Here is a 144,179-nt window from a genome sequence, read left to right as displayed (position 1 = left end):
ACAATAGCAAAGACTTGGAATCAACCCAAATGTCCATCTGTGACAGACTGGATTAAGAAAATGTGGCATATATACACCATGGAATATATGCAGCCATAAAAAAGGATGAGTTTGCATCCTTTGTAGGGACATGGATGCAGCTGGAAACCATCATTCTTAGCAAACTATCACAAGAACAGAAAACCAACACCGCATGTTCTCACTCATAGGTGGCACTGAACAATGAGATCACTTGGACTCAGGAAGGGGAACATCACACATCGGGGCCTATCATGGGGAGGGGGGTGGGGGGAGGAATTGCATTGGGAGTTATACCTGATATAAATGACAAATTGATGGGTGCTGACGAGTTGATGTGTGCAGCACACCAACAGGGCACAAGTATACATATGTAACAAACCTGCACGTCATGCACATGTACCCTAGAACTTAAAGTATAATAAAAAATAAATAAAAGAAAAAAAATTAAAAGTGTAAAAAAAAAAAAAATAAAAATAAATATCAAAAACAAAAGCAAAAAAAAAAAAAACTCATAGGCTTTCCTTTATGCCTGGTGTTTTTGCCTCACAGCTCTTAAGATTCTTTCCTTCCTCTTAACTTTAGATAACCTAATGACAATGTGCCTAGGTTATAATCTTTTTGCAATGAATTTCCTGGGTGTTCTTTGAGCTTCTTATATTTGGATGTCTAGGTCTCTAGCAGGGCCAGGGAAGTTTTCTTCAATTATTCTTCCTAATATATTTTTCAAACTTCTAGATTTGTCTTCTTCCTCAGAAATGCTGATTATTCTTAGGTTTGGTCATTTAACATAATCCCCAACTTCTTAAAGGCTTTGTTCATATTTTCTTATCCCGTTTTTCTTTGTCTTTGTTGGATTGGGTTAATTTAAAAATCTTGTCTTCAAGCTCTGAAGTTCTGTTTTCCACTTGTTCAATTCCACTGCTGAGACTTTGCAGAGCATTTTGCATTTCTATAAGTGCATCCATTGTTTCTTGAAGTTTTGATTTTTTATGCTATCTATTTCATTGACCATTTCTCTCTTCACTTCTCATATCATTTTTTTTATTCCCTTAAATTAAGCTTTGCCTTTCTCTGGTGCCTCCCTGATTAGCTTAATAACTAACCTTCTGAATTCTTTTTCAGGTAAATCAGGGATTTCTTATTGGTTTGGATCCATTGCTGGTGGCTAGTGTGATTTTTTGGGGGGTGTTAAAGAGCCTTATTTTGTCATATTACCAGAGTTGGTTTTCTGGTTCCTTCTCATTTGGGTAGGCTCTGTCAGATGGAAGGTCTAGGGCTCAAGGCTGTTGTTCAGATTCTTTTGTCCAGCTGGGTGTTCCTTTGATGTAGTACTCTCCCCCTTTTCCTATGGATGTGGCTTTCTGAGAACCGAGCTGCAGTGACTGTTATCTGTCTTCTGGGTCTAGCCATCCAGCAAGTCTGCCAGGCTCCAGGCTGGTACTGGGGATTGTCTGCACAGAGTCCTGTGATGTGAACCGTCTATGGGTCTCTCAGCCATGGATACCAGTACCTGTTCTAGTGGAGGTGGCAGCGGGTGAAATGGACTCTGTGAGAGTTCTTAGCTTTGGTGGTTTAATGTTCTATTTGTGTGCTGGTTGGCCTCCTGCCAGGAGGTGGTACTTTCCAGGGAGCATCAGCTGTGGTAGTATCAACACAAATGTAACAGGACCTTCTTAATCCCCCTCTTTGGAGAAAGTACTACTGAAACTAAAGTCTTTTGGGTAAAGTACTCCTAATATTAAAACTAGTCAAAGATATACAATCACACAAGTACATTTGTGTAATAAAAAATGTGCTTGAGCAGCAACGGGAATGTAATCTTCCAGGATAATAGGTCCTTCAGTCTGACTTGCTTATCAGTGAATGCCACATTCCATACACTGTTGAAGTGAGAGCCCACGTTCCACAACAAAAAAGAATACCAAGATTTTAAGAGTTTTTAGGTTTTCAGTTCTGAACTGCAAAGCAACCAGATCCCATTGTAGTGTTCAAAAATTTTAAGTGTTTTAAAATTCCTCAAAAGACATCTGACATGGAAAATGGTATTATTATTGCTGCAATCATTTTAATATTTAGATAAATACAAGCATCTCCTAGAAAACCCTGGGGAAAAAAATAATCTTCCTACTCTATTCTACCTTTCTGTGCTATTTCCTGAAATGGAGAATCCCATTTTGGTATCTGTGAAGCTTGCCATCAATTTGACAGCATTCCCAGGAATGGAATGATTTTTACATTTGGGAAATAGAATGAAGACAAATGAAAAGAACTATCTTTCACAGTGAATAGGCTAAAAGCTGGCTTAACAGTATTCAAGGGTGTAAATGGTTAGTCTAAGAGAGATGATGACAAGCTTAACTTCATTCCACTCAGGACAGGGTAAAAGAAAATGGACTTAAAGTCACACAAGAAAAAGATGTATTGTGTATGCATAATTACATGCACAGACATATATTGGACACACACATATACATACACATAAATACACACAGTCTTCATAAAGCCTTAGTATGTGTTATTTTCTTTCTCTGGCACATCTTAAAGTTTAATAACTTAGTTTGGGCTTACAATAGAAATAACCTATGCAGAAGTTCAGAAGTGAATTTATTAGACTCCATAACAACCATATTATGTAGTTATAACAATAGATACTCATTGCAGGTCCTGTGACAAATAACACAAATGGCTGCCATAGACAAGAAGATAATAAACAACTTTGGCTATGGAGTTAAAGTTCATATCACTTTTTAGAAGAAAATTTCCTTGAATTTGTATATATATAAATTATATATAAATTGTGTGTGTGTGTGCATGTGTATATGTGTGCGTATAGTTTCTGTCATACATACAACCCAAGTTATTAAATTTTAAAAAGCTGTAGCAGGGCATTGGGAAATACCTGCATATCTTTGTATAGAAGAGTATCATAATATAAAAATCAAGTCTAAAAGCAAATAAAGGTTTGACTACTTTTATGTGTCCCCAGGGAATATTTGTTTTGAAGCTTTTAATTTTAATCTTTATTCAGTAACCATGTCATTTCCTAAAACTATTTGGTATATGGTATTTTTTCTTATATCGTCTTATAATACTTCCTCAACCTTCTTTGAAGGCTCTTCCTTCCCTCCATTCCCTTTAGATATTTAACCCTTAAAGATAACTAGTTATGCTCCTATGTGCATGGAGGTTGAGAAGCCCAGTGGGGAGGAGAAATCATTCAAAAAGATGGAAGAGCAAGAGCAAAAATATAGGAATATGGAACAATGTTAAATGTCTAGGGAAATGCAAATATTGGGTGTGGCTGAAGTATTGCTTCTTGTTTGGGAGAGAGACAGTGAAGATGGGAACATGATGCCAATCAATAGATAGGGCTATAGATATACAGGCTATGAAGGTCTTGTTTATCACATCCTGAGGTTTGGAGCTTCTCCTCTAGGCAATGGGCAGCTAACAATGGGTTTTAAGCACAACAGTTGGATCATCATATTCAGATTTAGAAAAATCATTCTGGCAACAGTGTGGAAGATTTACTGGAGAGAAAACATGACCATAGGCAGAAAAGACTATTTGAAGACTGATTTAAAGCAGTAATGGAGGAAATGAAAAAGAAGGTAGTTAGTCAAAAAGAAATTGAAAGAATCTATAGGACTTAGCACTAATTGAATGAGAAGTTAGGTGAGAGAGTAGAATCCAGGATGACTCTGAATGTTCTGAATACAGAGGCCACGTGTTTGATGGTACCATGCATTGAGACATGGTACCCAAAATAGGGAAACCTGTAGAGACAAAAAGTAGATTCGCAGTTCTTCAGGGCTAGGTGAAGAGTGAATGGTGGGGATGGGGAGTGATAGCTAAAGGATATGGAGTTTCTTCTTGTGATGATAAAAAATATTCTAAATTGACTATAGTGATAGTTGCTGATATCTGTGAATATACCAAAAAGCATAAAATTATATAAGTGGGTGAATTGTATGGCATATGAATTATATCTTAAACTGTTTTTTAAAAAAGAGCAAAACTGAGATTTCCTAAGGAAGAAGAAGTATCTTCCTCAGCAACTTCAGTTTCTGCCAGAGAGTTTCCAATATGTTGACATGCCTGATAGATTTGGGACTTGCTGGCCCCCACAATCATGTAAGCTAATTCATTGAGATAGATAGATAGATAGATAGATAGATAGACAGACAGACAGACAGACAGACAGGATGACTGATAGATATAACTATAGAGTAAGAGATTTAGACAGATATTAATAATAGATAGATTGATTCATTCATTCATTGATTCATTGATTTTTATATCTCTCACTGGTCCTCTTTCTCTGGTAGAACCCTGACTAATACAGATTTTGAAACTGGGAAGAGGAATGCTGCTGTAATAATTACCTAAAAATGTGGGCAGCGGTTTTGGAATTGGTTACTGGTAGAGGCTGAATTCTGAGGTACTTGACAGAAAATCATAGATGGCCTAGCAGAGACTAGTGGAAATACAGATGACAAGAATGCTTCTGGTGAAGTCTCCAGAGAAAAGGAGGAACATGTTATTAGAAACTGGAGGAAAGGTGAACCTTGTTAAAAGTGGGAAGAAATTGGCTCACCTGTGTTCTATTACACTTTGGTAAAGCAGAACTTGTAAGAGATGAACTTTAATATTTAGCTGAGGACATTTCCAAGTAAAGTGTTGAAAGTGCTGCCTGGTTTCTTCTTGTTGCTTATAGTAAAATGCAAAAGTAAAGAGATAAATTGAGGAAGCAAAAAGTTAAGAAAAAATGAACCAGCACTTGATAATTCTGGAGGATCTGATCCATAGGACAAAGGATGCTAAAATTAGAAAATTCACTATTGAGAAATCCTGTTCCAGAAAGAAGGCCAAGTGTGTAATTTGAAAACTTTTTGCTAAAGAAATTAGATATGTGATTCTTGGACGCAATCAACCATGTTAGCAGAATCCAAGAATAAATATTAGTTTATCTAAGAAGAGAACCCTTTTGCTTGATGGTGTGGATCCCTGTGACACACACTGGAGGCTCACAGATGTTTGAGAATATTATGCTAGAAGAAACATTATGAGTTTGGCCTGAAGGAGACAGAAACTGGACAAAATTTTAAAAGGTTGTCAGACTCCTAAAAGTCTTCAGGGCAGGAAATGGCCTTATAGAGTTATTCTGCTGCAAGCATGTGCTATTCAAAACAAACAAACAAACAAAACAAGAAACAAAAGGAAGAATAATTCCGAGAGCAAAAGTGCCATTGGCCCAGGGGCAAAGGGCAGTGGAGCCATTGCCAAGGGCACAAAGCACAGTGGAGCTGCCGGAGGCCACAAAGGATGACAAAGTCACAGGCAAAGAGTGTGGAGCCACAAGCCACAGATGGTTATTCTCAGGCATTGAAATCTAAGGAACCTGGCCCTGCCAGATTTCAAATTTGCTTGGTACTGGTGACCCCTTAATTTCTTTCAATTTTTCTCTTTTGTAATAAAGTTGTTTATATTATACCCATCCCACCATTGTATTTTGAAGGCAAACAACTAGTTTTCCAGGTTCACAGGTCCCCATGTGGACAGAAATTTTGCCCCAGGATAGATCAGACCCAGGATATTATCTATACCTGATTTAGACCATAAGATTTTGGAATAATAGTTGGTGCTTAATGGGTTGAGACTTTTGATAATGTTGGGATGTAGAAAATGAATTTTGCATGTGAGATAAACATGAATTTTGAGGGATCAGAGGACAGACTGTAATGGTTAGAATACCGTCCTCCCAAAAGATACATCTAGTCAGAACCTGTAAATGTGACTTTATTTGGAAGAATGGTCTTTGCAGATGTACTAAAGGATCTTGAAAGGAGATCACTCTGGATTAGGGCAGTTCCTAAATCCAGTGAAAATTTCTTGTAAGAGAAGAGAAGGGGAAACAGACACTGAGATATAAGGAAGAAGAACGTGAGAATGAAGAGGCAGATTTTGGAATTGTGCTGTCACAAACCATGGAATACCTGGAATCATCAAAACCCGCAGGAGGCAAGTGAAGATGCCCTACAGCCTTCAGATGGAGTGTGGCCCTGCAAACCAGACATATCTCAGAGATATTGCAGATTGAGTTCCAGAAAACTACAATGAAGTAAGTCACACAAAATTTTTTTCCCAGTGCACATAGAAGCTCTGTTTATACTATACACTATTAGGTATGCAATAGCATTATGTCTAAAAATGTACATGCCTAAGTTTAAAAAGTACTTTAATGATAAAAATGCTACTGATCATCTGAGCCTTCAGCGAGTGATTATCTTTTTGCTAGTGGAAGGTTTTGCCTCAATGTTGATAGCTGACTGAGCATTGTGGTAGTTGCTGAAAGTAGAGGTGGCTGTGACAATTTCTTAAAATAAGATGACAATTAAGTTTGCTGCATTGATTGACTCTTTCATGAAAGAATTATCTGTAGTGCAATGCTGTTTGATAGCATTTTACCTACAGTAGAACTTCTTTGAAAATTGGAGTCAATCCTCTCAAACCCTGCCATTGCTTTATCAACTAAAGTTTATATAATATTCTAAGTCTTTTGTTGTAATTTTTTTTTTTTTTTTTTTTTTGAGACGGAGTCTCGCCCTGTCACCCAGGCTAGAGTGCAGTGGCTGGATCTCAGCTCACTGCAAGCTCCGCCTCCCGGGTTCACGCCATTCTCCTGCCTCAGCCTCCCGAATAGCTGGGACTATAGGCGCCTGCCCCCTCCCCGGCTAGTTTTTTGTATTTTTTACTAGAGACGGGGTTTCACTGTGTTCGCCAGGATGGTCTCGATCTCCTGACCTCATGATCTGCCCGTCTTGGCCTCCCAAAGTGCTGGGATTACAGGTTTGAGCCACTGCACCCGGCTTTTTGTTGTGATTTTAACAATGTTCACAGCACTTTCACCAGGAGTAGATTCCACTTCAAGAAACCACTTTCTTTGTTCATCCATAAGAAGCAACTCCTCATTCATTAAAGTTTTGTAATGAGATTGCAGCAATTTAGCCACATCTTCAGGCTCCACTTCTAATTCTAGTTCTCTTGATATTTATCTCTACCAAATGCAGTTTCTTCCTCTACTGAAGTCTTGAACTCTTCAAAGTCATTCATGAGGGTGGAATCAACTTCTTCCAAACTCCTGTTAATGTTAATATTTTTATCTCCCACCATGAATCATGAATGTTCTTAATGGCATCTAGAATGGTAAATCCTTTTCAGAACATTTTCAATTTACTTTTCCCAGATCCATCAGAGGAATTACTATTTATGGAAGCTAAAGTTTTACAAAATTGATTGCTTAAATAATAAGACTTGAAAGTCAAAAGTACTCCTTGAGTCATGGGCTGCATAACAATACTAATCTCTTTGTACATCTCCTTCAGAGTTCCTGGATGACTTGGTGCATTGTCAACTAGCAATATTTTGAAAGTAATCTTTTTTCTGAGCAGTAGGTCTCAACAGTGGACTTAAAATAGTCAGTGGACCATGGTATAAATGCATGTGCTGCCATCCAGGCTTTGTTTTTCCATTTACAGAGCATGGACAGAGTATATTTAGCATAGTTGTTAAGAGGCCTAGGGTTTTCAGAATGGTCAAAAAGCACTGGCTCCAACTTAAAGGCACCAGTTGTGTGAACTCCTAAAAAGAGAGTCAGCCTGTCCTTTGAAGTCAGCCATTAACTTTTCTATTCTAGCTATGAAAGTTCTAGATTGCATCTTGTTCCAGAGGAAACCTATTTTATCTTAATTGAAAATCTATTGTTTAGTGTGGCCATTTTCTTTTCTTTTTTCTGTTTTTTTTTTTTTTTTTTTAAGATGGAGTCTCACTCTGTCAACCAGGCTGGAGTGCATTGGCATGATCTCAGTTCACTGCAATCTCCACCTCCCATCCCAGGTTCAAGTGATTCTCTTACCTCAGCCTCCTAAGAAGCTGGGATTACAGATGTGTGCCAACACACCTGGCTAATTTTTGTATTTTTTTGTAGAGATGGGTTTCACTATGTTGGCCAGGCTGGTCTTGAACTCCTGACCTCGAGTGATCCACCTGCCTTAGCCTCCCAAAGTGCTGGGATTATAAGAATGAACCACCATGCCCAGGCTTGTGTGGCCATTTTCATTCATTATCTTAGCTAGATTTTCTGGAGAATTTGCTGAAACTTCTCCAGCAACATTTGCCACTTCACTGTGCTGGATTATTTTACGAAGATGGGTTCTTTCTTTAGACCTCATGAACCGACTTCTGTTAGCTTCACACTTTTTTTCTGCACCCCCCTCATCTCTCAGCTTTTATAGAATTAAAGGGAGTTAGGGTTTTACTCTGTGTTAGGCTTTGGCTTAAGGAAATATTGTGGCTGGTTTGATCTTTCATCCAGACCACCAAAACGTTCTCCAGCAATAAGGTTGTTTGACTTTCTTATTATTAGTGTGTTCATGGAGTAGCGCTTTTAATATCCTTCAAGAACTTTCTCTTTGCACTCACAACCTGGCTAAATGTTTGGCAGAAGAAGCCTAGCTTTTGGTCTATCTAAGCTTTTGACATGCCTTCCTCACCAAACTTAATTATGTCTAGCTTTTGATATAAAGAGAAAGATGCACAATTCTCCCTTTCACTTGAGCACTTAGAGGCTATTGTAGGGCTAATAACTGGCCTGATTTTAATATTGTCATATCTCATGGAATAGGGAAGTCCAAGGAGAGAAAGAGGTGAGGACAGAGCCGGACAGTGGAGCAGTTAGAACACACATAACATTTATTGATTACGTTTGCTGTGTTCTGTGTGCATGGTTAGTTGCACCCCAAAACAATTATAATAGTAACATTGTAATATTATATTACAATAGTAATAAAATATAGTGATCACAGATCACTATAACAGCTATAATAATAATGAAAAAGTCTGAAATATCATGAGAGCTACAAAAATGTGACACAGAGACAGGAAGTGAGCATGTACTGTTGGAAAAACAGCACTGATAGACTTGCTCAATGCAGGGTTGCCTCAAACCTACAATTTGTAAAAATTGCAATATCTGTGAAGCAGAATAAGGAGAAGCACAATGAAGCAAAGTGTGCCTGTACCTGAATTTCAGACCCCTGTGCTCTAGAAATGTAAAAAAATAAATTTCTATTGTTTAAGCCAGTAAGTTTGTGGTAATTTGTTATGGCAGCCCTGGGAAACTAATACCCTTGGCTAGAATGAATTCTACTGCCAGCTCACACTCTTTATCCAGATCATCACTCATCCCTAATAACTTATATCTTGATGCTGGATCCAATTTTCTGTCATAGATTTGCCTCCGCATTGTGGAAAATTTATCCTCAAGTGTCCCATTGTCCTTTCCTACAGTCAGCTTTAGTTGGAGCCATCCCATAGAACAGACATTATTTTATATATCTGAACCTCAGTAGGAGAACGGAGTGGTCAGGATACCTGCTGATTTTCTTCTAAGAGAATCCTCCGCTGTATGTAAATTTGTGGATGCAAGAGAGACCTGCTGGAAAGAGTGCACCTAGTTCCAGATGCCAGAGCACCCAGACCCTAATAAATAGAGCAATATTCCAATCCCTGCAATATCTGAATTTCAAAATATCCTATTATATCACGATAAGCATACTTAATTCTAAATGTATTTTAATTTATCTTTAACATATTATATTTATGATGACCGTAGGCCAGTGGTTTGGGTTGTAAACTTAAGACATAGCTTCTGCCTTCTGAGAATTAATAATCTACTTGGAAAGTACCTACTTATTTTCATAATAATATTTATTTATAAATAAATAGAATAAAATATAAATAAATTAAATAGGATAAAATATACTAGGCATTCTGTTAAGCACATACACACAGAAACCTCTCTTGGTTATAATGTATTAGAACAAAATAGATAGAGGTTTTAGTAGTTTCAAATATACCTTCTTATCCCATTGCACTCACTATTGAATTTCTTATTATATCAATGTGTTACTTTTTAATAAACTAATCACCCTGTTTTAGAGGCAAAAGAATTAGGGTGATTATTATACTTAACATATGGCAATATGGGATCCACTTCATGGATCAGAATTGCGGCTTATTTAGCAGAGTATTTAACACAGCATGGGAAATGGAATTGTCCTCTCTGACTTCAATCTCAAAGGTTTGGTATTTAGCTGAGCTTCATTTCAGAGCCATTATGATTCTGTGAGTCATAAACATAAACATTTATTTTTAACCAATATTTGAAATGCTTCGGATAAGTTGGATGCTGTAACAGCTGCTCTTCTGAATGTCATTCCATAATAAGAACCATTTCTGAAACAATAGATAATAATCACACACTGAATTCTTCTGATATTGGGGCATTTCATCTACCTCTTGTGCTTAGCAGGTATGTTCTTTAGGAATAAGAGTTGGCTGTGTATTGCAGGAAAAAAAAAGAATGTCTTAAACAACAGAACTTTATTTCTCCCTTAAACCTAAACAAGAAGGCTTATATGGACAGACCAGGGCCCCCATGGTGGCTCCTCAAAGTCTTCAGAGGCCCAGGCTCAAGGTTATCTTTCTTCCCAACCTCCTAAAGCACGGCTTCCATTCCCAACATTTATTCACATTTCCAATATGGCTGATTAATTCCAGTGGTCACATCTCCATGAAGAAGGAAGAGAAGAAAGAATACTCCTCCCCTCACTTTCAGAAGCTTTCCTGAAAGTCTTGAAAACACTTGCACTTACATTTCATTGGCCACATCAATCTGCAAAGTAAGCTGGAATATGCAGTTTTCAGCTGGGCCCATTTTGAGGGTTTGGTTACTAAGACACAAAAAGAGAATAGATTTGAGGAGGCAATTAGTGGTCTGTGATGCAGCAGAGTATCTACATATACCATAGGTCAGCTTCTGAAGGTTACACTTAGAGTTATAGTGGTAGTGCGAAATGTACCTCTCACTGTGACACTTACCAATTTACATTCTTTTCATCACTTTGCCTGAGCAGCCACAATCCAAAAAAGTAAAGAAACTTCCATTTTATATGTCATAAGATAATTTGATATTTTAAAATTCTGGTATCTAAATAAAGATAATTCTAACAAGGTGAAAAGAAACAGTACATCCAAGGGTTTAAGAAAAGTCCATTGTCCAAGGTACTGTGTTAGGGCTTTCTTACAGCAATGTAGTAAAAATCAATACTGAGCCATCATCCGTTGCTGTGTTTTCAGGTATGTCTGGATGTGTTTGTCAAGTAGATGGAGTAGACTGACAAAATATGTTTTCAGGGGGGTCTGAAGTACTTAGTGGCAGGGAAGGAGACGAGTATGACAAGGCTGACCTCTGACGTGATATGAGGATGGAGATTCTGAGAATAGCATGGCTGAGACTGAGAAAATCTGTTCCCAACATTGTTCCCTTGATGCAGGTCTGGAGACTCAGAAGAAAGAAGCTATGAGTAAAAATGGAAAAAATCTCTCTCTAAACTCTCTAACACTTTGGGGCCCAGGCAGAACTGCCTTGGGATGCATCTAACACAACGCAACCCTGTAAGTATGGAAAGCATCTTCTTCAATTCCACAGTAAGCCACCTCAAAGTTTTGTGATGCTCAGAGCTTGTTGATATTGGACATATCAGTGTACATCTGATATGTCCAATACCCAGGGGTGCAATAGCACAGGCTCACACAGTACCTCCCTGCTGCCACTCTGCCAGGCCAGATGTATAGTGCTTCTCACAGCATGGCAGAGGGCAAGTTGAGAAGAAGCACCATCCGCCCTACCTGGAAAAGTGAAAATAGCCACAAATAGGGACACTACTCTGCCCAGAATTGCAGGGGAGATATCAGGGGGATAAACTGAACTTGAGCACACATGAAGTATTCCTGGGGCTGCTGGAACTGGGTAGAGGATGAGACACTGCTGGCAGGACTGCATAAAGGTCTAAACACCTGCATGGTTAGTGGTTTACAGCTAAGATAATGTGAACTACATGTGTATTTTTCCTGGTGAGAATAGTCCGACATCAAAACTGGAAAAAAAAATGTTTAAGAGAAAAAAGTAATATGATGTGACTTTGCATGTTACTGTGGAATGGTGAAATGGATTTTGCTATAGATACCAAACACAGACCTTCAAGACATTTATAATTCATGTCATTCAAAAATATTTATTAAACACCTACTATATGTCCTATAAATTTCTAGGATACAGTGGTGAATCACAAAGATGTGACTGGAAGAGTCAGGTTGAAGCCAATGTCAGATGTGAGCTGTAGAAGTTAGTGGTTCAGTTTGCCCCAAAAAATTCACCAACATATTACATTTACTCCAAAAAAAAAAAAGTGTATCTGGTTACCTTGACAGACTACATTATTGCTCCAATATTTTTACTTATTATACATTATTATAATTATACATTAGATAGCCTTTTTCATGTGACTTTTTTTTAAATTTTTTTTTTTATTATACTTTAAGTTCTAGGGTACATGTGCATAACGTGCAGGTTTGTTACATATGTATACTTATGCCATGTTGGAGTGCTGCACCCATCAACTCGTCAGCACCCATCAATTCATCATTTATATCATGTATACCTCCCCAGTGCAATCCCTCCCTCCTCCCCCCTCCCCATGATAGGCCCCAGTGTGTGATGTTCCCCTTCCCGAGTCTGAGTGATCTCATTGTTCAGTTCCCACCTATGAGTGAGAACATGCGGTGTTTGGTTTTCTCTTCTTGTGATAGTTTGCTAAGAATGATGGTTTCCAGCTGCATCCATGTCCCTACAAAGGAAGCAAACTCATCCTTTTTTATGGCTGCATAGTATTCCATGGTGTATATGTGCCACATTTTCTTAATCCAGTCTGTCACAGATGGACATTTGGGTTGATTCATGTGACTTTTAAAAACAAGTTTAAAATATAATTTATATACCATAAAATTTAATAATTATAAGTCTTCAGTTCCATGATTTTGGATACATTTATATAATGGAATTTATATAATGGAACAACATCACGGTGCAGTTTTAGAGCACTTCTCTTATCCCAAAAAGTTCCTTTTTGCTGTCTCTAATTAATCCCTTCTCCCACCTCCAGCCCCAAGCAATCATACCTCTATCATTTTTCTTTTCTTAGAAATTTTATACAAATGGAATCATACAATATATCATCTTTTACCTCTTTCATAATGGTTAGTTATGGTTTTGAGATTTGTTCATGTTGTTGCCTATAGCACGTTTTATTCCCCTTATTGCTGACTAGTATTTAATTGTATGGATATACCACCTTCTGCTTATCCATTTCTCAGCTGATTAATATTTGGATTGTTTCCAGATTTTGGCTATGACTGTTCACCGCAAGTATTTGTGTCTTTGCTTCTCCCGAGTAGATACTAAGGAGTGCAAATGCTGGGTAGTATGGTAAGCATAGTATATGTATAACTTGCCAAGAAACTACTGTACTGTTTTTCTAAAGTGAATGTAACATTTTACATTCTCATGAGCATTGTAGAAGGATTTCAGTTTGTTTAACACAATATTGTAAGAGTTTGATAACAGCCATTCTGGTGGGTCTCTAGTGGTATTTCGTTGTGCTTTTAATTCACTTTTCCTAAATGTTTTCATCTTTTTATGTGCTTATTAGTCATTTGCATGTCTTCTTTGGTGAAACACCTATTCAAATCCGCCCATTTTTTAATCAGATTCTTTGTCTTTTCATTATTGAATTGTAATAGCTATTTATGATTCCGAGTATGTCTTTTATCAGTTATAGGACTTAAAAGTATTTTCTTCTAGTCTGTGGCTTAATTTTATTAATAGTGCCTTTTAAAGAGTAAAATATTTTAACTTTGATAAAGTCTAATTTACAAATTTTGTCATTTTTGTTAGATTGAAGAAATCTTATTTGTGATCTAATGTTTTCTTCTAGAAAGGTTGCAATTCTTGCTCTTACATTTGACTCTCTAATCCATTTTGAATTAATTTTGTGTGTATGTGTATGTGTGTGCAGGGTAACATAAGAGTCTAAGTACTTTTGCACATGGATATTAAATTGTCTCAGCATAATTTGTTGAGAAGACTATTTTTTCCCCAAATGAATTGTATTTGCACCTTTTATGAAAACCCATTCATCATAAATATTAGAGACTATTTCTAGGCTCTCCATTCTGTTCCACTGACCAATGTTTATCCTTATATCAATAAATACCACATTGCCTGATGACCAGAGCCATGCTATAATTTTGAAATAAGCTAGTATAAATCTCCCAACTTCATTTTTCTTTTTCAAAATTGTTTTAGTTCTTCGCATTTCCATATAAACTTTAGAATCAACTTGCCAAATTCTACAAGAAACAGCCTGCTGGGATTTTGATAGGAATTGTGTTAAATCTATAGATCGTTTTGAGAAGAATTGCCATCTTAACATTATTGAGTCTTACAATCCAAGAATATGGTATCTCTTTCCATTAATTTAGATCTTGTGTGATTTCTCTTAGCAATGTTTTATAATATTTTGCCGTATGGGTCCTACACTTCTCTTGTTATACCTATTCCTAAGGATTTTCTTTTGTTCATACTTTTGTGAATGGAATTACTTTCTTAAATTTATTTTCAAATGGTTCATTGCTGGTATAAAGAAATAAAATTGGTTGCTGCAAATTTACTTCATAGCCTGCAGCCTTGCTAAACTCACATTAGTTTTAACAGGTACTTATCTACATGTAATCTTGAAGGTCTTTAATTTATTTCCTAGCTTTGTTACATTGGCTGAAACAATGTTGAATAGAAGTAGTGAGGGTGTATGTCCTTGGCCTATTCCCAATTGAAGTGGAAAACTTGTACAACTATCATTCTCAATTAAGTATAATATTAGCTGAAGGTTTTTCATACATACTCTTTCTCAGGTACAGGAAGTTCATTTCTAGTCCTAATCTGTTCAGAGTTTTTAAACATCAGTGAATACTATATTTTGTCTAAAGTTTTTTTCTGTGTCTACTGAGAAAATTGTATAGCTTTAGTCCTTCATTCTATTAATATATTTATTAATTGATTTGCAGATGTAAAGTCTTTTTTTGCATTTCAGGAATAAATTCTACTTGGTAATGGTATATAATCCTCTGTTTATGTTGCTTATTTCAATAAGCTAATATTTTGTTAAGAATTTCTGCATGTATGTCCATTAGAAATAATTTTATAGTTTTCTTTTCTTGTGATAACTTTGTCTTGCTTTGGTATCATACCAATACTGACAAGTTAGGAAGGATTTCCTCCTCCTTTTTTCTGAAAATGTTTGTGTAGGATTGGTATTATTTTTTCTCTAAATGTTTGACAAAATTTACTAGTGATGCCATCCAGGTCTGAGCTTTTCTTTGTAGGAAGATTGTAAATTACTAATTCAATCTCTATGAATTTCAGGTTTATTCAGATTTCTACTTCTTCTTATGACAGTTTTGGTAACCTGTATCTTTCCAGACTATTAACTATTTCATCTACATTGTCTAATTAATTGGCATAATATTCCCTTCTAATTTTTTTAATTTATGCAAGATCTGTGGTGATGTTCTTTCATTCTTGATTTTGTTAATTTGTCTTTCATCTCCTTCTTTGTTAGTGTAACTAAATGTTTATCAGTTTTACTGATCTTAAATAAATCAACTTTTGCTTTTGTGGATTTTCTCTATTGTTTTTCTGATTTGTATTTCATTTATTTCTTTTTGGTCTTTATTATATTTTTCCCTATGCTTACTTGCGGTTTAACTTACCATTCTTTGTCTAGCTTCTTGAGATGGAAGCTTGGGTAATCGATTTTAGATCTATTTTCTTTCTAATATAAGCACTTAACATTGTTTGTCTCTAAGCACTGCTTTAGCTACCTCTCATAAATTTTGATAGATTAGGTTTTAATCATTATTCAGTTAAGCATATTTTCTAACTTACCTGGTGATTTCATCTTTGACTCACTGTTTTTCTAAAACTATCTTGTTGAAATTCCAAATATTTGTGAAGTCCTAAATACTTTTCCATTGTTGGTTTACTTAATTTTTTGTAGTCAAAAATCAGATTCTGAGATGTGTTTGACAGTCTATAGTATTATTATTTGTCATAGAAAATGTTCCATGTACACTTGAAAAAAATGTGTACCCTGCAGTTGTTGGATACAGCGCTCTATATATTATTTATACCAAGTTGGCTAATAGTGTTGTACAAGTGGTGAATATCCTTACTGATATTCTGTCTAGTTCTGTCAATTACTAAAAGAGGAATATTGAAATTTCCAACTACTGCAATATTATATTGTCTGTCCTTTAATTCTGTAAGTCTTTGCTACATTTTGGGACTCTGGTGTTAGATGTTTATACATTTATAACTGCTACTTCTTCCTGATATACTGAAAATTTTATTATTATAAAATTTTTCTCTTTGTCTCTCATAATAGTACTTGTCTTCAAGTCTATGGTTTTGTATGTAATAAAGCCACTTCGGTTCTTTATTAATCGTTGTTTGTTTTTTCTCTCCTTTTAACTTTCAACCTGTTGATATTTTTCAATATAATGTCTCTTATAGATAACATATAGTTGGACCTTGCTCTTTCCTCTGTTACAGTTTTAATTATATTTTTAAATTATTTTCTTAGTAGTTTTTCTAAGGACTACAACATTTATCTTGAATTTATCATGATCTGTTTTGGATTAATAATAATAGTAATAATATGCAGGAACTTTGCTCCAATTTATTATTTCCACTATCCCTTCTCACTTTAGTGCTAGTATTGTCATACATACTACAACTCTATATGTAAGATATCCCCAAAAATATAGCATTATAATTATTGCTTCAAGTACTTTTTGTTTTTAAAGAAATTAAGAAAAGAGAAAACACTGGACAGTCTTTTATAGCTGTCCATATATTTAACATTTTCATTGGTCCTTCCTTCCTATGTAATTGAGTAATCATCTGCTATCATTTCCTTACAGTCCAAACAACTGCCTTCAGATTTCTTGTAGAAGGTCTATTTTTATTTTTGTTTATCTGGGAAGGTCTTTATTCTGCATTCGTTTTTTATTATTTATTTATTTATTTATTTATTTTTTGAGATATGGTCTCACTGTGTCACCCAGGATGGAATGCAGTAGTGCAATCATAGTTCACTGCAGCCTCAAACTACTGGGGTCAAGGGGTCCTAAGCCTCCTGAGTAAGTGGAAGTATGGAAGTATGGGTACACACCACCATACCTGGCTTTGTCTTGTTTTGTTTTGTTTTGTTTTTGTAGAGATGGGGTCTCATTATGTTCCCCAGGCTTATCTCAAATTCCTGGCTTCAAACAATCCTCCCAACTCAGCCTCTCAAAGTGCTGGGATTACAGGTGTGAGCCACCTCAACCAGCCTGCCTTCATTTTCAAAGACTGTCTTGCTAGAAAGAATATTCTTGGTTGATAGGCTTTTTTTTTTTTTTTTTTTCCTATGAGCACTTTGGCTATTTCTTTCACTGCCTTCTACACTCTGTATGTATGAAAATCAAGCCACTAGCCATCGTGTATTGTTCTTCATTCACAATGAGTTATTTTTCTCTCACTCTTCTAAAACTTTGCTTTTGTCTAGGCTTTTAAAAGTTTTTTTATTATCATGGGTATAGGGGTAAATAACTTTGCTTTTATCCTAGTTGATGCTTAATGAGTTTCTTCAACATACAGATTAAGGTTTTCACTAGATTTGAGTTTATGGCCATTAATTCTTTGAAAAAATTTTGCCCTTCACTCTCTCCACTCCTTATGAACTTTCATTCCAATATGTTGATAGGCTCTATAAATCTTTGAGTCTCTTCATTTTTCTTCAACCTTGTTTTCTTTTTGTTCTTTAGAATGGATAATTTCTATTGATCTATCTTAAAGTACACTGATTTTCTCTCTTGCCTTTTCAAATCTGTTGAGCCTATTTAGCAAACTTTTCATTTCAGTTACTGTATTTTCCAAATGTAGAATTTTGATTTGACTCTTTTTTATAGTTTTATTTTAGTTATTGTATTTTCCAAATGTAGAATTTCTATTTGGCTCTTTTTTCGAGTTTCTATTCTCTATTTGGATTTTCTATTTGTTGAGTCATTTTCACCATATTTTCCTTTATGTCTTTGAATAAGATTTCCTTTAATTCTTCAAACATCTTTATGTTAGCTGCTTTGGTGTCTTTGTCTGCTGAACTCAAAACCTTGACCCATGAAGACACAGTTTCTATTGACGACTTGTTTTTCTGAGTATGAATTTTACTTTCCTGTCTATTTGTAGGTCTCATATTTTTGTTAAAAAGTAGACGTTTTAGATACTATATTATAGCAAGTTAGAGATTGCTTTATTGATTTATTTATTTTAAAAATAATAACTTGAATGAAATTTAACTGCAGAATTTGTCTCCCACATTGGGTATAGCTGATGATGTTTCTGTTCAGGTTTTAAACTGTGTTTTTAAAATTACTTTTAACCTACCATATTAGGGCTAACCTATGTATCACTAATGCCTTGATGGTCAGCTAATGATCTAGGTAGAGGTTTACTTAAATACCTCAGGCCCAAAAGCACTTCTACCCCTGATAATCAAGATGTGCCTACATTGGGAAATAAATTCAAAGCTGAGCCAATTCTAAAGTATGGCTTGGCATTCACTTTCTATTATTCTTTTTGGCCTCCTCTGTGCACATGCATAGTCTGTAGATTCTCAGTCATCCAGAAATGTGTGGAACACCTATTGATCCCTTCTATGGATCTTCTGTTTCTAGGATTTCCCCATTAAATTACTAGTTGGTCTACTATTTTCCCCCAAATAAAACCAGAGCCTTGGGCTAGCAAAGCTGTAGTTTTCCTATTTGTCTCCTGTAGGTTTCCTATTTGCCTTGGTCATGGGGTTTTGCCCTGTGTTGAGTCTGCCTACTCAGGAAGCAACCCTACTGGTGTCCGTGGCCAGTGTTACCTGGGTGAAACTATAGCTTTCGCCAATTTTCTTGGGTGAGAGGAGGTATGGGAGTTTCCCCCAAGCAAAAAAAAAAAAAAGCCACATATTTCCACAATTCTTACCCTAAATTCTTGCAGTTTTTTTTTTTAAGAATAAACACATCTCAATTATTATCTGCCTTTTGCCAATTCCCATATCCTTGAAATAGTTGTTACTGAAAAAAAATTTTCCGCTTTTATATCTGACTTTTTTTTTAGCGAGAGGATTCACTAACATCTTCACAGTATTATAGCTGGAAACACCTCTGTCATATTGCTTTATAGTACCTCTTCATAGGTTAGCAAGAATATATCTCTGTTCCATTGATATTGAACTTGACCATATGTTAATGATATATTAGCAGAGGCTTTAAATGTAATCTCATGATTTGGCGTGGCTCTTGGGCTCCTGTGATCCACCATCAGAGGAGCATACCTTGTATAGTCATTGGTAGTAAAATAAAGAAACAGAAAGCAGATCTATTCCAATTTTCAACCTGGAGCCAAGCCCAACTGAGCTCAGCCAAGTTCAACCAAACCCCAGCTGAAACTCTACTGACCTACAGATGTAAGAATAAGAAAACAAATATTTATTATTATAAAAAACTGAGACTGGGTCTGGTGGCTCATGCCTGTAATCCCAGCACTTTGGGAGGCTGAGGCAGTTGGATCACTTGACGTCAGGGGTTTGATATCAGCCTCACCAACGTGGCAAAACTCTGTCTCTATTAAAAATAGAAAAAATGGCCGGGCATAGTGGCTTAGCCTGTAATCCCAACACTTTGGGAGGCCGATGCGGGCGGATCACGAGGTCAGGAGACCGAGACCATCCTGGCTAACACAGTGAAACCCCGTCTCTACTAAAAATACAAAAAATTAGCCAGGCGTGGTGGCAGGTGCCTGTAGTTTCAGCTACTCCGGAGGCTGAGGCAGGAGAATGGCGTGAACCCGGGAGGCGGAGCTTGCAGTGAGCCGAGATCGCGCCATAATATTTTTTTTTATTTATTTAAAAATAAATAAAATAAAATACAAAAAATTAGCTGGGCATGGTGGTGCAGGCCTGTAATCCCAGCTACTCCGAGGCAGGGGCGGGAGAATTGCTGGAACCTGGGAGGCAGAGGTTGCAGTGAGTCCAGATAGCAGCCACTGCACTCTAGCCTGGGCAACAGAGTGAGGCTCTGTTAAAAAAAAAAAAAAAAAAAAAACCCGGGCGCAGCAGCTCACACCTGTAATCCCAGTGCCTTTGAGGTCAGGAGTTTCAAGACCTGGCCAACATGGTGAAACCCTGTCTCAACTAAAAATACACAAAAAAATTAGCTGGGCATGGTGGTGGATGCCTATAATCCCAGCTACTTTGGGAGGCTGAGGCAGGAGAATGGCTTGAATCCAGGAGGTGGAGGTTGCAGTGAGCTGAGATCACACCATTGCACTCCATCCTGGGTGACAAGAGTGAAACTCTGTCTCAAAAACAAACAAAAAAAAACTGAGATTTTTAGCATTGTTATATAGCAATATTAACTTATGCAGCCACCTAATAATGGATGGTGTCCTATCTAACCTAGTACACATAAGCAATAAAACAAAGTAGTACCATGCTCTGTTTCCTACAGCCTATTCAATGAATCCAGGTTGAAGTGTAATCTCTAGGATACAAGTATCATCAAATGCCATAGAAGGGTAACAAAACAATTGTCATGGATTTATCATGAAATTCTCTATAGAGAGGGCAATGGACTGGTATAAGCCTTAAAAAACCATTTTCTTCTGAGTACTATTAACAAAGAAGTAGAGAAGTATGTGAAAAATTCAGTCGTTTCTTTTTTGAGGCTGATAGATTGGGTTTATATCTAACTCACCACTACTCTATTATGCTAGCATTATAAACTGAAGGCCTATAAGTCAGAATGCATTCTAAACTTCTGTTTTGTTGCAAGCCCTGTATCTTTTGCCCATACCACACAGAGCTTCTTGAGCAATTTTATCAGGTTTTTTCAATTCTGCAGCATCTAAAACAGAATATCTACATTATGGGGCAGCAGAAGACATCCAAACATATCTCATTCAAATGATAGAACTTACCAATAGATAATTGTTTATCACACAATGTCATATGGCTCAAAATAGATGTGTGTGCATTGGAGAAAGATACCACCTCACAGATCTAGGAATGTTAACTTAAAAATCAGATTTCTTACCAGCATCATAAGGAATATTGTCAGTCTTGGCATTGAGATAGTCCTCATATTGATGTACCACTGGAATGTGTGTATGTAGAGAATAGAAGACAGCAGGACACTCAAGGAGCTATTGTGTAAGAAAGCCGATGTCAAAAAAATCACAAGCAAGCAGAGCAGGATAAACGCTATAAGAACATATCCAAGCACAGCTTCAAGCAATGCCACAGAGCTTTGGACTGCTGGGAAATAGCAGCAGTACACAATCAGCCCTAGCTGCCACTATAGTGAATGTGAAGAAAGCCTTCAGGTGAGAAGCTAAACAACAATGGGCTACCTCTGCTAACCCAGGATCATATTTCTTACGTGCATACTTTATTCTACATTTGCCTGCTTAGCCACACTTGAACTTGAACATAGCAATTGTGGCTTGATCCCACAGCATCAGCTTAAAAAACAGAAGCCAACAGAAAAATTCTACCTATAGCCTATCAATCCTTTATTTATTTTTATATTATTTTCTCAACAATTGTATGTATAAATTCTAATCTCATTTGAAAATGCCACATACTACAGGTAATAGATTAGTAGGAAGAATTCCGGCAGCCACAGATATCTCATCCATAACCACTAATTCAGAAGCCAGAAAGATCTCTGACCTACAAGGAAATCAGCTATAATAAAGCTTATGGAGTTTATCTACAGAAGAAACAGCCTGCCATGGGTTTCAAGACTTACATTCTTATAAAAGCTTACAGGCTTCAAAAACTATCTGCTTTCACTAGAAAATGATCAGGTTTTCTGAATGTCTAAGGGGCATCCAAGTTGCACTGGAAAGAGCATAGAAGTATATTTAGGAGTACCATATGACCCAGCCATCCCACTACTGGGTATATACCCAAAGGATTATAAATTATTCTACTACAAAGACACATGCACACGTATGTTTATTGCGGCACTATTCACAATAGCAAAGACTTGGAATCAACCCAAATGTCCATCTGTGACAGACTGGATTAAGAAAATGTGGCACATATACACCATGGAATACTATGCAGCCATAGAAAAGGATGAGTTTGCATCCTTTGTAGGGACATGGATGCAGCTGGAAACCATCATTCTTAGCGAACTATCACAAGAACAGAAAACCAAACACCGCATGTTCTCACTCATAGGTGGGAACTGAACAATGAGATCACTTGGACTCGGGAAGGGGAACATCACACACTGGGGCCTATCATGGGGAGGGGGGAGGGGGGAGGGATTGCATTTGGAGTTATACCTGATATAAATGATGAATTGATGGGTGCTGACAAGTTGATGGGTGCAGCACACCAACATGGCACAAGTATACATATGTAACAAACCTGCACGTTATGCACATGTACCCTAGAACTTAAAGTATAAAAAAAAAAAAAAAAAAAGAGCAGTTTCTATAAGAAACCAAAAAAAAAAAAAAGAAGTATACTTAGGAAACAATTACAAACATTGTGAAAAACACAGTCAAATTATCAAACATAATCACACATCAACCAGGGGGCATATTATATGAGAGTAATGGTCCTATGAGACTCACTAACTCATAAGGTATTAATAAAACACAACATAAAAAAATAGTGCTTCATAATGATGACACTGGCCTATCAAGAAAATGTTATATTAAGTTGCTTTCTCTGATTAAGAAGATATAGAAGTAGTGGGGCACGGTGGCTCACGCCTGTAATCCCAGCACTTTGGGAGACCAAGACAGGTGGATCACTTAAGCTCAGGAGTTCAAGACCAGCCTGGCAACATGGTGAAACTGGATCGCTACAAAAAAAAATACACAAATTAGCCAGGAGCGGTGGTGAGTGTCTGTAGTCCCAGCTACCCGGGAAGCTGAGGTGGGAGGATCATTTGAGCCAAGGAGGTAGAGGTTGCAGTGAGCCACAATCGCGTCACTGCCCTCCAGCCTGGGTAACAGAGCCAGACCCTGTCTCAAAAAAAAAACAAAAAGAAAAAGATGTGGAAGTAGAGTACACGTAAGGAGACTTTCCAAAAACTAATTTAAACAGTGAACATTTTAATATTTAAGTGCATTTGGAAAATATAAAAACATATTAGACAGTGCAGCTGTCAATCAATGAAGCTTTCTTGAAGAACTGAAATTAATGTAATATACAATCCCAAATTCCAATCCAGTATTCCAAACCACTATAAGAAATGCAGACATCAAGCCACATGTGTTTCCTGAGTTCCCCCATAAACTCTGTAAGCAAGGCAAAACAGATTAGTACTAATTCCTGGGGAGGGGTAGCAGAGTGCTAAATTCTTAAAATTTTAGAGTTATAAAGAAACTGCCTCTGTAAAATTTTTCTTGAGCATTCAGAAATTAAGTATAGCCTTTGATACTGCAGTCCTTTCATAACTGGAGAGGAGAATGGAGAATTGCAAGCGCTTAATACCATTTATTTAGTAACTTTTGGGTTTTATAAAAATTCAGTCGTCAAAGCCATAACTCTAAAATAACCAAAACTTAGAAGATTTAAGTTTTAATCTATTTCTGGATCACAGAGCCTATTAAATAAATCTACTAAAAATAGTTAAAAGTACAGTTTTTTTTGTTTGTTTTTTGTGCCAAATATCTATTGATTTAGGGTAATTTGTTTATATGATTCTGAAATTTTTGTAAAAACTTGCTATTAATATTTAGTAATTGTGTTATTAGTTAGAGCTATGAGACTAAAGTCATATGTAGATTTGCTTTAATTATACCTTTTCTAAAATAGAAATAAATTTAAAACTTATTAATGTAACATTAAAATTAGACTTTTTATGTACAAAAGAGGAAATATAAAGAAAATAGTTCTGTGGCGTGCACCCAAGATGGCGGAATAGGAACAGCTCCAGCCTCCAGCTCTCAGCGTGAGTGACACAGAAGACGGGTGATTTCTGCATTTTCAACTGAGGTACGGGTTCATCTCACTGGGGTGTGTCATATCAGACAGTTGGCGCTGGTCCGCAGGTGCACCCAACCAGCGAGAGCTGAAGCAGGGCGAGGTATCCCCTCACCTGGAAAGTGCAAGGGGGAAGGGAATTCCCTTTCCTAGCCAAAGGAAACTGAGACACACAACACCTGGAAAATCGGGCAACTTCCACCCTAATACTGCACTTTACCAAGGGTCTTAGCAAACGGCACACCAGGAGATTATATCCCACACCAGGGGACAGGGCATAGCTAAACAGAGAGCAGTGAGACCTCGGCAGAGGTAAATGCCCCTTTCTGACAGCTTTGAAGAGAGCAGTGGATCTCTCAGCACGGAGGTTGAGATCTGAGAACGGACAGACTGCCTGCTCAAGTGGGTCCCTGACCCCTGAGTAGCCTAACTGGGAGACATCCCCCACTAGGTGCAGACTGAAACCTCACACCTCACTGTGGGGTACACCCCTGAGACGAAGCTTCCAGCAAGAGAATCAGACAGCAACCCTCGCTGTTCAGCAATATTCTATCTTCTGCAGCCTCCGCTGCTGATACCCTCACAAACAGGGTCTGGAGTGGACCTCAAGCAAACTCCAACAGACCTACAGCTGAGGGTCCTGACTGTTAGAAGGAAAACTAACAAACAGAAAGGACACCCACACCAAAACCCCATCAGTACGTCACCATCATCAAAGACCAAAGGCAGATAAAACCACAAAGATGGGGAAAAAGCAGTGTAGAAAAGCTGGAAATTCAAAAAATCAGAGCGCATCTCCCCCTCCAAAGGAAGGCAGCTCATCACCAGCAACGGAACAAAGCTGGATGGAGAATGACTTTGAGGAGTCAAGAGAAGAAGGCTTCAGTTCATCAAACTTCTCAGAGCTAAAGGAGGAACTACATAACCAGCGCAAAGAAACTAAAAACCTTGAAAAAAGATTTGGTGAACGGCTAACTAGAATAACCAACGTAGAGAGGTCCTTAAAAGAACTGATAGAGATGAAAACCACAACACGAGAACTACGTGACAAATGCACAAGCTTCAGTAATCAACTCAATCAACTGGAAGAAAGAGTATCAGGGTTTGAAGATCAAATGAATGAAATGAAGCAAGAAGAGAAGTGTAGAGAAAAGACAGTAAAAAGAAATGAACAAAGCCTCCAAGAAATATGGGATTATGTGAAAAGACCAAATCTACGTCTGATTGGAGTGCCTGAAAGTGACGGGGAAAATGGAACCAAGCTGGAAAACACTCTGCAGGATATCATCCAGGAGAACTTCCCCAACCTAGTAAGGCAGGCCAACATTCAAATTCAGGAAATATAGAGAAAGCCACAAAGGCACTCCTCGAGAAGAGCAACTCCAAGACACATAATTGTCAGATTCACCAAAGTAGAAATGAAGGAAAAAAAGTTAAGGACAGCCAGAAAGAAAGGTCTGGTTACCCACAAAGGGAAGCCCATCAGACTAACAGCAGATCTCTCGGCAGAAATTCTCCAAGCCAGAAGAGAGTTGGGGCCAATATTCAACATTCTTAAAGAAAAGAATTTTCAACCCAGAATTTCATATCCTGCCAAACTAAGTTTCATAAGTGAAGAAGAAATAAAATCCTTTACAGATAAGCAAATGCTTAGAGATTTTGTCACCACCAGGCCTGCCCTACAACAGATCCTGAAGGAAGCACTAAGCATGGAAAGGAAGAACAGGTACTAGCCATTGCAAAAACATGTCAAAATGTAAAGTCCATTGATGCTAGGAAGAAACTGCATCAACTAGCAAGCAAAATAACCAGCCAATATCATAATGACAGGATCAAGTTCACACATAACAATATTAACCTTAAATGTAAATGGACTAAATGGTCCAATTAAAAGACAAAGACTGGCAAATTGGATAAAGAGTCAAGACCCATCAGTCTGCTGTATTCAGGAGACCCATCTCACATGCAGAGACACACATAGGCTCAAAATAAAGGGATGGAGGAAGATCTACCAAGCAAATGGAAAACAAAAAAAAGCAGGGGTTGCAATCCTAGTCTCTGATAAAACAGACTTTAAACCATCAAAGATCAAAAGAGACAAAGAAGGCCATTACATAATGGTAAAGGGATCAATTCATCAGGAAGAGCTAACTATCCTAAATATATATGCACCCAACACAGGAGCACCCAGATTCATAAAGCAGGTCCTTAGAGACTTACAAAGAGACTTAGACTCCCATACAATAATAATGGGAGACTTTGACACCCCACTGTCAATATTAGACAGATCAACGAGACAGAAAGTTGACAAGGATATCCAGGAATTGAACTCAACTCTGCACCAAGCAGAACTAATAGACATCTACAGAATTCTCCACCCCAAATCAACAGAATATACGTTCTTCTCAGCACCACATCGCACTTATTCCACAATTGACCACATAGTTGGAAGTAAAGCACTCCTCAGCAAATGTAAAAGAACAGAAATTACAACAAACTGTCTCTCAGACCACAATGCAATCAAATTAGAACTCAGGACTAAGAAACTCAATCAAAACTGCTCGACTACATGGAAACTGAGCAGCCTGCTCCTGAATGATTACTGGGTGCATAACGAAATGAAGGCAGAAATAAAGATGTTCTTTCTGAGAACCAATGAGAACAAAGATACAACATACCAGAATCTCTGGGACACATTTAAAGCAGTGTTTAGAGGGAAATTTATAGCACTAAATGCCCACAAGAGAAAGCTGGAAAGATCTAAAATTGATGCCCTAACATCACAATTAAAAGAACTAGAGAAGCAACAGCAAACACATTCAAAAGGTAGCAGAATGCAAGAAATAACTAAGATCAGAGCAGAACTGAAGAACAAAGAGACACAAAAAACCCTCCAAAAAATCAATGAATCCAGGAGCTGGTTTTTTGAAAAGATCAACAAAATTGATAGACCGCTAGTAACACAAAGAAGAAAAGAGAGAAGAATCGAATAGACACAATAAAAAATGATAAAGGGGATATCACCACCGACCCCACAGAAATACAAACTACCATCAGTGAATATTATAAATACCTCTATGCAAATAAACTAGAAAACCTAGAAGAAATGGATAATTTGCTGGACACTTACATTCTCCCAAGACTAAACCAGGAAGAAGTTGAATCCCTGAATAGACCAATAGCAGGCTCTGAAATTGAGGCAATATTTAATAGCCTACCAACCAAAAAAAGTCCAGGACCAGACGGATTCACAGCCAAATTCTACCAGAGGTACAGGAGGAGTTGGTACCATTCCTTCTGAAACTATTCCAATCAATAGAAAAAGAGGGAATCCTCCCTAACTCATTTTATGAGGCCAACATCATCCTGATACCAAAGCCTGACAGAGATACAACAATAAAAGAGAATTTTAGACCAATATCCCTGATGAACATCTATGTGAAAATCCTCAATAAAATACTGGCAAACCGAATCAAGCAGCACATCAAAAAGCTTATCCACCATGACCAAGTGGGCTTCATCCCTGGGATGAAGGCTGGTTCAACATTTGCAAATCAATAAACGTAATCCAGCATATAAACAGAAACAGAGACAAAAACCACATGATTATCTCAATAGATGCAGAAAAGGCCTTTGACAAAATTCAACAGCCCTTCATCCTTAAAAACTCTCAATAAATTCGGTATTGATGAAATGTATCTCAAAATAATAAGAGCTATTTATGACAAACCCACAGCCAATATCATACTGAATGGGCAAAAACTAGAAGCATTCCCTTTGAAAACTGGCACAAGACAGGAATGCCCTCTCTCACCACTCCTATTCAACATAGTGTTGGAAGTTCTGGCTAGGGCAATCAGGCAAGACAAAGAAATCAAGGGTATTCAGTTAGGAAAACAGGAAGTCAAATTGTCACTGTTTGCAAATGACATGATTGTATATTTAGAAAACCCCATTGTCTCAGCCCAAAATCTCCTTAAGCTGATAAGCAACTTCAGCAAAGTCTCAGGATACAAAATCAATGTGCAAAAATCACAAGCATTCTTATACACCAGTAACAGACAAACAGACAGCCAAATCATGAATGAACTCCCATTCACAATAGCTTCAAAGAGAATAAAATACCTAGGAATCCAACTTACAAGAGATGTAAAGGAACTCTTCAAGGAGAACTACAAACCACTGCTCAGTGAAATAAAAGAGGACACAAACAAATGGAAGAACATACCATGCTCATGGATAGGAAGAATCAATATTGTGAAAATGGCCATACTGCCCAAGGTAATTTATAGATTCAATGCCATCTCCATTAAGCTACCAATGACTTTCTTCACAGAATTGGAAAAAACTGCTTTAAAGTTCATATGGAACCAAAAAAGACCCCGCATTGCTGAGACAATCCTCAGCCAAAAGAACAAAACTTGAGGCATCACGCTACCTGACTTCAAACTATACTACAAGGCTGCAGTAACCAAAACAGCATGGTACTGGTACCAAAACAGAGATATAGACCAATGAAACAGAACAGAGCCCTCAGAAATAATACCACACATCTACAGCCATCTGATCTTTGACAAATCTGATAAAAACAAGAAATGGGGAAAGGATTCCCTATTTAATAAATGGTGCTGGGAAAATTGGCTAGCCATAAGTAGAAAGCTGAAACTGGATCCTTTCCTTACTCCTTATATGAAAATTAATTCAAGATGGATTAGAGACTTAAATGTTAGACCTAAAACCATAAAAACCCTAAAAGAAAATCTAGGTGATACCATTCAGGACATAGGCATAGGCAAGGACTTCATGTCTAAAACACCAAAAGCAACAGCAACAAAAGCCAAAATGGACAAATGGGATCTAATTAAACTAAAGAGTTTCTGCACAGCAAAAGAAACTACCATCAGAGTGAACAGGCAACCTACAGAATGGGAGAAAATTTTTGCAATCTACTCATCTGACAAAGGTGAGTAGGTAATAGCCAGAACCTATAAAGAACTCAATCAAATTTACAAGAAAAAAACAAACAACCCCATCAAAAAGTGGGCAAAGTATATGAACAGACACTTCTCAAAAGAAGACATCCATACAGCCAACAGACACATGAAAAAATGCTCATCATCACTCGCCATCAGAGAAATGCAAATCAAAACCACAATGAGATACCTTCTCACTTCAGTTAGAATGGCAATCATTAAAAAATCAGGAAACAACAGGTGCTGGAGAGGATGTGGAGAAATAGGAACACTTTTACACTGTTGGTAGGACTGTAAACTAGTTCAACCATTGTGGAAGACAGTGTGGCGATTCCTCAAGGATCTAGAACTAGAAATACCATTTGACCCGGCCATCCCATTACTAGGGATATACCCAAAGGATTGTAAGTCATGCTGCTATAAAGACACATGCACACGTATGTTTATTGCGGCACTATTCACAATAGCAAAGACTTGGAATCAACCTAAATGTCCATCAGTGACAGACTGGATTAAGAAAATGTGGCACATATACACCATGGAATACTATGCAGCCATAAAAAAGGATGAGTTCGTGTTCTTTGTAGGGACATGGATGCAGCTGGAAACCATCATTCTCAGCAAACTATTGCAAGAAAAGAAAACCAAATACCGCATGTTCTCACTCATAGGTGGGAATTGAACAATGAGATCACTTGGACACAGGAAGGGGAACATCACACACCGGGTCTTATTGTGGGGAGGGGGTAGGGGAGAGGGATAGCATTAGGAGCTATGTCTAATGTAAATGATGAGTTAATGGGCGCAGCACACTAACATGGCACATGTATACATATGTAACAAACCTGCACGTTGTGCACATGTACCCTAGAACTTAAAGTATAATAAAAAAAAAATAGTTATTAGGGAAATATGCTTTCTCTTGAACTAATTCAGATCTTGTGTCATTACATTATTTTCTACAAGTCCTGGTCTTACTGAGAATTGTGGCTTGTGGAATTCCCTGTTCAGCTTCCTATCCTATGTCAAAAGGGAGGAGGTGATCCTTTTTTCTCTAATTGGATGAGAGCTAGAACACAGTTTAGCAAAGCATTAAACAAAAAGGAATTGTAAGTTTATGCCAGTGTGGACTGGTGAGAAGAATAACTCTTAAATGATGCAGGTAGAGAACAAGTCTGAGATATTAACCCAAGGGGTGGTAATTAAGAACCACTGGAAGACAGAGGGGGTTTAGAAGGCAGATGGCAAGACACAGTACTTTGGGGAGGGAAACTCACTGCTTGAGTAAATAGGGACTCAAAGAAGGAAGGATGGCAAGGATGAAACCTGCAAGGCTATTACAAAGTTTTACTTATCACCTATTTAGTTTGTTTACTATACTAATCTTAACAAAGTGTGGAAGCTTATTACATATTTCTATGATAATTTTATTTTCTCAAGGCTAAATCATCCTGTATCTTTTCATCTTTCTCTATGGCTCTCATATTCCAATACTCAATTACTCTCATCTGAACTTTCTCTAAGCTTTCTTCCTCTTCTGAGTTGTTGAGGATTTTAGTACAAGCCATGATACATATTAGAGTCAGCTGAGTACTGTAAGATGAAAATCCAATGGTTCAGATTTTAACTTGCTCATATGAAAGATCTTTGTGTTACAGGTTGATTTTTTTAAAACAAAATTGCATGCTCGTCCTGACCTGTTTTTGCCCCTCATTGACCTTGTATTCTGTCTCAGCTTTGGAAGACCCTTTTATGGATCAGCAGTATGAATGAATACACTTCATAGTAACCACATACAATAGATTGATGCTGTTATGCATCAGTTAGTTGATAGCAAAAAAAAAAATTTTTTAAAAGCTGAAGTCATTGCCTTAGGCAAAGAAATATGGTAATCTTAAACCTTCATGTTGATATTTAGACGCAAAATCCAGCTATTCAAAGTAGTCTAGGCAATTCCAATGATGTCATGTCAGCAGGATGAGTTTTCAGAGTCCAGAATTCATTATTATTTTCCAGTGGTACATAAAGTTCTGGCTACCCTCCCTTTTGTAGGTATAGGTAAGTAGACAGGCATCTGAAAGTAAATGGAAGGTGGCTGACAAATTGACTCATGCTAACTAAGAGGCACATGAGATGAAAGTAAACATCAAAAGGCTGTTGCATTAATTTACAGTGAGAAATATAATACCACACGTACATGAAATATCACATTGGCCTGATCAAAACATTTTTTTAACGTGTGGCCCAATCACATAGATATCAAAAGATGGTTTTGTGAGCACAGACTCAAAACATCAGGATGTAGATAAATCAAATCTTTAATTCACTTTTCCCAAAATGCGTTATGTTCTGTGAGATGTTTTAATACATCTTCCAACAATGACAAAAAGTTCACTAATAAAATAAATTTGAGAAACGCTGGATTAAACTCAGATTTTATAACTGCATTCTTTCCTTTGGACTGCAGATACACATTGTGAATCTGAAAGGGCTCAGATAGTCAGTTTTTCTGAAGTGTATTTGACTCCTGTCTATATAGAATACTTATCAATAGCTCACGAAACAATACTCTTCTACAGATATAGTTTCAGACTGAACAAATTCTTAGTCTGATGTATAATTCTACCATAAAGATAATCTTGCCAATGGGCCTGGCATATTTGAAATGCAAGGATAAATCTCTGAATTATTCATTCTAGGGACATACTATCCATGAGATCTGAAATAATCAGTCTCTGTTTTGAGTTTCCCTTTCCATTTTAGAGCTTGGGTGAACACTACCAATATGAACCTATGTCATTCTCCTTCTGCTTTAATTTGATTTAATTTTACTAGTGATTAAGACACTGAAGAGGTTACAGTATGGGCTTGCTTGCCTACAAATAATATCTTCTTCAGATGATTTTTGCATACCTTTATTGTAAATTAGGTGTTGATTTTTAAATGTGACTCTAAATTACACTATTTTCTTTATTTTCAATGTTAGAGTCCTGCCACACTATAACACCTAGATGCTTATTAAAAGTACATAACTAGGCAGGGCGTGGTGGCTCACACCTCTAATCCCAGCACTTTGGGAGGCCGAGGCAGGTGGATCGCCTGAGGTCAGGAGTTTGAGACCAGCCTGGCCAACATGGTGAAACTCTATCTCTACAAAAAATTAACCAGGTGTGGTGGGGGGGCACCTGTAATCCCAGCTACTTGGGAGGCTGAAGCAGGAGAATCACTCAAACCTGGGAGGCAGAGGTTGCAGCGAGCAAGATCATGCCATTGCACTCCAGCCTGGGCAAGAAGAGCAAAACTCTGTCTCAAAAAAAAAAAAAAAAAAAAGCACAGAACCAGAAAATAATGTAACTGTGGTAGGCAGAATAATGCCCTCCCACAAAAAAATCTACATCCTAATCTCCAGAATCTGTGGATCCTTTAACAGCAAAAGGGACCTTGCAGGTATAACTAAGTCAAGAATCTTGAGTTGGAGAGATTGTCCTGGATTATCTGAGTGTGCCCAGCATAATCACAAAGGTTCTGGTAAATGAAAGAGAAAGGCAGGAGAGTCAGACTCAGAGGAGACGTGATGATGGGAGCAGAGGTCAAAGTGATGCAATTAATTGTTAGCTGGAAGGGGGCCATGAGCCAAGGAATATGGGCAACCTCTAGACTGGAGAAGTCAAGGGAAAGGATTCTCCCCTAGTGCCTTCAGAAGAATTCAGCCCTGCTAACACCTTGATTTTAGACCTACGAAACACATTTCAGACCTTTGACCTTCAAAACTGGAAAATAATAATTTTTTATTGTTTTAAGCCACTAGCTCAGCGGCGATTTGTTAAAGCAATAATAGGAAATAAATACAGTAGCTAACACTTTTAGAGATACCTACCCCCTCTCCACTTGGTCTTTTGTCATGCATATCCAATAGATGACCCTCTGGGATCTACCCTGACTAAACACTCTGAGCCAGTATCTTTTTTTTCTTTTTCTTTCTTTCTTTTTTTTTTTTTTTTTTTTTTTGATACTGAGTTTCACTCTTGTTGCCCAGCCTGGAGTACAATGGCATGACCTCGGCTCACCGCAACTTCCACCTCCCGGATTCAAGTAATTCTCCTGCCTCAGCCTCCAGAGTAGCTGGGATTACAGGCATGCGCCACCACGCCCAACTAACTTTTGTATTTTTTAGTAGAGACGGGGTTTCTTCATGTTGGTCAGGCTGGTTTCGAACTCCTGACCTCAGGTGATCCACCCGCCTCAGCCTCCCAAAGTGTTGGGATTACAGGCGTGAGCCACCACGCCTGCTGAGCCAGTATCTATCTATCCTTTAGAACTGATATGGAGAATCATATGAATCTCACTTTACAGTGCTATGGAAACTTCAAGAATCTTAAGTACTTTTGAAAAACATTAAATAAACCACTGAATTTCTCAGAAAAAGGTCAATGTAGTCAGTTAAAAGAGGAAAGATATTAACTGAAGATGTTAGCTAATTGAGAAATGTGAGTTTTCAGAGCCCCTGGAATAGAATCAACTCCAGAGAACTGTCCTATGCTAAACTAATTCACAAGAGACTTGATATAAACCAAAATGCCAACTTATTAATTTAAATTTGGGACATTTCTTTCCAGTAATTAAAGTATCTATGCTCACAAGCCAGGAAACCCTCTTAGTATCAGATCATTTGATGGATTTAATTAATAATCCTAAAGCTACTTGATGAGTGTGAACCAGAACAAAGGTAGTGGGATACTTGTCGGAATAATCCTACTGTACTGGTCAGAGCCTTCCAATTATATTAGTCTTAGAGAAGTCTCCAAATTTTTGCCTTTTAAATCTGTCTCTATCAATAGATTTTTATTCTTTGTTTCACTTGATCCCACAGAGATGGGCCACTATCTAGAGGTCTAGGAGGAGTCCCTATACTGAATAGTGAGTGACAACTCAGTAAGATCATTTCTTCTTTAGATTTTAAATATGAAACATACAGAGAGGAGAGAGAGAATAAGTAAAAGCCTTAAGACACTAGAAGCAATCTTTTATCAGAAGCAATTATACAGAAAAATAAACAGATATTAGTTAGATTTGCAGTGTAGAGCAAGTGCAGGTAGAGAAAGAAGCAAATACATAAGCGCTAAATCATGCACCTGGCAGACTAGTGGCGTCAGAGGCCCTTCCAGGGACAGCCATGGTGCTGTCCCGAGTGCAACAACCTGCTAGTTCTCCATGAGACCTTCCTGTGAAATGACTGTAGATTTTGTTTCCCTGCCTTCCTATTTCCCTATGTATCTTTACAACAAATCCCTCTAGTTGGAGTAAATTGTGAAAGTCTCCTCTACATTTTGCAGCCAAAAACTTGAACAGATTTACCTGGGCTCTAGGAAAGCCACATAAAATTTCACAATTTCACTACATGTGATGGTTAATTTTATGTCAATTTGATAGTCTAAGGAATGCCTAGTCAAGATAGCCCGCAAAACATGATTTCTGGGTGTGTCTGTGAGAATGTTTTGGGAGAAGATTTGCAATTAAATTATTAGACTAAGTAAAGATCTGCACTCACCAACGTGAGTGGGCATTATCCAACCCTTGAGGACCCAAGAACAAAAAGGCAGAGAAAGGGCAAATTCTCTTTCTCCTTCTGGACCTGGGACATCCATCTTCTCCTGCCCACAGACATTGCAGCTCCTGGTTCTAGGGCCTTTGCACTCTGGGACTTACACCGACAACCCCACCAGTTTTCAGGCTTTCTACCTCAAACTGGGAGTTACGCTATTGGCTTCCCTGGGTCTCAGGACTGCAGACTCAAGCTGAATTACACCACAGGCTTTCTTGGTTCTCCAGGTTGCAGATGGCATATCTGGCAGATCATGGGATTTCTCAGCCTCCAGAATCATGTGATCCAATTCCCTTAACAAGTCTCCTCTTTTTTTTTTAATTTTTTTTTTTATTATACTTTAAGTTCTAGGGTACATGTGCATAACGTGCAGGTTTGTTACATATGTATACTTGTGCCATGTTGGTGTGCTGCACCCATCAACTCGTCAGCACCCATCAATTCGTCATTTATATCATGTATAACTCCCAATGCAATCCCTCCCCCCACCCCCCTCCCCATGATAGGCCCCGATGTGTGATGTTCCCCTTCCCGAGTCCGAGTGATCTCATTGTTCAGTTCCCACCTATGAGTGAAAACATGCGGTGTTTGGTTTTCAGTTCTTGTGATAGTTTGCTAAGAATGATGGTTTCCAGCTGCATCCATGTCCCTACAAAGGATGCAATCTCATCCTTTTTTATGGCTGCATAATATTCCATGGTGTATATGTGCCACATTTTCTTAATCCAGTCTGTCACAGATGGACATTTGGGTTGATTCCAAGCCTCTGCCATCAGAGAAATGCAAATCAAAACCACAATGAGATACCATCTCACACCAGTTAGAATGGCAATCATTAAAAAGTCAGGAAACAACAGGTGCTGGAGAGGATGTGGAGACATAGGAATACTTTTACACTGTTGGTGGGATTGTAAACTAGTTCAACCATTATGGAAAACAGTATGGCAATTCCTCAAGGATCTAGAACTAGATGTACCATATGACCCAGCCATCCCACTACTGGGTATATACCCAAAGGATTATAAATCATGCTGCTATAAAGACACATGCACACGTATGTTTATTGCGGCACTATTCACAATAGCAAAGTCTCCTCTTTTATATCTGGATATATCCTATTGATTCTGTTTCTCTGGAAAACCCTAAGATGCTATCCCACAAGAGATTCTCCCACTAACCAGTGTGCTTCCACTGTCTGTACCCTAGATCTTTTGGACAATGCTGGAGATGCAGAGACTTTCTATGGTTTTTTGGATTCCCCCCTCAATGCCATAGAATAGTTACAACATATAAGATATATATGCCCAAACAGGCAACAGGCAATTGGTCAGGTCAATGCTCTGACCCTGTTATTACTGTAAAATATGATTCAGTGTTTTCATCTGTTTCCTGGAATGGCTTGGGTTAGACTTGCAAATATTGTGGTACCACAACACAAGTAAAAATAGATAAATTGGGCTACATCAAAATTTAAAACTTCCATGCATCAAAAGACACAGTCAAAAGAGTGAAGAGGAAATAAATGGAATAGGAGAAAATATTTGCAAATAATATATCTGGTAGGGTGTTAACAATCAGAGTATATAAAGTATTCCTATCACTCAACAATAACAATAAAACAACCTAGTTTAAAATAGGCCAAGCAACAATAGCCACTGAGGACTACTCGAGGGGGAGGGAGGAAGTAGGGGGCAAGAGTTGAAAAAGTATTGGGTACTACACTCAGCATGTGGGTGATGGGATCAATCAATCATACCCCAAACCTCACATCATATAATGTACTCAGGTAACAAACCTGCACACATACCACCTGAATCTAAAATAGAAGTTGAAATTATTATTTTTAAAAATAAAAAAAAAATAGGCTGGGCACAGTGGTTCATGCCTGTAATTCCAGCACATTGGGAGGCTGAGGCAGGAAGATCACCTGAAGTCAGGAGTTCGAGACCAGACTGGCCAACATGGTGAAACCCCATCTCTACTAAAAATACAAAAATTAGCTGAGCATGGTGGCACATGCGTGTAATCCCAGCTACTCAGGAGGCTGAGGCATGAGAATAGCTTGAACCCAGGAGACAGAGATTGCAGTGAGCTGAGATCGTGCCACTACACTCCATCCTGGGCAACGGAGTGAAACTCCATCTCAAAAACAAAATAAAATAAAATTAAATGTATCTGAATGAGAAAAGAAATAAAAATTTTAAAAAATTAAAAGGGAATGAGGATTTAAGTAAACATTTCTCTGGAGAAACTATACAAATGGCCAGCGAGTACCTGAAGAGATGCTCACCATCACCAATCAAGAAAATGCAAATTGATAGAGTGGCTGGCAAGATGGCTGAATAGGAACAGCTCCACTCTGCAGCTCCCAGCGAGATCAACGTAGAAGGTGGGTGATTTCTGCATTTCCAACTGAGGTACCCGGCTCATCTCATTGGAACTGGTTAGACAGTGGGTGCAACCCACAGAGAGCGAGCCAAAACAGGATGGGGCATCGCCTCACCAGGGAAGCAAAAGGGGTCGAGGGAACTCCCTCCCCTAGCCAAGGCAAGCTGTGAGGGACTTTGCCGTGAGGAATGGTACACTCCAGCCCAGATACTACACTTTTCCCACAATCTTTGCAACCCACAGACCAGGAGATTCCCTTGGGTGCCTACACCACCAGGGCCTGGGTTTCGAGCACAAAACTGGGCGGCCATTTGGGCAGACTAGCTGCTAGCTGCTGCAGGATTCTTTTTTTCATACCCCAGTGGCACCTGGAATGCCAGGGAGACAGAACCCTTCAATCCCCTGGAAAGGAAGTTGAAGCCAGGGAGCCAAGTGGTCTAGCTCGGTGGATCCTACCCCCATAGAGCCCAGCAAGCTAAGATCCACTGGCTTGAAATTCTCACTCCCAGCACAGCAGTCTGAAGTCAACCTGGGATGCTCAAGCTTTGTAGGAGGAGGAATGTCTGCCATTACTGAGGCTTGAGTAGGTGGTTTTCCCCACACAGTGTAAACAAAGCCACTGAGAAGTTTGAACTGGTGGAGCCCACTGCAGCGCTACAAAGCCACTATAGCCAGACTGCCTTTCTAGATTCCTCCTCTCTGGGCAGGGCATCTCTGAAAAAAAGCCAGCAGCCCAGTCAGGGGCTAATACATAAAATTCCCATATCCCTGGGACAGAGCACCTGGGGGAAGGGGTAGCTATAGGTGCAGCTTCAGCAGATTTAAATGTTCCTTCCTGCCAGCTCTAAAGAGAGCAGTGGATCTTCCAGCACAGTGCTCAAGCTCTGCTAAGGGACAGACTGCCTCCTCAAGCAGGTCCCTGATGCCCGTGCTTCCTGACTGGGAGACACCTCCCAGCAGGGGTCGACAGAAACATCATATAGGAGAGCTCCCGATGGCATCTGGCGAGTGCCCCTCTGATATGAAGCTTCCAGAGGAAGAAACAGGCAGCAATCTTTGCTGTTCTGCAGCCTCTGCTGGTGATACCCATGCAAACAGGGTCAGGAGTGGACCTCCCGCAAACTCCAACAGACCTGCAGCAGAGGAGCCTCTTAGAAGTAAAACTAACAAACAGAAAGGAATAGCATCAACATCAACAAAAAGGATGTCCACACAAAAACCCCATCTGAAGGTCACCAACATCAAAGACCAAAGGTAGATAAATCCATGAAGATGAGGCAGAAACAGCCCCAAAAGGCTGAAAATTCCAAAAACCAGAATGCTTCTTCTCCTCCAAAGGATCACAACTCCTCACCAGCAAGGGAATAAAACTCGATGGAGAATGAATTTGACAAATTGACAAAAGTAGGCTTCAGAAGGTGGGTAATAACGTACTCCTCCGAGCTAAAGAAGCATGTTCTACCCCAATGCAAGGAAGCTAAGAACCTTGAAAAAACGTTAGACGAATTGCTAACTAGAGTAAGCAGTTTAGAGAAGAACATAAATGACCTGATGGAGCTGAAAAACACAGCACGAGAACTTGTGAAGCACATGCAAGTATCAACAGCCAAACTGATCAAGCGTAAGAAAGGATATCAGAGATTGCAGATCAACTTAATGAAATAAAGCATGAAGACAAGATTAGAGAAAAAAGAATGAAAAGGAACGAACAAAACCTCTAAGAAATATGGGACTATGTGAAAAGACCAAACCTACGTTTGATTGGTGTACCTGAAAGTGATTGGGAGAATGGAACAAAGTTGGAAAACACTCTTTAGGATATTATCCAGGAGAACTTACCTAACCTAGCAAGACAGGCCAACATTCAAATTCAGAAAATACAGAGAACACCTCAAAGATACTCCTCGAGAAGAACAACCCCAAGACACATAATCGTCAGATTCACCAAGGTTGAAATGAAGAAAAAAGGTTAAGGGCAGCCAGAGAGGAAGGTCAGGTTACCCACAATGGGAAACCCATCAGACTAACAGTAGATCTCTCTACAGAAACCGTACAAGCCAGAAGAAAGTGGGGGCCAATATTCAACATTCTTAAAGAAACGAATTTTCAACCCAGAATTTCATATCCCGCCAAAGTAAGCTTCATAAGTGAAGGAGAAATAAAATCCCTTACAGACAAGCAAATGCTGAGAGATCTTGTCACCACCAGGCCTGCCTTACGAGAGCTCTGGAAGGAAGCACTAAATATGGAAAGGAAAAATCGGTACCAGCCACTGCAAAAACATACCAAATTGTAAAGACCATCGACACCATGATGAAACTACATCAATCAATGGGCAAAATAACCAGCTAGTATCATAATGACAGGATCAAATTCACACATAACAATATTGACCTTAAAGATTAAAAAATAGGTAGACTGCTAGCAAGACAAAGAAGAAAAGAGAGAAGAACTAAATAGACACAATGAAAATTAATAAAGGGGCTATCACCATTGATCCTACAAAAATACAAACTACCATCAGAGAATACTATAAATCCCTCTATGTAAATAAACTAGAAAATCTAGAAGAAATAGATAAATTCTTGGACACATACACCCCCCACCCCTAGACTAAACCAGGAAGAAGTCGAATCCCTGAATAGACAAATAACAAGTTCTGAAATTGAGGCAGTAATTAATAGCCTACCAACCAAAAACAGCCCAGGACCAGACGGATTCATAGCTGAATTCTACCAGAGGTACAAAGAGGAGCTGGTACCATTCCTTCTGAAACTATTCCAAACAACACAAAAAGAGGGACTCCTCCCTAACTCATTTTATGAGGCCAGCATCATCCTGATACCAAAACCTGACAGAGACACAACGAAAAAAGAGAATTTCAGACCAATATCCCTGATGAACATCGATGTGAAAATGCTCAATAAAATACTGGCAAACTGAATCCAGCAGCACATCAAAAAGCTCATCAACCGCGATCAAGTCAGCTTCATCCCTGGGATGCAAGACTGGTTTAATATATGCAAATCAATAAACATAATGCATCAAATAAACAGAAACAATGGCAAAAACCACATGATTATCTCAATAGATGCAGAAAAGGCCTTCGATAAAATTCAACAGCCCTTCATGCTAAAAACTCTCAATAAACTAGGTATTGATGGGACGTATCTCAAAATAATAAGAAGCATTTATGACAAACCCACAGCCAATATCATAGTGAATGGGCAAAAACTGGAAGCATTCCCTGAAGGCACAAGACAAGAATGCCCTCTCTCACCACTCCTGTTCAACATAGTGTTAGAAGTTCTGGCCACGGCAATCAGGCAAATGAAAGAAATAAAGGGTATTCAAATAGGAAGAGAGGAAGTCAAATTGTCCCTGTTTGCAGATGACATGATTGTATATTTAGAAAACCCCATCATCTCAACCCAAAATCTCCTTAAGCTGATAAGCAATTTCAGCAAAGTCTCAGGATACAAAATAAATGTGCAAAAATCACAAGCATTCTTATACACCAATAACAGACTAACAGAGAGCCAAATCATGAGTGGACTCCCATTCACAGTTGCTACAAAGAGAATGAGATACCTAAGAATACAATTTACAAAGGAGGTGAAGGACCTCTTTAAGGAGAACTACAAATCACTGCTCAAGAAAATAAGAGAGGACACAAATAAATGGAAAAACAGTCCATGCTCATGGATAGGAAAAGTCAATATCATGAAAATAGCCATACTGCCCAAAGTAATTTATAGATTCAATGCTATCCCTATCAAGCTACCACTGACTTTCTTCACAGAATTAGAAAAGACTACTTTAAATTTCATATGGAAACAAAAAAGAGCCCACATTGCCAAGACAATCCTAAGCAAAAAGAACAAAGCTGGAGACATCACACTACCTGACTTCAAACTATAATACAAGGCTATAGTAACTAAAACAGCATGGTGCTGGTACCAAAACAGATATATGGACCAATAGAACAGAACAGAGGCCTTAGAAATAACACCACACATCTACAACCATCTGATCTTTGACAAACCTGACAAAAACAAGCAATGGGGAAAAGATTCCCTATTAAATAAGTGGCGTTGGGAAAACTGGTTAGCTATATGCAGAAAACTGAAACTGGACCCCTTCCTTACACCTTATACAAAAATTAACTCAAGATGGATTAAAGACTTAAATGTAAGACCTAAAACCATAAAAATCCTAGAAGAAAACCCAGGCAATACCATTCAGGACATAGGCATGGGCAAAGACTTCAGGACTAAAACACCAAAAGCAATGGCAACAAAAGCCAAAAGTCACAAATGGGATCTAATTAAACTAAAGAGCTTCTGCACAGCAAAAGAAATTATCATCAGAGTGAACAGGCAGCCTACAGAATGAGAGAAAAATTTTGCAATCTATCCATCTGACAAAGGGCTAATATCCAGAATCTACACGGAACTTAAACAAATGTAAAAGAAAAAAAAACCCCATCAAAAAGTGGGCAAAGGATATGAACAGACACTTCTCAAAAGAAGACAGTTATGCAGGCAACAAACATATGAAAAAAAAAAAGCTCATCGTCAGTGGTCATTAGAGAAATGTAAATCAAAACCACAATGAGATACCATCTCATGCCAGTTAGAATGGTAATCATTAAAAAGTCAGGAAACAACAGATGCTGGAGAAGATGTGGAGAAATAGGAAGGCTTTTACACTGTTGGTGGGAGTGTACATTAGTTCAACCATTGTAGAAGACAGTGTGGCTATTCCTCAAGGATCTAGAACCAGAAATACCATTTGACCCAGCAATCCCATTACTGGGTATATACCCAAAGGATTATAAATCACTGTGCTGTAAAGGCACATGCACACGTATATTTATTGCAACACTGTTCACAATAGCAAAGACTTGAAACCAACCCAAATGCCCCTCAATTATAGACTGGATAAAGAAAATGTGGTGCATATACACCATGGACTACTATGCAGTCATAAAAAAGGATGTGTTCGTGTACTTTGCAGGGACGTGGCTGAAGCTGGAAACCATCATTCTCAGCAAACTAACACAGGAACAGAAAATCAAACACCACATATTCTCACCATAAGTGGGAGTTGAACAATAAGAACACATGGACACAGGGAGGGGAACATCACACACTGGGGCCTGTCGGGGGGTTGGAGGATGGGAGAGGGATCACATTAGGAGAAATACCTAATGTAGGTGACGGGTTGATGCGTGCAGTAAACCACCATGGCACGTGTATACGTATGTAACAAACCTGCACGTTCTGCACATGTGTATCAGAACTTAATGTACAGTTAAAAAAAAGAAAATGCACATCTAAACCACAATGAGCTAATACCTCATACCCATTCGGATGGCTACTATAAAACAAAACAACAAAAAAAGAAAAGGATACGTGTTGGTGAAGATGTGGGGAAATTAGAATCCTTGTGCTCTATCGGTGGAAATGTAAAATGGTACAGCTGTTATGGAAAACAGTATGGTGGTTCCTCAAAAAATTAAACATAGAAATGCTACATGATCCAGCAATTCCATTTCTGGGTATATTTCCAAAGGAACTGAAAGAAGGGTCTCTTTCAGTTCAAGAAGTACTTGCACACTCATGTTCATGGCAACATTATTCACAATAGTCAAAAGGTAGGAGCAATCCAAAAGTCCATCAATGATGGATGAAAGGATAAACAAAATACGGTCAACACGAACAATGAAATATACTCAGCCTTAAAAAGGAAAACAATTCTAACATATGCTACAACATGGATGAACCTTGAAGACATTATGCTAAGTGAGATAAGACAAAAAGACAAATACTGTTTGATACTATTTACACGAGGCACCTAGAGGAGTCCAACTGATAGAGACAGAGAGTAGAAGGGTGGCTGCGTGGACACAGGGGAGGAGGCGTGGGGAGTTTTTGAATGGGTACAGACTTTCAGTTTAGCAAGATGAAAAGAGTCCTGGAGGTTGGTTGCATAACTATGAAAAATGTACTTAACAATACCGAACTGTACACTTAAAAATAGTTAAGAGGGTAAATTTTATTTTATGTATATTTTATGACAATTCAAATTTTAAAATAGGAAAAAAGTCGTGGTACCATTTTGTCTTCTTAAGACTATACCCTGGTCATCTTGCTATACAGAATACCATGTTATCACACAGATCTTGTCCTCTGGGCATCAATTTCTCAATTATTCCTCCAGGTGTATAAATGGTATCATTCATTATGTGTGGATCTTTTTGTTTTTTTTTTTTAGTTTTACTGCCACAGGTTAACATTATTTTCCAGTTCCCAAGTGGCACCCTTCATTTTCCCCTTTTTGTGCTGACAACAGCATCATGCTTATCAATGAAAAATTAAGAGCTTTAAGATGAATTACACAGTAAACTTTAGGCAGAGGCAGAATTATAATGTAAAAATCCAGGCTTATTCAATCAAATTTAGTGTATTCACATTCAAGAGAGCAACAAGGAATACAAAAGCTGATGTCATGAATCTGACGTTCTTAAATAGTCCTTGCCTTGCATTGAACAGGTGAGCAACGACAGAATACAGCAGGCCAGATGCAGTCAGGAGCGGTAGTCTCTGAGTTGCAGGAGCCTGGCAGGTGCTTCTGGCTCAGGCCAACAAACCCTTAATACTAACTATTGAGCCACAGAAGAGAACCCAGCAGATGGAGGGGCTCAGGCAATGAGAGGACTCCTGCCTGAGATGAAGGCAAGAGCAAAGGGGCAGAGTAAGACAACAGGGCAGCAGCACCAAATAACCATGGCCCTCTGACCCCAGCACAGAGGACCTTGGCCCTCTGCCCTGGCTTAGGGGTGGCTCCCCAGGTATAGGAGGCCCCCAGACTTCTAGGGGCTGTTTCTAACTAGAAAGAGTGAGTTGGTCTACAGATGAATGCCACTCCTGGAGAATGCCTGGGCAGAGAGTTCAGCTTGCCCCACTTTCTTGTCACAGGAAGCAAGCTGCCATAAAAATCCTTTAGAACAGTGATTCTTTTTGTAATGGTTAGCAAAAGAACCTTTCTTCGAGTGAAATTTTTTTTGAAGAACGTCAATATATAAAAATAGTTGAAAGCCTATCAGCCCTGAACAGCCCAGATCCCAAACACATGGCCACCCCACTGTGCCCCACCCCCACAGCAGCCTCTGCAGCCCCTCCATGGAGCTACAGGGACGGGTGGGACACAGTGTGAAAGCCACTGCTTCAGAATGCCAGACAGTCTGTCTGTGAAAGCCTCAAAGCAGAAACTCAGGCAAATGTGAAAAATAAAAACCGTGTATCATGCCAAGAACTTGAAAAACTCATCGAAGTTGAACCAACTGGTCCCTGGAAAACCCTGTGTCAAAAGCATCTTTGAATCCTATCACATCAGCAGTCTGCTGCTGGAAATACTCTTACTGGAAAGGCACCTAAGAGGCTATGCAATGCCTTGGGACATGTCATTTGGGATTCTAAGCCCTAAATTTGAGTCACAACTCTGCTACTTGTAGCTCAGTGACTCAGAAAACATCTCCAGCTGTCTGAGCCCTGAGCCCTGACTTTCTCATCAGCAAGAGTATGATATAGGTTCTGTACCCACTTTACATGGCTTATGAAGATCAAATGAAAAAATGTTTTGTTTTGTTTTTTTTTGAGACAGAGTCTCGCTGTCACCCAGGCTGGAGGGCAGTGATATGATTTTGGCTCACTGCAACCTCTGCCTTCCGGGCTCAAGTGATTCTCCTGCCTCAGCCCCCGGAGTAACTGGAATTACAGGCATGCACCACCATGCCCAGCTAACTTTTGTATTTTTGGTAGAGATGGGGTTTCGCCATGTTGGCCGTGTTGGTCTGAAACTCCTGACATCAGGCGATCCACCCTCCTTGGCCTCCCAAAGTGCTGGGATTATAGGCGTGAGCCCCCACACGGGGCCTAAAGTGGTATCTAAACTCTAAAGTTGTTGTATGCATGAAAGCTGTCCACATTATAAAAATCTGCTGTGTAGTGGACCATCTCATGCATTCATTCACTCTACAAATTGTTATTGAACAATACTCAGCCAGCTACTGAAAGATCAATAAATTGAGCTGATTTGGATATGACTTCTCTGTACCCACTGAACAGGGTAACAGTAAAGAGTAGCAATCCACTTCCATGAATAGTGATGGGATCCACACCACCAGCAATGGCTCCTCCCCACTTTCTGCCTGCTCTCCCTAACATGCTACTGTAGCTTTCTCATGTCATCGGCATTGCCTCTCAGTCACTGCTACACTCACTGTCATCTACCCCACACAGGAGCCCTGAGGATCCCAGCATCTATGCAGAAAACTCAGATCCAGCTGACCTACTTGTCCCATGATAGATAGCACTAACTTTCACCACTAACTGGACTCTGGCCACACTGTCCAACAGAACTTTCTGCAACGATGGAAATGTTCTGTGCACTGTATAGTAGGTAGCCTCTAGCCAATGTGGCTACTGAGCCCTTGAAATGTGACTAGTATGCCTAAAAAATTAATTTTATTATTTAAATTAATTAAATCTAAATAGCCATAGGTGGCTAGTAGACGGAGCAGTTCTACAGGAATGGAATGGAGGCCAAGCCTGATCTTTTTCATGAAATGTGAAAAACATAGAGTAATTGCATTTGTATCATTTTCAAATATAAAATCATTGTTAAATAAATAAGTAATGGTTTTACCATGTTCATGTGATTTTGTTAAGAGCAGATGAAGTTCCCTGTCCTACTCAGTCTCAAATAGTGCTTCTCCTAATTATTCAAAGTTGTGAGCAGAAGCCAGTGCCAGACAAAAAAAAGAAAAAAGAAAAAACCTGAGCATGCATCTGTGGGGTTTACCATGCATTGTGAACAAATGAAACCTGTGATAAAAGTAACCTGTCACCTATTAGTGATGTCCATAAGAGCTATGGTGCATGCAGTAATTTGTTATAAGGGGTAAGTCATTCTCATAAATTACCAAACTCAGCAGAACTTTTACATCATTTGTTCTCTGGTATTAACTAATTTCACAAACATTCCCAGCTTCCTTGAATTCTTTGTAAAGGTTCGTACACCACTCATCCCCAGCGTCATTAAGAGACCAGAATCTTGTCTCCAAAACATTGCTGCATGTTCTATCTCAGTGTTCTTCCCCTACCTGATACAGCCCCAGGCTGAGGTGTTCCTTGCCATACTGCCAAGTTCTGGCACTCTGTCCCATCCTTCATATGCTGCTGAGCTAAGCCATTATCACTGCTCCCTCTTGAAGTTTCTGTCCAGGAGGGACCAGTAGCAAAAACTCTGAGGCAAACTGTGAATGAACAGCTCTACCTGATCACCACACATCAAAGAGAAGAAATGGGGAGAAAGTTAGATGCTGGGCAAGGGCAGCCCTTTAGAGTATGCAGAGGATGTGTTGAAGATGGACTCTGGGTAAAGGACAGACGGTACTTTGGGGCCACAGGGGAATGGAATGAAGTAAAAGAAAAAGCACAACACTTGATGAGAGGATCTGTACTCTTGCAGATTGGGATCCTGGTCCTGTGGCCCACCTGGCAGGAATAGTGGCCTCTGGGCACATGTGCCCGGCTGAGCAGTCCTTGGCCATGAGCGTCTAGTGCTCTCATTCGGAGACAGCTTTCACACTGAAGGACAAAAATAGCTAACACCACTGCAGCCTTTGATCTATTAGAAGACTAGGGGAAGAGGAGGGCCAATAGGCACCTGAAAGTAGACAGAGGATAGGGTGAGAGGGAAGTCTGGAAAGCCCAGGAAAACGAAAGCTCATGGTTCTCCATGGCTCGGAAAACTGCAGAAGTCCTGCTATACTTGAAGGAAATGGTCATTTCCGTGGCAAGTGTTGTGCTCTATGTATCTCAAGTCCAACCCGGTCTGGCCCTTTCTCCGCCTGCCCCAGAGAAAGCAGGCAGATTTACATGCTTTCCAGGTAAGGTAGGAGTTGGGGGGCAGATAAATGCTGCAGCTTTCTCACCAAATTTTCTAAACAAGGGGTCAAGACATTATCATCATGCTCACGCTATGCTTTTTCTCAGGTGGAAGATGTCAAGTTCTGCTTTATTCTTCCAAGTCCAAAAAAAATAAAGAGAGCTCACAATTCCATTTTTTGCAAGGACCCTCTATCTTCACTGTTTTCAGTGTGACTCTTAAATGAAATACCAGAACAACCACAACAAACCATACTCACCGAGGGATTTGTATAAACTGCACTAAATGCCAACCCCCCTCCGCGCTGTGCCATGTGTGTGTACGTGTATATCCCTCTTTCACAATCATACACACACACACACACACACATACACCCCACAGCTGTTTCTGCCATCAAAGTTCATGCTGCTTCTCTGAATCCCAGACTTGTTGGTCACATCATGCTTTTCTGAAACTCTCCTCAATTGCCCTCCTTACCTAAATGCTTTCATATAAAAGACAAGTTCCTAAATACTTGATCATCTTTTCTATGTGCATGGCTTTCTCAAACTAGGTTATAAATGACAAATTGCAACTTGAACCTGACTTAAGGTAAAAAGCCAGGTGACTCAGTTCTTCTGAGGAAGGGAATAGAACCACAAGAAACCAGGAACCCAGGCAGGGCGCTCCTTCAGCATCCCAGCACTGCATGTCTCTGCACTTCTACACCCCTCACCCTCAGCCCACCGCATGGCTACCGCACAGGTCTTGGCTTGACATGTTCTCCATCCACAAAGCCAGCTTAGCTAGAAACCAGCATTTCTTGGTCTCAACCTAAACTCACAGGGAGGGAGAATTAAATGGCCCAGTTTGAGTTAGAATCAAATATTGGTAGAATCAGGGGCTATTGGAAGATACTCATAGAACAGGATATCAGGTACTCAAAGAACAAAGGTGAATAATGGGGGGAGGGTGAGGTGGGAGCACATGGCAGGGCAAGGAGGGTGACAGTCCTCGGAGAAGTGAAATGTGAGCTGAACAGACACTTGGAAACGTGTTTACAGAAGCGCAATACTGAATACTGTAAGTATGGAGTTTATTTAACATTGGGCAAGAATGATTTTCACTGGAGGTGAGGAAAACGCTGAAATAGGGGCTGAGGTAATCTCTAGCTTCTGCATGGTTTTACCTAAGATGGTCTCAATTACCTCCAACTGACCAAGACAAATAATAGCTGTGTGCAAAGCAATTTGGCTCTGCCTGATCACATGTACACAGGGAGACAGAATCGCAATCTCTTTTAAATAAGGTGCTACTTCTCATTCCTCTGAAGCCAAGAGGTCCCTCGGAAGGGAAACATTCCTGATACTAAAGTCCTTGAACTGAGAGGTTGTTGTGTGCTCCCTTCTTTTTAGGGACTCTAGACAATCTGGTGGGAGAAAAGGGCTCAGAAGGCAGTAGGGGGCAACTGTCTTAGAGACTGTGTGAAGGGGAGATCAGCTTATGTTCTATCAGTGAATCTGTTGTTAAAGATTCCTGTCCTCATGATTAGGTGATTAAATAACTAAAACAGTCATTGCAGTTGGACTAATAAAGGTGTTAATTAGTTATCTTTATTAGACAATAGTGAAAAAAGTAAGGACCAAAGACCAGAAGATTAGGCTCACTTTTGATGGTGGCTGATAGAAAGCAAGTCTGAGCTGCATCTTTGGTGGTGCAATCCTTATGACTAAGAAGAAGACACCAGTACAGAAACCTTTCTGTGGGAAAACTTTAAATAAAGAAGAGCCTTATCTCCTAGGAAACCAATTCACTCCTCCTCATTTTCTGTTCAAAAAGATGGCCAGCTTTCCCTTTTCCCATCCCCAACCCCATCCCCATTTCCTTCTTCAGAAATCTCACAGTCTAAGAAAGCAAGCAGGCATTTTAGGAGAGTGGGTTTTCTTTAAGCCAAATAGTATCCAGCTAGGGTCCAATGCCATTTCCAGATTCAGAATCCATTTGAAAAGATATTAGAATGTAGAAAGGCAGCTGCTGAATAATTACTTGGATATGACAAGGAATACAGGCTATGAATAGAAAGACAGCTGGAATATAATGCTATATAACGCTATTTTCCATAGGGCAGGATTTAGCAAATGGTGTCTCCATTACAAGAGATCTGGCTGCTTATATCTCCTGTAAGCCATTTCACTGATGCTTTCACCTCAAGGTACAGTGCCTTATAGGAGCTTTCATCTACTCATTTATTCCATGAGAGATGAACTGGGTGTCTATTATAAGCCAAACACTAGGCAGGGCACTTGGGGGATAAAGGTAAAGAAGAAACAATTAAGGATCTTACAGTATAGCACGGGAAGCAGGCACATAAATGAATACTGGATTCACTAAATAAAGAGGTGAGTACAAGGAGCAATTATGGGAAAAGAGAGGGTCAAGAAAACAGAACAGAGAGTCTTTGCACTGGTATCATAAGAACAAATAGGAGTTTGTCAAGATGGCCACTAGTGGGGGTACAGGGTGGTAGAATGACTTCCACCCCTGGGGAACAGCATATGCAAAGGCACGGAGGCATGAAACTATGCATAGAGTGCAATCGTGCAACTGCAAAAGCCGGTAATTCAATAAGGTCAGTGCCAAGGAAGAAAGGAAGAGAGATGATCACAGAGGAAGGCACCAGCTTGTGAAGGCTATGTTTTTTCTTTGTTGAGCAGTTTGGATTTTATTCCACAAGTGATGGGGGTGGTGTATGCCAGATCATCTGTGGTCTTCAGAGCCATTTCCCCTCCTTCCATGCTCTCTCTCCTGTATAGCATGAGTTGGAAATCTGGGAATCCATTTTCTAAATCCCATGTCAGCTGTATTCCAGTTTAAAGGCCACTAATTTGGAATCCTGCTAGATTCAGACAGAAAGAAATCCAGGGTCACCATTATTCCTCCAACAGTGGCAGGTAGATGTGTGAGCTCCAGCAGACCTTAGGTTTTTCTCATTCTGCTGTGTGTGAAGCACTCATTTTTGTGCTACAGGGAACTATGAACACCACCAGTGCTTTTCTAAAGTCCTTAACTTGGGCAACAATAGCCTCTTCCTTTATCCCCAGAATGCTGCTATCACATTATAGAGCAACTGGCAAACTTCAGAGCCACTGGCAACCTTTTCTGACCTACAGTCCTATAGCCTTTCCAGGGTTTTGTAAGCACCAGTTAGCAGTTTTAAATTCATTCCTGCTTAAAATACTTCACGTGGTTTCTCTTTCTGTGATCCAAACTGGAGCATTTTAGATGACCCTGGAGGCTTTGGGAAGAGAGCATTGAATAGGGAGAACACAGGGAGATCAATACACAGATTATCTCACTAATACAAAGGAGAGATGATGAAGCTCAAAATTCAATAATGAATTTTGACAATGCCAATAGAAATAAAGGAGGAAGATGAATTAAACAAGTATTTAGGACCTATGACCTACCAATGGAGGGGCAAAATAAGAGACATTTAGGAGTCTCTTGAATTTCTGGTCTGGATGATTGCACTGATGGTGGGAAATACAAAGTAAAAACAGGGAAAGTGGGACAAGGAGATCTGGCAGGCATTACAGAGGATGAGTTCAATTTAAGATGTTAAGTTTTACTGGGTGCGGTGGCTCACTCCTGTAATCCCAGTCCTTTGGGAGGCTAAGAGAGGTTTGAACCCAGGAGTTCGAAACCAGCCTAGGAAACCTGGTGAGACCCTATCTCTACAAAAATATTTTAAAATTAGCCAAGTGTGGTGGCATGCACCTGTAGTCCTACTACTTGGGAGGCTGAAGTGAGAGGATTGCTTGAGCCCAGAAGGCAGAGGTTCCAGTGAGCCAAAATTACACCACTGCACTCCAGCCCGGGTGACAGAGTGAGATCTGGTCTCAAAAAAAAAAAAAAGCTAAGTTTCTGGTCTAGATATTCAGCAGGCAGGTAGCTAAATTAACCTGAGGGTAGAGGATTTAGGCTGAAGGTATTTATTTTGAGGACCAGGAACATAGAAATAGTCAATCATGAGAGTGGGTAGAATTGATTAAAGGAAGTGTGTAGTGTGAGAAAAACAGAAAATTAAGAAATGAGCCCTGGAAAACATCAACAGTTAAAAACAAATACCAAAGAGAATCCAGTAAGACACTAAGAAGGAGTAGCAGAGAGGTGGAAGCATCCAGACAGTACAGTGCTAAGAAGGAGATCATCTGAAATCACGGGTAAAGAGATGACGATGGTATACATTATCATTGATGGAGGACATCAACTTTAAAATGTGGGAAGGACTCTGACTATTTATATTCATTCAAATGTTATTTGCTACTTTCACACACAGAGGCCTGTTTTACGCAATGTAGAAATGAAGAGATATTCTGCACCTCTTTGCAGCTTCACCTCTTCACTGAGTTTCATCTCCACTTCCACCTTCCTCTTTCATCCTAAACAGTTTTTTTTGTTTATGCCCTCATTTTATTCCTTGTGCTCTTTTCAGGGTGGTGTCAATGCATTTCTGCCATTACAAATGAGAGTTCCTGATCAAGACTTCCAAATCCGTACTCTGTATTTCTTTGACCAGGCAACATGATCGAGGGCTGTAGACTCCAAGCCTATGCAATTTTGACTTGTAGCCACTCACAGACGTATGGGTTCAACAACTGGTAAAAAGTTCTCTAGAGCTGTGTGGAAATCAGCTTAATTAGTCATGACCAGACAGTTTTATAAAATAAAATATAAGAAAGAAAAACAAAATAGAAAATACAAGCAAGGGTAAATATTATGTCGTAAAGCATTTGTTTCAGTGACAGATTCTATGTGAGTGTTTCCGTTTTACGCATGGTATGTGAGTGTTTCCGTTTTACACATGGTATGTGTTTCCGTTTTACGCATGGTATGTGAGTGTTTCCGTTTTACACATGGTATGTGTTTCCGTTTTATGCATGGTATGTGTTTCCGTTTTACGCATGGTATGTGAGTGTTTCCGTTTTACGCATGGTATGTGAGTGTTTCCGTTTTATGCATGGTATGTGAGTGTTTCCGTTTTACGCATGGTATGTGTTTCCGTTTTATGCATGGTATGCGAGTGTTTCCGTTTTATGCATGGTATGCGAGTGTTTCCGTTTTATGCATGGTATGTGAGTGTTTCCGTTTTATGCATGGTATGTGAGTGTTTCCGTTTTATGCATGGTATGTGTTTCCGTTTTATGCATGGTATGTGTGTGTTTCCGTTTTATGCATGGTATGTGAGTGTTTCCGTTTTATGCATGGTATGTGTGTGTTTCCGTTTTATGCATGGTATGTGAGTGTTTCCGTTTTATGCATGGTATGTGAGTGTTTCCGTTTTATGCATGGTATGTGAGTGTTTCCGTTTTACGCATGGTGAGTGTTTCCGTTTTATGCATGGTATGTGAGTGTTTCCGTTTTACGCATGGTATGTGAGTGTTTCTGTTTTACGCATGGTATGTGATATGGCATGCATATTTGTTCTCTCCAAATCTCATGTTGCAATGTGATCCCCAGTGTTGGAGGTGGGGCCTCTTGGGAAGTGTTTGGGTCATGGGGACAGACCTCTCAAGAATGACTTGGTACCCTCTTGGCAATAATGAGTTCACATGAGAGATGGTTGTTTAAAAGAGTCTGCAACATTGCTCCTCTCTCTCTTGTTCCTTCTCTCATGTTCTCTTTCTCTTGCTGCCTCTCTCTTGATCCGTCTCTCACCATGTAATATGCTGGCTCCCCTTCGCCTTCTGCAATAATTATAAGTATCCTGAGTCTCTCACCCAGAAGCAAATGCTTCCTGTACAGTCTGCAGAACCATGAGCCAAAGAAACCTCTTTTCTTTATAAAGTACCCAGTCTCAGGTATTCCTTTCTAGCAGCACACACATACTAGAACAGTATGTGTGATGAATCACCAGTAAATAATGGAGCAAGATCTCATAAGTGTAACATGAAAAAGAACTACCAAAGGGGATTGAGTTCTATATTAATTTGTATTTCCTCCAAAGCAGACAAGGTCTCAGATGTAGGTAGTTTATTTCCAAAATGGTCGTAGGAAACAGAAGTGAGGGAGTAGGGAAAGAAAGATAGGAAAGGGCAAAGAGCCAATAAAGTGTGCATTAAAGTGCTGGTTACCACTGTGAACATCTGGGTCTCAGTCTTGCTGAGGACACTCTGAGGAACCATGCAGAATGTGCCTCAGAATCGTCCCACTAGAGTAGAGGTTGGCAGACATTTTCTGTAAAGAGCCAGATAGTAAATATTTTTCACTTTGCAAACAATGCAATCTCTGTTGCTACTATTCAACTCTGCCATTGTAATAAGCAAGTTGCCATGATGATATGTAAATGAATGGATATGACTGTGTTTCAATAAAACTTTATTAAAAACATGTGGGCTGAATAGCACACAGGCTGAAGTTGGCCATCTCTTGCAGTAGACCACATGGAGGCTGGGTCTTTTTCCTTTTTCCACCAATTGCTTTGCCATTTGTTGAGGACTGCCCTAGGCAATCTTTTTTTCTCTGGAAATACTAAAATCTGGTTGTTTTATATTTGTTGTCACAATCCATTCTCTAATGAAATTAGTTATTGCTCTTCCAGGGCAGGCAAAAAAAAAAAAAAAAAAACCAAAAACAAAATTAATAAAATTAATAATAATAAAAGAAATTAGTTATTGCATTTTAAAGTTTTTTCTTTTACTTCTTCAGAGTTTGCTGTCTTCAGCTCTCATACCTAGCTTGGCATACATTTTACTGTTTCAAATCATTTTCTCTTAAAATTGTCCACACAGAAGATCTCACCTAATTACTCTTTCACAGTCTAAAAGACACACTGTCTCCCATGCTTTTAAGCTCATTTCCTTTTCCACGTGCTTTTCTTTTTTCTCCAAATGGATACATTCAATTACTCTCCTCTTGGGTATTTTAATTTCACACATTTTTGTACACTTAGAAAAACCATAGATTGCACTACATTCACTGGAAAATCATCAAAAGGCATTTAGATGAAAGAAAATTTTAGTAAAAACATGTCTTTTGTAGCTACATAAGCCTGAGATTGTTCCTTGTTTTAAACCACATAACTAGAAAAGAGGAGGAAAACATGGTTTCACAATTCAAATTCTTTTGAATAACTTCATTTATATAGCATTTTTACAGTTCACAGAGCTCTTTCTCATAATAGTCTTGTGATTCATACTTTTTTTATGCCTACAAGGAAACTGAGGCCTGGAGGTGAGCAGCTTTATAACTTTTACAGAGAAAGGTGGCAACAAGACTGGATCTATAATCCAATCCCCCTTTATCTTAATCCAGTATGCTTTCTGGTGTGCCTTACTCACAACTGCTGTGTGAACTGTAGAAATTTTAAGTCATTTTTTAACTACTTACTTCTGACAGGTACTATATTATATCATGCTATTCAACTCTCCCCATGGCTGGATATTTGCTATAAATGCTTGAATTTTTGTTGTTTTTCTTTGGTCATTTTTTAGGTAAGTCTCAAGCGGCTTAGATTGTTTGCAGAGATGGCTATGATACTCCATTCTGTCCCCATATGCTCATCATTTTGCCACTCCTCCCATAGACAGGGTCTATTTTTCCCTCCCCTGAATCTGGGCCAGCCTTGTGACTTGTTCTGAACAGTGGAATGCAGTGGCCCTTCCAAGCCTAGGCCTCAAGATGTCTCTTGGTGTTCCATGTGAACACCAAGGCCTCATTAATGCCATGTGAGGAAGCCTGGGCTCTTTTGGCTGAGGATGGAGGACCTATGGAAAGGGTCCCAGCCAATAGCCGGCACCAAATGCCAGGTAAATGAGTGAAGCCACCTCGGACTATTCTGCTGCATTTAAGCCTCAAGGTGACTGAGCCACATGAACGAATCCAGATCACACCAGTAGAAGAACTGTCCAGCTAAGCTCAGCCCACGGTATGGTGAGCAAATAGCAACAACAACAATTAACAACAGTTGTTTTAAGCTACTAAGTTTTGAGGGTGAGGGTATTTGTTAAGCAGCAATACATAACTGATACACTAGTGAGGAGAAATTCCATAGTCCATTTTGTGGATATAGAGATTCCCAAAGATCTGAAGCCATCTTCAGTGCCTCTTAGATTAATGAGTTTTCCTCCAATTTTGAGGAATTTTATCGCAGTTCCCCAGGCTTTTTGCAGAGCAATATCGACCTAGTAACATAAACTTATTATATTACTGTCTCACAGAATGGCTCAATCTCTCCATAGAGGTGATTTCTGGGAGCCGTCTTTACTTGTCTCTGCCCCAGTGGCCATAGCTACTTAGTTCAAGAATAGACACCTACTACAAGTTGGGCAATCAACATCTCTCTAAGGTAAATATGAAATATTGACTGGAGACCTAGAAACTAAAATCTTTGAGAACTGAGTCTGTTGACTGGTAGTGTTCTGGAAGGAAATCTATCACTACCCTGAGGTTCCAGAGCTCCGCTGGTCCCTGCCCTTCCTGAAGAGTGGGTGTTCGATTCCTCATTAGACTGTGTCACATATTCTGATATTCTTCCAATAAATCCCTTTTCCTGTGTAAGTCACCTTGAGATGATTTTTGTTCCTGACTGCTAAAAAAAAATCTAAATTAATGCAGATCCCATTCCTACCTTTGGCTGAATTAGAAGCCCATGGCTGACCCCTAAGGACTCCTCAGGGGACAGTGGTCCCTGCTCTTCTCCTGTTCAGGAGTCAGAAGGGAGCAGCTGTCCAGGAAGAAAAACTCATTTTATGATTAGATCAAAAAATTTGGCATCTCATGGTTCTTCATTGTTTCATCTGCTGCCCAAATCAGTGCCAACATGAAATAAAAGTAAGTCAGTAATGATTTAACTGATAAAAGCTCTTCCTGTCCCTGCTGCTCCACACTCTTATCATATAGACACATGGAAGTGGGATTTATTGGAAGAATATTAGAATACGTGACAGAGCCTAATGAGGAGTCAAACACCTACTCCTCAGAAAGGACAGGGACCAGCACAGCTCTAGGACCTTAGGGTGGTGATAGATTTCCTTCCGAAACACTACCATAAGACAGACTCGGCCGGGCGCGGTGGCTCACGCCTGTAATCCCAGCACTTTGGGAGGCCGAGGCGGGCGGATCACAAGGTCAGGAGATCGAGACCATGGTGAAACCTCATCTCTACTAAAAATACAAAAAATTAGCCGGGCGCGGTGGCAGGCGCCTGTAGTCCCAGCTACTCGGGAGGCTGAGGCAGGAGAATGGCGTGAACACGGGAGGCGGAGCTTGCAGTGAGCCGAGATCGCGCCACTGCACTCCAGCCTAGGCGACAGAGCGAGACTCCGCCTCAAAAAAAAAAAAAAAAAAAAAAAAAAAAAAAAGACAGACTCACTTCTCAAAGATTTCAGTTGCTGGGTCTCCAGTCAATATTCTGTATTTACCATAGAGAAACATTGATTGCCCAACTTGTACTAGGTGTTTATTCTTGGACTAAATAGCTATGGCCACTGGGACAGAGTCAAGTACTAACAGAAAGAGGGCTATCAGAACTCTGTGCTCTTCACATCCACCTGTTGGTGGCGCTGCATGTAAATGATGATTCCTATAGTTGATCTCTCAGGAAACGGGGCACATGGTGGTCTGTGGCACAGTGTACAAGGTCTTTTCCCCACTGCCTACCAAGGGAGGTGTGGCCATTATACAACCTTGTTTTCTGTGACATCAAAAATCTATACTCCTTTACATGTAACTATAATATCCTAATTTTGTATAAGAAAGCTTACTTTTAAAAGCAGTAATCTTATATAATTACCACAATTCAGGACCCAGCAAAAAGACTGCAGATAACAAAGTCATTTTCTATTCTATTTGTACACAGAAAGGTGAATGCTGTGAAACAGCTCCTGGGGGCATCTTATTTTCAGTAAGAGCTCACACAGTCCACAGCTAAATTCCACCTATTTCATTCAGGAGGAATCTGGGAATTGATTTGGTTTTGTTACTAAAAAAGAAAAATTATCTTAGTAAATGTCCAGCAAATGAGAATTAGAGAACTTTAAAATGTCATGGTAATATTTGCAAAGGATGAGTTAGAATAATATCAAGTGCCTTATTGCCAGATGTTAATGTGCTTGGGTCACTTTTTGGTTCTTTAAAAAATATAAACAAAGCATTTGAGTAAATTTAAATATTAAGGAAGTTGGGGTCTTTTAGTAAACAGTTTCAGGCTGCGACCCACAGATTGATAGCAAATATTCACCTTTGGATAAGAGCAAAGTCCCTGATTCTGATCATATTAGAACTTCTCCCTCCATTTTCAGAAACCAAAATGTTGAGTTTTCTGAAAAAGTTATGATTTAAAGAAACCATCAATTTACTCCAATTCCTTATAAAATGGAAAAAGGGAAAAAGGGAAATAATTATACAAATATGAAAGTGGAAATGTTTTTAATCCCATTCTACAAATCTTGAAGTTTAAAAGAAGTTTCCTAAAATTGAACTAAAACATGTATCATTTTTAGTTTTAGTAATCCCAAAGAGAGCACATTTCATGTGTAACATCTCTATTCAAGTTTTAAAAAATCAAACAAAAATTTCTAGACAAAAACTATCCCTTCAGCACTTTCATTAAAGTTAAAACCATTTCTGGCCGGGTGCGGTGGCTCAAGCCTGTAATCCCAGCACTTTGGGAGGCCGAGACGGGCGGATCGCGAGGTCAGGAGATCGAGACCATCCTGGCTAACATGGTGAAACCCCGTCTCTACTAAAAATACAAAAACTAGCCGGGCGAGATGGCGGGCGCCTGTAGTCCCAGCTACTCGGGAGGCTGAGGCTGGAGAATGGCGTAAACCCGGGAGGGGGAGCTTGCAGTGAGCTGAGATCCGGCCACTGCACTCCAGTCCGGGCAACAGAGCGAGACTCCGCCTCAAAAAAAATAAATAAATAAATAAAGTTAAAACCATTTCTTTTAAAATGAGCAATTACATACTGATAATAGAACCCTGTGTATACTGTGTAGTATGTACATTTTTGTACACAATATGATGGATAAAGACTACATAGATACCAAAAATATTCCAAAAAAGAGTTGAATTTGGTCAGTGGAAACTACCATTCTTTCAACAACCTATGCTCATGACCTGTGAATCATTTTTCTTTCACTTATTCACTCACTCCTTTACTTACACTTTCACTCAAAAACATTTACTGATGGCTACCGTATACAGTACCAGGCAATGTGCTAAGCACTGGGGATGAAGAGAATTAAAATACAGCTTCCATCCTCAGAAGCTTACCCTCTGATCATAGGAACTTTCCACTTTCTTACTCCCTACATCCGATCATGAAAATTGACGTAAATGTCTTTTCTTTCCATCTCTTCCTTGCCTCCATCATGATCAAGGTCATTATCTTTGCAGCTGAATGATTAAAATGGTTTTCCAATTGGAATTCCTACATCTAGCATCTTCTCTCTCCACAGCTTCTTTATACCATTACATCATTCATCTTATAAAAAGATTGCTCTGATTTTGTCACATTCCTGCACAAAAGTCTTCACAGTAGCTCCCCACTTTCCCCAGGGAAAAGATGAACTCCATATTTCAACTAGTATTATCAATATTGCTAACAATTGCTTACTATGTGCCAGGCACTGTGCTAAACACTTTATGCATTATTTCATTTATTTCTCATGACTGCCTCTCAAGGCAAGAACTGTCACCTTCATTTTATAAATGAGAAAAATTAACCCAAGAGGTGATCAATGACTTTCCCAAGGTCACACAGAGAGTAGGTAGCAGACTGACACCAAAATGCATATTCTTAACCACCCACAGACCCAGAATTCTCCTCTTGATTCAGTCTTAACTCTGCAAGCTTTGCCTCTGTGCAACCTTTGCTTCTGCTGGGCATCCCACGCACCTGTCCTTTACCTTCTCCATGCCTTCTAAATCTTACTCACATTCATTCAAAGCCCAATTTAAATCCCCTCTCCTCTGTGAATTCTTTCTAGACCACTCTAGTCTTCATGCTATCTTCTCTACCACTCATTTGGCACTGAGAGATGTTCTATACCATAGTTTTTACATAAATATCTCATATGTCTCAGGTACAACAATGAAAATCTCTTAAGAGCATTTAGAGGCAGAGTCTCTTTCTGTCACCCAGGCTGGAGTACAGTGGCTCACTGCAACCTCCACCTCCCGTGCTCAAGCAATTCTCCCACGTCAGCCTCCCAAGTAGCTGGGACTACAGGTGCAAGCCACCACACCAGACTAATTTTTGTTTTGTTTTGTTTTGTTTTGTAAGTAGAGACAGGGTTTCACCATGTTGGCCAGGCTGGTCTCAAACTCCTGACTTCAAATGGTTTGCCTGCCTTGGCCTCCCAAAATGCTGGGATTAAAGGTGTAAGCCACCATGCCCAGCACCTCATAGATTCTTTTTTTTTTTTTTTTTTTTTGAGACGGAGTCTTGCTCTGCCACCCAGGCTGGAGTGCAGTGGCCGGATCTCAGCTCACTACAAGCTCCGCCTCCTGGGTTTACGCCATTCTCCTGCCTCAGCCTCCCGAGTAGCTGGGACTACAGGCGCCCGCCTCGTCGCCTGGCTGGTTTTTTGTATTTTTTAGTAGAGACAGGGTTTCACCGCATTAGCCAGGATGGTCTCGATCTCCTGACCTCGCGATCCGCCCGTCTCGGCCTCCCAAAGTGCTGGGATTACAGGCTTGAGCCACCGCGCCCGGCCCCCCTCATAGATTCTTAATGAATATATACAGGTTTTGTGGTGCCACTCACATAATACACACTCAATAAATTAACGATACATGAGCAAATGAAGAGTTTAGAGGGAAGTCTATCACTATTTAAGTGATTTTGATGCAGAAAACATTCTCCTGCCACGCTTGGTGAAAAGGTTGCTGTATGAGGTGTTGTATCTCTCTTTTCCAGCATGTCATAGAGAACAGAAACTTCCAGGACGTTACAGGACTTCCCCAAATCCTGCCCAAGTATTCAAACCAAAAAGGATTATTAAAAAATCCCTACCCTGGGCTGGGTACAGTGGCTCATGCCTGTAATCCCAGCATTTTGGGAGGCCAAGGTGGGTGGATCACGAGGTCAGGAGATAGAGACCATCCTGGCTAACATGGTGAAACCCCGTCTCTACTAAAAAAATACAAAAAAAAAAAAAATTAGCTGGGCATGGTGGCAGGTGCCTGTAGTCCCAGCTACTTGGAAGGCTGAGGCAGGAGAATGGTGTGAACCTGGGAGGCAGAACTTGCAGTGAGCTGAGATCGCGCCACTGCACTCCAGCCTGGGCGACAGAGTGAGACTCTGTTAAAAAAAAAAAAAAAAATCCCTGCCCCCTGATCCTCAGTCTGAATAAGATCTATGTGAAACTTTAGCCCCAGGGTCTTAGCAAGCTCCAAGATAAAAACAATGGACTTCCCAAACATTTGACAGCAACACAGTCTGGTTATGACTCAGTGATTACAGAGGCTGAGGATTCCTACTCTCTCCTCAAAGTGCAAGGAATGGTTTTAATTACAGCTCCAATCTAAGCCACTTGGAGGCCTCTAGGGACCACAGAGCTACCAGCATGCTAGCCATGTCCTTGCAAACTGATATCCCCTCCCCATGCATGGTGGAAAAGGATGACCACCCTGCATGCAATATTGGAAGTTGGCCAACTGGACAGTGATCTCCAGTTGCTCATCTTATTAGTGATTCTGCCCAGTAGCAAGACAATACAAAATATCTGACACCATCCTTATCTTTGGGAATTAGCAGCAGAGCAGGGTCCATGCCTTCACTTCTTTGCTAAAAAAAAAAATGGCGTATGACTTGACAATGGAAGATTCTGGACAGAGCCTAAGATGGCCTAAAGTAGGCACTATTTTTTCTGAGGAAGGGAAGAAACAGTAAAGCTTGAGGCATGTTGGATACATGTTCTCTGGAAAAGAACTGGTAATACATTACATTTGGAACTAGACTTTTCAGTTTTCAAAGTGGTTTCATAAAGTGTTATATGACCTCAGCCTCTATCAACCCTAGATGGCTTGGGCAGCTTATGTATCCTCCATTCAACACAGGTGGTAACGAAAGCCCTAAGCTTTGCTGGGGATCTCACAATTAGTGATTGTCAGAGCCAGGGCTAGAACCTTTTAGTCTCTCACATTTCCTCTAGCTGTAGGGCCAGTCACATCACATGGTTATTTCCTAAGACTGAAGGAGTTGTAATATAAAATTGCTTGGTTAGGTTGGCTCTTTTTTTTTTTTTTTTTTTTTTGCTTCCATTCCTGTTTCAATTTGCTCACTTTCTATTCCTTCCTTCCCACCTTCCTAGGCCACCCCCTCCCTCCCCCCACACACTGTCTCTCCTAAGCTTGCTTCAGATGCTACTTCACTGGCAGCCTTGGCTGCAATCTCCTAGACTCACAGCCAACACTTGGAGCTCACAGATTACAGAGCTGTGTCCTCAGACTGCCTGTTGCTTTTTCTCAGGGTTGGATGGATGAATTGCTTTCTTTTTTTTTTTTTTTTTAATGGAGGAGAAATGTTAGAAAGGGAGAGGAAAAGAACTGAAAAATTCTAGAATTAACAGCTATTTATTTTTACCCCAAGAAGGCCCCAAATTATCTAATGCTAACTCCTTAGGTTTGTGATGGACAAGTAAGAGACATTTGGCAGGGGGGTAGGAGGGAATACTCCAGGATAAAATGCTTTCAGTGTTATGCTGTTTTGTTCTATCTTACTGGCTATATTAGTCTGTTCTCACTCCTATAAGAACATACAGGAGATTAGGTAACTTGTAAAGGAAAGAGGTTTAATTGACTTACAGTTCTGCATGACTGGGAAGGCCTCAGGAAACTTACAATCATAATGGAAGGCAAAGGGGGAGCAAGGCACCTTCTTCACAAAGCAGCAGGAAGGAGAAGTGCCGAGCAAAGGAGAAAGAGCCCCTTATAAAACCATCAGGTCTTGTGATAACTCACTTATTATCAGGAGAACAGCATGGGGGAAGCCAATCCCATGATTCAATTACCTCCACCTGGTCACTCCCTTGACACATGGATATTATGGGGATTATAGGAATTACAATTCAAGATGAGATTTGGGTGGGCACACGAAGCCTAACCATATCACTGGCCAACATCTTAGCATCTAATAATGAGAAAGATAGAAACAGAGCTCTCATATTACTCAGACAGTTTACTGCCAAATTGTGAACAAGAGTCATCAGAGCAGGGTGAGACAGGCAGGGAACTGTCAATCAGCCTCTCTGACTACCATTAAATTCACACTTGCACACAAAGCACATATGAGCAGTGAACGGGAATAAGAGGAAATCTGAAGGCTAAATTGTCATTCTCCCCAGAGGGAGAAAAGTTCTGAAACTGTCAAAGCAAAGGTTCTACTTTGGTCTTCTCTTTCTTTCACATCAAAATTGTCCACACAACTCCTGCCATGACTGACGCTTCCACTGAGCTTCTCAAGGAGAAATGGCGACTCGGCCCTCCCATGCTTCCCAAGGAATAAAGACTGTACCTGAACTGAGCGTTGCTGTGGGATCCGCTTGTTACTGGTAGGCTAATAAGAGAAAAGATTCACTGCTGTGAACCAAGTAAATAAACATGCCTGGGAAACACTATGGCAGCAGATAACACTGAGAGAAAAATGAGAATCGGTACTATTTTTAGTGGCAGCTTTCTGATGATAATTGTACTTGAAGAGCAGCTAGCGTGAACAATATAAAGGCAAAGTTAATTTCAGATCCTAAGCTTGCTGCACTGTTCTTGGATTATTTGAAATACAGTGTAATCCACAGTCATTTTAACTGTGTGACAAGGAAATCTGGGGACACCCTAAGTAGCTGCTGGGAGGCTCGGGGGTAAATGAGAGTAGAGGAAAGTTGATCATAGAAACATATTTTATTTTTATAATATCTTATAGAGTGTATCCCGGCTCCCTTTCAGGCTAACATTTACTGGAGACTTACGTTCCAGGTACCATGTTAACTACTCTAGTGAGAATGATCTCATTTAATTATCACAGCCTGTGAGGTAGATGTTATTGTTTCCAGCTTACAGAAGCCAAGCAGCTTATAAAGATGGAGCTAGAATTTCAACCCAGTCTTTCTGACTCTAGAGTCAAATCACTGTGCTAGTGTAGATGGAGAAAGGAGATTCTGGGGCTCAAAAAATAATGCCCCCAAATGAAGGCCCCAACAGCAGCTTCAGAAGCAAAACCTTTTCTCTAACCTTCTCCTGCCTTCATCTCTGTCAGTCCCATTCTCCCCCAAGGCTAGTCATAAAAACTAGAATTTCTCTTTCCCAGAGTGGGACATAGAAGCCAGAATCCCTTTTTCCCAAAGCCAGTCATAAAACCTAAAACTATCACTCTAACTTTCCCTCCACCTTATCTATGTAAAAACCAGCCATACAGAAATTATCTGACCTAACCTGTTTGATGATAGGTCATAAGACCCCCATTCCAGAGAGGGTCCTGCCGCACACCCAGAAGGAAGAAATGCACACTCAGAGAGGCCAAAAAGCATCTGGACAGACAGGCCTTGCTGGGTTTCCCCAGTGTCTATTAGCATTCAATCATGCCCTTTTTGTCCAACCATATTTCTATAACAGAAGGCTGCCCCACATTTTGTTGAACCTCAGCATAAAAATGGACAATTTCCCCTATGTCTTTGGGTCTTCATTCTGAAGACTCCTGTGTATACACATTAATGTGTATGCCTTTTCTGCAATTAATCTGTCTTTCATGAGTTGATTTTCAGCAAACCTTCAGTGGGCCAAAGTGAAAGCTCTCCTTTGGCCCCCACAGTAATAACTCCCCCTTCTACTTTCTGTCATTTGCTATAAAAAAGAATCATGTCCTAATACCTGTGCTGACCTACCCATCCATCCCTGAGAACAGGACCCAGGGCTGCTCTTGGGAGCAGAGCTGTCCCAGTGAGCCAGAGGTAATGATGGCTACAACTTTCCCGGCACAACTGGAATGCCTCCCTGTGGATCTACACAACTAGGGTCCCTCTCTCATCCTGAGCCCAGGCCCCAGTTTCACAGCACAGCTGCTGTCATCCCTTTATCCTGATCAGAACCCTGAGACACAGGCAGTCAGGGCCCACTCTAACCACAGCTCTGCTGTCACCTATGGAGCAGGATGGCTCGGAGAGTCTTCCACAGTCTACAAAACTCAGTCTCTCCTTCCTTTTCCTGCCCTTAAGCTACGAAGTGGCCAGATTCAGGTTCATTCAATACGTGTATGAACACAAACAACCTTCATTCATATAAACTATACCAAAGGCTGGGCTCACAGGATCAGTAAGGAACAAATTCTCTCCACATTTTATGAGACTCTGAATATTAGTGTTCAACGTGTAAATACAGGTCCCACTGTTGGGGTTCCATCCATGAATATTGCTGTGGACCTGTATTCAAAAACATTCAGATTAAGATGAGAGCCAAATCAAGCTGCAAGCATAGGAGAGAGGGGAAAAATCCCCATTGTGAAGGAGGCAGGTCTAAGAAGCTTTGCAAAGCACAGCATGCTTGCTGACAGACCACAGGGTGCTGTGACGTGGTGCTTCTTATCTCATTTTCAATAGCCTGTGGAGATACTTTTCTTAAGAAGGAAAAAAATCATAACTTCATAAAGGAATTTAATGAGACAATAGTTTTTGCCTTTAAGGAAAAGTCTTATCCTGATAACCTACCTGGAATACTTTGTATCATTTTAAGAAAATTTCAGTTCTAAGTGACAGAAGATCCAACTCAAACTAGCTTGTGGGAACTTGTTAGTGGATGCAACAGGCCTAGAGCTAGCTTCTGGCACATATGAATTGAAGGACACAAACTGTCACCAGAATCTGTCCTCATTACCTACCTAGGTTCTGTTCTCCTTCATGTTGCTTCCACCGTGAGTGTCCACCTGGTGACGGATAGGACCATCAGCAGGTCCTGTCCTAACACTCTCCAGAGTTCAGGGGCGGTTTGCAGAATGAGTCTTCTGGGTGCCACTCTGATTGGCCTGGCTTGTTTCATGCACTCATCCTTCATCATATCGCTGTGGCCAAGGACATTCAGTGCATTTTCAGCCAAATTGAATCCCATGTCCACCCACAGAACCATAAGGGGTTTAGAAAGGAAAGGTCCCCAATGGAAATTCAAGGAACTATTTCTAAAAAATGGCGGGCGGGGGAGGGGGCAGGGGGGAAGGCCTAAAACCAGTAGAGGTTCTCTCTCAGCATCTTCTTATAAAACAGAAGTACTTGTATTCATTTATTAAAATTATTCAGTGCTGATACATAAAACATTTAACTATGAGTACATTTAGGCTCCCCCCTGCCATGAGTATTTTTAGATGGACCTAACATATTGGCACATATTTTTAAGATTTGGGTACCCACTGGTATGAAAATGTGTCCAAAAATGATTTAGGCCTAAAATTAAAATCAAAGACCAAGACCAAAGAATCTTGTATTTCTATCTCAGATTGGCTCCTAACTCATGTTATCCTGATAAATTTACATAAATGTTCTATACTATTCTCTTTATTTCCAGTTTGCCTTCCTCTCACAAAAGATATGCCTGCAGGTCTTTGGTATTTTTACTTTGTATTAAATGCAAAGGTATGTAACTCTAAGAGATTTTCAACGGAGATAGTGAAGGAGATTTGCCTCTTTTTATAAAATGATTCATATATTTTCTGTTGACTCCTCCAGATCCACACTCCCTGATTTTCCAACCTAATCTCTGCCCTGGAGACACTGACTTATATGATCTACATCAATGGGCTCTCTTATTCTTATTGGGTTTCAGCCAATGGGGGGACAGGGTGGAAGATCAGGAGAGAAAAAGACTAAGAAGCAAGCTGAACCCCTCAACCAAAAATCACATTGCCTAAAAAAGATGTCCTTTCTATCTGACTCTCTTCCTGAAAGTTCTAATAGTTGTTCCCTCCCCTTGCACCTGCAGGCCCCTAGCTCCTGCACCATCCACCCAACACTTTCCCACACCTTTGTAAATAGTCTCTTCATTAAACTCTTCTCCCATTTTTCTCATTTGAGGGTGTCATTTATTTCCTACTGCAACCATGATTAATACATCGGTAAAATGTTGACAGGGGGAGAAGAAAAAAATGGAAAGGTGACAGAAACTTCAGATTAAGAAGTAGACCTAATTAATTATCTGATAAACAATAAAAATGCTATAAGTAGGTCCAACCAATTTGATGTTTGGATTAATTTACATTTTCATTTCAATAAGCCCTTCAAACCCTCACATTAAAGGTGGAAATCAAAAGACTAATAACAACACTCATTGAAAATTTTCCACTTCAGAGGGAGTTTTAGCACATACCTATCATAAATCTCTTAGCTCCATTTTTGGTAAACAAGAGAGATCAAAGAAATGAGGCAGTAATTCAGGAGGATGCCAAGGAAGACGGAAGATTTTCTATTTGAACTCTTTCCTTCTACTTGCTTCTTTCACAACAAGTGCCATTCACAACCCCTATGTTCATTTCCAACTCAGAGGAATCAGCTGTTTCCACAGGATCATTAATGTTTTTCAGAGCATTCTCTTTACCAAGGTTCAGACACGATTGTGATCATAAGAAGATGGGCAGGAAGGGAACCAGAAAGTTGCAGAGGGATAGAAGGGGTGAGATGAAGACGTGAGAGAATGAGAGGACGGGGGAGGAGAGCAGACATGAGAGGCGGGCACTGGTGAGACTAGACGGCAGGTGGGAGAGGGGCTTCAGAAAATGGAATGGACAAGAGAGGAACGGAGGGACGAGACGGTCAGACCACTGGATATTATGCAAGGAAATTTAATTTTGTGGGAAGAGGACTGGCAAAGACTTCATGGTTGCTCAGTAACCAGAGAGCAATACCCTGGAAGTTATTTAACCTACCTTCTATTGGGAACAAGAGTTACTGTCCGGTATGGTTCTGTGAATGCGTCCTAAGAAGAGCTGATAAATCCATACTTGCCTGCTCTTTGTCAGATCAAATGACATTTTCTGTTCATAAACAGAGGGTGTTGGGCTGTCACCTTAGGTGATCTAATGGATCTGAGGAACAATTAAAATTAGATGAAGGGAAAAGTCAGGGGTTAGCCTTAAAACTCCCCTGCTTTTAATCGGCATTAATTTTCCTATCAGGGGTCACTTTCCCTATGGCTGAGCCAGAGGAACTGCTTAGATAGTGGAACATGTTTCCTTCTCCCTGGTCTGCAAATCCCTGCTACTGCTGCTGCTTGTTTATTTGTTTACAGTTAATTATGTTTTAAAGACAGTGGTAAGAGATCCAAGGAGTAAGAAAACATATTTGTTTCATCTTCTTGGCTGATGGACTTTCTTAAGTCTGATTTTTTTTTTTGTCTGCCCCCATCCAAGGTGGCTGCTTTCAGTTCCCCAATGATTCTGCATTTTAACGAAAAGTGTGATCCTCTTCCATTCAGTTAGTATAATTGTTACCCAGACAAATCACTATAATTAAAATCAATTTAAAAGTCAGAACCCACCTGCAACCATATGTTAAACCAGCCTTTGGATAAGGAAGTTGGTATTTTCATTTTGTATTAAATGCAAAGTTGTGTAACTACAAGAGATTTTCAATGGAGATAGTTAAAGAGATGTGCTTCTTTTTAAAAATGATTAATTATAATTCACATGTGTCTGAAAAGAAATTATTTGACCCTTAGAAAAACATTTTCATTAAACAGAATCTACCATTAATCAGGCTGCTAGTGAGTGGATTTAGTATTGACAAAGAGAAAGTAATGGAAATGAAAAAAAATTTTAAAAAAAAAGATCCTTTCAGTGGATGTTTGAAATAAGACTAAAACATGGAAGGCTCCTGTAAGAGAACATTTCGCGCTGTCTGGCTCCCCTAACTCTTTCTGCTTCTCTCTCACACACCATGGGGTGGCCTTCACAGACTTAAACCAATCAGCCTATTCCTTCCCCTGACCATAGTGATTTGATTACGAGGCAGAGTCAATGAAATGTTTGCTAGAACTTCTGGGAAGGAGAAAATTCTTCTCTCGTCTACAGGAGCCATTTAAAGAGACTTTCTTGTCCTGGAGTGTGTGATTTGAAGATGTAAGTTTTAGGACTGCTGTAGAATTTTGCAATCCAGAAGGGAGATCTGGAGCAGTTGCATCACTTCAGTGACATCAGTTGAGATGTTAGATCAAGTTAGTGCTACCTCTGGATTTTTCAGCCATGTGTACCCACATTTATGGCTTAAGCTAATTTAAGTTGAGTTGTCTGTCACTTGCAACCACAAGAATCCTGGCTGTGCTGAGGCCAGGTCAGATCTCCCCCAGTGAGTGATTCAGTGGAAGGAGTGTCAATACCTGCATTACTGGGACGGTGTATTAGATCAGGGATCCTGGGCCTGGCTGAGTCACCAGAATCACCTGGGAACTTCTTAAAGGTACATTTAAAAAAATTTAAAGATCAATGATTTTTAAAACAAATCAATTAAAACAAACAAGTGATTTTAGAAAGGGAACCAAGATAAGCATAATTCATGAGCTATAGCTAAGAGATAAGGAAATGTTAGAAGATGAGGGCAAACGAAGGCAAGTTTAATTCTCTTTAATTCTCTTTTTTGACTGTTATTTATTTGGAGTCACCTAAAAGCAAAGTACTATTACAAAACTCAGTAGAATTGATTACAAAGCTGTATAAGACAAAATCTATTCACTCAAGGGATTTTTTTTAATCACTAGAGAAACTAAACATGTACACTTATAAGTCCATCACTCACAAGGCAAGTGCTGAGAAATACTTTCCATAGTCTTTAGCAGCTTACTAAGCATATTCACACTCATCATATCATTTGATTCTCACAACAACCCTTTGAGATAGGCAGTTGCACTTCTCTATTTGGCATAGATTTTTAAAAAACTGAGACTAAAAGTGTGCAAAGATAAATATAAATGAATGTCACTGTGGCATTATTTAAAAGAGGAGGAAACAGAAAACTGCCTAAATATCAATAGCAAAGTGGCTAAATACATTTTGTAGTTCCATAAAACAGAATGGTGGGCACTGTTAAAATAATGAGGTAAAGTTCTTGTTCTGGGTAAAATGGAGTAAGCACACGCCACTCCATCTTCCACTGAAGTAGGATTGCCAGATGTATCAAATAAAATGCAGGATGCTTAGTTAAATGTGATTTTTCAGGTAAGCAATAATTTTTAAATATTTCCCTTGCAATATTTAAAATAAACTTATACTAAAAAATTATATAGGATGTCTTATATTTTACCTGGCAACCCTATACTGAATGCCATTAAAATGCTAGACAAAACGCATGGCAAAATTATCTGAAAACTGAAAAGTAAATGGTAGCAGGCAGATTTCTTGGATAGTTAGGCATTTGTGAGCAGGACAGGAGAGGGCCCCGCCCCCTACGAATGTCAGGTGATGATGGTCAGGTGGTTGTTAAACTGTCTCTCTAAAATCATAATTGGTCACAGCTGGCACCAGAGAAGGACCGTCTAGGTGATGATGGTCAGGTGGTTGTTAAACTCTCACTAAAATCATAATTGGTCACGGCTGGCACCAGAGAAGGACAGTCTAGGTGATGATGGTCAGGTGGTTGTTAAACTGGCTCTAAAACCATAATTGGTCACAGCTGGCACCAGAGAATGACAGTCTCCCAATAGATAGATAACACCTAGGGCTGGTGATCAGCAGCTTCTTGATAAGATCTCAGGAGACGGGCAAGTGCTCTCAAGCACGCACACTAAGAGTCAAAATGGCAGGAAACCTTCCTCTGGGAACTCTCCACTGGTAAGGGGAAAACACCTCAAGTGAGCATGCACACGACTTCAGTGAACACACGGCGCATGCGGCCCCACCCGAGTGCTGGCAGGCCGCTGCGCATGCAGACAGCCCACCTCAAGAAAAAATCAAGGAGAAATGAAAATCCCAGAATTATGCCAATGTATAAAACCCAAAGTCAAGGGCCGAACCAGACACTTAGATTTCTCAAGTTGCCTGCTTGGCCCTCTTCCACATGTGCTTTACTGCCTTTCATTCTTGCTCTAAAACGTTTTAAGGCCGGGCGCGGTGGCTCAAGACTGTAATCCCAGCACTTTGGGAGGCCGAGACGGGCGGATCGCGAGGTCAGGAGATGGAGACCATCCTGGCTAACACGGTGAAACCCCGTCTCTACTAAAAAATACAAAAAACTAGCCGGGCGTGGTGGCGGGCGCCTGTAGTCCCAGCTACTCGGGAGGCTGAGGCAGGAGAATGGCGTAAACCCGGGAGGCGGAGCTTGCAGTGAGCTGAGATCCGGCCACTGCACTCCAGGCTGGGCGACAGAGCGAGACTCCGTCTCAAAAAAAAAAAAAAAAAAAAAAACGTTTTAATAAACTTTCACTCCTGCTCTAAAACTTGCCTTGGTCTCTCACTCTACTTTATGCTCCTCAGCTGAATTCTTTCCCCCAAGGAGGCAAGAGTTGAGTTTGCTGCAGACCAGTCAGATTCACCACTGGTAATAGAATGAGAAAGAAAAACTCAAATTATGAACAATCTAGCGGTAAACTTCCTGAGTTTTTCATTTTGTTTTTGTTTCTCTTTCCTTATCTTCAAGCCTAGGCTGAAAAGCAACCTAAACCCCAGAGCCGTGGACTCACGACAGAGCAGGTGCTCCAAAAGAAGCCTGCTCTTTCTGATCTGAGGAGTGAGAAATGGGCCCCTTTACAGGACAGAGAAAATGAGAGAAATGCCCTGCATTCCTTCCTTCCTTCTTTCCTCCCTTTCTTCTTTCTCTCCTCCCTCTGTCTTTTTCTCCCTCTCTCTGTTTCTCCTTCTTTCTCTTTCTCTTTCCTAACCAAGACTCAAAGCAAGGTACAGTCCACAGAAAAACAAAGTCAACAGAAAGCAGGTAGGATGCAAAGCAGCTGGATGATGGCAGTTTTGACCAATAGGCACATGAAACTCTGAGGAGAACTTCTCTTTGGCAAAAGATCCACTTCATACTTTTGTATTCAAGAAAAGTCAAGATGTGTGTGTATATATACACACACACACAAATACACACATATACACCCCCAAAGGACCAGAAAGAAGTACTCCTGGATGCCAGAGAGTGCTGGGGAGATTAAATAGAGGAAGCCACTCAAAAAAGGATCCTATATATCTGTGACTAAATTCTGGGCTCACCCTTGAAGTGTGCATGCATGGAAATGATCTTAAACAATATACTAGCTCGAGAGCTGAACTGTGGGATAGAATGCCACTTAGGTCCCAGATTACCTACTGGGTGGCACACACACAGTGTGGATTTGAATAATTTTCCAAAAGCTTTGAAAACAGTCCACAGAAAGCAGGTAGGAACATGCAACCTAAACATAACAAGTTTAAATGCCTTATGAGGTGGCCAGCCTCCAAGATGGCCCCCAATGACCCCACATCCTGGTATTCACACCCTCTCCTTTGCATACTCTACCAAGGTTGGTCTGCATAGCCAACAGAGTAGGGCAGAAGTGACTGCTTGTCTCTTTCAAGATTACAAGACTGTGGCTCCAGTCTTGGGTTCACTCTCTCCTGATCACTCTATCTAGGGGAAGTTATGTCATGAGCAACCCTACAGAGAGGCCCACGTGGGTGGTGCAGAACTGAAGTCTCCTGTCAGCATTCAAAGGAGCGAGCTTGGAAGTGGATCCTCAAAATCCAGTCAAACTTTGATTGCAGCATCATGAGATATCCTAAGCCAGAAGCACTGAGCTAAGTTGCTCTTAGCTTTCTGACCCTCTGAAGCTGTGAGATAATGTTTGCTGTGTTAAGCTACTGGGGTTTGGCATAATTTGTTATGCAGCAGCAGATAACTAATATGCCTACCAAAACAAGCAAGCAAAAAGCAACATTCTCCATAGGATTCAAACAAGACACAGAGTCATATAACAATCAAAACGTCAATGATGCAATCCAGATTACTTGACAAAAGAACTGAGAAAAATCTCAACAATTTGCAAGGAAAAAAGATAATCAACAATAAGGAGCAAACAACCCAGTTTCAAAGAGCTGGCAAGGATGCTAGGTTTACCCCTAAGTAGATTATTTTTAATGTGACTATTGAAAAACTGTATTTTTACTTTGTTTTCCAAATCCCTATTGCTAGTACACAAAAATATGACTGACACTTTTATGTTGACCTTGTATCCTGTAGTGTTGTTAAATTCATGTACGCAGCCTTTTAGCAGATTCCTTGAGATTTCCTATGTAGACACAATCATACTAAGCAAAAGGATCCAATTTCCAAATGTTACATAATATATGATTCCATTTATATGACTGAAAAGGGCCAGAGGTTACAGGTGGGGAGAGGTTCTTAACACAAAAGGGTAGAACAAGGGAATTTTTGAAGTCATATAGATGTTCTTTATTCTGCATATGTGTTGGTGCACATATACAATATATACATACACAAATCCATATATGTGCTTAAACTCAAAACTGCATTTCAAAAAAATTCTATGTGTGCACATTTAAAGCAATAAAAACTATAAAAATGAGAGAAGCCTGTAATATATATTGCTTCCCATAAAAAGTCTCAAAAGTTGTTGTATAGTATTACATATTCTATTATAGGGAAAATGTTTGTCTGAATGTTTATGTGTGTGTGTGCCTATGTGTTTGTAGATATGCATCATGTAAGTATAGATATATCTTTAAGAATCCAAAGCAAATTATTAACAGAAGTGGAATTGGGGAGGAGTAAAATATTTTACCTGAGTAAACTTTTTTATTTTTTATAACCAACTTGTATTGTAAATCATTCAAATTAAGATTTGTGTAATGAGAGAAGTTGAGGCCCAGATACACTGTCTTACCCAAGGTCACACAATGTCATAATCAAAAGGATTCTAACATTAGATGCCTAATGTTCTTTTCAATAAATCAGAGGCAATGGATTCTAAAGAAAATCAGAAAGGGGAAACTGTGCAGTTAGGAAAGGTTTTGCGGAGGAAGAGGCATTTTGAGCCATGCCTTAAAGGATTAGAAAAATTTCAAAGATGTAGATTATGGGAGGAAATTTTTGGTGAGGAGAATATCTTAAGCACTAGAGCAGGGTCAGGAAAAAATAAAGCCTGTTCAGAGTAGTTCAGATTAATTAGATCAATTATATAGATATACATATGGCATTAGTACAAAATGATGCAGAGATTTTGCAGAGCATGAGAACTTTGAAAAAGCTCTATGATAATTAGGATTATATTAATAGGTTTCAGAGGAATTTCAGGGGAAGTAGAAGGGAAAGAAGCCAGAGTGCAGGAGGTTAAGGAACAAGTAAACGATGTGTCAATAAGACACAGGGATATGTTTAGATGAGAAAGAAAATTACATGAAAGTAATTTAAAGGGAAAGTAGTATCAGTGAAAGAATTGAAGGAGGATAAGCTTTATGATAATTGATAATGGGCATGTTTCAGACAAAAAGAAATATGGGCAAGTGAAAAAAGAAAAGAAAAGCACCAAAGAGGCAGCATTGATGAAATAAGAGCCAACAGGAGGGTGAACATAGAGATAAGCGTATAGCTTTGCCTCTGAGAGTTGCTTCTTGATTGATTGCTTGTTTCACTGATGAAACAAGGACCAGTAAGAGATGAGGATAGAAATGGAGGTATTAGCCTTGCTTTTGAGACTTGTAGAGGACTAAAAGGGATTTTTGGAAATCACAAAGAAGAAATGTGGAAGATAATATGGCAGATTGTATTTTTCTCAGGTGGCTGCAACCATATCTACCACCCTACATGCTCTTCTTGCAATTTGATTTTTGGCATTTCTCTCTTTAAAAGGTAGGGTCAATTGCCTTTCCCTCTTAAATATGGGTGAGATTTGTGACCATTTCAACCAATAAAGTGCAGCAGATATGAAAGCTAGGATAGAGGTTAGCATATAAAAGAAAACGCAGCTTCTACCTTGCTCACTGGAACAGTCACGCTTGAACTATCACTACTCAGTAAGTCCAAAGACTTTGAGTCTGCTATCCTATAAGAAAGACAACCCACATGGAGAAGTCATATACAGGTGCTCTAGTCTACAGTATATGTCTTTGTTCCTCTTGTCCCATCCACCAGACATGTGAGTAAATGAGTCTTCCAATAATTCCAGCTCCCCGGTCATCCCAGTTAAGACCTCAGATACCATGGAACAGAGGTAAATCATACTCACTGTATCCTTCCTAAATTCCTGACACACAGATAATGAAGTAGTTGCTGTTTTATGCCACTAACTTTGGGGTGCTTTGTTAAATAGCAATAATCAGAACAGAGCACCTCAACTTATTAGAGAACCACTGTTCTGTATTTAATGGGTTATGATGCAGGCTGAGAAAGAGGTAGTAAAAGATGAATCCTGGCCTCAGGAAGTTTACAATCAGAAGACAAAATAAGACATGTACATAACCACCTAATCACTCATAAGCATGTATAACCACCCAATAAGGCAGGAAGTCAGCAGTGCTGCTAGTGACAACTTTCTCAACAACCTTTCCTTCCCTGACAACCTCTCCTAGAGAGAGTAAGGAAGCTCAGGGTGGGACTAGGGTTTCAATGAGTTAAAGTACTTGGAATAAACTATTACAGTGAATGTTCTAGAAAGGCAACAAGACATGACTAAAAAGATAGTTCAAAATCAATGAGGCCACAGCTGGATTTAATAGCACAAATTTGGAAAGGGCCATATCAGCTCAGTTGGATTACGTCCTCTAGCAATGTTTAACAGTTTGGAAAAAGAAGTCCAAAATTCAACAGTGGAAAAGAGCTGAATTTTATCTGTCATGACAATTACTTGCACACTCCTTGATTCATTTAGCAAATATTTGTTAAACACCTACTCTATGCCAGGCACTATGCATGATAGAATGAAAGGGGGAATACAGCTGAGTATTAAAATATACTGAAATAGGAGGGCTTTGTGAAAATTTTGATAAGTTTTTTGAATGGAAATGAGATAGGTCTTCTTTCTAGTAATAGCATTAAAATGAGTATAAATATCACAATTAAAAGGAAGTAAGCCTGAGATAAATTAAGGCCCCTCACACTCATAAGATTCTGTAATTTGGTAAGGCCTTAAGTGAGGTCTAAGGGAGGGTAATAGTTACAAGAAAGTCATAACTGGATAGTATTTGAGATTTGTTCAAATTAAATTTTAACTTCCTCTCGGTTCTGACTTATTTTCCTCTGAGCCACCAAACAACAGTTAGTCTGAAGATGGACAGTGGCTATGACTTCAAGAATAAGTAGGCCGGGCGCGGTGGCTCAAGCCTGTAATCCCAGCACTTTGGGAGGCCGAGACAGGCGGATCACGAGGTCAGGAGATCGAGACCATCCTGGCTAACACGGTGAAACCCCGTCTCTACTAAAAAATACAAAAAAGCTAGCCGGGCGAGGTGGCGGGCGCCTGTAGTCCCAGCTACTCGGGAGGCTGAGACAGGAGAATGGGGTAAAACCCAGGAGGCAGAGCTTGCAGTGAGCTGAGATCCGGCCACTGCACTCCAGCCCGGGCAATAGAGCGAGACTCCGTCTCAAAAAAAAAAAAAAAAAAAAGAATAAGTAATTATTTCCCAAAAATATATTTCAAAGTTTGGCTGGATTTCTTTTCAAGGAAGTTATGTGTAGCCCATCTAAAGACTTATGTCTCATATTAATTATATTTTACTGGTCTGATAATTGAAAATGGTACCTTCCTGTTTTACTTTTCAATTCCTTAGGAACTGATGAAGTTGAACATATTTTCATTAGCAATTGTCCACTTGGGCTTCTTGCTTTTTAAGTTGCCTTTTCATATACTTTGCCCATATCGCTACTGTATTCTTGTCAAGTTTTCAAAAATATATTTGGGGTTTATATGTGGTTTCTGTTTTAAAAAAAAGGACTGATATTTCACATGTTTTGAGTTTAAAAGAATCTTTGGTTCTCTAAGAACTGAAGAAAACTGTCCTGACATTATCCTTTTCATGAGTTTTTAAAAATAATCTCAGCTGTTCTGGAATGCTTATTCCAAGTCTTCCTGGCACATACTGGTGACCTTTGTTCCACACTATGTCATATCAGCTAAAGACAAATGATGTTTTACAGCTGTTTGCCTATGTGTTGTTTTGTAACAGAATGCAGCAGACTGTCTGGGTTTTTTAGTAATAATCTTAGATTTATGACTTATACTTGGCTTTGGTGGAACTAGGCAGGTTTGACAGTTAAATCTAATCACTTAACTATAATGTGCCTCTATGACCATCTCAGCATAAAAGAACTGGACCTGGTGCAGTCTTTGAGCTTCCTGATAATGAGATGCTTTGCACACACAGTGGTGGTGGTTTGTGACCTGGAGACAAAGCATGTTTTATTCGACCCAGCAACAGAAGGGCAAAGAAACTTAGATAAGAAATCTCCTGAAACTTTAAATACGTATTCTTTTCCTGATATTGTTGTCCTGTATCCTTTGCTTGTAATAAAAGTGTTCCAAGAGTATAAATGATTTGAGTCTTATGAGTCGTTTCAGCAATTAGTAATGGAACAGTTAAGGTAATTGATATAATTAATGCACATAGCATGGAGGTTAGGAAGGCATGAAGAAGATCTCTAAGGGAAAACTTATTTCTTTATTTATTTATTCAGCCTTTACTGAGTGTTTGCTGGCTCCAAAAATCTAACCAGGCTAGAAAATGAAATCCTGCAAGAGGGAAGAGAAAAAAAAAATCTCACTAGCAATTGGCAGACAAAAATAACTCAGGCATGACCCTTGATCATAAGATATTCACATTGTGAAGAAAAATATAGACATACAAACAAAAGATCACAACCAATTGTAATAACTTCTGAAAGAGGGATATGTAAAAGCAGTGAAAAAGAGAGTAAATCTTCTTGAGGGAGTTAGGGCTTTGTATTTAAGCTTAGTCATAAAAGATGGGCATGACTTATCAAGGAGAAGTAAAAAATGCAAATGCAAGGGAGAAATATATTCCAAGAAATTGAGATGTAGTATTGTTTATAAATTTTCATTAATATATACAAGTGAGTTGAACATTTTTTGAGAAAGTAATTTTTAATTTCATTAACAGAGAGCATTTTAAACAAATTATGGCAACATTTGTGCAACTGAATACTATATAACATATATATATATATATGAAGAAAAAGAATATTATCTGAATACTAATAAAGAAAAATATCCACCACAATGTAGAATAGATCTCTATAATTCTGGTCCTGTAAGAAGACTATGTCCAAGGAATATGACTTACTCATGAAAATTACATCCTTTTGGACATAGTAAATGAGGCAAAAGCAATATTGGAAGAAACGCTGTGGCAATTTTCCAACACAATTTAAAAACATGAAGCCATGGGAGGGAACGGTGGCTCATGCCTGTAATCCCAGCACTTTGGGAGGCCGAGGAGGGCAGATCGCTTGAGGTCAGGAGTTTGAGATCAACCTGGCCAACATGGCAAAACCCCATCTCTACTAGAAATACAAAATTTAGCCAGGCTTGGTGGTGCATGCCTGTAACCCCAGCTATGCAGGAAGCAGAGGCAGGAGAATCACTTAAACCTGGGAGGCAGAGTTTGCAGTGAGCAGAGATCATGCCACTGCACTACAATCTGGGTGACAGAGCAAGACTGCATCTCAAAAAATATATATATATATTATTATATAATATATAAATAATTATATATTAAATTATATGTATTATATATATTATATAACATATATATGGTATATTATATATATATGCAGAGTGAGAGAGAGAAGAGAGAGAGGGCACGCTAAAAGTAATAGAACTCTAAGTAGAAATAGACAAATCTACAATCACGTTGGGAGATTATGATAAACTTCCTCACTAATTTACAAGTTAAGCAAAGGGAAAAAATTATTAATAATGTAACTTGAACAACATGATAAAAAAATCTAATTTGCTGAACACATATAGAACACTGTACTCAACAGCTACAGAATACACATTGCCTTCAACTGTGTATAGTATATTTGTGAAAACTGATTAAAAGTTAGGCCACAAAAGAAATCTCAACAAATTTCAATAGATTAAAATTATATAAAATTATATATCCTGGATCACAATGTAATTAACCTACAAATCAACAAGAGAAAGATAACTGAAAGTCAACTATCTTTAGAAATTTAAAAATACACTATATGTTAAAGAAAAAAATCATAGTAGTACATATTTGAACTGAATAGTAATAAAAATATACTTCTAAAAATTTTAAATTCAGCCAAAAATTTCAGGGATATTTGTATCTTTAAATGTATACAAGAAAGGGAAAATGCTAAAAATCAGTGATCTAAGCATTTGTTTCAAATTTTAGAAAAATAAAGCCAAAAAAAGCAGAAAGAAGAAAATATTTAATCAAAGAAATTAGTGAAATAACTGTAGAAGGTACAATAATGAATCAATAAAACAAAAAAATTGTTTTCAGAAAAAGGCTAATAAACTTGACTAAAAATTCTTGCCAGATCAGCAAGGTTGCAGGATAACAGACTAATACACAAAAATCAACTGTATTTCTGTAAACTACCTATGAACACTCTGAAAATTAAGTTAAGTAAAACATCCTTTTACAACATCAAGAAAAATAAAATAGTTAGAAATAAGCTTGACAAGGAATGCAAAACTTGTACACTAAAAACTATGAAACATTATTGAAAAAAATTAAAGACATAAATAAGTAGAAAGATCTCCCATGATCATGTATTGGAAGATGTAATATTATTAAGATGGCAATACCACTCAAACTGATCTATAGATTGAACACAATCTCTATTGAAATTCTAGCTGGCTTTTTTGCAAAAACGTAAAAGCTGATTCTAAAATATATATGGAAATGCAAGTAACCCAGAATAGCCAAACAATCTTTAAGAAACAAGGACATCTCAGCACTTTGGGAGGCCGAGGCAGATGGATCACAAGGTCAGGAGATCGAGACCATCGTGGCTAACCTGGTTAAACCCCATCTCTACTAAAAGATACAAAAAATTAGCCGGGCGTGGTGGCAGGCACCTGTAGTTCCAGCTACTCAGGAGGCTGAGGCAGGAGAATGGCGTGAACCCAGGAGGTGGAGCTTGCAGTGAGCTGAGGTCGCGCCACTGCACTCCAGCCTGGGCAACAGAGGAAGACTCCATCTCAAAAAAAAAAAAAAGAAAGAAACAAGGACAAAGTTGGAGAACATACCCTTCTCAATTTCAAACCTACTACAAAGTTACAATACCAAGACAGTTTGTAATAGTATAAGACTAGATATATAAATAAATGGAATAGCATTAAGAGTCCATAAATAAACCCTTAGTTTCTGGTAAACTTATTTACCAGAGCGCCAGGAAAATGCAATGGAAAGTGAATATTCTTTTCAAGAAATGACGCCTGGACAACTGGATATATACATGCAAAAGTATGAAGTTGAATCCCTCCCTCACATCACATACGGTCATGTGCCACAGAATAATGGTGCAGATAACAACAGACCATATATGCAATGGTGGTCACATAAGATTATAATGGAGCTGAAAAATTCCTATCATCTAGTGATGTCTTGATGATCCTGACCCTGTATAGGCCTAGGATAACATGTATGTTTGTATCTTAATTTTTAACAAAAAAGTTTAAAAAAGAAAAAAGAAAAAAATTAAATAGAGAAAAATCTTATAGAATAATGATATAAAGAAAGAAAATATTTTTGTACAGCTGTACAATGTGTTTGTGTTTGAAGTGGTATTACAGAAGAGTCAAACAGTTTTAAAAATTAAAGTTTATAAAGTATAAAAGTTATAGTATGCTAAGGTTAATTTATTATTAAAGGAAATTATTTTTTATAAATTTAGCATAGCCTAAATGTACAGTTTATAAAGTCTACAGTAGTATACAGTAAGGCCCCATGCCCTCACATTTACTCACTACTCACTCACTGACTCATCCAGAACAATTTCCAGTCTTAGGAGTTCCATTCATGGTAAGTGCCCTATACCAGTGTACTACTTTTTATCTTTTATATTTTATTTATACTGTATCTTTTCTTTGTTTAGACATGTTTAGATACACAAACACTTACCATTATGTTACAATTGCCTATAGTATTCAGTACAGTAACATGCTATACAGGTTTGTTGCCTAGGAACAATGGGCTATACCATATAACCTAGGTGTGTAACAGGCTGTCCCATCTAGGTTTGTGTGCGTTCACTCTATGATGCTTGCACAATGACAAAATCGCCTGATGACACATTTCTTAGAACATATCCCCCTAGTTAAGCAGCATATAATTGTATTTCTCTGAATAAGCTTTTAGTCCTTTTCTCTTTCTCTTCTCCTTTTGTAATTCCCATAATGCACATATTGTCCCATACTCCTTTAAGCTATCTTCATTCTTTTTTATTTTTTAATTTTTGCTCCTCTAACTGGATGATTTCCAATGACCTGGCTTTGCTTCCTGATTCTTTCTTATGCTTGATTTAGTCTTCTGTTGAACCCTTCTATTTAATTTTTCAGTTAAGTCATTTTATTCTTTAGCTCTATAATTCCTATTTAGTATTTTTTAAATATTTTATATTTCCTTGTTGAAATTATAACTTTGTTCATGCTATGGTCCCCTGACCTCAATGAGTATTGTTATGACTGTTACTTTGAATTCTCTGTTTAGTAAATCACATACTTCCATTTCATTAGAGACAATTTCTGAATATTTATCTTTACTTTTACTTGGAATACATTTTCTTATTTATTCATTTTCCACAACTGTGTTGGTCTGCACATTAGAGAAAATAACCACCTCCCTTACACTTCAAAGACTGGTGTTGTATAGAAAACCCTCACTAATCAGCTTGGCCAGAGATTTTGGCTGCCTCTCAAGCCTTTGTGCTGGTTCAAACTGCTGTCCTTTGTTCTTAGCAGCCCCTAGAAATCTAGAGAATGCCATTTCCAATCAGCACCCAAGACAAGCAAATAGAAGCCAGTTCCTCAAGCAGCAGTCAAAAAAGTTGAGAAGCTAGATCTGTGGTCCACTTTTTTGCACCACAAGGTAAGTTGGGAGCTGGAGTTTATTGCCCACTTGCTCTGCACTGAGGTGAGAGAGCCACTGTGGCAACTTCCCACACGAATATTCAAACCACACACTTTTTCAAACTATGGCTTTGCTCTCTGTAGCCTTCAGGGAACTAACAGATACCAAGCCCTATCAGCTCCCAGAGTCAGGCAAGTTAGAAGCCAGTCCCTGGATATCAGCCAGGAAGGTTGGGGTGCTAATTGTGTGATTGAGCTCTTTCTACTGAGAAGCTAGAAGCTTGGTTTTATAGGTTTTATTGCCTGAATGAGCCAGGGGGAGGAGCTATGGGAAGTGCCCTCTTACCTGTTCAAAATCACTACTTGCTTTGTTCTATATAGCCTGAGGACTAGCAAATGTAGGGCCCTGCCAACTTTCTGTGAGGGGTCGGGGCAGGGGAGGGGGGCAATGGGGGGGAAAGAAAGAGAGAAAACGAGAAAGAGAGACAGAGAAGAAAGATTTATTATATGCAATTGGCTCACATGATTATGAAGGCTGAGAAGTCCCAAGATCTGCAGTTGGCAGGCTAGAGACCAAGGAGAGCCAATGTTGTAAATTTTAGTCTCAATCCAAGTCTAGAGGCAAAGAAGACCAAAGTCCCAGCTCAAAGACAGTCAAACAAAATGAGAGAATTCTCTTTCACTTAACCGTTTTGTTCTATGCAGGCCTTTAATGGGTTGGTTGAGACTCACTCATATTAGGAAGGACAATCTGCTTTTCTCAATCTGCTGGCTCAAATGTTAATCTCATCCAGAAACCCTCGTTATCCAGAATAATGTTTAACCAAATATCTGGCCACTCTGTGGCCCAGTCAAGTTGGGTATAAAATCAACTATTGCACTGCTATATGTACATTTGTTTTTTCTATAGTAATCCGGTGTTTCATAACTCTGCTACACTCATTTATTAATTCAATAATTTATGTGTAAGTTACTCAAGTTTTCTAAACATACATCATATTATCTGTAAATAATAAGTTTTATTTTTCTTGTTCTACCTTTATACGTTTTATTATATTTATTTTTTTGCCTCCTTGAATTTTCTAAAACCTAAGTACAGTGTTTATTAGAAGTGATGAGAGCAGACATTATTGTTTTGTTTCTAATCTCAGAGGGAAAAGCATTTGACATTTCACCATTAAGATGTTTGCTATAGCTTTATTACACACATTTTATCACAAGAAAATTCCCTTTTATTCCCAGTTTGCTAAGAGTATGTTTGCTATTAATGTTTTTTAAAGTAGATACATTGCTTCATTTACATCTACTGATTATATACTTTTATTTTCCCTATTTTACTGTTGATTTTTTAAATGTTGCTTTAGCAACATTAAATACTAAGCTTTATATTCCAGAAAATTCCTCTCAGTTATCAATTTTATATATCGCTTAAGATATTGTTTTCAAATTTGTGCATTTATGTTTATTAATAATATTGGCTTATTTTTCTTATTTACAATGTCTGTATTAAGTTTTGATATCAAGGTTCAGTGGGCCTAAAATGAATTGAAAAATATTTCTTCTTCTATTTTCTGAAAAAAAAATAAATTTGCAACATTTTTTCTTATATATTAACTTAAATTTGCAAAATTACTATTATTTTTTTTTTTTTAGATGGAGTCTTGCTCTGTTGCCCAGGCTGGAGTGCAGTGCTGCAATCTTGGCTCACTGCAAGCTCTGCCTCCTGGGTTCACGTCATTCTCCTGCCTCAGCCTCCTGAGTAGCTGGGACTACAAGTGCCCACCACAACACCTGGCTAAAGTTTTTTTGTATTTTTAGTAGAGATAGGGTTTCACCACGTTAGCCAGGATGGTCTCCATCTCCTGATCTCGTGATCCACCCACCTCGGCCTCCCAAGGTGCTGGGATTACAGGCGTGAGCCACCACGCCCGGCCACAAAATTATCTTTAGTGTGGAAATGAAGTTTTAAATATAAATATTAAAATTTTATAATTGTACTAAAAAGATACATAATATTATATACTTATTATACATATAAATATATAACATTTTAATATATTTATTATATATACACTGTACTTAGGTTTTAGAAAATGCAATTTTTATAAATTATGAATATAAAAGTTATAAATATAAAAATTCTAAAAACATTATATATCTATTCAGATGTCCTCATATATCACTCTGGGTAAAAATTTTTTCCCTACGAGTTTGTTCATTTCATCAAAATTTTCTAATTTATTTTCATAAATTGTTTTAAAACATCTTATTTTATTTTTTTAGTATTTGCAGGACATATTGTAGCATTATTTTTATTAGTATTATTGATTACCATGTTTGTCCTAAATTTCTTTTTAATAACAGCTTTGAGATAAACTTACATAAAATAAAATTCACATGCCATAACATCGTGAAGTGTACTATTCAGTGTTTTTTAGTATATTCACAGTTGTGCAACCATTACTACTGTATAATTTAGGAATATTTTTATTATCCCAAAAGAAACTCTGTACCATCACCAAGCAAGGACACTCCATTTTCCCCTACCCCAAGTCTTACGATCAATCACTAATCTACTTTTTGTACCTACGAATTTGTTTATTCTGGACATTTGACATGAATGACATTATACAAAATGTGGCCTTTTGTGACTGGATTCCTTCAGTTAGCAAAATGTTTTCAAAGTTTATCCATGTCGTAGCATGTATCAGTAGTTTATTGCTTTTTATTGCCAAATGACGCTTCATTGTATAGATATTACACGTTTTGTCCTTTAACTCATTAGTTAATGTGTATTTGAGATTGTTTTTCACTTTTTATCCATTATGCTGCTATATAAGTTTTTATGTTTACATATGTTTTCAATTATCTTGTGTATATATCTAGAAGTGGGATTTCTGGGTCATACAATAACTCTAGGTTTAATGTTTTGAAAAACTGTCAAACTGTTTGGCAAAGTGGATGTACCATTTTACAGCCCTGCCAGCATTCATTAAGGGTCTCAATTTCTCCATATCCTCTACAAACTTGCTATTGCCTATATTTTATATTTTAGCCATTCTAGTGAGTATGAAGTGGTATCTCATTGTGATTTGATTTGTACTTCCCTAATAACGAGTGAGTTTTCATGTGATTATTGGCCACCTTAATGTCTTCTTTGGGATAAAAGATTATTTTTCTATTTTTAATTAGGTTATTTCTCTTTTTATTATTAGGTGGCAAGGATTTCTTAAATATTCTAGATACAAGTTCCTCACCAGATATATATGTGCAAGCATTCCCATTTTGTTGGTTGTCTTTTTATTTTCTTTATGGTGTCCTTTTGAAACCCAAACATTTATAATTGTGATAAAGTCTCATCTACCTATATTTTCTTTGCCACTTGTGATGTTGGTATTATAGGTAAGAAGTCATTGCCTAATTCAAGAGCATGAAGATTTCCTCTTTTTGGGTTTTATAGTTTTAGCTGTTATATTTAGAACTATGATCCATTTTGTGCCAATTTTTGTACAGCCATGTGTCATTTACTGATGGGGATAGGTTCTGAGAAATGTGTTGTTAAGAGATTTTGCTGTGCAAACATCATAGAATGAATTTACACAAACCTAAATAGTATAATGGTATAGCCTACTATTTACTTAGATTTTATGGTATAGCTTATTGCTCCTAGGCTATAAACCTCTATAATATGTTATTGTCTAAATACTGTAGGCAATTGTAACACAATGGTAACTATTTATATCTCTAAACACATCTGAACATAGAAGAGGTACCATAAAATATGGTATAAGAGATAAAAAATGGTGCACTTGTGTAGGGCACTTCCCATGAATGGAGCTTTCAGGACCGGAAGTTCTTCCAAGTGAGTCAATGAGTGAGCGGTGAGTAAATATGAAGGTCTAGGACATTACCGTATACTACTGTAGACTTTATCAACTCTGCATACTTAGGCTACTCTAAATTTATTTAAAAATTATCTCTCTTCAATAATAAATTAGCCCTAGCCCACTGTTAATTTCCTACTTTACAAACTTTATAATTTTTTTTTTTTTTTGAGATGGAATTTCACTCTTGTTGCTCAGGCAGGAGTGCAACGGTGCAATCTCAGTCATTGCAAACTCCACCTCCCAGGTTCAAGCGATTCTCCTGCCTCAGCTCCAGAGTAGCTGGGATTACAGGCACCCGCTACCACACCCAGCTAATTTTTTTGGATTTTTAGTAGCGACTGAGTTTCACCATGTTGGCCAGGCTGGTCTCAAACTCCTAACCTCAGGTGATATGCCCGCTTTGGCCTCCCAAAGTGCTGGGATTACAGGTGTGAGCCACCATGCCTGGCCCAAACTTTTTAATTAAAAAAAAAAAATTACTCCTTTAATAAGACGTAGCTTCAAACAAACTGTACAGCTGTACTAAAGTATTTTCTTTCTCTATAAACTTTTTTTCTATTTACACCTTTTTTACTTTTTAAAATTTTCGTTAAATACTGAGACATGAACACTAACATTAGCCTATCTCTACACAGGGTCAGGATCATCAATATCACTGTCTTCCATATTTTGTCCCACTGGAAGGTCTTCAGAGGCAATAGCATGTATGGGGCTGTCATCTATGGTAACAACGCCTTCTTTATCTTTAGAATACCTCCGAACCTACCTGAAGCTGTTTTATAGTTAACTTTTTTTAATAAGTAGAAGGAGTGCACTCTAAAATAGTGATTAAAAGTGTACTATAGTAAGTACACAAACCAGTAACATGGTATTTATTATCATAATAACATAATTGTATTTGCTATACTTTTATATAACTGACAATGCAGTAGATTTGTTTACACCAGCATTACCACAAACATGTGAGTAATATGTTGAACTAAGATGTCAAAATGGCTAGTGTCACTAGATAATAGGAATTTTCAGCTCCATCATAATTTAATGGGACCACTGTCATATATGCACTTTGTCATTGACCAAAACATCATTATGACAGTAATTGCTGAAAACTTTCCAGGTCTGTGGAAGGAAATAGAAACCAGATCCAGGAATCCCAAAGGATACCAAAGAAATGAAAGAAATCTACACTGAAAACACATTATAATCAAATCATCAAAAGTCAAAGACAAAGAGAATTTTGAAAACAGTAAAAATGTCTTGTCATATACAAAGGAACTTACACAGGGCTATAAGTAGATTTTTCAGCAGAAATCTTGCAAGTCAGATGGGAGTGGGATGATATATTCAAAGTGCTAAAACAAAACAACAAAAAAACTGATGATCAAGAATACCATGTCTAGCAAAATTGTCTTTCAAAAATTAAGAAGAGATGCTTGCCCAGACAAACAAGCTGAAGGAATTCCTCACCACTAAACCTGCCCTACAGTAAATGCTAAAAAGAGCTCTTCAATTTGAAATAAAAGAATGTTAAACAGCAACACAATGGCATAAGAGAGTATTAATACAAAACTCGTTAGTAGAAATAAACATATAAACAAATGCAGAATTCTCTATTATTGTAACAGTGGTAAGTTACTTTTAATCCTGACATAAAAGTTAAAAGACTAAAGTACTACAAAATAAGACAGTTAAACTTACATAAATGAATATATGATATAAATATAAATTGTAACATCAATAACATATAATGTTGAGAGGAGGGATAAAACTACAGAGTTTTATATGCAAGTGAAGTTAACTTGTTATCAGTTTAAAATAGACTATGATAACTATATGATATATTGTGGAAGCCCCATGGTAAACACAAAGAAAACACCTACAAAAGTTATACCAAAGAAGAAAAGAAAAGGAAAGAATCAAAGTATAACAACACAAAAAAAAATGAAACACAAAGGAAGAGAGCAAGACAAAAAAGGACCAAAAAAACTACAAGATAAACAGAAAACAGTTGAAAACATGAAAATAGTAAATACTTCCTTCTCAATAATTACTTCAAACACAAGTGAATTAAACTCCCCAATTAGAAGACATAAACTGGTTAAGTGGGGTTTTTTAAATCCAATGTTATGCTGTCTCTAAAAGACTCACTTTAGATTTAAAGACACACATAGGATGGAAGTTAAGGGATGGAAAAAAGTATTTTGCATAAATGGTAACCAAACGGAACAGGGGTGGCTAGCATTATATCAGACAAAATGAACCCTAAGTAAAAAACTGTCACAAGAGAAAAAGAAGGACATTATATAATGATAAAAGTGTTAATCGATCAGGAAGATAAAACAATTATAAATATACAGGTACTCAACAAAGAGCCCCTAAATATATAAAACAAATGTTGATAGAAACAAAGCAAGAAATAGACAGCAAAACAATAATACTAACAAACGTCAATATCCCACTTTAAATAATGGATAAGTCAACATGATAGGGAATCAATAAGAAAACAGTAGAAGTAAATAACAACATAGACCAAATAGACCTAACAGACATATATTTTCAATAAACAACAGAATATATATTCTTCTCAATTACACATGGAACATTCTCCAGGACAGTTCACATGCTAGGTCACAAAACAAGACTTAAAAAATTTAAGAAGACCAAAATCATACCAAATAACTTTTCTGACCACAATGGAATGAAACTGGAAATTAGTAGCAAAAGAAAAACTGGAAAATTCACAAATAGGTAGAAATTAAACACTATACTTTTAAACAACCATTGAGTCAAAGAAAAGTAAAAAAGCAGTTAAAAATACATCTTAAGACAAATAAAAACAACACAATACATAAAAACTTACAGGATACAGGAAAAGCAGTAATGAGAGGGAAGTTCATAGCAATAAATGCCCGCATTAAAAAAGAAGAACGATCTCTAATAGTGTAACCTTATACCTCAAGGGACTAAAAGTAAGAACAAACCAAACTCAAAGTTAGCAGAAGGAAAAAAATAATGAAGTTTAGGGCAGAAATAAGTAAAATAGAGAATAGGTAAACAACAGAAAAAAATCAATGAAATTAATGGTTTTTTGAAAAGATAAACAAAATTGATAAATCTTAAGCTTGATTAAAAAAATACTTAAATAAAATCATAAATTACAGAGGAGATATTATCACTGATACCACAGAAATAAAAAAGATCACGAGTCTATATAAACACAGAAATAAAAAATATCATAACAGTCTGCTAGAAACAATTATGTCAACAAAATGGATAACTAAAAAGAAAGAAAGAAATCCCCAGAAACAAAGAGCCTACCAAGACTGAATCATGAAGAAACAGAATGTCTGAACAGACCTATAACAAGCAGGGAGATTCAATCAGTAATCAGAAACCTTCAAGAAAAGCCCAGCACCAGAAGACTTTACTGGTTAATTCTACCAAATATTTAAAGAAATAACACCATTCCTTCTCAAATTCTTCTAAAAAAAGAAAAACTGTAGAGGAGAAAATACATCCAAACTCATTTTATGAGGCCAGCATTACCCTGATACCAAAGCCAGCCAAAGACACCACAAGATAAGAAAACCACACACAAATATTCCTGTGAATATAAGTAAAAAATCTTCAACAAAATACTAGCAAATCAAATTCAATAGCGCATTGAAAGGATCACACACCATGACCAAGGGAGATTTATCCCTGGGATGCAAAGATAGCTCAACATACACAAATCAATTAACGTGACACACCACATTAACAAAATGAAAAAAAGAACCCATAAGATCATCTCAATAGATGCAAGAAAAAGCATTTGATAAAACTCGACATCCTTTCCTGGTTTAAACTCTCAACAAATTAGTAATAGAAGGAAATTACTTCAACATAATAAAGGCCATATATGACAAGCCCACAGCTAACACCACACACAACAGAGAAAAAAATGAAAGCTTTTTCACTAAGATTGGGAAAAAGGAATCCCAAAGGGTACCAAATAAATGAACTATTGCCACTTCTATTTAACATTGTTCTAGATGTCTAGCTAGAGCAACTAGGAAAGAAAAAGATAAAAGATCCAAATCAGAAAAATAAAATAAAATTTTTCCTTGTCTCAGTCCATTTTGTGCTACTATAACAGAATACCTGAGACTGCGTAATTAAAAAAAAAAAGCAGAGATTTATTTCTTACAGTTCTAAAGGCTGGGAAGTCCAAGGCTGAGGGGCCCACATCTGGTAAGGGCCTTCTTACCACATTATTCCACGGCAAAAGGTGGAAGGGAGCACAAATGAAAGTGAGAGGAGGCTGGGCATGGTAGCTCACTCCTGTAATCCCAGCACTTTGGAAGGCCAAAGTAGGAGGATCTCTTAAGCCTAGGAGTTCAAGACCAGCCTCAGTAACATGGCGAAATCCCATCTCTACTAAAAATACAAAAAATTAGCCAGGCATGGTGGTATGCACTAGCTACTCAGGAGGCTGAGGTGGGAGAATCACCTGGGCATGGTTAGTTGAGACTGCAGTGAACCATGGTCATGGCACTGTACTCCAGCCTGGGAGACGAGAGTGAGATCCTGTCTCAAATAAATAAATGAAAAAGAAAGAAAGAAAGAAAGAGGCGAAGGATACTCAGAGGTCAAACTTGCAGTTTCAAGCCCTTTTACAGCAGGCATTAGTCTATTCATGAGCGGGGAGCCCTAATGAACTAAACACTTTCCATTAGGCTCCGCCTCCCAACACTGTTGTGCTGGGGATCAAGTTTCCAGCATGTAAACTTTGGGGGACATATTCAAAATGTAGCATCCCTGTTTGCAGATGATATGATCTTATGTACAGAAAATGCTAAAGACTCCACAAAACTATTACAACTAATAATTGAATTTAGTAAGTTGCAAGATACAAAATCAACAAAAAAAATTGGTTGTACTTCTATACTATAACAAAATATCCCCCAAAGATTAAGAAAAAAATGCCATTTACAACAGTATCACAAAGAATACAATACTTAATTATAAATTTAAATAAGGAGGTGAAACACTTACATACTGAAAACTACAAATTATTGATAGAAGAAATTAGAGAAGACACAAACAAATGTAAACACATTTTGTGTTCACGGGTTGGAAGACTCGATATTTGTAATATGTCTATCATACTACCCAAAGCCATCTGTAGATTCAAAGAAATTCCTATCAAAATCAAAATAATACTTCTTACAGAGACAGAAAAAAATTATAAAATGTATAGAGACCCACAGAAGACCCTGAGCAACCAAAACAATCTCGAAAAAGAACAAAGCTGGAAGCAACACATACCTTGATTTCATGGATAAAGCTACAGTAATTAAAACAGTATGGTACTGGCATAAAGACAGACATACTGGTGAATAGAATAGAACCGAGAGCCCAGAATTAAATCCATGCATATGTGGTCAATTGATTTTCTATAAAGAGAGCCAAAGGACACATGAGGGGGGAAAAGACTTCCTTCAACAAATGGTGTTGGAAAAACTGGATGTCTACATGCAAAAAAAAAAATTAAATTGGACCCTTATCTTACACTATACACAAAAATCAATTCAAAATGGATTAAAGACTTAAACATATCATCTGAAACAACAAAATTCCTACAAGAAAACATAGCAGGACGCTTCATGACATTCGACTTAGAAATGATTTTATGGATATGACACCAAAACCACAGACAACGGAAGCAAAATTAGGTAAGTGGGACTACATCAAACTAAAAGCCTTCTCCACAGAAAAGGAAACAATTAATAGTGAAAAGGGGCCAGGCATGGTGGCTCATGCCTATAATTCCAGCCCTTTGGGAGGCTGAGGCCAGAGGATCACTTGAGCCCAGGAGTTCAAGACCAACCTGCGCAAATCTAATAATAACACTATTATTTCACCCTGCTAAACTTTTCAGAGTTCTATTGCCTATAAGATAAAGTCCAATTCCTTATTTCACCTTAGTCCTAACCCTGCTAGCCAAGATTACAAAGCTGCCCACCTGACTCACAGCAAACCACAAAGAAAGATGAGGGAGCCCAGCTGAGACCAGGATAACAAACAGCTGAACACAATCTACATTGCCAACCCACAGAATAATGAGTTAAATAATTTTTTTAAGCTAGTGAGTTTTGGAGTGTCTTGTAATGGAACAATAGCTAAGTACTACAATTTCCTTTCTCAACATCAATTCCTATATCGCGAGTCTCTTTGAAAAGCTATAATGGTAGCGGCTATGGAATTTACCAGTATATTATTGTGATTTGTAAAACTGTCCAGGACCAAGACTACTGTGAGGTGAGTGAGGCATCTGCCTTAAGGGAAAAATTTAAGGGAATACCTAAAAACTCAATAATCAAGATAAATAGTATTTTAATGCAACTTTTTTAAATAATTTATTTTATTTTATTTTAGGCTGGGTGTGATGGCTCAAGCCTATCATCACAGCACCTTGGGAAGTGGAGGCAGGAAGATCACTTGAGGCCAGGAGTTCGAGACCAGCCTGTCCAAGATGGTGAAACCCCCATTTCTACTAAAAATACAAAAATTAGCAGGGCATGGTGCTGCATGACTGTAATCCCAGCTACTCAGGAGGCTGAGGTACAAGAATCGCTTGAATACAGGAAGCAGAGGTTGCAGTGAGCTGAGATCACATCACTGCACTCCAGCCTGGGCAGTAGAGGGAGACTTCATCTCAAAAACAATTATTTTAGATTCAGGGGAGTACATGTGCGGGTTTGTTACATAGGTAAATTGTGTGATGCTGAGGTTTGGGCTTCTATTGATCCCATCACCCAAACAGTGAACATGGTACCCAACAGATAGTTTTTCAACACTTGCCCCCCTCCCTTCCACCCACCTCTAGTAGCCCCCAGTGTCTATTATTGTCATCTTTATGTCTATGCGCATCCAATGTTTAGCTTCCAGTTATCAGTGAGAATATGCAGTATTTGTTTTTCTGTCTCTCTCTTAATTTGCTTAGGATAAAGGCCTCCAGCTGCATCAATGTTGTTGCAAAGGACATGATTCTGTTCTTTCTATGGCTGCATAGTATTCCATGGTGTATATGTACCACACTTTCTTTATCCAATCCACTATTGATGGGCACCTAGGTTGATTCCACGTCTTTGCTATTGTGAACAGTACTGCAATAAACATAAAAGTGTAGGTGTCTTTTAGGTAGAAATATTTCTTTTCCTTTGGGTGTAATGAACTGATTTACATTCCTACCAATGGTGTACAAGCACTCCCTTTTTTCAGCAACCTCACTAACATCCATCATTTTTTGACTTTTTAATAACCCATTCTGACTGGTGTGAGATGGTATCTCATTGTGGTTTTGATTTGCATCTCTCTGATAATTAGTGATGATGAGCATTTTTTCATATGTTTGTTGGCCTCTTACATGTCTTCGAAATGCCTGTTCATATCTTCTGCCCACTTTTTAATGGAGTTATGTTTTTTCTTGGTGATTTGTTTAGGTTCATTATAGATTCTGGATATTAGTCCTTTGTCAGATACATAGTTTGCAAATATTTTCTCCCATTCTATGGGTTTTCTGTTCACTCTGTTGATAGTTTCTTTTGCTATGCAGAAGCTCTTTAGTTTACTTAGGTCTCAATTGTCAATTTTTGTTTTGGTTGTATTTGCTTTTGAGTACTTAGTCATAAATTCTTTGCCTACGCCAATGTCCAGAAGAGTATTTTCTATGTTTTATTCTAGGATTTTTATAGTTTGACATCCTATATTTTTTAATCCATCTTGAGTTAATTTTTAAATATGGTGACAGTAATGCAAAAATTAATGAGAAACTTATAATAAACAAGATATCTCAATTTTAAATAAAGACTAGATCAGACAACAATACAAGCCAATTTCTACTTAACATCTCAGAGAAATATGAGGGGATCAAGAAATCTTTAAGTGAGATTAAGGGAACAATGGAAATCATTTCTTATTCTCAGACTCTTTAACAGGAAACAATTATAAATTTATGTTCTCTATAACATTAAACTCATGTTTCGCTGCAAAATACAATCAACAATAACATACAGCCCTCCCATTTTCCCCTACCACCTGATTAATGGTCTTATGCCAGTGAAGGAACAGGAAAGGCAGCTGTTGAGACTAGTCACAGATGGAGTTTGCAATGCTAGTAAAAACCAACTTAAATTTAGACATTGCTTTTAGCTTCAAAATTATACAGACAAGACTATATTAAAGAACTTGTTATAAGAGGCTGATAAAATATGTTCATCTTTAAGCTCTAGAACCAAATGTTTTCAATGGTCCCACCACACTTTCACTAAAATAAAACTTCAAGAAGCTATCCATGATTATTTTTTCTAAATGGATTTGAAGCAAATTATTGGGGAAAATGTGTTTACTTATTATGTAACACACTTAATGAGCCTCTTACGTTTTGAGGCAATTAATAAGGTTTAAATTTTTCTAACAATTAGTCTTAGGCCCTGCCTATGAAATGAAAAGACTTTGCCATCTGTGTCCCTAATACAGACCTTAAAATATAAATAAGAATCACCAGACAACAACTCAGCTGGAGTGAATGATACTGAGATAGTATAAATAAGGAAAGGAATTTTAAATTATTAAATTGGAAAAAACTTTCATAAACATTGTGTTTCTTTGGTGGTTGGTATAATTCTAATAATACTGGGTGCTCTATGATATGAACTTATTACTGTTTCTGAGTCATCCTTCACACATAATATGAATATGGTATATGCCTCAAAATTACCCGTGGCTGTGCCATCCATTTGATAAACAAGAAGTATTTTCTTCTTCCCAGTAAAAGGCAAACACAAAAGAGAAGTTCTACAGCCTGTATCCCTAAAAGTATAGCCTATCTTTGGCATAAAGTAAACACTTATTGAGCTGGTACTTATTGAGCACTATACATATTTTAATCATCAAAACAGATCCTCAAAATGCTATGGGACAGATAATGTATCAGTGAAGGAATCTGAACCCCGGAACTCATTCTTTTCTTTCACCCCTTTGTCTAAGAACATTAGGAACAACCAACCAACAGCACTATATTCCTTAGTTTTCCAAAAATGTTTGAAAGTATCATATAGAGTCACCTAGCTCCTTGCTTCTTTTAAGTAGTTGGTTAGGAGTATCCAAGAGATATTTTGCACATCTCTATAAATGCCATGGACTATCGGTGCTGTCTTTATACTGGAAATAGCATCATTAGCATCTTTAAGTCTAATTAGATTAGAAAGCCAATTGAAGAAAACTCAGAACCAAATCAGAAAACTCATCTTTAACATTCTGTTCCTCTAGAATCACTCTTGGTGCCAAAATCTATATTAGTCAGGATTCTCCAGAGAAAGAGAGAGCGTACACACACACACACACACACACACACGCCGAGAGAGAGAAAGAGAGAGAGAGAGAAAGGGATTTATTATGAACTGTTGGCTCGCTGGGTGCAGTGACTCACACCTTTAATCCCAGCACTTTAGGAGGCCAAGATGGATGGATCAGTTGAGGCCAAGAGTTCGAGACTAGCCTGGCCAACATGGCGAAACCCCATCTCTACTAAAAACACAAAACTTAGCCAGGTGAGGTGGCGCCTACCTGTAGTCCCAGTTGCTTGGGAGGTTGAGGCAGGAGAACTGCTTGAACCCAGGAGATGGAGGATGCAGTGAGCTGAGATCATGCCGCTGCACTCCAGCCCAGGCGACAGAGTGAGACTCCGTCTCAAAAAAAATACAATAAAATAAAAAATAAAGCAAGAAAAGAAAAATTGGCTCACATAATTATAAAGGCTGACAAGTCCTATGATTTGCCATCTGCAAGCTGGAGACCCAGGAAAGCTGGTGGTATAATATCAGTCTGAGTCTGAAAACCTAAGAACCAGGGGACATGATAGTGTAAATTGCAGTCTAAGAGCAGAAGACCAGTGTCCCAGCTCAAGCAAGCAGGCAGGAGACAAAAGGGACAAATTCCTCCTTCCTCCGCCTTTTTTTGTTCTTATTCAGGCCCTGAACAGATTGGATGGTGCCCACCCACATTGGGGAGGACAATGTACTTTACTGAGTCCACTGACTCAAATGCTGATCTCATCTGGAAACACCCTCACAGGCACACCGGAAATAATGTTGAATCTGGGCACCCTGTGGCACAGTCAAGTTGACATATAAAATTAATCATCATAAGTGTTATCAACCCTCTTTTGCAGAAGGATTTATGGAGGTGAAGTAAGTTGACCAAAGTCACAAATATATAGGAAAGTCTGGATTCCATTCCAAGTCTTCTGGTTTCAGTCTCCTGTTCTTCCTACCACATTGCACAGGATTTCTGAGAGGACCACAGAAAATGAACCCCATTCCTCCACAATGGAGTCCCACCAAGGTTCTGCCCAATTGTTTTCTACAGTGTGAGGCATGTGATGGTGACTGAGAGGAGTTAAGTGTATTAATTGTACTGATGGGCCCAGTTCTTCCCCTTCCATGAGTCAGTGCTACTTTGCCAGCTGACTCTGCATTTCTCAAGGTTCAGCCATGTGACTTGCTTTAGCTAATGGAACGTTAGCAGATAATGATATATGCAGAAGGTTGAAAAAGTACTCTTGCTACTCTGCTTCAGCTACTGCCATGAGAACATGCCTGAGTTAGCCTGCTGGAGCATGAAAACCTGGTGGCCCAGGTCCTTCAGTCAGCTGACATGGGAGTGAAAACAACTGAGATCAGCAGAACTTCCTAGACAAGCAGTCTCTGACCTGCAGACTCATGGGTAAGTGAATGGTCATTGTTTTAAGCCACTGAGTTTTGGGGTAATTTGTTATTATGGCAGCAGATAACTAATATAGACTCTCATAGTGAGAGGGAACAAATGCTAACTCTGAGCATATTCCAGAATTAGTGTCCAGTTAGCCAGTACACAGAGGCTGTCTTAGTTAGCTCAGGCTGTTATAACAAAATACATAGATTGAGTGGCTTAAACAAGTGACATTTATTTCTCACTGTTCTGGAGGCTGACAAGTCCAAGATCAGGGAGCCAACACTGTCTTAGAAGTGAGAATCTGGAGGGAAGGGTGCTTATTTCCTAATTTAAAGGCTAAAATTCCTCAAATCATGCAATTATAAAAGACATAGTTTTGTTTGTCCTTCATTCATTTTTTCCATCCCTTATGGGTGATATAGACCAAAGTGTAAGTTTCTGCTTCCAATAAACAATTTCCTTTTAAGCATACAAAACTTTAAACGTTTTTTAAAACAGACTAAATCACAGTACATATGAGGGCCCTCTTCCTGGTTTGCAGACAGTTTCCTTCTTGCTATGTCTTCATGTGGTGGAGAGAAAGAGAGCAAGCTCCCTGGTCGCTTTTATAGGGGTGCTAATCCCATCAGGAGGGATGGGATTGTAACCTCAGGTAAACCCAATTATCTCTCAAAAGCCCCACCTCCAAATGCCATCACATTGGGAGTTAGAGCTTCATGATATGAATTGTTTGAGTGGAGGGCAGAGGGAGACAAACATTTAGTCCACAACAGAGGCCCTAAGAACACAAAATGGGTCCCCAACCAAACTTAGGAACAATCAGAAAATGTCAACCTTTAAACTTAAAGCAAATCAAAACAATAAAAATTCCATGAAGACATTTCCTGGATCATCATGGTCCATGGGAGGCAGGACTAGATTGCAGCTCCAACTTGGACGGACAGAGCAGCATGTGGAGGCTCACATCATGAATTTTAGCTCCAGAACGACTGCAGGAATAAACCAGGAATCCCAAAAGGACCCACAGACCCTCTGAAGGAAGTGGACTGCTCCTGCAGGACCCAGAAGACATCCCAAATACTGTGAGTTCTCAAACTACGGAAGTGGGAAAGGGAGATCTTCCACCCCCGAACACACACCACCACTGGGGAATCTGAAGGTCTAGTCTGCAGAAGTTTCCAACCTTACCTGGAGCTGAGTCAATTTAGAAAGCTGAGCAAAATACATGGGGTAGAGGAAGCAGCAGGAAAGGCCCTGGGAGCTCACTGGGTCCCAAAGCAGGCCATTCCTGCCTGGTATCACAGCAGGGATCCTTTGGGAGGGTGACCAGAGGCAAGGGGAAAACGCCATAAGAAGGAAGTCTCCAGCTGAACTTTGTAACAATTTGAACTGGGCAAGAAGCCTCCAGGCCAGGACTCAGGAGAGAGTGCAAATCCAGTGTGGAGACTCCGCAGGTGGGAGAAGTACTAAAGCCCTTTTCTTTCACAGCTGGGAGGCAGGTGGCCTGGGGCAAGTTCTCAGCCCTGCTTGCCCACTGCCTGGAAACAGACTCAGTTTTGTTAGAGGTGCATGGTACAAGTGAGACTGGCCCTTTGGATTACATGGGAGCTGGGTTAGGCCTGTGACTGCCAGCTTTCCCCCACTTCCCTGACAATTTGCATGACTCAGCAGAGGCAGCCATAATCCTCCTAGGTACACAACTCCAGTGACCTGAGAATCTCATCCCCATTCCCCACAGCAGCCACAGCAAGACCCCTCAAAAAGAGTCTGAGATCAGACATGCCTAGCCCTACCCCAACCTGATGGTCCTTCACTACCCACCCTGGTAGCTGAAGACAAAGGGCATATACTCTTGGGAGTTCTAGGGCCCCACCCACTGCCTGTTCCTCTCCATACTATCACAGATGATGCTCTCTGGAAAACACCACCTCCCAGCAGGAGGCTAACCGGCACTCAAATAGAACATTAAACCACCAAAGCTAAGAACCTTCACAGAGTCCATTTCATCCCCTGCCACCTCCACTGAAACAGGCACTGGTATCCACGGCTAAGAGACTCATAGACGGTTCACATCACAGGAATCTGTGCAGACAACCCCCAGTACCAGCCCAGAGTCTGGTAGACTTGCTGGGTGGCTAGACCCAGAAGACAGATAACAATCACTGCAGCTGGGTTCTCGGAAAGCCACATCCATAGGAAAAAGGGGAGAGTACTACATCAAGGGAACACCCAGTTGGACAAAAGAATCTGAACAACAGCCTTGAGCCCTAGACCTTCCCTCTGACAGAGTCTACCCAAATGAGAAAGAACCAGAAAACCAACTCTGGTGATATGACAAAACAAGGTTCTTTAACACCCCCAAGAAAATCACACTAGCTCACCAGCAATGGATCCAAACCAATAAGAAATACCTGATTTACCTGAAAAAGAATTCAGGAAGTTATTCAGCTAATCAGGGAGGCACCAGAGAAAGGCAAAGCCCAATGCAAGGAAATCCAAAAAATGATACAAGAAATGAAGGGAGAAATATTCAAAGAAATAAATAGCATTTAAAAAATCAAAACTTTAGGAAACACTGGACACACCTGCAGAAATGAAAAATGCTCTGGAAAGTCTCAGCAATAGAATGGAACAAGTAGAAGAAAGAAATGCAGAGCTTGAAGACAAGGTCTTTGAATTAACCCAATCCAACAAAGGCAAAAGAATAAGAAAATATGAACAAAGCCTCCAAGAAGTCTGGGATTATGTTAACCAAACCTAAGAACAATCAGTTTTCCAGGGGAAGAAGGGAAATCTAAAAGTTTGAAAAATATATTTTGGGCAATAATCAAGGAAAACTTCCCCAGCCTTGCTGGAGACCTCAACGTCCAAATACAAGAAGCATAAAGAACACTTGGGAATTTCATCACAAAAAGATCATTGCCTAGGCACATTGTCAGCAGGTTATCTAAAGTTAAGACAAAGGGAAGAATCTTGAGAGCTGTGAGACAAAAACACCAGGAAACCTATAAAGGAAAACCTATAAGATTAACAGCAGATTTCTCAGAAGAAACCCTACAAGCTAGAAGGGATTGAGGCCCTATCTTCAACCTCCTCAAACAAAACAATTATCAGCCAAGAGTTTTGTATTCAGTGAAACTAAGCTTCATAAATGAAGGAAAGGTACAGTCTTTTTCAGACAAACAAATACTGAGAGAATTCACCACTACAAAGCCAACACTACAAGAACTACTAAAAGGAGCTCTAAATTTTGAAACATATCCTGAAAACACATCAAAACAGAACCTCTTTAAAGCATAAATCACACAGAACCTATAAAACAAAAATACAAGTTAAAAAAAAAACAAAAAACCAAGGTATACAGGCAACAAATAGAATGATGAATGGAATGATACCACACATCTCAATACTAACATTGAATGTAAATGGCCTAAATGCTCCACTTAAAAGATACAGAACTGCAGAATAGATAAGAACTCACCAATCATCTGCTGCCTTCAAGAGACCTAACACAAAAGGATTCACATAAACTTAAAGTAAAGGGGTGAAGGGCATTTCATGCAAATGGACACAAAAAGCAAACAGGGGTAGGTACTCTTATATCAGACAAAACAAATAAAGCAACAGCAGTTAAAAAAGACAAAGAGGGATATTATATAATGGTAAAAGGCCTTGTCCAACAGGAAAATATCACAATCCTAAATATATATGACCTAACACTAGAGCTCCCAAATTTATAAAACAATTACTAATAGACCTAAGAAATGAGATAGAAAGCAACACAATAATAGTGGGGGACTTCAATACTTTACTGACAACACGAGACAGGTCATCAAGACAGAAAGTTAACAGAAAGACAATGGATTTAAATTATACCTTGGAACAAATGGACTTAACAGATATATACAGAACATTTCATCCAACCCAACTGCAGAATACACAGTCTATTCAACAGTGCATGGAACTTTCTCCAAGATAGACCTTATGATAGGCACAAAGTGAACCTCAATAAATTTAAGAAAATAGAAATTATATCAAACACTCTGTCAGACTACAGTGAAATAAAACTAAAAATCAACTCCAAAGAGAACCTTCAAAACCATGCAAATACATGGAAATTAAATAACCTGCTCCTGAATGCTCATTGGGTCAAAAACAAAATTAAGATAGAAATTTAAATATTCTTTGAATTGAATGACAATAATGGCACAACCTATCAAAACCTCTGGGATACAGCAAAAGCAGTGCTAAGAGGAAAGTTCATAGCCCTAAACACCTACATTGAAAAGACTGAAAGAGCACAAACTGACATTCTAAGGTCACACCTCAAGGAACTAGAGAAACAAGAACAAACCAAACCCAAACTCAGCAAAAGAAAGGAAATAACCAAGATCAGAGCAGAACTAAATGAGACTGAAATAAAACAAAACAAAAGACAAAAAGTTGGTTATTTGAAAAGATAAATAAAATGGATAGACCATTAGCAAAATTAACCGAGAAAAGAAAAGAGAAAATCCAAATAACCTCAATAAGAAACAAAATGGGAGATATCACAACTGACACCACAGAAATAAAAAAGATCATTCAACACTACTATGAACACCATTATGCACATAAACTAGTAAACCTGGAAGAGACGGATAAAGCCTTGGAAAAATACAACCCTCCTAGCTTAAATCAGGAAGAATTAGATACCCTGAGCAGACCAATAACAAGCAGCGAGATTGAAATGGTAATTTAAAAATAACCAACAGGAAAAGTCCAGGACCAGACAGATTCACAGCAGAATTCTACCAGACATTCAAAGAAGACTTGGTACCAATCCTTTTGACACTATTCCGCAAGATCGAGAAAGAGGGAACCCTCCCTAATTCATTCTATGAAGCCAGCATCACCCTAATACTAAAATCAAACTAAAGGACACAAGCAAAAAAGAAAACTACAGACCAATATTCTTGATGAACATAGACACTACAATCCTTAACAAAATACTGGCTAACTCAAAAAGATAATCCACCATGACCAAGTGGGTTTCGTACCAGGGGTGCAGAGATGGTTTAACATATGCAAGTCAATTAATGTGATACACCATATAAACAGAATTAAAAGCAAAAATCACATGATCATCTCAAGATGCAGAAAAGGCATTCAACAAAATTCAGCATTCCTTTATGATTACAACCCTCAGCAAAATCAGCATACAAGGGGCATACCTCAATGTAATAAAAGCCATCTATGACAAACCTACAGCCCAGATAATACTGAATCGCGAAAAGTTGAAAGCATTCCCTCTGAGAACTGGAACAAGACAAGGATGCCCATTCTCACCACTCCTCTTCAACATAGTATTAGAAGTTCTAGCCAGAGCAATCCGACAAGAGAAAGAAATAAAGGGCATCCAAATCAGTGAAGAGGAACTCACAGTCACTATTTGCTGACAATATGATTGTTAACCTCAAAAACCCTAAGGACTCCTCCAGAAAGCTCCTAGAACTAATAAAAGAATTCAGCAAAGTTTCTGGATGCAAGATTAATGTACACAAATCAGTAACTCTTCTATATACTAAGAGCAACCAAGTAAAGATTCAAATCAAGAACTCGACCCCTTTTACAATAGCTGCAAAAAATAAAATAAAATAGGAATATACCTTACAAAGGAAGTGAAATCCCTCTATAAGGAAAACTATAAACACTGCTGAAATAAATCATAAATGACACAAACAAATGAAAACACATCCCATGCTCATAGATGGGTAGAATCAATATTGTGAAAATGACCAAACTGTCAAAAGCAATCTACAAATTCAATGCAATTCCCATCAAAATACCACCATCATTCTTCACAGAATTTTTTTTAAAAATTATAATATTCATATATAATAAAAAAAAAAAAAAACCCCGCATAGTCAAAGCAAGACTAAACAAAAAGAACAAATCTGGAGGCATCACACTACCTGATTTCAAACTATAGTAGAAGGCCATAGTCACCAAAACAGCATGGTACTGGAATAAAAATAGGCACATAGACCGGTGAACAGAAATAAACCCAAATACTTAATGCCAACTGATCTTCGACAAAGCAAACGAAAATATAAAGTGGGAAAAGGGCCAGGCACAGCAGCCCACACCTGCAATCCCAGCACTTTGGGAGGCTGAGGCAGGCAGATCACTTGAAGTCAAGAGTTAAAGACCAGCCTGGCCAACATAGTGAAACCCTGTCTCTACTAAAATATAAAAGCCAGAAGTGGTGGCAAGCACCTGTAATCCTGGCTACTTGGGAGGCTGAGGCAGGAGAATCACTTGAACCCAGGAGGCAGAGGTTGCAGTGAGTGAAGATGACACCACTGCACTGCAGCCTGGGCAACAGGGCCAGATTTGCGTCTCAAAAATAAAATAATAAAATAAAATAGTGGGAAAAAGATACACTTTTCAATAAATGGTGCTGGAATAATTGGCTAGCCACATGTAGGAGGATGAAACTGGATCCTTGTGTCTCACCTTATTCAAAAATCAACTCAAGACAGATTAAGGACTTAAATCTAAGACCTGAAACTATAAAAATTCTAGAAGATAAAACATTGGGAAAAACCTTCCAGACACTGGCTTAGGCAAGGATTTCATGACCAAGAACCCAAAAGCAAATGCAATAAAAACAAAGATAAATAGCTGAGACCTAATTAAACTAAAGAGCTTTACACAACAAAAGGAACAGACAGCAGAATAAACACACAATCCAGAGTGGGAGAAAATCTTCACAATCTATACATCTGACAAAGGACTAATATCCAGAATCTACAACAAACTCAAAACAAATCAGCAAGAAAACAACAAACAATCCCATCAAAAAGTGGGCTAAGGACATGAATGGACAATTCTCAAAAGAAGATATACAAATGGCCAACAAACCAATGAAAAAACGCTCAACATCAGTAATGATCAGGGAAATGAAAATCAAAACCACAATGCGATACCACCTTACTCCTGAAAGAATGGACATAATCAAAATTCAAAAAACAGTAGATGTTGCCATGGATTCGGTGATCAGGGAACACTTCTACACTGCTGGTAGGAATGTATAGCCACTATGGAAAACAGTGTGGAGATTCCTCAAAGAACTAAAAGTAGAACTACCATAACTACCATTTGATCCAGCAACCCCACTACTGGGTATCTACCCAGAGGAAAAGAAGTCATTATACGAAAAAGATACCTGCACACACATGTTTATAGCAGCACAATTCGCAATTGCAAAATTGTGGAACCAACCCAAATGCCCATAAGTCAACGAGTGGATAAAGAAACTATGATAAATATGTATGACGAACTACTACTCAGCCTTAGAAGGGAATGAATTAATGGCACTCGCAGTGACCTGGATGAGATTGGAGACTATTATTCTAAGTGAAGTAACTTAGGAATGGAAAACCAAACATCGTATGTTCTCACTGATACGTGGGAGCTAAGCTCTGATGACACAAAGGCATAAGAGTGATATGATGGACTTTGGGGACTTGGGGGGAAGGATGGGAGTGGGGTGAGGGATAAAAAACTACAAATAGGATGCAGTGTATACTACTTAAGTGATGAGTGCACCAAAATCTCACAAATCACCGCTAAAGAACTTACTCATGTAACCATGAACTTCATCCATCCTCACTTCTACCTACTGTGCAAATGCAGGACTTTGCTCATTCCAAGCCACTCTTAATAAGTGCCAGAGTACAGGTCAGAAAGATGGCATGAGAGCTGGGCCTCATTCATTCGTTTATTCACCAAACAAATATTCTTGAGCACATAAAATGTGTTCATCACTATTATGGTTGGGGATAGAACAGCAAATGAAACAGACATCGTTTCTGCCTCATGGAGCTGACCGTCTCATGAGGGAGAAGCTTTTTAAGTAAATTTTTAAAATTGCAGTTGTGGTAAGAGCTAGAAGGCCATCAAAGGGCTGGGCCTGAGGCTAAAAGTGGGTCCAAGGAGCTGCAGGGCTCAGGAAAGCCTCCTGTGAGAGGTGGCATTCACACTGAGCCCTGCAAAATTATCTCCCAAATGAGTGTCCCCAGTGTGGGGAACAAGGGGGACCCTAAAGAGTACATGAGAAAATGAGGCCCTGCTCTGCTCAAATCAGTGGGCCCTGGTTCTTTTCGCCCCTCAGGGAAGTCTAGAAAACACATTTTTCCAATCTCACCTAAATAATTAAAATGTCTCCGTCTTTTAAGTCACTTAAATCACACTATGCTCCCATTTCAGTAATTAAAATGACTGTTTCTGCCATTTATTGCATACTTATTTTGTGCTAAGCCCTAGGCTGTATGCTAGAGGTACTAAAATAAGTAAATGATCCCTTCACCGAAAAAGCTCCTCTTCTAATTGACAAATAACTAATAGGCGATTGCAATTGATTGTACTAGATCTACAATCTTGGCTAAACTACTTCATCTTTCTTCATTTTACTATCCTTGTCTGTAAACTGGGGACACTAAACGGGGCTTACTTCACAGGCTTATGAATATTTAAAAAGGAAATATTAGTAAGAGCCCTAAAACATAAAAAATGCTCAATAATTTTTTAAACAAATAGTCCTGTGTAACTGTCAAAATTCTACACTTCAAGCATATATAAAAGTAGAAAGAATTACACAATGACCACCTTATATCCATCACCTAGATTTAAAAGAATGTAACAACCAGTATGGCTACGCCGGTATGTACAGGATAAGGACTGATTCTGCGTCCAGATTAAAGGATACAGAGTGGAAGGCAAGGGCAGGAGGTCAAAGTTGTGCTCATCACATATTCCACATCCTCCCTTCCTTCATGTCCAGCTTTCCTAACAGTTACATTTGGACCAGATGAGTTATTCTGGCCAGAAACTGTCAGTGGAAATGACATGTAACTTCTGAGTCAGGAAAGTTAGGAAATGAGGTGCCTCCTCCACTCCCATCCTCCCCTGCATGAGGTGAAGGAGGGCATCCTCACCTGCACTAACTGTGTAGACACAAATGAAGCCAGTACAGTGTTAAGCCACTGGGATATAGGGGCTCATCTGTTACCAGAGTCAGCCCAGCTAGCTGCACCATAAACAGGGAAGGCCTGATTGGACTGGTGCTGCTGTGAGCTGGTGTGGTGTTCTCTGAGGCTGGCAAGTGTTAAAGACACTTCTCGGTGGCATTTTCGTGAGCACTTCAGAGAGACTCCCACACGCCACTGGAGGTCGCTTACCTGTAGTTCCCTTGAAGCAGGAAATGCATCTCTGCAAATGGGTTGCTAATGTTTCCTCTGGTGCTTAGACACCTGATGTCACACTTTCTGCTGTGGTTTCCTGCCCCTTCCAGGTGACCCTCTCAGGCAGTATAAAACAAAATCCCTGGGCAGCTTTCTCTCCCAGCATGGCCCACATCTGGTACACATAGAAAACACTCTCATCCTTTTACTCTTAACAAACTCCGCTCCCAATCCACCAGGCTCCTGTGTGAGCCACCCCTCCCTGCTCTGCCAGCCTAGCAAGGAGCTCCGGCCACTTGCCTTTCTGTCTCACAAGCAAAAGGCAGAAGCAGCTATGGTGTTTCCACCGTAGCCCCTAACTACTCTTGAATGAGGAATAAGCCTGTCAGTCCTCCCCACTGCTGAGGTGGGCAGCCTGTTAAGGCGTAGAGCACCAGTCCTTAGACCCTGCTTGGGAGTCTTAGCACCTCATTTCAGAACATGGAGATCCTTTTGACCTATTCTTTTCAGGCCTATTATCAACCTACTTTTTCAGGTCTCAGGTAAAACAAAGATAAAAAGAGTCCTGTTTTTACACCCTGTTACACCAGGATCATCCAGAATCCCCTTTCTTAAGCTGGTACCACATCAAGATAGGAAAAAAGGGACTAGAACTGCCAGAGAAGAGGGCAGAACAGCATTCCTCCACTGAGTCTACACCCTTTACTGAGAAGGGTGCTGGGTACAGAGGGTTGAATTAGGCAGGCAAGGCGCTACTGCTCTCATGTCCCTGCAGGGAGATGTGAGAGACAAGCAATAGACAGACAGCAAATGATCAAGAGAGGCTTGGAGAGAGAAGAGTGATATAAAGAAAACAAAAACAGGCTACACTCATGGTGTGTGCACTCAAGTGACATGGGGAAGGACTAACAGAGAGTAGGAGGTCAGATGACCTATCCCTGAATGTATCCATCTCAGGGAACAGACCAATAGGGTCTATGACATTGGTCTGTTATGTCATAGATACACATATGTATATAACATATATACACATATGTATAAGTATACACATAAAATATACATGTGTGTATATACAATGTATATATGTGCATATATGTGCACATATACACATACATGTATAAATACATACATAATCTGTGCATATATTTATATGTAATATTGATACATAATATTTATATGTAAAGAGATAGGTAGGAAGCTGCATATATGAGTATGGATCTCAGGAAAGATATCAGACTAAAGATACAAATATGGGAGTCATCAGTATATTGAGGTTAAGCAATAGAGAGCAATTAAACTAGATATGATTACAGAGGTAGAGAATCCAAACAGAAGAGAATCAAGAGTCCAGAACCAAGCTTGTGGTCATTCCAGCTTTTACAGCTAAATTTGAGGACTAGTGAACTCCTGTGGTACAGGGAAGGCCAATAACCAAGGTAAGGAAATCCCAAGTCAAGGAGAAAAGCAGGCTTGTTCAGGCTACCAGCTGGGGCAGTCTTTCTCAAATGGATATTTGTTCATAAAGGTTACTTATAAATCAAGTTGGTGATGGCCACGGTTAGATGTTCTCTTCAACATTTTTTAAGTCAACATGGGCCCCACTCTTAAGGAACTCTTTTAAATACAAATGCCAGAAATGTTTACACCAGCATTTAGAGTTCTATGGATCAACAATCCTATGAATGAAGGGTTCCACCTGCTTTAGACAAGAGAAAGCACTTTTGCTTTGGAAAAAAAGAAAGCACTGTTCCCTTCCTGAATGACTTGGCTCCAAAAATGCCCAAATATCAAAGGACTTTATTGTTCCACCCTGCCAAGGGTGGGGATAAGGGAGATAGAGTGCTGGAGTGGGGTGGGGTGGGGGGAGAGAGAAAGAGGACGAATTTAAATAATGCTTCTTAGAAGTTCCATGAAGTCAGAAATACAAGGAAGGTGAAAAACAATGAGTGGCCAGATTGTTTTTACAAGTGGGGAAGGAGGTCAGTCTGAAAAGGCCGCTTTAAGAATATGAGTCTGGGCCGGGCGCGGTGGCTCAAGCCTGTAATCCCAGCACTTTGAGAGGCCGAGACGGACGGATCACGAGGTCAGGAGATCGAGACCATTCTGGCTAACACGGTGAAACCCCGTCTCTACTAAAAACTACAAAAAACTAGCCGGGCGAGGTGGTGGGTGCCTGTAGTCCGTGGAGCTTGCAGTGAACTGAGACCCGGCCACTGCACTCCAGACAGGGCAACAGAGCGAGACTCCATCTCAAAAAAAAAAAAAAAGAATATGAGTCTGACAATAAAATACTGGCAAATTGAATCCAGCAGCACATCAAAGAGGTTATCCACCACGACTTCATCCCTGGGATGCAAGGCTGGTTCAACATACACAAATTGATAAACGTAATCCATCATATAAACAGAACCAAAGACAAAAACCACATGATAATCTCAATAGATGCAGAAAAGACCTTTGACAAAATTCAACAGCCCTTCATGCTAAAAACATGCTAAAAACTCTCAATAAACTAGGTATTGATTGAACATATCTCAAAACAATATGAGCTATTTATGACAAACCCACAGCCAATATCATACTGAATGGGCAAAAACTGGAAGCATTCCCTTTGAAAACTGGCACAAGACAAGGATGCCCTCTCTCACCACTCCTATTCAACATAGTGTTGGAAGTTCTGGCTAGAGCAATCAGGCAAGAGAAAGAAATAAAGGGTATTCAATTAGGAAAAGAGGAGGACAAAATGTCTCCGTTTGCAGATGACATGATTGTATATTTAGAAAACCCCATTGTCTCAGCCCAAAATCTCCTTAGGCTGATAAGCAACTTCAGCAAAGTCTCAGGATACAAAATCAGTGTGCAAAAATCACAGGCATTCCTATACACCAATAATAGACAAACAGAGCGAAATCATGAGTGAACTCCCATTCACAATTACTACAAAGAGAATAAAATACCCAGGAATCCAATTTACAAGAGATGTGGACCTCTTCAGACAGAACTACAAACCACTGCTCAACAAAATAAAAGAGGACACAAACAAATGGAAGAACACTCCATGCTCATGGATAGGAAGAATCAATATCGTGAAAATGGTCATACTACCCAAGGTAATTTATAGATTCAATATTATCCCCATCAAGCTACCACTGACTTTCTTCACAGAATTGGAAAAAACTACTTTACAGTTCATATGGAACCAAAAAAGAGCCCGCAAGCCAAGACAATCCTAAACAAAAAGAACAAAACTGGAGGCATCATGCTACCTGACTTCAGACTATGCTACAAGGCTACAGTAACCAAAACAGCATGGTACTGGTACCAAAACAGATATATAGATCAATGGAACAGAACAGAGGCCTCAGAAATAATACCACACATCTACAACCATCTGATCTTTGACAAACCTGACAAAAACAAGCAATGGGGAAAGGATTCCCTATTTAATAAATGGTGTTGGGAAAACTCACTAGCCATATGCAGAAAGCTGAAACTGGATCCCTTCCTTACACCATATACAAAAATTAACTCAAGATGGATTAAAGACTTAAATGTAAGACCTAACACTATAAAACCCTAGAAGAAAACCTAGGCAATACCATTCAGGACATAGGCATGGGCAAATACTTCATGACTAAAACACCAAAAGCAATAGCAACAAAAGCTAAAAGTCACAAATGGGATCTAACTAAACTAAAGAGCTTCTGCACAGCAAAAGAAACTATCATCAGAGTGAATAGGTAACCTACAGAATGGGAGAAAATCTTTGCAAGGTATCCATCTGACAAAGGGCTAATATCCAGAATCTACAAAGAACTTAAACAAATAACCCTATCAAAAAGTGGGCAAAGGATATCAACAGACACTTCTCAAAAGAAGACATTTACGCAGCCAACAGACATATGAAAAAATGGTCATCATCACTATTCATCAGAGAAATGCAAATCAAAACCACAATGAGATATCATCTCATGCTAGTTACAGTGGTGATCATTAAAAAGTCAGGAAACAACAGATGCTGGAGAAGATGTGGAGAAATGGGAGTGTAAATTAGTTCAACCATTGTAGAAGACAATGTGGCAATTCCTCAAGGAGCTAGAACTAGAAATACCATTTGACCCAGTGATCCCATTACTGGGTATATACCTAAAGGATTATAAATCATGCTACTATAAAGACACATGCACACATATGTTTATCGTGGCACTATTCACAATAGCAAAGACTTGGAACCAACCCAAATGTCCATCAATGATAGACTGGATTAAGAACATGTGGCACATAAACACCATGGAATACTATGCAGCCATAAAAAAGGATGAGTTCATGTCCTTTGCAGGGACATGGATGAAGCTGGAAACCATCATTCTAGGCAAACCATCACAAGGACAGAAAACCAAACACCACATGTTCTCAATCATAAGTGGGAGCTGAATAACGAGAACACATGGACACAGGGCAGGGAACATCACACACTGCAGCCTGTTGGGGGGTGGGAGCCTGGGGGAGGGATAGCATTAGGAGAAATACCTAGTGTAAATGACGAGTTGATGGGTGCCGCAAACCAACATGGCACATATATACCTATGTAACAAACTTGCACATTGTGCACATGTACCCTAGAACTTAAAGTATAATAATAAAAAAAAAGAAGAATATGAGTCCGAAATCAGGTTTGACAATGAAGAAGCATATTATTTCTAGTCACAGCATTTTGGATTTATTCTCAAATGTTCCTTCTTTTTAAATGAATAGTAAATCACCAATATCCACAATTCTTATCTAAGGGGGAATTTGTTGCTGCATTAAATCACAAGTTACATATCATTTCCTCATTCAGGTCCCTTAAAAACTCTGAATTTGGTGAGCATCATAAGAGTTAGGGAAGAATCTCAACTGCATTTTTTGGATGAGAATTCAGGTGGCACAGAAAGTAAAAAAAAAAAAAAAAAAAAATGGAGCAGAAGGTTAGGTATGTAGTCTGTAAGAGGTATGGATATAGCGGTTTTATATTAGGTCATTCATTTAACCTCTCCTGACCTCAATTTTCTCTTCTATGGAAGGATTGTTGAAGAGTTAGCTTCTGGGAAAATGGAGAGCATATAATTTTCCCTATTCCTCTCACAAAGTACAACTAAAAACACTCTACATTATATATAAAACACACATAAGAAGACACTGGGGCTGGCCACAGTGGTGGCTGGGCGCAGTGACTCATTATGCAGGTAATATCAGCACTTTCGGAGGCCGAGGAGGGAGGGTTGCTTGTGCCCAGGGGTTCAAGACCAGCCTGGGCAATATGGTGAAACCACATCTCTACCAAAAATACAAAAATTAGCCAGTCTCATTATCTGGTCTCAAAATACATACATACAAACATACATACATACATATATATCTAAAAATAAAATCAAAAACTTAAAAAAGACTCTGGGAGGTAAAGAGAGAACATAACAGATCAGCTCAGGACTTCTGGACTTAAGGAAAATCATAATAAGTTCCTTGGGTTTTCAATTTGCTTCCTATATTTTAGACTTGGTACTGAAAAAGTTGGCAACCTCAAAACACCAACCTCAAAACATCAAAACAAAACTTACAAAGTAAGCTCCAAAACAAAAACCTACTTTCTTTAGCCAAAAGAACCAAGGAAGCAAGACATGAAACTTTATAATAATACTGCTCTACTATAACCAAACACCACAGAAAAACCTTTAGCTACCTCACGCTCATGCTAGTTCAGGCCAAGTGAGAAGTCTAGTGTTCTACAACCACTAGGCTGTAACATGGTGCCCCGACTAAGATAGTGTCAGGGAAGGTCAAGTAGAAACCCAATACTTTCATCTCTGCTACAAGGTAGCAAACCACCCCCATTGGTATCCGTACAGGCTACATCCAGAGCCAGGACTTCTTTCCCACCTAGCAGTAATGAAGTGACAATACCTCCTTTCCCCTGCTAGAGAAGTATCAGAGAAAGCCAGTGAAACTGAACATTTAAATGAACATTAAACCCAAAATGTTCAGATTTCAGGAGAAAATTATTTGTCATACCAAGAACCAGGAAGACCTCAAAGTAAATTTAAAAAGATAATCAGTAGATATCAATCAATGACAAAGATGCTAAAATTACCCGGCAAAGATTTTACAGCAGCCATCATAGGCCGGGCACGATGGCTCATGCCTGTAATCCCAGCACTTTGGGAGACTGAGGCGGGCGGATCACGAGGTCAGGAGATCGAGACCATCCTGGCTAACATGGTGAAACCCAGTCTCTACTAAAAATATTTTAAAAATTAGCCAGGCATGGTGGTGTGCACCTGAGTCCCAGCTGCTGGGGAGGCTGAGGCAGGAGAATGGTGTGAACCTGGGAGGCAGAGTTTGCAGTGAGCCGAGATCGTGCCACTGTACTCCAGCCTGTGCAACAGAGGGAGACTCCATCTCAAAAAAATAAAAAAGCAGCCATCATAAAAATATTTTAATGAACAATGACCAATATGTTTACAACAAATTTAAAAATTGTAATCTTTTGCAAAGAAATAGTCTCAACAACAACAAAAAAAAAAATAGACACAAGGAAGAGTCAAATGGATATTTTAGAAATAAAAAATACAATAACCAAAATAAAAACTCAATGGATAGACTCAAGGGCAAAATGGAACAGAGAAAATAACTGGTGAACTTGAAAACAGAACCATAGAAATTATCCAGTATGAATAAAAGAGAGAAAATATACTGAAAACAAAATGAACAGAGTCTGAGGGATCAGTGACTATAAGAAAAAGTAACAGTTCTGTCGTTGGAGTCCCAGAAGGAGAGAGGAAAGAGGGTGGGACTGAGAAAGTAAGCAAAGGAGTTTGACTTAAAACTCATCAAATCTGAGAAAAGACACAAACCTACACATTAAAAAAATTGAATAGGCCAGGCACCATGGCTCACTCCTACAATCTCAGTACTTTGGGAGGCCAAGGCAGGCAGATTGCTTGAGCCCAGAAGTTCGAGATCAGCCCAGCCAACATGGTGAAACCCTGTCTCCACTAAAAATAGAAAAATTAGCTAGGCATGGTGGCACATGCCTATAATCCTAGCTGCTTCAGAGGCTGAGGCACAAGAAGTGGTTCAAAGTGGGAGGCAGAGTTTGCAGTGAACTGAGATCATGCCATTGAACTCCAGCCTGAGTGACAGAGTGAGACTGTCTCACAAAAAAAAAAAAGGCTGAATAAACCTCAAATAGAATACACTCAAAGAGATATATACAAGGATACATTATAGTCAAACCTATGAAAACTAAAGATTTTGAAAGCAGCTAAGGAAACTAATACCTCACTTATAGGAGAAATATAAATCAAAAGACAGTGAGTTTTCCATCAAAACTATAGAGGCCAGAAAAAATGTGGCACAATATTTCTCAACTGCTGAAAGAAAAAACTGTAAATTTAGAATCTTATATCCAGCAAAAATATATTTCAAGAATGAAGGGGAAATCAAGACATTTTCAGATTTTAAGAAATCTAAAAGAATGTGTTGTACTCTAAAAAGAATTACCAAAAGTTCTCTAAGCAGAAAAGAAATTATTAAATATATAAACCTGAGACCAGGCACAGTGACTCACACCTATAATCCCAGTGCTACAGGAGGCCAAGACCAAGGAAGGATTGATTGAGCCCAGAAGTTTGAGATCAGCCTAAGCAACATAGTGAGACCTCATCTCTGCCAAAAAAAAAAAAAAAAAAAAACCATAGCTGGGCATAGTGGTGCATGTGCTTGTGGTCCTAGCTAGTCACTCAATGCATGTATAAGAAAAGAAGCTGAGTGGGAAGACCTCCTGAGCCTAAGATTAAGTCAAGTCTGCAGTGCCACTGTACTCCATCCTGGGCTACAGAGAGAGACCATGTCTCCAAAAAAAAAAAATCAACCAAACAAAAAACCTGGGAACATCAGGAAGAAAAAGAAAATCATAAGAAAAAAATGGATAAACACAATAACCTTTTCCTTTTGCATTTTGTAAATTATGTTTGATGGTTGGAAAAAATTATAGCATTGCCTAATGCAGTTCTGAATTACGTAGAGGAAATACTTAAGAAAATTATATTATAAATGGATGAAGGTAAAGAACATAAAGGGAAGTAAGGTTCCTTTACACGAACTGATAATATGATGATAATAGAAGACTATGATAAGTAATCTATGTAAACAGAGATACACTCAAAAATATTACAAGTAACTTAAGTGGAAATTCTAAGAAAAGTTCAAGTAACCCACAGGAATGCAAAAAAAAAGCAAACAGAAAAATGAAAAACAACAGAGACAAACAGAAAACAAAAATAAAATGGCAGGCTTAAGTCCTAATTTATCAACAATTATATTAAAAGTGGGAGAGGAACATTTAATAATTATAAAATGAACAGTCTACCAAGAAGACATAGTAATTTTAAATGTGTATGAACCAAACAACGGAACTGGTAAATGTTTCAAGCAAAAATTGATAGAATGGAAAAGAGAAATAGAGAAACCCACAATTACAGTTGAAGATTTCAACATCCATCCCTCAATAATTAAAAGAATAATTACACAGAAAATCAGCAGGGATATAGAATTCAACAACACCATCAACCAACAGGATCCATCAACAGTTAGGGAACACTCCACCCAACAACAGCAGAATGTACATAGCTTTCAGGTGTCCATGGAACATATACTAAGATAAAACAAATCCTGGCCTATAAAACAAACCTCAACAACTTTAAAAGAATTGAAATCAAAGTGTGTCCTCTAATCACAATGGAATCAGACTAGGAATTAATAACAGAGAGATTTATTTTAAAACTTGGCCAGGCACAATAGCTCACACCTGTAGCCCCAGCTACTGAGGAGGCTGAGGCGAGCAGATTGCTTGTGTCCAAGAGTTTGAGGTTCAGTGAGCCATGATCGCACCACTGCAATTCAGCCTGGGGAACAGAGCAAGACCCTGTCTCTAACAACAACAAAAAATTCCAAACACTTGGAACCCAGACAACATACTTGTAAATAATATGTCAACAAAGAGGAAATCTGAAAGGAAATTTAAATATATATATTGAACCAAATGAAAATGAAACTACAACATACGTCAATGTGTGGGACACAGCTATAGCAGGGCTGAGAGGGTAATTTATAGCACTAAATGCATATGTAAGAAAAAAGGACTGTCTCAAATCGATAATCTAAGCTCTCACCACTAGCCCCTAGAAAATGAAGGGTAAAATAAACTCAAAAGAGGTAGAAGAAAGGAAAGAACAAAGGTAAGAGCAGAAATCAGTGAAACAGAAAACAGAAAAACAATAAAAAATTCATTTTTAAAAAGACTTGGTTTTTTGAAAAATCAAAAATAAAATGGCCAAGCTCTAGTAAGACTGACAAAGGAAAAAAGAGAGAAGACATAAATTACCTGTATCAGGAATGAAACAGAAGATATTATTATGACCTCTGCAGACATCAAAAAGACAATAAAGGAATACTACAAACAATTCTACACACAAATTTGACAAATGAAGTGGACGAATTCCTCAAAAAGACACACATACACACACAACCACAACTCACATAAAATAAAATAATGTGACTAGGTCTATGACTATGAAGAAAACTGAATTTATGATTTGAAAAACCCCCAAAAAAGACATCTCCAAGCCCAGATGGTTTTGCTCAAGAATTTCACTAACCTTGTTTAAAAAAAAAATTATATCAATCATTTCATTTAAAGAGGAATCAATACAAATTCTACAATCTCTTCCAGAAAATACAAAAGGAAACACTTCCCAATTCAACTTATAAAGCTATAATTAGCCTGATACCAAAGCCAGAAAATGACAATTTAAAAAACTAAAGACCAACACCTCTCATGAATATAGACACAAAAATCTGTAACAAAATATTACCAAATAAAATCCAGATATATGTATGTATATGTGTGTGTGTGTATACATATATATATATATTTTTTTTTTTTTTTTTTTTTTTTTTCTTTTGAGATGGAGTCTCACTCTGTCGCCCAGGCTGGAGTGCAGTGGCACGCACGATCTTGGCTCACTGCAACCTCCACTTCCCCGGTTCAAGCAATTCCCCTGCCTCAGCCTCCCGAGTAGATGATTATCCCAAATAGGGATTACAGGCGCATACCAACACGCCCGGCTAATTGTTTTGTATTTTTAGTAGAGACGGGGTTTCACCATGTTGGCCAGACTGGTCTCAAACTGACCTCAGGCAATCTGCCCACCTCGGCCTCCCATAGTGCTGAGATTACAGGAATGAGCCATCAAGCCTGGCCCAGCAATATATTTTTTAAATGATATATCATTACCAATTGAGGTTTATTCCAGGGATGCAAGTCTGGTTCAATATTTGAAAATCAATAAATGTAATTCACCAATCAGACTAGAGGAAAAAATTACATGGCATATCAATCAATGCAGAAAAAAGCATTTCACAAAACTTAACACTCATTCACGATAAAAAAAAAAAAAAAACTCTCATAAATATGGAATAGAGGGAATCTTCTTCAACTGGATAAAGAGCATCTACAAAAAAGCTTCAGGTGTCTTTGCAGTTAATGACAAAAGCCTGAATGCTTTACACCTAAGATCAAGGCATGAATGCCGATTCTAGATGCTCTTATTCAACTTAATGATTGAAGTTATGGCTAGTGCAATAAGGCAAGAAAAATAATTAAAATGCATGCAGATCATAAAGCAAGAAATACAATTATCTTTATTTGCAAATGGCATGATTGTATACATAGAAAATCTCAAGAAATTTACCAAAAAATGTACCTAGAACTAACAAGTGAATCCAGCAAGGTCATAGAGTATAAGAGAAACATCCAAAACTCAATTATATGTATATATAATACTATCAATAAACACATGGATGTCAAAATTAAAAATACAATGGCATTTACAATTCCTAAAAAAGAAAGGAAATACTCAGGAATACATCTAACAAGATATGTATAGGATTTGGGTGCTAAAACACAAAAAACACTGATAAAATAAATCAAAGGCCGAAATAAATTGAGAGACATATTGTGTTCCTGAATTGAGAGACTCAACATAATAAAGTGTTAATTCTCCAGAGACTCATATGCAAGTTTAACATAATTTCTATTAAAATTCCATCAAGAGTTTTTATAAGTATAGACAAGATTATTCAAGAATGTATATGGAAAGGCAGAGGGGCTAGAACAGTTAAAACAAATTTGGAAAGGAAGAATAAAGAATTAATCAGTTAACCTGATACCAATATTTATTATATAGATACAGTCATCAAGATGGTGTGGTGTTGGCAGAGAGATAGATGCATAGCTCAGTGGAACAGAATAGAGAACACAGACATAGACCAACACAAATATGCCCAGCAGCCTTTTGATAAAGTTGCAAAAGCAATGCAATGGAGGAAAGATAGCTTTTTCAACAAGTAGTACTGAAATAATTAGACCTCTATACACAAATAATCATAATAATAGTAATCTCCAACTTAAATCTCACTTCTTGTACAAAAAATAAACTCAAAATGAATAACAGGCTTAAATGCAAACATAGAACCATCAAACTTCCAGAAAAAAATAGGAGAAAATCTTGAGAATCTACAACTACGCAAACAGTTCTTACACTTGACACCAAAAGCACAATCCATAACAGAATCAATTGGTAAATTTGACATCATCAAAATTAAAAACTTTTGCTGTGTAAAAGATCCTGCCAAGAGGATGAAAATACAAGCTATACATTGGAACAAAATATTTGCAAACTGCACATCCAACAGAGAACTCGTATCTAGAATAACATAAAGAATTCTCAAAACTTAAACATGCAAGTACCATATGACCCAAGCAATTACATTCCTAGGTATTTATACTAGAGAAACAACTTACGTTCATACAAAAACTCGTACATGAAAATTTATTAAAGTTTTATTTATAGTAGTCCAAAACTGGAAACAACCTAGATGGCCTTGAATAGATAAATGGTTGGACGAACTCTTCTATCCATTCCATGGAATACTACTCAGCAATAAAAAGGAACAAACTGTTGGTGTATGTAATTCTCCAGAGAATGATGCTCAGTGAAAAAAGCCAATCCCAAATGTTTACACACTGTATGTTTCCATTTATGTAACATTCTTGAAATGACAAAATTACAGAAATGGAAAACAAAGTAGTGGCTCCCAGGTATTAAGGAGGGGATGGGGCAGGAGGGAAGTAAGTGTGGTAATAAAAGAGCAACATAAAGAATTTGTGATGATGGGCCAGATGTGGTGACTCACGCCTGTAATCCCAGCATTTTGGGAGGCCGAGGTGGGTGGAGTTTGAGACCAGCCTGGCCAACATGGTGAAACCTGTTTCTACCAAAAATGCAAAAATTAGCTGGGCATCATGGTGCATGTCTGTAATCCCAGCTTCGCGGGAGGCTGAGGTAGGAGAATCGCTTGAACCCAGGAGGCAGAAGTTGCAGTGAGCCAAGATCGCACCACTGCACTCCAGCCTAGGCAACAGAGTGAAACTCCATCTCAAAAAAAAAAAAAACAGAATTTGTGGTGATAAAAATATATAGTATCTTGACCATATTAATGTCAATATCCTGGTAGTCATATTGTACTATTCCTTTGCAAGATGTTTCTATTAGGCAAAACTAGGTAAAGTACAAACGAGATTTCTCTGTATTGTTTCTTACAACTGCATGTGAATCTATTATCTTAAATAAAAAGTTTAATTTCTTTAAAAAAAAAGTATTCAGATATTTGATCTCTAAAGGTCCTTCTAAATCTGATATTCTGATAGTCACCATGATTTATGTGGATGTCTTTATGGTAGTATTTTCCAGAATATGATCTATGGAACATGAATCCACCTCAAGATCCTAAAAGTTGTCTATGGTTAAAAAGATTGGTTCTATGGTCAAATATGTGTGAACTATTTGTACTAACATAATAAGTGCTACCATAATAAGAGTACTAACATAATAAGAAAAAAATTAAAACCTGATTAAGAAAATAAATTAAAACCTAACAACTTTAATCCATCATTTCTAAAACATGGCACAGAGACCCTTGCCCTTTCTTTTTCCTTCTTTTCTTTCTTGTTTTTTCTTAGGAACACATATTAGCATCTTGGCTCATTTGGTCTGCTGTAACAAAATGCTATAGATCGAATAGCTTATAAACAATAGAAATTTTTTCCCTCACAGTTCTGGAAGCTGAGTCTAAGATCAAGGTGCTGGTATATTCAGTGTCTGGTCCAACACCATTTTCTGGTCCGTAGAGCGCACCTTCTTGCTACGTTCTCACATGGCGTATGGGGTGAGGAATTTCTCTTTGCTTCTCTTATAAGGGCACTAATCCCATTCATGAAGAATCCTCTCTCATGACCCAATCACCTCCCAAAGTCCCCACCTCCTAATACCATCACTTTAGGGATTACAGTTTCAACATAGGAATTTGGGAGGAATACAAGCATTCAGTCCAGAGCCAGAGCAGCATCTAATGTAATGCTGGCACTCCACAGAACCCAATTTGAAATATGATGTTATGATAAATTAACTCTTTTGATATATAGTGGCAATTTCAAGTGTTCGTTTTCAGTCCTCTCAATTCCTCTCCAGTTATATAACTGTATCCCTGCAATTTCACCTGTCTCCTCTTTGTATTTTTAATTCTTTCTCCTGCACTGAATTCACAGCTCCCTGAGGGCAAGGACTTTGTCTTCAGAGTCATTCAAACACTTGCTTTGTACCTAGTCTGCAGCTCTATAGATGCTTTTCTGAGCGTCCAGGCAGTTCTTTTGTGGTTCACCTTCTGAAGGGAACCTCTGTTCTTTCTGCCTTCCACCAGTGTTCTACCTTCTTTGGGGGAATTGATCTTCTCCCATTTGAATCGTGTCATTCTGGCGACTACTCACCAGAGACTGTCACCTCCCCAACATGAGACATAACACGGTCAATGACAGTATCCCATTCTCTTGGCCAAAGTGATTGATTCAGAGTCACCTAAGATGCAAACCAGGCCAGTCAAAGTCTTTTCCTGGAATTTTGCAATCTGAAGTTGGAAGAGAAGAATGCTTGCCTCTTGGGTTATAGAAGCTAGAAAAATATAAATCTGAGGCCATCTTACCAGTCTAGGGAAACTCTGTCTGTGGTAAGCAAGGATAAAGCCACTGGGAGACAAGCAGTTAAGGAACAGTGTCTTAGTCCATTGGTGTTGCTATAAAGGAATGCCTGAGGCTTGGCAATTTATAAATAAACAAAAGAGATTTATTTGGCACAAGGACCTGCAGACTGTACAAAAAGCATGGTGCCAGCATCGGCTTCTAATGAGAGCTTCAAGCTGCTTCCACTCATAGTGAAAGGGGAATGGGAACCAGAGTGTTCAAAGATCACATGGCAAGAGAAGAAGCAAGAGAGAAGGAGGAAGGTGCTATGCTCTTTTTAACAGTGGGTTCCCACAGGAGCTAATACAGCAAGAACTCATTCATTACCATGAGGATAGAACCAAGCCATTCATGAAAGATCCACCCCATGACCCAAACACCTCCCATTAGGCTCCCATATCCAACACTGGGGATCACATTTCAGCGTAAGATTTGAAGAAGTCAAACATCAAAACCATAAAATTCTGCTGCTAGCCCCACAAATCTCATGTCCTTCTCACATTGCAAAATAAAGTCATCCCTTCTCAATAGTTCCCAAATGTTTTAACCTGTTTCGGCATCAACTGAGAAGTTCAAAGTCTCCCATAATACTCAAGTCAAGTTTCTTACAGCTGTGAGCCCTTAACATCAAAAATAAGTTACTGTGGTATGTTCCTGTAGTCCCAGCTACTTGGGAAGGCTGAGGTGGGAGGACTACTTGAGCCCAGGAGTTCTGGCTGTAGGGCACTATGCCGATCAGTTGTCTGCACTAAGTTCAGCATCAATATGGTGACCTCCTGAGGGTGGGGGACCACCAGGTTGCCTAAGGAGGGGTGAACCAGCCCAGGTCAGAAACAGAGCAGGTCATGCAGTGCTGCAAGTTCAAATATAATTTTAAAAATTGTTAAAAGAGGCCAGGTCCAGTGGCTCAAGCCTGTAATGCTAACATTTTGGGAGAACAAGGCAGGTGGATTGCCTGAGCTCAGGAGTTCAAAACTCAGGGAAACATGGTGAAACCCCATCTCTACTAAAAATACTAAAAAATTAGCCTGGTGTGGCGGCATGCACTTGTAGTCCCAGCTACTCAGGAGGCTCAGGCAGGAGAATTGCTTGAACCCGGGAAGCAGAGGTTGCAGTGAGCTGAGATCGCACCACTGCACTCCAGCCTGGGCGACAGAGGGAGACTCTGTCTCAAAAAATAATAATAATAATAATTACAACCAATAAATAATTAAAAATAAACAGAGCAGGTCAAAACTCTTGCACAGTAGCAGAACTGCACCTGTGAATAGCCACTGCACTCCAGCCTGGGCAACATAGTGAGACCTCATCTCTGAAAGAAACATAAAATAAATAAATAAGTTATTTAATTCCAAGATACAATGATTATACAGGCATTGGGCAAACATTCCCATTACAAAAGGGATAAATAGGCCAAAAGAAAGGGGTAACAGGCCTCACACAAGTCCAAAACCCAGCAGGGCAGATGTTAAATCTTAGAGCTCCAAAATGATCTCCCTTGACTCCATGTCCAGCATCCTGGGCACACCAGTGTGAGGAGTGGGCTCCCAAGGCCTTGTGAAGCACTGTCCCCATGGCTTTGCTGGGTGCTGCCTACATGGCTGCTCACACAGGTCAAAGTCCAACGTCTGTGGGTTTTCCAGGCTGAGATTGCATGCTGCTGCTGGCTCTATAATTCTGGAGTCTAGAGGGTAGCAGCCCTGCTCCCACAGCTCCACTAGACAGTGTGCTCGTGGGGACTCTCTATGGGAACTCAAACCCCACACTTTTGCTCAGCATTGCATTACTAGAGTCTGCAGCAGGCTTCTGCCTGGGCACCCAGGTTTTCCTATATACATTCTCTGAAATCTAGGTAGAAGTTGCCAAGTCTCTACTCTTGAATTCTGCATGCTGCAGAATTAAAAGCATGTGGAAGCCACCAAGCAGTGGCTCAAACAGTACCAGGAGTCATTTGAGTTGTGGCTGGAGCTGCAGAGGCCGGGATTTAGAGAGCAGCATCTGGAGGTGGGACAAGACGGCAGCATTCAAGGCCATTCTCCTAAAACTATTCTGGCCTTGTAGGCCTCTGAGACTGTGATGGGAGGGGCTGCTTTGAGGATCTTCGAAATGCCTTTGGGGGCCTTTTCCCCACTGTCTTAACTATTAGCACCTGATTCCCTTTTATCCATGTTAATCTCTCTAGCAAAAGGTTGCTCTGCAGCACCCTTGGATTCCTCTCCTGAGAAGCCTCTTTCATTCTCTGATACAGAGCTAGGCTGTGAATTTTCCAGATTTTTACACTCTGCTTTCTCTTTAATTAGGTCATCTCTTTCCTCCCGGATCTGATATAAACTGCTAAAAGCAGCCATGCCGCTTCTTGAATGCTTTGCTGCTTTGAAATTTCTTCCACCAGACAGCAGATTATCACTCTTAAGTCTGGACTTCCTCAAAGCCTGAGAGCATGGACACAATGTAACCGAATTCTTTGTCATGAAGTAACATGGGTGACCTTGGCTCCACTTCCCAGTAAGTTCCTTATTTCCACCTGAGACTTCATCAGCATGACTTTTACTGTTTACATTTTTGTCAGCATTTTGGTCACAACCACCAACAATCTCTAAGAAGTTCCTAACTTTCCCTTATCTTCCTGTCTTCTTCGGAACCCTCCAAAATCTTCCAACCTCTGCCTATTACCCAGTTCCAAAGCCAGTTCCACATTTTCAGATATCTTTACAGCAATACCTGACTTCTTGGTACCAATTTTCTGTCTTGGCCCATTTGTGTTGCTATAAAAGAACACCTGAGGCTGGGTAACTTATAAAGAAAAGAGGTTTATTTGGCTCACAGTTCTGCAGACTGTACAAGAATCATGGCGCCAGCATTTGCTTCTGGTAAGGGCTTCAATATGCTTTCACTCATGGAAGAAGGCCAAAGTGAGCCAGCATGCAGAGATCATTTGGCAAAAGAGAAAGAGGAGGGAGGTTCCAGGCTCTTTTTAACAACCAGCTCTCATGGAACTCAAAGAGCAAGAACTCACTCATTGCCTTGAGAATGGCACCCATTCATGAGGGATCCACCCCCATGACCCAAACACCACCATCATTGGGGATCAAGTTTCAACATAAGATTTGAAGGGGCCAAATATCCAAACTATAGCCAAGAAAGAGTTCTGATGCTAGTCGTTGAATCTCCGGGATCCCTGTGGATAGCTTCACTCCTGGACTTCCTACTTACTTCGGCAAACATATTCCCTTTTTGCTTAGGTGAGTTGGATTTCCTCAGGCTAGATTTCTATCACTGCAAATAAAAAAATATTTCTAATGAATATACTCCCATTCAGTTTTTCATTCCTACCTCATCACCCTAATAAGCAGTAAAGATTGGAGCTTGTCATGCGTCATTTTAACCCATTTGTGTCCATTGAACACATTTTTACATTTTGATTTAAATCTGATTAGCTACTCAAACACCCCCTGGGCTCTTCATAAATGGGATAAAGAATAGATGTGTTTTGATGAAAACGAGCCAGGAAAGGTCTGAAGTATGGAGAGATGCCATGTGAGGACACAAGGCAGTCAGCAGGAGAATGAAGGCTGTAGAGAGGAAAAGAGATCAAAAGAGATATAGGAAAAAGTGATCTCCAAAATAAACATATGTTAGGTGTTTCAAATGCTGATGGGTGTAAGCCTGCAGTGGTCAGCCAGGGGCCTATGATAGCCAGGAGGAGGAAAGCAGAGCAGTGATGGACAGGGAAATTGGGGAAGAAGTGGATGTGACTAACATTTATTCAGTGCCTCATTTGTGCCAGATACTGTGCTGGCTGCTTTGTGCCTATTGTCTCTTACAACCATACTGCAGGCTCAGAAATATTAAATGATTAACCCAAGGTGACAGCAGGTTCCAGACTCAAACATAAGTCTCTTTACCTCCAAAGCCAGTGCTGTTTACACTATAAAATGGGCCTGCATCCAGATCCCAGGATGTACAAGTGGGGAGAGGATGGAGCTTGAGGTAAGAGAGGTGCTCTCTTGAGGCAAGAGAACCAGGTCAGCCTCAGAGCAACTTCACAGACTGCAACCACATGTAGGGCCACCCCTCTTTGCTCTGGAACAGGGAGAGCCCCAGTGGTCTCCCAGTGGGCGCCTGGAGCCTGTGACATTTGAGCCCCTGACTGGGGGGAAGGGAGCAAAAAATATTTCTATGAAGCTAGGCTGTCAAAAATTGGAGAGGTGTTCAAGAAAGGTACTACTGTACTTAGAGATGGGTGTGATCCTAATCTTTTCTCTTGGTCCCCAATGAAAGCCAACTGAACCTAGGCTGTTTGCAGTGGGAGGGAAATGTAAAAGGGAATAGCAATTTCATGAAGACTGGTTGACTCCGGAGGTAAGGAATCTGGTTCCACATTATATAATCTAAAAATGCCCCCACCACCTACCCCCACCCCCACGCACAAGAGAAGGAAAGGGGGAAAAAACATCCCAGATATCACACAGTCAAGGCAAATGCGGCGAAATGGCTCATTGGTTACTGTGGCAACCGACTCTTCCCTGCTCCGGCTGCTTATCCCACGATCCCTCTGTCACCCTATTTTTAGACTGGAGACAACGAATGAAAACGGCTTTAAAATATTTTTTTCTTTTCTGTGTGTCTAAGGCATGTAGAACCTTTTGAAAAAGACTCAAAAGCCAGAGCTCTGGTGTTGGGGCCAGTTCCCTAGTTCTGATATGAGGGGTGGCCCTCATTTCTCTGAGACCTGGGCCACTGCATGAGGAAGGTGCTGGGTTTCTTATGGGTTAAGTGGCAACAAATGAGGAGGAGAAACCTTGAGCTTGTGGCTTAGGCATAAGTAGCCTTGCTACCAAGTAAGGTGGAGAATCTAAGTCATTGAAAATAAACAAAATAACAGGTCTTGAGGAATAAGAGGAGTTTTGAGTTACCTGGTGAGAATGACTATGTAACTCACCTTACCTCCTTCAGTTTTAATTTTCCTCAACTGTAAAATAAAGGAGATTGTGGTCTTTCAGAATTTCAGTGACCTCCAAGACTCTTTAAAGCTCTAAAATCTCTGATCATTATCAGTTTAAATGTCAGTTTCACCAACCTTGCAAAGGAATCCAGTGGTAAGAATCTACTAGTGTTCCTGAGAAACAGCCCCAATTGTTAAAATTTTTTTTCAGTTGGATATTTGGGAATTGTTCTTCTGGACTTTCTCTATCTCCTGTTCTAAAGGAAAGATACTGTTTTTAAAAACTGTTTCTGTTGATGAAGATGAGAAATGAAGAAAACGTCAACACCTTTTCTTCATAGAAAATATTGAATGAGTGCAGCATACACTTAAGATGCTTTTAAGAGAAAGGTGAACTTCTGCAATTCAATGGCAAATAAATTATCAAGAGAAATGCAAAGCAATAGGCTTGCTATGTGGCAGAAAATAGAACAGAGTTGGAGGCAGGGAAAAGTTGGAAAATGCTCACCGCAGGAGGAGAAAAATCTAAACCGATATAAGCCATGTGTTTTATTTAGTTGATTCAGCACAGTGGTGGGAAGGGGGCCCAAGTGTCCCCATAGGTAGGGAGCCCAGTTCTCAGCGGTGTCCCCACCCTGGTCTGGTTCACAGGGCTGAGTGAGAGAGCAGAGGAGGAGTGGTCTTTTTTGTGGGTAGTTGTTGGGGAGAGAGGGGTCTATTTCAGGTCAGCTGAGGTCCCAGAGCAAGGGTTCTCAAAGTCCAGCATGTGGGCACATTACTGAAGTGCTTGTTAAAAATGCAAATTCTCCTACACAGCACTGGTTTGTAATAATCTGGTCTTTACACTCTTCACCGAGCTAATCCCTATTTTCTGCTTGGTTTTACCTTAGATGTCCCTTCCACAAGGAGGCCTTTTTGACTACCCCCACCACTCCCACCTCAGATAGTTTAGGTCTCCTCTCAGGTGATACCATCACATCCACTGCTCCTTCTTTTGTAATTTTTATTACACTTGCAACCATTTCTTAATATCTGTCTTCTATACTGGACTGTAAGGACTGTAAGTTCTATATAAAACATGTGTCACATCTGTCTTGTTCACACTGTCTCAGGGTAACCAGGGTATAGCACACAGTAGACACTCAATGAGTATCTGCTGAGTCAATGAACACTGTAAGTTACAGCTGCACTGGATTAAATAGTGTCCCTCAGAAATTCAGGTCTGTCCAGAACTCAGAATGGGAGTTTATTAGGAAATAGGATCTTTGCAGATGTAATTAGTTAAAATGAGATCCTACTGGATTCGGATGTGTCCTAAATCCAATGAGCAGAGTCCTTATAAGAAATCTATGTCAACATGCACAAAGACGAAGGCCACATAAATGACAGAAACAGAGACTGGAGTGATGCAGCCATAAGCAAAGGAACTCCAAGGATTGCTGGCAACCACCAGAAGCTAGGACAGAGTCAAGGAACAGATTCTCCCTCAGAGTCTTCAGGAGGAACCAACCCTGCTTAGATTTTGGACTTCTGGCTTTTAGAACTCTGATGAGAATATAAAATCCTCTTGGAAGTCATCCAGTCTGTGCAGCTCTGGGAAACTAATACAATAGCCTACCTGTTCAGAATCACTTTTTTATTCACTTATTATTTCTTTCGTTTATCCTCGTGCTGTCCATGTAGTCCACTTATACCACCAAAATTCTCGTATTTCCTGCTCTAATCAGGCAGTTAAAAGTAATTGAAACCCAAATTGCCTTTAACAATAAGAGAAACTTATTGCTCATGACCTGGAAAGCACAGAAGAGAGATTGGTTTCATTGATGACAATAAGGAATCAATTTCCTTCTAGTCTCTCTGCTTTGCCTCCTAAAATGTAAGCTTCACCCTAAATTGACTCCCCTCAACCCACCATGGTCACAAAATGCCTACTTCCAACTCTCTGGGCTATAATTTTTTCAAGTATTGCATTCATTATTGATTTCTGCAGGACAAATTACACCAAACTTAGTATCCTAAAACAACAGTAATCATCTATTGTTTCTTGTAGGCAATGTGGGTATGAAATTACGGACTGGTTTGGTTGTGGGATTCTGATTAGGCATTCTCATGGGGTTGCAATCAGAAATCAATAGAAGTTGCAGACACTGAAGACCTTTCTAGGAACAGGGAATTCACTTCCAAGGTGGTTCTTTCATGTGGCTGTTAGGCTAATGCTGGCAAGTTGGTTTTTGTCTATGTGGGATTCTCCACCAGCTTCAAGGGTCTTCATGACATGGCAGTTGGCTTTCCCTGGAGCAAGAAACCCAAGACAGCATGAAGAAAATTGCAATGTCTTTTAGCCTCAGAAGCCATACACCATCACTTCCACAGTATTCTCTCTTGCTCTCACAGGTCAGCCCTAGTTCAGCGCAGGCGGAGACTACACCAAGGTCATGAATACCAAGAGACCCTCTTTTGAACTGGCTATTATGTCCTAGAGAAGCAAGTCTGGGTTGCTTCCCAGAGTTTAAAAAAAAAATGAAAACTTCTTTCCCAGAATTTCACAGAAAATTTTCTTCCTGCCAAAAGGGCACCTTTTCAAACTAGAAATTGTAGCTAACACGTAGGATTGAGCTAAATTAAGCATGAACTACATATCTCTCACCCTTTGGACTTAGCAGGGCTGAGGGGTAGGAACACTTAAATAAAAATCTGGGTAGATACCAGGAGAAGGGAGAATGTGCTAAGGAGGCAGCCATAACACAGCATTTACTAAATCTAGTAACTTGACCCCAGGAACTTCTATTTCAGTAAATGCTCTAGTATGTTTGAAGACTTTAAAAAAAAAAAAAAAAAAAGTTCGAAATATTTTTTTAAAATATAACCACATAGCTTTAAAAAATTATATCTTTAAAAACTAACATTACTTCACTATCATCATTAAATATCCAATCAGCATTTTAAATGTCCCTAACTACTTGACTGTCCTATAAAATGTTTATGTTATTTTGCTTGTTTTTTATTTTAAGTGGAATCCAAACACTACATTTGGTTAATGTCTCTTAAGTCTCATTTAATGCATTTCTCATACAAATCTTCCTTCGCTGAAGTTTATCTGTTGAAGAAACCAGGTCATTAATCCTGCAAAATTTCTCACAGTCTGGATTTTGCTGATTGCATTCCCTTGGTGTTGTGTAACATGTTCCTCTGTCCTCTGTATTTCCTGTAAACTGGCAGTTAAGAGTTGGAGGCTTCATCTGATTCAGGCTTCATGCAGGAGTTGGGTGAGGGGGGTTGTCAAGAATATTTTACAGATATATGTATATGGCAATCTGTATTTTAACAAACATACTTTTTTTAAGTAACTGTTTTCTTATTATCAACATTCATGGAACTGACATATCTATATGGGGAGGAGAAAGCTTTAGAGTTTAGAGCCACGACTGTAAAACTCTAATAGACAACAGAGTCAACTGGGAAGACTTATTTAATTGTGGGCCTCGCCCCTGGAACTTTTTATTCAGTGGATATAAGGCCCCAAAATTTGCATTAATAACAAGCTTCCAGGCAATGCTGATGATGGTGTTCTTAGAACCACACTTTGTGAACCTCTCCGTTAGAGCATGGTGGTTCTAACATTTGAGGAGAGCTCTGACATCTGAATACCTAGGATGAAATTCTTCTTTTACCACATGACAGCTGAACAGGCTTGGGAAACTACGTAACCTCTCTAAGCCTTAATTTCCTCATTTGTAAAATGGGGTCAATCATAACATGACTCACCTTAGATACAGTGGTAAAAGAGCTAAATGAGATACTATACCTTTATCATTGAGCCTTGTCAATAATCAATATTCAATAAATGTGGTGGTAGTTGTTGTAATAATTATAATTATTATTATCAATATTATTATTCCTTTGCTGGTTTTATAATCTACAATCAGGACATAAGATTTTATTGCACTATACCAGTTCCAAGGAATCTGTCTGGGTCACCTGCAGTCCTAGAGGTAGGAGTCGTTGGTCAAGTTGTGGCTGTGGACTACGTCAAAGTGCAAAATAGGAAGGACAATGAGGTGAAGTTCTGTTTCTCTTCAGAGTTAGAGATATTCTTCCGAATGGGGCATCAAGGAACCAGTCCTTCCTAACACAAACACCAGGTCTACCATGTGGACAGCTCAGTAACTTTTCCCAGTGTCATAGAGAAAGGGACTCATCTCTCAACCATCAACAGAACAGTTTCAACATTGTGCAGGATGTGCAGACATAAAGACAAGCAGCCAAAAAAAGTCAGATAATTAAGAGAAACTTAAAATAAGAGGAGCAACAATAACATAAATTTAAAATAAGAGGAGCAACAGTAATATTTGAAATATTATTTGAAATATTAAGAACATTTCTAATTTGGCTGGGCACAGTGGTGCATGCCTATAGTCCCAGCTACTCCAGAGGCTGAAGCAGCAGGAATGCATGAGCCCAGGTGTCCAAGGCCAACCTGGGCAACAGAGTAAGACCCTACCTCTTAAAAAAAAAAATTAAACTTCACTGGTCATTACAAGTAAATACTAAGGATTCCCTGGGCTGTTGTACCTCTGTAACTTCCTTGGTTCTACCATTACTTGTTTAAATCACCAGCCCAGAGCAAACTAAAGGAGGCTGAGGCCAATTTGTAAGAAAATAGTACTGAAGAAGAAAGGAGACAACACAGGCACTGTAATTAAATCGTGAACTGGTGCTAGACTTTTAAAAAGATTGCTGATCCCTAGCAAGGACAAATAAGATGTCAGAGTAAGAACTACATACATATAGGCATGTATATAAAACTGCAGTGGAAACTATTAATGAGGAAAAATACAGAATAATGGCTAAGAATCAGCAGACCTAGGTTTTAATTTCGTTTCTGCTATTCATGTGCTATGTGAGCTTGGAGAAGCTGCACAATCTCTCTGAACATCCATTTCTTCATGATAGTAATTTAATTGTTATTACTAGTTTTACCATTATTATTTCTACAGGAATATTGGACCCAGGGACTCTCATACTGTTACAATTCTTTTTTCTTATTTTTTGAAACAGTCTCACTCTGTCACCCAGGCTGGAGTGTGGTGGTGCAATCTCGGCTCACTGCAACCTCTGCCTCCCAGGTTCAAGCAAGTCTCGTGCCTCAGCCTCTGGAGTAGCTGGGATTACAGGTGTAGGCCACCATGCGTGACTAATTTTTGTATTTTCAGTAGAGACCGGGTTTCTCCATGTTGCCTAGGCTGGGCTCAAACTCATGGACTCAAGTAATCTGCCCGCCCCAACCTCCCCAAATGCTGGGATTACAGGTGTGAGTCACTGCACCCAGTCACACAATTCTTATCTAAGCTGAAGAATATGATTCCTGATCATTGTGATTGTAGAGAAAGTAAACAGAAGCTTATTGGTTGAAGAAAACGCTCTTAGAGCTAATGATGATAATGAATCTGCCTCAAAGAGGCCATCTGAAGAAAAGGAAGATTGGGTTTGATGGCTTAGGAAACCACTGTCACAAGCTGCAAAGAGTCGGAAATTTTACCCTGCTTGAAAGCTAACAGGGTAGTCTACAGTTTAATGGACAGAAGAAGATGTGTGGATCAAAGACAAAGGACTTTATTACTCAGTGGACAACATGAGCATCAGCATATCCACACAATTTCCCTTGTCCCCAAGTCTGACAGGGGTGACATGATGGGACCCAATAATACCTGCTCACACAATGGGGTGCCTTCTAGGGGAGGAGCCCAAGTCCTAGCATCCAGAAATTTTCCCTCAAGCAACAAACATTGTAGCAAGCAAAAAATAAGCTAGTGCCCCTCCTCTTAGGGTGCAAGCAGTTACAGGTTGGTCACACTGTGGTCATCTACACCTGCTTACTTGCCTGTGGCTAGCTACAGAACTGTTCAGCATCAGGAGGTAGGTGAGTCATTTTGCAAGAATGTGTAGGAATGCTTAGGGCCCATAGCAAACTGCCTGCCTAATGGGGCACTCACACTTACAGAGTGCCTTCTAAGTCCCAAGCAGTCTGTGGGGTGCTTTATTAATATTTTTGCAGGTATTTTTCCATTTATTCAGAGTTGGAGTGTGGTCCTTCATCAGGATACAAAGTCAGGGTCTTTCAAATGGATCATAAGACATCAACTCACCACATCTCTAAAGTATATGATTATTATTTCAAACCACACAAGATATCAGTTCAGAAGACCTTCATTCTGAAGTACCTTTTATAAGTTCCTAACAAAAACCCAGTTCTGACCACTGATGCTTCAGAAAGACAGACTGCAGGAATCTTAACTTTTCATTCTTGTTTTTCTTTTAGAATTTCTAAGCTATGTCATGTCACTTCACTGGAAAGTTATATACCTGAATACTGCTCTAGTTCTTTATAGAAATGGCTTCACAACTATGACTTAATACTATGCCCTCATTTTTCTATCAGAAATTGGTAGAGATAATGCTAAAGAAAGAACACCTTATTTTGTTGAAGATATGTCCACTATGTTTACCAACATCTGCAAAGATTTACAACATAATTTTTTTGAATTTAATTCCAGTAAGACATTTGACCAGTATGTTTACTCATATTAGATATGAGAGCTAGATAATCCAAATTGATTCCTTGTTTCCCTGGCTCTAAGAAAATCCAGAATTAAGTCTTGGACTTAAAAGTAGACATTTCCTGGCTGGGCACGGTGGCTCACGCCTGTAATCCCAACACTTTGGGAGGCTGAGGTAGGTGGATCATCTGAGGCCAGGAGTTCAAGACCAGCCTAACCAACATGATGAAACCCCATGTCTACTAAAAATACAAAAATTAGCCAAGCATAGTGGTGGGCACCTGTAATCCCAGCTATTCAGGAGGCTGAAGCAGGAGAATCACTTGAACCCAGGAGGCAGAGATTACAGTGAGCCCAAATCACGCCATTGCACTCCAGCCTGGGTGACAGAGCAAGACTCTGTCTCAAAAAAAGCAAACATTTCCCTTAACCTGAGTTTTCTGGAATAATTATTCAATGTCCTTCACTGTTTGACCCTTATCTTTGCATTTTTACTTCAGTGCTCTAAAGAATTGTGGTACATTTTCTCAAATAATGTTTTGAAAGTAAACAGAGTAAAAGCAATAAGTCAATGAAGGAACAAAACTACCCAAGTTTTGGGTTATTTCATTTATTATTACTAACATTTTGCTTAAGTACCCATAAAGCTTTTTAGTTTAAGATGTAATCCTCAAATCAGTCTTAGCCTTATAAAATATAAATTGAGCTTCCAAAAGTTAGTTAGCATGCCTTATATTATGAATTTTCCTGACTGTGCTTTTATTGGGGTTTAATCAGAGACTATTGTAAGAATTTCTAATCTGGGTTCTAAGCATTTGACATTATTAAACAGCTAAATGAAAGAGAACAGAAGGGTTGCAAAGTAGAAAATACATTTTATTTTTAAATTGAACACCATTATATTTGTAATAACATTGCATGCTAAGAAGCATTAGGCAGCTCTGTCAGTGCCTGCTTCACACAGTCTAAATAGAACTGGAGAGCAATTTCTGAGAAGACAAGGGGGTGAGGATCTCATGTCTACCCCAGAGGGATTCCCAAGAATAGCAGGTCTGAAGTTCTAAGGTGCAAGTGAAAGGCTGTCTGAAGTTCTGTTCGGTTGTTGACCTGCTGCTGGCTGCTGGGTTTGCCCAAGGGGCATCGGTGATAATAGGTTAGTCATAGGTCAGTCATTGCACAGATACACTCATCATCTTGGGAAGACCTCAGATGTGCCTGGAACGACTGATGTCAGTCATGAAGGCCCCCTTGGAGGACCACATCCAACCCCGTACTTCTCACCTGGACTCTGCCTTAAGCAAAGTCCTCCTGAAGACCAGAGAGACGATCCACCATGAGTGTGCTCCATTGGAAAACACCCAAATCCTTAAGGACATACAACCTCTTCCGGGACCCCACATCCACCCTCGCTCTGGGGGTGGCCTAAATGAGGGTGAAGACTCAGCTAGAAGAATAAGGAGCAGTCAACACTCAACCTTGTTTCCTGACATCACCTGAGTCTTTAACTCCATCAGAGGATCTAGGGGGCAAAAATTAAACTCTCAAAAATGATTTTAATGATTTTAACCTTTAATTTAAGGAGTAAACATCTGTCATCCCATTTGGAGTTGCATCGTGTCACAAACCAGAAACAAATAAAATTTTCAAACCAGCAGCTAACTTTAGTACAGTTGAGCCGGGACCATCCACAGTGAGAGAGGCTGCTAGCACAGTACCCTCTGCTGGGCAAAGGGGTCCCTACAGGCCTTCTTAGCAGGGCTAAAGCTGTGTGCAACAGGGTGACCCTCCAAGCTGCCCTGGTCCCCAAAGCTGAGTGGCCCATGGGACTGTCATGGCTAATTTTCCATCTTCAGATATGAGCTCAAGAACTATACATGGCTGGGCACGGTGGCTCACACCTGTAATTCCAGAACTTTGGGAGGCCGAGGTGGATGAATCACTTGAGGTCAGGAGTTTGAGACCAGCCTGGTCAACATGTAGAAACCTAGTCTCTACTAACAATACAAAAAAAAATTAGCCAGGTGTTGTGGCAGGTACCTGTAATCCCAGCTACCCAGGAGGCTGAGGCATGAGAATCACTTGAACCCAGGAGGCAGAGGTTGTAGTGAGCCAAGATTGCACCACTGCACTCCAGCCTGGGAGACAGAGTTAGACTCAGTCTCAAAAAAAAAAAAAAAAAAAAATGGAGACGAGAAAAAAGAAAAGAAAAATACTTGAGAAAAAGCAAACACTAGAAAGCCAGGGCAGGTGGGAAAGAACAAAAGGCATTTTTCTGCTTCTCTCCACTTTTTACCAACTGCTGCTCACAGCACTTTCTGCTGAAATGTTATTTCTGCTAAGGTGTCAGCAGATGAGAGACAAGTTTCTGCCTTCCCTTGAGACATCTGGATTTCCAAAGCAGCCTTTTGAAAGCTAAAAAGTTTTCAAGCCCCAAATGAGAATAGGTTTGGATTTATTCAAAAAAAGACCATACGCATGGGTGAGAGATTTTCCTGGCACACTTCAAACCACATTGTCCAGGAAGGGAGTGCTTTCAAGTACCTCTGCTCAGGTCAGACTTAGGGATACGGGATACTCAACGGATAACATCGGATAGCCTGGGCAGGGTTGGGGGTTGGGAGAAAATCCCTGTCTTTAACTGAAATACAAGAATATGTTATGGAAGAACGATCACTATTGGGAAGAGGATGGTTTCGTCTAACGTGTTTGAAATTATATGAAGGGTTAGTTGATTCCACCTGACAACTATGTATGGAGATCTACTGTGAGATAAAGTATATAAAAATGAGTAAGAAACAATGCCTACCCTCAAGGTGCTCAGTCTAGCAGAGGAGATAAACATGGAAACACCAGTGCATTGAGGCCCATACTATACTAGCTTTATGTTCAAAGTGCCATCACCCAAGAAGACAGAGTGGAGGACGCCTTTTCAAACATCGGTAAGTATAGAAGAGACGTCTTGACTTTAAAAATGCTGATCTCTCATAGAAATGTTTTTAATGAGGCTAGTTAGTGCTAGATAAGGGAAAGAAATGGAGAAACGAAGCAAAAATGAGATCTGTAAATTAAAGTAGGACCTATTGCAAAAGAATTGTTCCTTTTGCTTTTTAAACTTGCAGTCATTGCAGATGCATAATTATTAACTGTGTCACAAGAATAAAAAAATAGAGCATGGAAGATGATAGTGCACATAAATATTAGAACTTAATATCCATGAAACTTTGACCATTCAGTACATTTAGGGTTAGGTCCAGGAAACCAGAAGGTGAACAGAAAGAGAAAATTGTAATATAGAAGGAAAATCAGATGAAAGCACTACAAATATTTCAATAAAAGTGGAACTAAGGCCAAATAGCACAAAAGGCAGAGCTGCAGAGGTAGATGATTTATTAACAGAGCTACTAAATTCTGTGTCAAGGGTAATTTCAAGTTACAAAGACTGAAGTTAAGAATTAAGTAGAAAATCCAGAGAATTGGGAGTTTAGAGACCAGATTCTAGACTTAGCGGCACTGCTGACAAATAACGGGACCTCTGTAGACCTTGGTTTCCACATCTGTAAAAAGATAAGGTAGACCAGGTGCAGTGGCTCATGCCTATAATCCCAGCACTTTGGGAGGCTGAGGCAGACAGATCACTTGAGTTCAAGACCAGCCAGGCCAATATGACAAAACCCCGTCTTTACTAAAAACACAAAAATTAGCCAGGGCATAGTAGCGGACACGTATAATCCTAGCTACTTGGGAAGCTGAGGCAGGAGAATTCCTTGAACTTAAGAGGCAGAGGTTGCAGTGAGCCGAGATTGTACCACTGCACTCCAGCCTGGGAGCCAAAATATATATACGTATATATATACGTATATATGTATATATACGTATATATGTTATATATATATATGTATATATATATAGGCTTTTTAAGTTTCCTTGCCTGTCACTGAAAAACAAGAGCTGGCTGGGCTCAGTGGCTCATGCCTGTAATTTTAGCACTTTGGGAGGCAGAGGTGGGTGGATTGCCTGAGCTCAGGAGTTCGAGACCAGCCTGGTCAACCTTCTGAAACCTCGCCTCTACTAAAATACAAAAGAAATTAGCTGGGCGTGGCAACGTGCGCCTGTAGTCCCAGCTACTCAGGAGGCTGAGGCAGGAGAATTGCTTGAACCCAGGAGGTGTAGGTTGCAGTGAGCCGAGCTCACACCACTGTACTCCAGCCTGGGTGACAGAGCGAAACGCTATCTAAAAAAAAAAAAAAAGAGTTGAAACATGGATAACATATAGTACCCCCATTCATTCATTTCAACAAATAATGGGCACACATATAGCATGTTCCTGGCATATAAGGACATTGTGGAGAATAAGGAGTTTTTACTCTGTCAGGGAAGACAGTCAAATGAGACAAGAAAGGGTAAGAACAGTACTTGGGAATATTTTCAGTTCAGTTATTGAGCACTGTGGTAGCAGCCTCCAAGATGGCCCCCAATAATCCTTGTCTCAAGTATTCACATCCTTGTGTAATTTGCACCCACACTATACCAGGGTTGGTCTCTATGACTGATAGTATATACAGCAGAAATAATGGCAGATCACTTCCAAGATTCTTAGATTATAAAAGACCGCAGCCTCAGTCTTGAGTACCCTATCCCCATCCGTCTGTATCTGCATCTGTATGTCTCTGTCTATGTCTATGTCTATGTCTACGTCCATCTCTAACTCCATCTCTCTTGGATCTCCTGCTGTTTTGACTTATGTTTGATGCTCTTTTCACTATACTGCATGGAATCTTTAAAATGAATTAATTTCATAGGTAAATAAGGTTCAAGTGGATTAAGCAATTTGTTCAAGGTTCTATAGCAAGTAGCGGAGCCTCTGCACTGACCTATCAAGCACAACTCCATTCTTTTGGAAAATCTTTTTCCTTCTCTCAAGCTTCACTGATGTTGAGATAATTAGCTGAATGGACATGAAAAGAAACCAGAGCTGTCCCTAAGGGTAAGCTGGGGTGTTTGCCTCAGGTCTTCCAATTCAAGGTGAGTGCTGTATCAGTGATTCATACTTAGTGATATATTCATCCATTTACTCAACAAGTATTTTTTAACACCCATTTAAGCACAGTAGGTTGTAGGAAATACAAAATGCTGAAATTTATTAATCTAATCAGGAATAAAAGGTAAATGTCATGAAAAATTAGAATAAGATCATTATATGTCTGCCTGCTGAATGATGTGAACCATATATAAAATAAGCACTTAGAAAGAATCACAGAACCTCAAAAAAAAAAAAACAAAAGAATAAAGAAAATCCACTGTTTTCTCGAAAAATCATACCACGCTCTCAGGCAACGGAATCTAGACCTACAACCCTGACTTATTTTAAATTTCCATTTTTATTTTAGATTCGGGAGGTCCATATGCAGGTTTGTTACAGGGGTGTGTTGCGTGGTGCTGAGGTTTGGGCTTCTATTGATCCCGTCACTCAGACAGTGAACATACCACCCAGTAGAAAGTTTTTCAGCCTTTGCCCCCTTCCCTGTCTCCCTCCTTTTGGAGTCCTCAGTGTCAGTTGTTCCCATCTTTATGTCCATGTGAACCCAAGATTTAGCTCCCACTAATAAGAGACCTGGACTCTTATTCCCTCAAAGTTACTTTCTGTCATAGGGATAGCCCATCAGTTACCATTATAAATACAGACCCCAGGAGACTCTGCTTTCTCCTTTAATATTTTGGCTGTGACTTGGTCATCAGGCTAAAGAATTCAAACTCTGTTTCCATAATTGTTGGAAGTTTTTGAACTAAATTCACAACAGGGATGCGATCTGAGGTGTCAGAGGCAGGGGGATTGACGTCAACACCCCCAGCTCACACCAGGCCAGCAGGGCAGGACCACCACCTGCTGACAGGCACAGATGGGCAGCAGAGTCCTCCAGAGAGGGAGTGGGGCAGGGCACTAGAAGGGGCTGTGGGCGCTATAGTGCTTAACTGACTGGCAAGGACTTTTTCATGCCCAGTTTAAAGAGACCCTGTTATTGATTGATTGATTGATTGATTGACTGATGGAGTCTTGCTCTGTCTGTTGCCAAGGCTGGAGTGCAGTGGTGCGATCCCGGCTCACTGCAACCTCCGCCTCCCAGGTTCAAGTGATTCTCCTGCCTCAGCCCCTGGAGTAGCTGGGATTATAGGCACATGCTACCATGCCCGGCTAATTTTTGTATTTTTAGCAGAGATGAGGTTTCACCATTGTTGGCCAGGCTGGTCTCGAACTCCTGACCTCAAGTGATCCACTCCACCTGCCTCGGCCTCCCAAAGTGCTGGGTTTATAGGTGTGAGCCACTGTGCCCGGCCGAGACCCTGTTTTAGCTTAGTGAAGAGCAGAGACAAATGCAGGTGTTTTAAGAAGCTCAATGTGACCCTAGGTTCTCAATATTTTTAGCTTTCTGGCCCTCTGGTGTCATGAAGTCACAGTAAAGATAACAGAAACTACCTACTTTCAGCATACGCTGATTTTCACAGAGGATTGTGAGAAATGGACATCAAAAGTAAAAAGGGAAAATTCCAAGCAGGAATGAAAAAAATATTTGAATCTATGCATGTTTTTCAAGTCAGGAGGTAAACAAGGGCTCCTCTTTACCCCTAGAGGCCCCACTGGCACCTTGAGTTTACTATGCTCCAGAGTGTTGGTTTTCTTCTTGGTACCTGTCCTTCCCTTTACATTCTGTGATGTGGTGAATGACATCACCATCTACGCACTTAGGCCCAAAGAAAAGGAGCCATTCTCTCTACCTCTTCTTCCTCCTGACCCTACAATCAGTGACTATACTGTCAATTCTGCTTCCTGAATATCTCTCTAGTCTATGCCCTCACCTTCTTACTTACTATGTGAGTCTTGGTTAAAACTCTCGTTCTCTCTGCCCCAGATCGAACAGTTCCTTGAAACGGATGGGTATTTCTCAAAGACAATGTATTAGTCCCTTCTCACACTAATAAAGACATACCTGAGACTGGGTAATTTATAGAGAAAAGAGGTTTAATGAACTCCCAGTTCCACATGGCTCACAATCATGGAGGAAGACTAAGGAAGAACAAAGGGATGTCTTACATGGTGGCAGGCAGAGAGAGAGCTTGTGCAGGGGAATTCCCATTTACAAAACCATCAGATCTCATGAGACTTATTCACTACCATGAGAACAGTATGGGAAAACCACCCCATGATTCAATTATCTCCACCTGGCCCTGCCCTTGACACATGGGGATTATTACAATTCAAGGTGAGATTTGGGTGGGGACACAGACAAACCATATCATTCCACCCCTGGGTCGCTCCTAAATCTCATGTCCTCACATTTCAAAACCAATCATGCCTTCCCAACAGTCCCTTATGGTCTTAACTCATTTCAGCATGAACTCAAAAGTCCACAGTCCAAAGTCTCATCTGAGACAAGGGAAGTTCCTTCTACCTATGGGCCTGTAAAATCAAAAGCAAGTTAGTTACCTCCTAAATACAGTGGGGGTACAGGCATTGGGTAAATACACCCATTCCAAATGGGAGAAATTGGTCAAAACAAAGGGCTACAGCCCCCATGCAAGTCTGAAATCCAACGGAGCAGTCAAATCTCTTTTTTTTTTTTTTTTTTTTTTTTTGAGACGGAGTCTCGCTCTGTCGCCCAGGCTGGAGTGCATTGGCCAGATCTCAGCTCACTGCAAGCTCCGCCTCCCAGGTTTACCCCATTCTCCTGCCACAGCCTCCCAAGTAGCTGGGACTACAGGCGCCCACCACCTCACCCGGCTAGTTTTTTGTATTTTTTAGTAGAGACGGGGTTTCACCATGTTCGCCAGGATGGTCTCGATCTCCTGACCTCGTGATCTGCCCATCTCGGCCTCCCAAAGTGCTGGGATTACAGGCTTGAGCCACCGCGCCCGGCCGGGGCAGTCAAATCTTAAAGCTCCAAAATGATCTCCTTTGATTCTATGTCTCACATCCAGGTAATGCTGATGCAAGCGGTGGGTTTCCACAGTCTTGGGCAGCTCCACTCCTATGACTTTACAGGGTACAGCCCTATTTTCAGCTGCTTTCACAGGCTGGCATTGTGTGTCTGCAGCTTTTCCAGGCACACAGTGCAACCTGTCAGTGGATCTACCATTCTGGGGGATGGAGGATGGTGGCCCTCTTCTCACAGCTCCACTAGGCAGTGCCCCAGTGGGGACTCTGTGTGGGGTCTCCCACCCAACATGTACCTTCCACACTGCCTTAGCAGAGTTTTTCCATGAGGGCTCCACTGCTGCAGCAAACATCTGTCTGGAGATCCAGGCATTTCCACACATCCTCTGAAATTCTTGACTTCTGTGTACTTGTAGGCTCAACACCACATGAAAGCTGCCAAAGCTTGGGGCTTGCACCCACTGAAGCCACAGGCCAAGCTGTACTTTGGCCCCTTTCAGCCATGACTGGGATGCAGGGCACCAAGTCCAAGACTACACAAAGCAGCAAGGCCCTGGACCTGGCCCAGGAAACCATTTTTCCCTCCTAGGACTTCAGGCCTGTGAAAAGAGGGGCTGCCATGAGGACCTCTGATATGCCTTGGAAACATTTTCCCCACTGTCTTGGTGATTAACATTTGGCTCCTCATTACTTATGCAAATTTCTGCAGCTATCTTAAATTTCTCCTCAGAAAATGGGTTTTCTTTTCTACCACATCATCAGGCTACAAATTTTCTGAACGTTTATGCTCTGCTTCTCTTTGTGAATATAGAAAGCTGAATGCTTTTAGCAGCACCAGCACCCAAGTCACCTCTTGAATGCTTTACTGCTTAGACTCTTCTGCCAGATGCTCTAAATCATCTTTCTCAAGTTCAAAGTTCCACACATCTCCAAGATGGGGCAAAATGCCATCAGTCTCTTGCTAAAACATAGCAAGGGTCATCTTTGCTCCAGTTCCCAACAAGTGCCTCATCTCCATCTGAGACCATCTCAGCCTGGACTTTACTGTCCATATCACTATCAGCATTTTGGTCAAAACCATCCAACAACTGCTAGGAAGTTTTTCAAACTTTCCCACATCTTTCTGTCTTCTTCTGAGACCTCTAAACCATTCCAGCCTCTGCCTGTTACCCAGTTCAAAAGTCGCTTCCACATTTTCAGGTATCTTTATAGTAGCGCCCCACTCCCGGCACCAATTTACTGTGGTAGTCTGTTCTCATGATGCTAATAAAGACATACCTGAGACTAGGTAACTTATAAAGGAAAGAGGTTTAATGGACTCACAGTTCCACAGGATGGGGAGGCCTCACAATCAGGGAGGAAGATGAACGAGAAGCAAAGGGATGTCTTACATGGTGGCAGGCAAAGAGAAAACTTGTGCAGGGGAACTCCCATTTATAAAACCATCAAATCTCATGAGATTTATTCACTACCATGAGAACATTATGGCAGAAACTGCCCCCATGATTCAGTTATTTCCACCTGGCTCCACCCTGGACACATGGCGATTATTACAGTTTAAGGTGAAATTTGAGTGGTGACACAGTCAAACCATATCAGACACTGTTCCATGACTGTATCAGTCAGCATCCAGCAGGAAGCTGGCTGTGCACACAGAGGTGATGCTTGAAGACATTTGAATAAAGAAATTATTTTCAAAGGTGTGGGCTGGTACAGGAACCAGCAAAGGATAGTGATGCACCCCTAGATTAGCAATAGCAGGAAATCATCACCACTGCGAGGTCTGAAGGGGCAGAGGAAGGAGAGAACTATGGCTATAGAATCCAGAGTGAGCTGTAGCTATAGAAATGGGACCTCTTCTTTTCATTACCAAAAATAGTAAGTGTGTGAGGTAACACGTGTTAATTAGCTCAATTTAGTCACTCCATCATGTATATATATTTCAAAATAGCATATTGTACACAATTAATATAGATAACTTTCATTTGTCAGTTAAAAAAATAAAAATAATGAACAAATGAAAAAGAAAAGGGACTTCCTAGCATGAATTATGACCTCAGGTAGAGCCACTGGCAAACTGAGGCCCAACTGAAGAGGGTTAGAAATTTTCTAGGCCAGGCATGGTGGATCACACCTGTAACCCCAGCACTTTGGGAGGCTAAGGTGAGAGAATCCCTTGAGCACAAAAGTTCGAGACCAGCCTGGGCAATATAGCGAAACTTTGTTTCTACACACAATTTAAAAAATTATCCAGGTTTAGTGGTGCATGCCTGCAGTCTCAGCTACTCTAGAGGCTTAGATGGGAGAATGGCTTGAGCCCAGGAAGCAGAGGCTACAGTGAGCCATGACTGTGTCATTGCACTCCACTCCACCCTGAGTGACAGAGCGAGGCCCTGTTAACAAAAATTTTTTAAAAAGGAAAGAAAAATAGGAAGAAAATTTTCTGTTCTTTCTTCCCACCTCTGATCTCCTGCTGGTTTCCCCCATTGGCTGAACCCAACAAGAAGGGAGCAGGCAAGGGAGTCAAGCTGGGATGTTTCCAGAAGGTCAGCCTCCTGGAGTCAGGGTAGAGAAAGGTGGGGATCAAATCCAGATGGACAAAAGGAGAATATCCACAACAAAGGCATTTCACAGGACCCATTTGCACATTAAAATATTTTAAGAGACCTCTGGCAAAGAAACCTCTTCAAATTTATTTACCCAGTGTTTTTCTGATCTTTCTGAATTTAATCTTGCTCAGCTGCATCTACTTCCTAAATGCCACCATGTATGACTTCTTAAAGAACAGATCTTAGCAAGTTATTTCTCTGCTCAAACATCTGTCAAAGGTTCCCCATTACCATAAAACGGACGCCTCTCCCTGACCTTCATACCATCGCCTGCCCCAACATACACACATACCAGACATCACTGACTCCTGCCTGTCTCTCCAACTTTATCTCCCCCACTTTCCTCCCAGTAATTTATACTCCAGGCTTACTGAACTGCTCATGTTCCCTGTTTCATGATCCCATGCTGTCCTTCCACCTAGAACGCCCCAGTGATCCCAAGGCCTGCATTAATATGATCAAGTGGGCCCTTTTCATTAAAAACCTTTTTCCAATGAACTAGACTGGATGACACTTATTTTTGTGCTCCTGCTGTACTTCTTTAGGCCTACAACCAGTCTATCATACAGTAGTAACTGTTTGATTTCTAGCTCCTTGATGAGGCTGAAGAATTTCTTGAGGTCAGGCGTCATGCGTAACACTGCTCTGTATCCCTGCTGCTCAGCAAACAATAGAGGCCCAGGGAATGTTGGTTGACTTGAGTTCTTCCTCTGTGTGAGAGCCATATGGGTGGTGAGCAAGCAGAGGTGGGATCTTTCCAGAACACACCCCTGAGTCATGAGCAGAGGGGAAACCAAAAATGTCTGCACCTTGGACTCCTCGTGTTTGGTTCTGTTATTCCTACTCACAGACACTGAAGTGACTGCTAGGAAAAATAATAAGGATTTGAGGCTGGGAGTGGTGGCTCACGCCTGTAATCCCAGCACTTTGGGAGGCCGAGGAGGGTGGATCGCGAGGTCAGGAGTTCAAGACCAGCCCGGCCAAGGTGCTGAAACTCCATCTCTACTAAAAACACAAAAAATTAGCCAGGCGCAGTGGCAGACGCCTGTAATCCCAGCTACTCGGGAGGCTGAGGCAGAATAATCGCTTGAACTCGGAGGGCGGAGGTTGCCGTGAGCCAAGATCGCACCACTGCACTCCAGCCTGGGTGACAGAGTGAGACTCCATCTCAAAAAAAAAAAAAAATTCAAGTAAATGTCATAATACATAGGGAACTTACTTCTTGAATAAATCCTAAATACCTGCCTGCAAACACCAATACCAAAAGTGGTGACAGACACTCCCCTCATATAGTTCAGAACACAAGTGCCCTGAAGAGCTACTGTATTTTCATAGGTCCTGCCCCTTGCCTCTCTCTGACTATCTTGCATTAGGCTAATTATAAATTTAGATTTCCCAGGTAGGTCTATACCATGAAACAACTAGCCCATAGAATAAAACTTGGGTCCAAATTCTTCCAGGTGTTCCTCTGGAAGTAAGACTGGCCTGTTACAGACACAATCCCAGACACCTTCAGACGTGGCAGGGGGACTCCAGCCAGCTGCAGTACCACTGACCTCATTGCAGTAGGCTGAGTGATGGGAAAAGCACTGGATTACAAATCAGATGAAAAAGGGTGAGGGGAATCCTTTCAATCCTAACTCTACCCTTTACCAGCTGGGTGACCTTGGCCAAGTTACTCAATGCCTTTAAGTTAGTTACCCCATCTGCAAAATAAGAGTCAAACCTCACATGGTTATTACCAGGATTATTATTACCAGGATATTATTACCATGGGATAGAGATTAGTAGAGACCCAATAAATTTGTGTTTCTGTTTCTACTACCTTAATTATCTCTTCTTTGAAGAGGCTGCCTTTCTAATTTTGGAAGGAGGCAGGTGACTTGGATGGGTGCAGTGAGGTATGCTACCTTGTTTGTTTAAATGTAAAACAAAAAATTAATTTCAAAGCTTCCTTATGGCAATCGTGTGACAGAAATAAAACTAGGCAGTTGTTGCTATGCGACATCAGTAGTTTGCCGAGGGACTGGATATATCTTTGCTGTTACTTATCTTTAGTAGAATCTTGAGCAACATTTTTCTGACTACCCAGTGTTATCCTGTTCTCATTATGTAAAAAAACAGCTGAGATGGGAAAGTGGGGAGGAAGTCCTGCCCTGAGGTTCACTGGATAACGGCCAGTCCACAGCCACCTTAGTACAAGACTTCGTGTGCCCTCTTTCCATTTTTTGTTCTTTTTCTTTAATCTGTTTTCCCTCATTTTCTTCGCTTTTGTAAAAGAAAATACTGGGGTTTTTTAGGCCTTTTTCGCCGCCCAGGCTGGAGTGCAGTGGCGCAATCTTGGCTCACTGCAACCTCCACCTCGTGGGTTCAAGTGATTATCCTGCCCCAGTCTCCCCAGTAGCTGGGATTACAGGTGCCAACCACCACATCCAGCTAATTTTTTATATTTTTAGTAGAGACGGGTTTTCACTATGTTGGCCAGGCTGGTCTCAAACTCCTGACCTTGTGATCCGCCCACCTCAGCCTCCCAAAGTGCTGGGATCACAGGCATGAGCCACTATGCCCAGAATCTAGGCCTTTCCTTGATGGTGGCTTTCTCAGTTTTGGTTGGGTGTTGGACCTTGACCCTTTTAAAGCAACAAATATTAGGATTTATCTAAAAATTGGATTCATAGCTAGTCCATCCAATAAATATCTCTCTCTACTTTTCACTTAACAAAAGACATGACAAAGTTCATATAAATGTTTTTTGTGAAATATTTAACTTCCTGCTCTTGGGTTATTCTGATCCTCACTCGTGTGCTGGAGTACAAGCTTCATATTTCGTATTTTCTTCTAACACATTCCTTTCTTTGAAGAAAAAAAAAAAAACCCTGGCCAACATGGTAAAACCCATCTCTACCAAAACTTAGCCAGACGTGGTGTGCACGCCTGTGGTTCCAGCTACTCAGGAGGCTGAGGCTTGAGGATCACTTAAACCAGGGAAAGCAGAGGTTGCAACAAGCCCAGATCGTTCCACTGCACTCCAGCCCTCCAGCCCGGGCGATACAATGAGAACCTCTCTCAAAAACAAACAAACAAACAAAACTTCA

Source organism: Trachypithecus francoisi, unplaced genomic scaffold, assembly GCF_009764315.1.
Source record: "Trachypithecus francoisi isolate TF-2019V2 unplaced genomic scaffold, Tfra_2.0 Lachesis_group11, whole genome shotgun sequence".
NCBI classification, from domain to species: domain Eukaryota; kingdom Metazoa; phylum Chordata; class Mammalia; order Primates; family Cercopithecidae; genus Trachypithecus; species Trachypithecus francoisi.
This window is presented reverse-complemented; position numbering follows the sequence as displayed.